This window comes from Coregonus lavaretus (assembly GCF_964263955.1).
Source record: "Coregonus lavaretus genome assembly, chromosome: 14".
Lineage (NCBI taxonomy): Eukaryota > Metazoa > Chordata > Actinopteri > Salmoniformes > Salmonidae > Coregonus > Coregonus lavaretus.
The window spans coordinates 23,591,830-23,736,008 of NC_140001.1; the positions used below are offsets into that span (position 1 = coordinate 23,591,830).

Genomic DNA, 144,179 nt, shown 5'->3' on the forward strand with positions numbered 1-144,179 from the left:
TATGCCTCAAAGGTACTGTTATTACCATGTACGATTAAGATAAACCAACAAGCCAAGTTAAGTTCCTGACACATGTACTTTTCCACACACGCCAAACCTTGAAGTGTAACATGCAGACAGCTCTACAATGCAATCTTTGTAACAATGCTGATGAGCAGCAAAACTAGATCATCACTTTTGAGATGGTGGACAATGTCTTAGTGTTGAGGTTTACTAGATTTTGATGGCTACGACATGTCAACACGTTCACACATCACTTTCACTCTCCCATTCTCATGGCAGCAACTCAGAGCTGTACTCACTTGTTATGAAGGCTCTGTGGCATTCTGTTCACAATATGCCCATGACAGACATGAATAAGAATGGCACTTTGCGAGTAGGCAGTATTACAACACAAACATGTATTGTTTTGACACCACTGCTGAAATGTGCTGTTTCAAAAGAGTCATTTGTAGCTAATGGAGGCCAAGTTTGCTCTTACCTGTTGCAATGTACATATAAAGGCCCTTTTGGTTTGCTTTATTACGCAGTAAATTTTTCTGCATGTTATCTATATAGTGGCCAGAGGAGGCTGGTAGGAAGAGATATAAGAGGACGGGCTCAAACATGTGGTTTCCATATGTTTGATGTGTTTGATACCGTTCCATTTATTCCATTCCAGCCATTACATAAGCACATCCTCCCATAGCTCATCCGGCCAGCCTCCTCTGATAGCGGTATACCTATCAGGCTAGGATCAGATAATTAGTCGTTCCATTAAATGAGTACCCTTTGATATTTTAAGTAGAAATTGTACACAAATATTTAATTTAAAAATCCTGTTAAATGAAATGAAGTGCCCTTTAATATAGACCACATAGAAAATGCAATAAATACGATTTTTTTATATGAATAAAGACTTCTGTATTTTGACATGTCCCTCTGTGACTTCTAGGAATATTTTTTAAGCCCTAGTTGGTTTATTGCTATGACCCCTTTTTTGAGATATCCAATTGGCAGTTACAATCTTGTCCCATCGCTGCAACTCCCGTACGGCTAATGTCGAGAGCCATGCGTCCTCCGAAACACAACCCTGCCAAGCTGCGCTGCTTCTTGACACACTGCTCGCTTAACCCGGAAGCCAGCTGCACCAACGTGTCGGAGGAAACACCGTACAACTGGCGACCGAAGTCAGCGTGCAGGAGCCCTGCCCGCCACAAGGAGTTGCTAGAGCACAATGGGACAAGGACATCCCGGCCGGCCAAACCCTCCCCTAACCCGGAAGACGCTGGACCAATTGTGCACCGCCTCATGGGTCTCCCGGTCCCGGCCGGCACTGACACAACCCGGGATCGAACCCAGGTCTGTAGTGACACCTCAAGCACTGTGATGCAGTGCCTTAGACCACTGCGCCACTTGGGAGGCCATAGATTATTATTTATTGAATGTGTTTAATGATTTAAAAAATATATAATAATAATAATAATAATAATAATAATAATAGTAATAATAATAATAATAATAAACCTGACCCTCATTTTAAGGTCAATGGTGAAACTATTCCAATAATTTATTTCAAAAGAGACATTTAACATCTAATAGTCACATTTTTGGCAATTTTCTGGTGTTTTGATATGTAAAACTGAACGGGTTGAGCTGAGCATAACACATCAACCCTGTTACCAATAGATAGGCTAGAAATATACATTAAAAAAATTAAATAATGTGTGAAGCTTGCATTCAATTGCCCCTACCTGTTGTACACAACAAGCTTCCATTCCCCCTGTCACAAGGAGACTTATGGCTGATTTAAGATAAAGTCGTCAACCGTGTTATAGTCAACCCTGTTACTTTATTTGGCACTTAATAGATGGGAATTAAAACAAATAATTAAGTTGAACATCTGCGCTTTATGACAGAATGTTAAAATTAGGTGAAATAAAACAATTTTTTTTCACCAAGTTACACTACTCAAAAGGCACCTAATTGGTGAAACGACCTACTATAACCTTGATGTAAATAGTGAATATACATAATTTGTGCCCCGTTTGAAGAGAATCCACTACACTTTGCTGTCTGACTTTTTCTTGTTCCTCTCTTGCAGGAATTTGCCAGTTGGTAAGTCAGTGTGATACAGTGTTTATTGCTTTTTGGTAAAGAGCCTAGGGGAGTTTGTGTGTCCTAGTGGGGGTAATTAACAAACATGGAGGGGTGGCGGGAAACAACTGTGGGCAGGGGCGGACTGGGACCATAAATCGGCCCTGGCATTTCTAACACACCAGCCAATTCTTTATTTGAAGCCCCCACACTGGGCCATTTTTTTTCTCGAAGCCCTCACACCGGCCCATATTTTTCATTGAGGCCCTCATTATTAGCCAGATAATGATCCATTTGCGCAAAAAAACTAGTTAGACAGGCCCACTAGGCAAAAAACAGACCAGCCCATCTGGCATTCCGCCCCTGACTGTGGGAGTTCACACAAAGGCTTCATTTACACAGGCAGCCCAATTCCAATATTGTTTTCACTAATTTGTCTTTTTACCAATCACATCAGACCTTTTTCGGAGCTGATTAGTGAAAACAATATCAGAATTGGGCTGCCTGTCTAAATGCAGCCTTAATGATGGCCTATCTCCCTCTCTAAATGATAACCCCATCTAAGACACAACATTTAGTTCTGTATAAGATACTATTGCTGGACACACTCTCAGGGATGCCCTTGCCTTTGGCACGAAGTGTAAACTGATCAGAGGACCAATTTGTGTTTATAAATTCAACAGTACAGCCTTTTGAAAACATACTAATAATGAATGTGTGATATAATTAATCAATGCAGGATATTACTTTCACTCCAATAACCTGTATAAATAGTGTGTATATTTCAGCTACAATGCATTAATTGTAACATTTTATTTTTTAAACATTACCAAATTTGAATTGTGAAGGACTTAATATAATAATAATAATAATAATAATATAATATAATATATATGTTATTTGGATAGCTCTAGTGTCACTCTGTCCCTGTACCAGCTCCCTCTGGGGTGGGGATGGAGAAGGACTTGTATTCCCCACCCTCTCATCCTATTTCCATTCATTGTGCTTGCCTGGGGACATAAGGCCATTAACCCTCCAGAACAGTCGCCTCTTTCTGTTAATGAGGGTCTGGTGCTACGACAAATGCTGTCATCCATATTGCTCAGCTTCTCTGTGTTAGATTTTAAGGTGATTTAGGCAATCTGAAGAGAGATGGGGTCTCTGATCATTACCTTTATTGCAAAAAGAAAATCCCTCGCTTACACAGCTAATCCACTGAAAATACGCAAACATTCCTTTGTATGTGTGTTTTACGGGTTTGAAGATGCACACTAAATACAGATAAACTGAACAATCCCATTTTCAAACATCCTGACTCTCTCATTCAGACATGCTGGTTATTTTCTCATAAGAAATCAATAGGAGGATGGAGAGTGAACAGAGATGCGTAGATGTGAAAAGTAGCTGCTCTGAGAGGACACAGAGACAGGCTGATTTCTCTAGGGGAAGGGAGAGGAAAAGGGAAAATGTGTTCCATAGCCCTAGCTAGACACCGTTTGGAAATGGAGTTGGAATGCAAAACCCTCCATTGCCCCAGCTCCTCTCTGAGCTGTGAATTCTCATTGGTTAAAAACCTGTCTGTGCTAATTTGGTTTGATGTGCCTCAGTCTGTTTGCCTACCTCTGTGGTCATGTGTCCCACAGGGACTGCAAAGGTCAAGGGTGACAGACAGTACAACTAGTGGAATTATATATTTAATTTATAGCTGTAGGTGCTAATTAGAGAACTGTCCTGGAGGCATTTTGAGGTTGAAATAGTCAAGCGAAGGATCAGTGTGTGAGTAACCATCCACCCACTTCCAACCAGCCTTTGCTGCCCTGACATACTGTGACAAAGGGAGCCGTAAACGAACAGGCTGCCCCCTCCACAGACTTACCAACAGCAGTCTCTGACAACCAAACAAATTAAGGATGGCTTATGATGAAGTACTGTGGTCTGAGAGGTTAGACTGCAAGTGCCATGACTTCATTTGTGTCAGACTAGCAATGATGGTAATGAATTCCTGTGGTTGGGCTGGACACTGTGCCAGGTTTTGATATTCATGCCATGAAGATACGAGACACAGATTCTGGACAGGCCAAGCTGTCATTTGTAGTTTCATCACTTCCTAAATGTATTCTCCTCATACCCATACATGTGGATGAGGCCTTCAATTTTAAGTCCAGACCAATTCTTGCACACAAAAAACAATAACATTTGAACCACGTCTTAAATCCACAAAGTGCAAATTTATTTGATTCTCCATGTAGTACAGCGCCTCAGACGTCTATAAGGCTGTGGGTCTGAGTATTTTATTCATTCTGTAAATATCCTTTTATTGAGAATGTCGATGAGGAGATCTGGTTACCGATGCTGGATCGGAGTAAGGGCTTAATTGCTCCCAGTGAGTTCTGTCTGAGGACTTGATTAGACCAACTACTTCACATTTTCTTCATTTGTGTGGCGACGACCTTCCTCCAGTCATGACTGAAATCAGGCTGGTGTCGTTTCATGTCTACCGGTCTCCTGAGAGTCATGCTTCAGTGACTCTCTAACCTACTGACTGCATTTACTCCATTTAAAATTCACAGTGTTACCCCGTAAAAAAAAGATACATTCATATCAAGACAATTAGCCAAATAATGTTTTGTGTTTTGAAAAAAAAATCATATTAATTTTTAAATGATTAGATGCCTTTTAGTCATTTTCTTATTCTGTGACTGAATAGTAGTATCTTCACTCCTGTATTTCACTCATTTCTTCTGTCCTTTTGTATATACACTACCGGTCAAAAGTTTTAGAACACCTACTCATTCAAGGGTTTTTCTTTATTTTTACAATTTTCTACATTGTAGAATATTAGTGAAGACATCAAAACTATGAAATAACACATATGAAATCATGTAGCAACCAAAAAAGTGTTAAACAAATCGAAATATATTTTATATTTGAGATTCTTCAAATAGCCACCCTTTGCCTTGATGACAGCTTTTTACACTCTTGGCATTCTCTCAACCAGCTTCATGAGCTAGTCACCTGGAATGCATTTCAATTAACAGGTGTGCCTTGTTAAAAGTTAATTTGTGGAATTTCTTTCCTTCTTAATGCGTTTGAGCCAATCAGTTGTGTTGTGACAAGGTAGGGGGGTATACAGAAGATAGCCCTATTTGGTAAAAGACCAAGTCCATATTATGGCAAGAACAGCTCAAATAAGCATAGAGAAACGACAGTCCATCATTACTTTAAGACATGAAGGTCAGTCAATACGGAACATTTCAAGAACTTTGAACGTTTCTTCAAGTGCAGTCGCAAAATCCATCAAGCGCTATGATGAAACTGGCTCTCATGAGGACCGCCACAGGAAAGGAAGACCCAGAGTTACCTCTGCTGCAGAGGATAAGTTCATTAGAGTTACCAGCCTCAGAAATTGCAGCCCAAATAAATACTTCACAGAGTTCAAGTAACAGACACATCTTAACATCAACTGTTCAGAGGAGACTGTGTGAATCAGGCCTTCATGGTCGAATTGCTGCAAAGAAACCACTACTAAAGGACACCAATAAGAAGAAGATACTTGCTTGGTCCAAGAAACACGAGCAATGGACATTAGACCGGTGGAAATGTGTCCTTTGGTCTGGAGTCCAAATTTGAGATTTTTGGTTCCAACCGCCGTGTCTTTGTGAGACACAGTGTGGGTGAACGGATGATCTCTGCATGTGTATTTCCCACCGTAAAGCATGGAGGAGGAGGAGGTGTGATGGCGTGGGGGTGCTTTGCTGGTGACACTGTCTGTGATTTATTTAGAATTCAAGGCACACTTAACCAGCATGGCTACCACAGCATTCTGCAGTGATACACCATCCCATCTGGTTTAGGCTTAGTGGGACTATCATTTGTTTTCAACAGGACAATGACTCAACACACCTCCAGGCTTTGTAAGGGCTATTTTGCCAAGAAGGAGTGTGATGGAGTGCTGCATCAGATTACCTGGCCTCCACAATCCCCCGACCTCAACCCAATTGAGATGGTTTGGGATGAGTCAGACCACAGAGTGAAGGAAAAGCAGCCAACAAGTGCTCAGCATATGTGGGAACTCCTTCAAGACTGTTGGAAAAGCATTCCAGGTGAAGCTGGTTGAGAGAATGCCAAGATTGTGCAAAGCTGTCATCAAGGCAAAGGGTGGCTACTTTGAAGAATCTCAAATATAAAATATATTTTGATTTGTTTAACACTTTTTGGGTTACTACATGATTCCATATGTGTTATTTCATAGTTTTGATGTCTTTGCTATTATTCTACAATGTAGAAAATAGTAAAAATAAAGAAAAATCCTTAACGAGTAGGTGTTCTAAAACTTTTGACCGGTAGTGTAATAAATCCAAATAAACGGGGTTGAGGGAGCTGAGGACAGACAGAGCTGTTTCTCTTAAGTGTACTTTTGGTAATTGTATTAGATCAAGGAAAAAGAGGAACTGCAGCCAGCATAAAAAAATAGAAATAAGAAAAACAATAATAGCGGTCAGCCTGCCATGGGGCCGTGCATTATCATGCTGAAACATGAGGTGATGGCAGCGGATGAATGACATGACAATGGGTCTCAGGATCTCGTCATGGTATCTCTGTGCATTCAAATTGCCATCAATAAAATGCGTTGTGTTCATTGTCTGTAGCTTATGCCTGCCCATACCATAACCCCACCGCGACCATGTGTCACTCTGTTCACAACGTTGACATCAGCAAACCGCTCACCCATACAACGCCATACACGTGGTCTTCTGTTGTAAGGCCAGTTGGACGTACTGCCAAATTGCGGTTGTAAGTCCTGTTGGACATACTGACAGATTCTCTAAAATGACGATGGAGGTGGCTTATGGTAGAGAAATTATCATTCAATTCTCTGGCAAAAGCTCTGGTGGACATTCCTACAGTCAGCATGCCAATTGCATGCTCCCTCAAAACATGAGAAATCTGTGGCATTGTGTTGTTTGACAAAACTGCACATTTTAAGGTGGCCTTTTATTGTCCCCAGAACAAGGTGCATCTGTATAATGATCATGCTGTTTAATCAGCTTATTGATATGCCACACCTGTCAGGTGGATGGATTATCTTGGCAAAGAAGGAATGTTTACTAACAGGGATGTAAACACATTTGTGCAAAAAATTTGAAAGAAACAAGCTTTTTTTGTGTATGGAAAATGTCTGAATTTCACATTAACACGTTTGTTTGTCATGATAGTATGAATGGTCAGTATCTATATGCTTGTCATTGTTAGTGCCAGCAGTGCTGGGATGAGTGATGACATGCAAAGTATGACATCATGCCAGTGGTCACTGGTCTCCTAATGACCTCCTCAGGGTTCACAGCAGCAGCCTCCTTCTTTCCGGCCCTGGGTCTCCCCCTCTCCACCCCACCCTGGCCTGCACAACGCTTGGCTAGCCTCTACGCTCATTGTCAATGTTGATACTGTGGATCTGCCTTTCTGATAGCATAACATCTTTCCTGCTACCTCATACCAGTGGGTATAATGTATGTATTTAGGGGCCTGAGCTTTACCTGGTCAGGTCACAAAAAACTCCTGGACTTCAGGGCTGGGGTCAATTCGAATTGAAGGCAGTCAATTCAGGAAGTAAACTCAGGAAGTAAACAACAACTCAGAATTTGAAAAAACACCATTGATTCTCAATGACTTCTCAATTAACTCCACATTTTTTATTAAAACGTATGTAATTCAGGGCTCATCTTTAAAAGAGACCTCGGTCTCAGTATGAATCCCTGATCAAATAAAGGCACAAGTCCTGTGCCATGGTTATCCTTCCTAGAGAGAGCAACCTTTATGGTGGTCACTAAAGGCGTTGTTGTCACACAAACATTGCCTCTCGCCATCGACACTAGCCACAGCCTCATATTTGTATTTGTTCTGCTATGAATCATAGGTGGCCCAAAGCTGTCTTGATAAATAGCTACTCCAGGCAAGTATGGAGTATGCTCTCTGACACTATAGGTCACATAACCTTGTTGTCGGGACTAAGACTAATGCAATGTGAAGTGTCAAGTTATTATACTGAAACTAGACTGTGGAATCTGAGCTAGTCTGGTGATAGGAAATAGGTGAAACAAGGCAAGGTGAATATAGAAAGGTCACAGAACAAAGAGATAGTGAGGAGCAAATGAGAGCGTACGGTCGGGGAAGTATTACATGTTAACGGTGGCCTGTTGGCGTTAAGGGGCAATGGTGGTACTTGCTAGTTGATGTGAATGATAATTGGCTGCACAGAACAATTGAACACGTGAAATGTAATAGCTACACAATGCAGACTTGGTAGCACATGATGTTTGTAAGGAACTTGTTTGTTTATTTCTAAATAATGCAATAATAATTCAACTCACTGTGTCTCCTGAGCAAATGCCTCAGCACCTGTCAGAGATTGCGATATGGTGCCTATTGAGAGAGATGCTAGATGAAACATGCTATTATAAGAAAGCCAAGTAAACTCAAAATAATTGTCTGCAGATGGTGAAAACAAGCTGCAGCTGTTATTACTGTGTGAAACATGAGATATAAAATATGAATGTAGCAACAAGGGATTGAGAACACACAGCACCAGACCCAAAGCTAATGACTTCCCATTACAGAATATAACCTACTGATCTGACTGTGCTCTAGGTACATAGAGCATTTAAAGAGAACAGTCTATGACCTGCTCGTAATGGTGGAGGAGGGGGGGTGAGAGAGAGAGAGAGAGAGAGAGAGAGAGAGAGAGAGAGAGAGAGAGAGAGAGAGAGAGAGAGAGAGAGAGAGAGAGAGAGAGAGAGAGAGAGAGAGAGAGAGAGAGACAGAGAGAATGTGCCTTTTTCCCTCTTTTCTATTTTGGGGACTTGATGTCAGTGTACTTTACCAGCACAAAGGCATCCCATGCTTGCTGACATGCCTCTGCTGAGAGGTAAAGAGAACATCTGTCTCCTGTCACAAGCCTTCACAGGCCTGCCATTACCCAACAAGGTAAGATAAGCCACCATCAATTTCGGGAGGAGGCTACTTGAAGCCTTGTTGCAATCCTCATATAACAGCACATGTTGTACTAGCTCTAGGAGGGCAAGATGGTTGAATGGGTTCAGTGGACTTTGAAATGGAATTGAGAATGAACATCAGAGATGCAAGGATAGCTGGGATCAAATGTTAATTAACTGAACTGTTTAAAGCTCAAAGGCCACTCAGGACTCATCTCTTTATAGAAATCAGCACTCCAGATCTACTCAGTATAGCGAGTCCATGCCCCATTATGTTCACACTCAATAAATCAAGTCTATAGCTTGTGCGCTATGTATGACAAAACAAGTTCTGACAATGTAAGAGGAGTGTATTATAATAAATCCATATCCAACTGCAGTTTTTGTGTAATGAGTGTTGACTACATCCAGACTGGTTACATTTGCTCTCTAAATATTAACTGACTTCTCTATAACAACCACATTATCAAAATGCAAGAATATTGAAAATTCTTTCAATATTATGACAATTATTTCAGAAGCCTTTACCTACTAGTAAGGGTGGTGGGTAGCCTACTGTAGGTTATTTGGTGACAGATGGCAATTTTAAACAGCAGAATAAGCCTACACAATGCTAACATACTCAACCTAGGTAATTTACATACACACAGAACCAAACCAAAAACAGCAATCATTTTTCATCTTCATCGCTATTTTCCTGCAATGGAGATGTCTGTGTACAATGCTAATAAAATGTGTGGTGGAAAAGCAATGCATTTGTCTATACATCACCCACCAAGCAGGGAGAGCCAGGCAGGTCCTGTGCTGTAATGGGAGTGTTGTGCCTCAATTAAATATTAAAGGATCCTAATGAAAAATAGGAAGATTGCCTTTCTCTGCACACTTTCAAATGTGTTTATTAATTTATGCTTTAAATCATACCAATTTCATTTGGTGTGAGTAGAGCCAGGCATACAAGAGCAGTTTACATTTTAACGTATAAACATTGTTCCCCTATTGAAATGTAACATGGGTCTTTGAACAATGTACTAGCAGCAATAAATCAAAAAGAGTAGAAAATTGCATTTCACATTTACATTTAACAGAATATGAACTCTACCTTAATAAAATAAATGATATCTTTCTTTAATTTAATAGGCATCATCTCAGATCTTACCAATTGCTAATATAATTCAGAATTTCCATATTTAATGATGCATGATTTCCATGGTAAATGTTGTCTTTAATGAACCTTAGAGAAAGCTCTAGTAGGCATCTTCTGTGACAAATTTATTTCTAAAGGTCTTTTGGTCATTTTGATTATTTTAATACAAAAGCCCAATGGATAGTATTTGAACAATAAAGTTAAATGGGTTTTGTTTATTTAAATGGGTCTTATTTCTGTTACACACCACATAGGGTTCCTACGGTATGTGCAGTACTCATTCAGAGTTTTGTAACACTACTATTGAGCTATACAATATCAATACAACAGTAACAAATGATCTATTCTCACGCTTGGTTCACACTGCCTGATGTACAGTGTAGGTATAGCTACAGTAGCTTGTCAGGTGCTATCCTAAATTAAATAATGCCATATGAATTACAATGCAGGTCTGTTTTCAATTAGTGGTTTTTAATCCATCCATTACTGTTGAAACTGAGATTTCATAGTGAACAGATTTCTTGGTGTACATGTATACTCTTAGCTCTTAGCTAGCTCTCATTCACCGAAGAGGGCTCCCTCATATTTCCATGTTACTGTTTACAGAAAAGAGAGGTGACCATCTGTTCTATTAGCAATCTAGCGTCTCCAAACACCTGTGTATAAGAGAAGAAGTAGACCAGAAAACTGTTGTAAGTGAGAAATACTGTTTGCTGCAACTGTGTTAAAACCGTGTACAGTAAGTGTACATTTGCCATTCGTAAAATTATTTTGATGTGAAATTAAAGTAAAGGGCTATGTTTCTAGAACCATATCACAATTGAGTATTTGGCTGTTTTGGCTGCCAGAGCCAGCTTACCTCTGAACATAACATTTCAATCATTTAGCAGACGCTCTTATCCAGAGCGACTTACAGAACGAACCCACAACCCTGGCGTTGCAAGCCCCATGCTCTACCAACTGAGCTACAGGGGACATGTAAGGTCCTTGGGCATTAAAGGAGTAGCATACACTCCTTAACAGCACATCTTGGGCTAGCTCTTAGCTAGTGTCACTAAGATTGAACACATTGCTTCAGGGGTTCATACTGTAAACACAGCCCTTACATAGCTGCATGCTTCCCTTTTCAGTCACAGTGAATGCATGGTTCATTTTCAAGGAGTATGCTACGAAAATAGGAATAAATGGGTGTCAATTTCCATTTTAAATTGGTAACCAAGGACCCATTGAGCCAGCCTTCCTACCACACACAGACAGAATAACTGGAATTAGAAGTGGCTGACATTTCAGTTAATTGCAGAAAGCATGTTGGCTAAGCAGTAACCTCAGAACCAGGTTCAATTAAGTCTTCACTTTCCAGCCACAGTTTCAAATGAGAGCAAAAGCCACTTAAACAGTCCTATGAAATAAGAGAGGTGTACTGTATGATATTGGGCAGCAGTCTTTTGAGACAAGTTCCTGTTGAAAAACCACATTGGGTCACTGGATTTTGCACACTAAATTATGTCTCTGATCATCAACTTTTTAATTTTCTATTAGACAGGTGATTGTGTCTATTTATTCACTCATCTTCACCCTAATCTTCATAATTGGCAGGCACTTCAATACGCAACTCATTGCATCTACATGCATTTCCATGCAGACATTCAAGCTTACTTCATTGTCCAATGGTTTAACATGTTGTTTGTTCAGGATAATCCAGGATTTGGGCTAATCACAAATCTCCAAACAGCCTAATTACTTGAGGCAATTCATTTAGTTGCATTTGTCAGAGGGCTCAGGCAACAATTAGCACTATTAATATGATCTTGTCACATGTCAGCCTAGCACATGTAATGGCATCTTGCAAGCAAATGCCTGAAATGGGCCCTGAAGTGTTAAAGTCTTTGACGGAGGCCTGGCCCTGTGGATAAACCATGCTTTCTTTAAGGGAAGGGCTGAATTCACTCAGAAATCCTACCATGTTCTAGCGTGGTATTTCAGCATTGTAATTCTTCGTGAGATCATTTTTATAAAGATGGATTCCTTTGAAAATGATTGGTTGGTTGATAGTTATTTAGTGTGCCACAATATAATTACAGTGAGGGAAAAAAGTATTTGATCCCCTGCTGATTTTGTAAGTTTGCCCACTGACAAAGAAATGATCAGCCTATAATTTTAATGGTAGGTTTATTTGAACAGTGAGAGACAGAATAACAACAAAAAAATCCAGGAAAACGCATGTCAAAAATGTTATAAATTGATTTGCATTTTAATGAGGGTAATAAGTATTTGACCCCCTCTCAATCAGAAAGATTTCTGGCTCCCAGGTGTCTTTTATAAAGGTAACGAGCTGAGAATAGGAGCACACTCTTAAAGGGAGTGCTCCTAATCTCAGCTTGTTACCTGTATAAAAGACACCTGTCCACAGAAGCAATCAATCAATCAGATTCAAAACTCTCCACCATGGCCAAGACCAAAGAGCTCTCCAAGGATGTCAGGGACAAGATTGTAGACCTACACAAGGCTGGAATGGGCTACAAGACCATTGCCAAGCAGCTTGGTGAGAAGGTGACACCAGTTGGTGCAATTATTCGCAAATGGAAGAAACACAAAATAACTGTCAATCTCCCTCAGTTTAGGGCTCCATGCAAGATCTCACCTTGTGAAGTTGCAATGATCATGAGAATGGTGAGGAATCAGCCCAGAACTACACGGGAGGATCTTGTCAATGATCTCAAGGCAGCTAGGACCATAGTCACCAAGAAAACAATTGGTAACACAATACGCCATGTAGGACTGAAATCCTGCAGCGCCCGCAAGGTCCCCCTGCTCAAGAAAGCACATATACAGGCCCGTCTGAAGTTTGCCAATGAACATCTGAATGATTCAGAGGAGAACTGGGTGAAAGTGTTGTGGTCAGATGAGACCAAAATGGAGCTCTTTGGCATCAACTCAACTTGCCGTGTTTGGAGGAGGAGGAATGCTGCCTATGACCCCAAGAACACCATCCCCACCGTCAAACATGGAGGTGGAAACATTATGCTTTGGGGGTGTTTTTCTGCTAAGGGGACAGGACAACTTCACTGCATCAAAGGGATGATGGACGGGGCCATGTACTGTCAAATCTTGGGTGAGAACCTCCTTCCCTCAGCCAGGGCATTGAAAATGGGTTGTGGATGGGTATTCCAGCATGACAATGACCCAAAACACACGGCCAAGGCAACAAAGGAGTGGCTCAAGAAGAAGCACATTAAGGTCCTGGAGTGGGGTCCCCTGTAGCTCAGTTGGTAGAGCATGGTGCTTGCAACGCCAGGGTTGTGGGTTCGTTTCACACGGGGGGCCAGTATGAAAAATGCATGCACTCACTAACTGTAAGTCGCTCTGGATAAGAGCGTCTGCTAAATGACTAAAACGTAAATGTAAAAAATGAGTGTCCTAGCCAGTCTCCAGACCTTAATCCCATAGAACATCTGTGGAGGGAGCTGAAGGTTCGAGTTGCCAAACGTCAGCCTCGAAACCTTAATGACTTGGAGATCTGCAATGAGGAGTGGGACAAAATCCCTCCTGAGATGTGTGCAAACCTGGTGGCCAACTACAAGAAACGTCTGACCTCTGTGATTGCCAACAAGGGTTTTGCCACCAAGTACTAATTAAATGCAAATCAATTTATAACATTTTTGACATGCGTTTTTCTGGATTTTTTTGTTGTTATTCCGTCTCTCACTGTTGAAATAAACCTACCATTTAAATTATAGACTGATCATGTCTTTGTCAGTGGGCAAACGTACAAAATCTGCAGGGGATCAAATACTTTTTTTCCCTCACTGTAAGTACCTAGATTGGTCATACTTTATGCAGTGACTGTAGGGGTCTTATGAGCCATATACAGCCATGTTATTACTTTTCACTGTATTCGTTTCTGTAATGCATTCTGATCATGACAATGTCAAAGTCAAAGAAACTGAAATCATGTCAATCACAAAACATTAAGAAAACCTGATCTTTCCATGACATAGACTGATCAGATGAATCCAGGTGAACGCTATGATCCCTTATTGATGTCACTTGTTAAATCCACTTCAATCAGTGTAGATGATGAGGAGGAGACAGGATAAAGAAGGATTTATAAGCCTTGAGACAATTGAGACATGGATTGTGTATGTGTGCCATTGGGGGGGGGAGATTGTTATACTCAAAGATTGTTAGTAGTAATGTATAAATGTACAATGTACCAATTAATAATAAGAACAGGAATTTCTGTCTTGAAAGCAAAAAGTTTATTCATGTTTGAAATTACACATAACTACCACAAGAAAGACTTTTCAGTCCAGGGTGTAGTCTGGTTAGAAAGAAACACTAGACATTTTTAATACATTAGAATCACTGCCACAAATAATTTGTCTTGACTTTATCTGTTTCAGAATCACATACAATACAAAAAAAGACAAAGAAAGATTGAACCCTGTCAAACAGAGCTTGAAATGTAGAGTTCTGAATACTGAAACCTCTATGCATTACAGTTTTTATAATGTTTTTTTGCGTGAATTAGTAACAAGATGAGAAACATTTAAAATGTTCTTCAGTATTTACAACAGTTTTACTGTTTGGTGTTAATTTATGACCAACGTTCTCCCATCCCTCCCTCAAAATCCACCAACCAACAATTTTGCACCTCTCCCTCTTATTCTTTTAAATTGAATGTTTTCACTATTCTTAGTATTAATATTATTGTTAACATCATCAATTTTCTTGTTTTTGTGTTTTTATAGTTGCAACAAAGCAACTTTATTTTCTTAAAAGATTAAAATATACATTAGATTACATGAACAAAAACAAAGAGTTTATTACAAGATGTAATCAAAATAACTAAATAAAAATGTTAAATAAAAAGACAAAAACGATGGTAGTGATATTGTTTAGAGGTAGTAAATGAGCACTCTAAGCTATAGAAATGTTGAAAATCTATTGGTTTCTATGAGTTTGAATGAGGTAATAAATCTGTGTATTGATTGGTGGGATGTATAAATACTCTTAAGCTATATTATATACAACACATTTTGTGTGACTGGTATCTTGTCACGTGCCAAAAGGAAGTGCTATAACTGGTTGGATTTACGGTTAGACCCATGACTATTTCAACCCATCGTCAAAAAAACACATTTAAATATCACATGACTTTCATGCTTTTCTATGCTTGACAATCACTCTAGTCTTTTTATGCTATTTTTGTTGATAACTGTGAAATATGTCCCAAGTTTGTAAAATACAGAGTTATCCCATTACCATTGTCAATGAACTTCTACTGTCAATGACTGCTAATGGATTTCAAACTGGTGGTTGTAAGGCATAACTAATATTGAAAGTAACTCTCCCAAGCTGCCAGTGAGTTTACAACGGGAGCCTTTTTTAGTTGCTGTACAACATTACAGACAAACATCACTCCTGGCATTCAGTGATAGAACCGCTACATTGTTAGCCAATATACGGTAAGAGACCAAGAGTCAAGGTAATTGACTGATCAAAAAAGAAAAAAGATAGGAAATATATATATATATATTGCATTTCAAAACCAAAACGTTTTAGAATACCTATGACAACACATAATGTCATACACTCAGCACTGGGAATAATTTCAGCTTGGGAAACATTATTTCTTAAATCAATTGTCAATTGAAATGAATGTTACACAATAAAGATCTGGGTCTTGTTTGATTTGTACAGTACGTGCTTACCCCTTCAAATGACAAACATAACTAAAGCAATGGTGAATTATAATCATGAGACTGATGAAGTTTGAGTGACGATTTCACTGAACTACCAAGAAAACATCAGGTGTCCATATTGTAGAAAGTCATTGCGAGGGGGGTGAGGACTCTGGTAGATGCAGAAGACAATTAGTTCTGAAAAAAAGTTTTGTTTATCCTCTCTGGTTGGTCAGTCAGTGAAAGTTCAGGCTTTACAGCTTGGGGATCAGATGCATCGATAACAGAGATCAATTTGAGGTATCAGAGTGCACACTTCCAGGTCCTTCTGTTGGGGAGATTACAGCAGATGGAGTGGTTGTATCGTGCCATCCCACATTAGCCTAGGAAGGAAGCAGAAGAGAAGGGATCACAATGAAATACTTAGTAATATAATATCACTACAAACGACGAAGTCCATGTTAACAACCTAATGCTTTTGTAAGGAGCCTCTATTTGTAATCAAGACCAGTTCTTATTCCCCCAAAGACATTTTCATGTGAGGGAGAATAAGATGACTCTGCACAATAAAATATATTTAGTAGAATACAGATATACACCAAAATATAAGGTAAAATAGTCATTCTCATTGTGTACACAGAATGTGTGTGTGTACATATGCTAATGTACTAATGAATTAATACAAATAGGTGTCTCCTTTAGGGCTGGGCGATATGGCCTAAAAATCATAGCTATTTGTTTTCACACTTATGGGCAATTCACAATATATATGGGCAATTCTCTAAATAAGCTTTGTTGTAAAATGAAAGGTCAATACACTGCATTTTAAAAAGTCAGTAATAATCTAATTAATTCAGGGCTTGTGAAATTATACCTAGGCTAAATATAAGCCTTCCAAAACCAAAAGAGTCACTAATAATGTAATTATTTTATCAAGATAGTTTAACCTGGGAGGGGTTTCGTAACAATCACTGATCTGGCTTTCAAGTCTGTTTATGAAAATGCACTTTCTCGTGTTACACATTATTTATTATTTATTATTATTATTTTAAAACTCTGCATCATTTGGAAGGGCTCGTAAGCAAGCATTTCACGGTAAAGTCTACACCAGTTGTATTCGGCGCATGTGACAAATACAATTGTATTTGATTTTGATTTAAATAACTTCTTGTAGCAGGCATTGTACAAAATGAACACAGGTCTCGTAAACAATCACTCAAGCACAAGCCTACGTTCTAGTGAGTAGCCAGAAAATCTTTACATTTAAAGTTGAGCAAAATTGGATCTATTTACTAGCTAACGAGGCAGAACAGTTTAATTGTTATGAACACACCCTTCTGTCCATCTCCAACTGTTTGAAGAGCATGTTAGCCTGTCCACTTTGTTCAGATGTTGAAATCAACTGGCCTACATTATTTCTCAGAATGAGAACGAGTTCCCAATTCTTTATATAATTGTGTTTTATGCTTATTGCACATTTATAAAACACAGACCAGACAGCTAGTATACAGCTGAAGTCGGAAGTTTACATACAACTTAGCCAAATACATTTAAACTCAGTTTTTCACAATTCCTGACATTTAATCCTCGTAAAAATTCCCTGTCTTAGGTCAGTTAGGATCACCACTTTATTTTAAGAATGTGAAATGTCAGAATAATAGTAGAGAGAATTATTTATTTCAGCTTTGATTTCTTTCATCACATTCCCAGTGGGTCAGAAGTTTACATACACTCAATTAGTATTTGGTAGCATTGCCTTTAAATTGTTTAACTTGGGTCAAACGTTTCGGGTAGCCTTCCACAAGCTTCCCACAATAAGTTGGGTAAATTTTGGCCCATTCCTCCTGACAGAGCTGGTGTAACTGAGTCAGGTTTGTAGGCCTCCTTGCTCACACACACTTTTTCAGTTCTGCCCACAAATGTTCTATAGGATTGAGGTCAGGGCTTTGTGATGGCCACTCCAATACCTTGACTTTGTTGTCCTTAAGCCATTTTGCCACAACTTTGGAAGTATGCTTGGGGTCATTGTCCATTTGGAAGACCCATTTGCGACCAAGCTTTAACTTCCTGACTGATGTCATCTATTTTGTGAAGTGCACCAGTCCCTCCTGCAGCAAAGCACCCCCACAGCATGATGCTGCCACCCCGTGCTTCACGGTTGGGATGGTGTTCTTCGGCTTGCAAGCTTTCCCCTTTTTCCTCCAAACATAACGATGGTCATTATGGCCAAACAGTTCTATTTTTGTTTCATCAAACCAGAGGACATTTCTCCAAAAAGTACGATCTTTGTCCCCATGTGCAGTTGCAAACCTTAGTCTGGCTTTTTTATGGCGGTTTTGGAGCAGTGGCTTCTTCCTTGCTGAGCGGCCTTTCAGGTTATGTCGACATAGGACTCGTTTTACTGTGGATATAGATACTTTTGACCTGTTTCCTCCAGCATCTTCACAAGGTCCTTCAGTGTTGTTCTGGGATTGATTTGCACTTTTCGCACCAAAGTACGTTCATCTCTAGGAGACAGAACGTGTGTCCTTCCTGAGCGATATGACGGCTGTGTGGTCCCATGGTGTTTATACTTGCGTACTATTGGTTGTACAGATGAACGTGGTACCGTCAGGCGTTTGGAAATTGCTCCCAAGGATGAACCAGAGTTGTGGAGGTCTACAATTTTTTTCTGAGGTCTTGGCTGATTTATTTTGATTTTCCCATGATGTCAAGCAAAGAGGCACTGAAATACATCCACAGGTACACCTCCAATTGACTAAAATGATGTCAATTAGCCTTAGGTTGACCTAAGTGTATGTAAACTTCCGACTTCAACTGTAACTGCTGCTAGCGGGACAAACTGAGCATTAATTTTCCACAATCATGTTAATTGATACTCCCATTTTAGTAGTGTCTGCTCTGCGTGCAATTTGAGGAGTTGAGACATAAAAAGGGTATCATTAGAGAGGTTAACTTCTCCGCTATTACAGTAAAATAAGGTCTCAATGTGTTTCGGTGACCGTATGAATGATTTTGTTGGACCAAACCTCAAATGCAAATGGCGAGTTGAAACCGCTTGTCAGAGAGGAAGAAGTGATCTCTCATCTTTGTTGTTGTGAGTGGGAGGGGGAGGTGCTTGGTGTTTGTGTGTAAACAGAGAGGAAGAGGCGAAGCGAGAGGTTTCACTCTCACTAAAATCTGTCGAAAATAAGGCCAATGAGTTTCTATGGGCTTATTTTGGACCTAAGCTTGTCACCTGCCTTCCCGCCTTTGGCACAACGACTCCCATTGTTAGGGAGGATACATGAGCATCTCGTCATTAAATACACATCTCTGGTGTAAATGGGAAAGTGCACACAGCACAGAGGAGCGAAAGACACGAGACCAAAAATACAACATGAGAACAAGCGGACATAAACGCTCATAAAAGAAAAGAATACAAAAAAAGTATTATTCCGATACAGGTATTTGGAATATCGCGCAAAAAGATACATTAGAATTCATTTAATTAATTTGATATCTCTCCCATCCCTAGTCTCCTTTGATATAGTATAACCGCCAAGCCAATGGCCATTCTCTGCGTTATACTAGCATCAGCAATGAGACTCCTAGAAACAAATTGGCCGTATGTCTCAGCCAATGGGAGCGAACTCTGAAATCAGTCCAATCAGATTTCAGCAGCTTGTCACTACATATTCTTCTGTCAGTCAGGAAGAGGGAAGGCTGGGGCTGGGTGAGGTGGGGAACGCTAAGTGGAAGTGACAAGGCAGGGCATTTCCAAGAGAGCCAGTCTGAGCCAGCCTGACTTGGCTTGGCTCGCGGCAGGGACTAGCCTTTGCTGTATCACCTCCGTCACCATCAACAAAACAAAAGGTTAGCGTATGCTAATTTATCTATGATGCACTTCATTATCAAAACAATTCATCTGCATTACTGTACACTGGGAGCTCTAGCACATGTGGCTCATTGGTGGAATTAGTATTTTGATGATTTAGATCACCTGGAATAGGTCAATAAATATTAATCTGGTCTGCTTTGTCACAATGACGGTACTGCATTGAAATAAGAGTATTGCTGGATGAGAAGGCCTCTCCATCTCTTTAAATGAATTATCCAATGCATGTTTTTCTGTTGCCTGGAAGTTTTTCCTCTTTTCGCAGGTGCCCTTATTGGATGTGTTGACTTGCCAGTAATGTTGTATTTCAGAGCGTATGCTCGTGTGGTGATTAAGTGAGCTCTGGCTTAAACAGTGAAGGAAAGTGAGAAACCTTGTGAGAGAGTGTGAAACACTTCAGTTGAGCCTGCTAGAGGTTGACACTTCTGCTAAAAAGGCCTGCAGGCTAAAGGGTGCTCAACAAAACCAAAATGACACCAAGCACTGTCTGAGAACACTAATGACGGCCTGTGTTATCTTTTAGCAAGAGAGTGCTTGCTTACATTGAAAACACCACAAAAAAACTGTGTGCTCATTTAATATACTTCCAAATATGTATCCAACTTTTATACAATGAACTGGGACTGGAGTGATTGTCAAGTATGAAGAAAACAATTATAATCTAAATGGTTGACAAAGGTTCAAAATGTATAACTTTTATATGATCCTTTCAGAATTTACATATAAGCTCATTATATTCAAATGCCTCTCAATAACAATAGCTGCCATTTTGGGAAGCTGAATATAACTGAGCCTTCACATCACTACTGTCCCAACCATGGCAACATGAAGACAACAAGTAGTAATATTTTCTCTCTGATATTGCTAAGGGAAATATGTCAGTAGTCATTCCTCTCTCTCCCTCTGCCTCTCTCTTTCTTGCTCTCTCTCATCAAATAAATTAATCTTTACTCTGATGGCTTCTGATTATGCACTGTATTACAAAAAAGCACTGTATCAGGCCTCATCAAGGAAGATGGAATTCACGTCTGGAAAAGGCTGCAGGCGATCTCACGTTCATATTTTATCATGATGATAAGGATATGGCAAAGTCTCTGAAGCATTTCAAAACAGCTAAATTAAACATAGAAACACAAATAAAGCCTACTCATTTCATTTTGGTTTCAGTCACATAAGGTATTACAAGATGTTTATTAAAGCAAAAACGGGTGAATTTTAAATCAAATGTATTTTTATTCCACCTGCACTATGATCTATCTATGTGTGCTTTATTAAACTATGCTTTTATCCTCCTGCATTGAAAATGTGCCAACATTTCTACAATCTCTAATCTCCTATGTCACATGTTCGTTTCATCCTTTAAGAAGCTCAATCATTTGCTATGGCAGTGCTGAATGGAGTTTCTCACTTCCCTGGCTCACTGAGCTCAGATTAGCCATCTATTCTCACTATGTCCCTGACAGCCTACATTTCCATAAAACCTTTTTTAGTTATATTCGAAACTTTGTTCTGAGAAAAGGAAATGTATAACGGGTCAAGAAATTTAATAAATGAGTGCAATTAATTTGCCTAAGCTATCACTTCTATCACACAGTGGGCAGCAAGGCGAGGTGTACTGTATCCAAGCTTACTACTACCATACTGTGACTAATGTTTACAGTAGAATGGATCCAGTTTGGACAAGGTCTGCTCAGGGTATAACCACTGTCTCCAGAATGGTACCTACAGAAAGAGGAAGCAGAGACACTTACATTCAAGCCGTGTGGACTGTACATAGTGTTCCCCCCTAGAGCTTCACTGTATCCTGCCGTCTGACTGATAACATGGCGCAGGGTATCCACCTGATGGGAGAGAGAGGGTGGGCATGGCTGTCAACTCACTGTGGCATGGGGGTTTACATTAACACACATGCTCAATGCCATGTTTCAAAACATACAAAACGTACTCCATGTGGAAAGGGACTATGAGACACAGACAACACGTTAACCAGACTAATCTCTCCATGGTGTTATGATTGGTGTGTGCCTTTTCCGAAACCATGGCCGCGGGAAGATGGGTTGGGGGTGCTATCGATGGGGGGGGGGTTCAAGCAATAAAGGCCTACTTCACAATTTTATTTTTTTCAGGGGGTGCTGCAGCACCCTCAGCACCCCTACTTTCTGCAGCTATGTCCAAAACCATTAGTCTCTAGTTCTAATTGGGCCATCTGACATGTTTATGGATATGTTTCTCTTAGCCAGAAGATACTGACCATACCGTTACGCTTGTTTACACTGAGCTGCATTGGGGTCGGAAAGCAATCATGGTTACATTAAGACAGCATGGAGCCGGCGCGAGATACTGGTAGGAAAACGTACCTCAATGCAGGGATTGGATATGCCACTGTACTCCAAATTGTACCTTCATCCACACCACTCAAGGAAAACTGCCATTTTCATCCTCAATGTTGGCTAGCAGTAGCCACGACAGCCATTTTGGAATGGCAGTGTCAGCCAATCAGCTCCTTTGTTGTTCAACGTGACGTGCCATTCCATAATGGCTGATGTGGCTAATGCTAGCTAGCATGAGGGCAGGTTTCCGGGAAAACTGGTAGTATTCCAAACTTCTCGATGGAGCAGTGTGGATGAAGGTAACATTTTTAGTACAGTGGCATATCCCATCCCTGCATTGAAGTATGTTTTCCGACCCATATCTCACGCCGGCTCCATGGTGTCTTAATGTAACCATGATTGCGTTCTGACCCCAGTGCAGTTCAGTGTAAACAAGTGTAACGGTTGGGTCAGTATCTTCTGGCAATGTTTCTCTATGTCTGTCTCTGAACCTGAAGAAATAACATAACGGATGACAACAACAACAAAATGCAACACAACCAAAATGAGACAAAGACAGGAAAGGATACAAGACAGGACTGTAGGGAGAATACAATACCATAAAACCCAACACCAACCCAAGAGCTCAAGTCAAAGCCAAATGCATTCACAAAATCGGAAACTTCAATCAAGTCTGTTACAGAGATTAAATAAATACATTTTCTGGATAAATACTTATTGATTGCAATGGGGTGGGATATTTTTAGGTAGGCCAGAATATTCCATTCAAAGCGAATTACAGTCAGCAAACACTTTCAGTGTTCTCAAAATAGAACATGGAGCCCACAGTGTCACTTTTACAGTAGAGACCGTGACACTGTGGGAATCTGAGCTGACCCAATGTGGGAAGCATGTCTTAGTTACTGTACTTCAAGACTGCACTGTGGATGGCTCAGCACACAGGCAAAACTGGGACGGCTCTGTGCATTTGCACACAAGACCTGTCCCTGTTTGTGGCTCCTACCTGTGACTGCACATTGGCTCCAACTTGTGCCCCTTGGTAAGAATCCCCATTCAGAGACTGCATGCTCAAGAACATGTCCCCAGAGTTTGGGAGGTTAAAAGAACCTGAAGAACCTGGAAAGGGAAGATGTAAGTAGCTGAATAACTATATAGAGGGCTACGAGGAAAGAGTACACACTAACTAAACACACACACACACAAGAGCACAGAGAGACACAAACGCAAACACACTCTACTGTACCTACATACACAACACCCACTACTACACTCAGTTACTAGATTCCCAGAAAGCAAGCAACTACAAAATAAATGAAGGGAAGCAAGGAAACACATGATAGAGGAGAGGATTATGGTCATGTCATAACTCTGAGGAGGGTATTCAGATTGTCCACAGAAAAAGAGGCAAAACAAACTGAATAAAAATCACATGACACAAACAGAGATCCAATATGTGTCTGATCACTTTAAGCTCCCAATTTGTTCCACATCCCATACTCCCTATCTACTGTTAGTGGGGAATATCATATGCCAATGACAAGGACAATAAGAAGCTTACGAAAAGAGCAGTACCAGTAAACATGTTGGTTAAAAGAGTGTTTTTGCTCTCTGCAGAGTCCAGCTGAAATTCTTCATCTTTCATCTGGAATCCTGGGTGCAAGAAAAAGGGGACCACTTCAAATAGCTATCGCTTACCAGATCACATCCCCTTGTCACGTCAGCCAAGTCCAAAATCACAGTCATTCTCCTGGACTATACATTGTGTTGGATGTCTTTCTATTGTCATTTGTAAGTCCTATTCATTAACAATTGTGTGCATTGTTGTTGTTATTTCACATTGGTGTAACATATACAGTCTACTGTAACTGCTCCCAGCTATTATTTTCAATCTCTCTTAGAATAAAATGCACTACCATTCAGTGGAGCTACAGTTTGACAAATTAGAGGGGGGTTTGAGGAAAAGTCAAGGGAAAACAAAACCTCAGTGACATCATTTTGAATTGTCTTTTTGCCAGAAATACATCTGTTCTCGGTTCACAAACCAAGAACTCACTCTTTATGCATGAGTTTGCTTGTCTTATTTGGCATCGACTGCTTAAAGACAGGAGACTCTGTGATCCCCAGGCTGGGAGCAGTGCCTGTCACTCCTGCCTGCGTGAATGCTGCGTGAGTGGGGGTTTAGCATGGGGGGGGGGGGGGGGGGGCTGGGGGCTGAGGGCTGGGGGTGGATGGCAGAGTTAGGGCCTGCACAGGGGTGCCTACCGGAGTTGGGTGTGGTAGGGGAGTTGGTCTGGCTGTTCTGCACTGCGGCGGCCACTGCATGCGCTGCTGTTACTGCAGTCTTAGCAGCGTACAGGTTAGCTTCTTCCTGGAACTTGCCTATGTTCTTCTTGTACCGGATTCTCTTGTTGCCGAACCAGTTGGATACCTGGGGGAGAAAGCAGAGGGAGAGCCGAGGTGTCAGATGTCAAGCAGCCAAGGCACTGTGCACTGAGCAGTGTGATTGTTTCAAGATGTCACGTTTGGGTCCATCAAGTACTCAATTCCCAGCCCCTGCAGTAATATCCACTGGGTATGCAGGCTAATTAAGCAATAATCAGGAATCACTTGTGCGTTATCATAGAAAGGAGCATGACATGCTCTCTGTTTGTCTCTTGACAAAACCAACACACCAGGGGCTGCTCCTCTCCCACAACACACACTGAAAAAAAGTGATCCTGATTGTATTACATTGCCAGGCCTATTGTTAAGGAAATAAGTTCTGCCATTTTATGTGTAGACTTGTTTGCTACTGCATTGGTGGTTGAACTTGCTTAACAGATACACAGATGAATATTAATGAAGATGATTACTTCGTCACCAGTGCAGATCATCAAACCCATGTCTGGCCACTGCACATTCAGTCAGCCAGGCTGCATAACACAGGACGCAGGCATTGTGGTGCTATGGTGAGGTCAACGAGTAACAGTGAGGCCTATAACACAACGTTTATGAGGAACCTTTGCGTCCATATGAAATACAATCTCAGGGCAAAATGTTTGCTGTATCTCTTTCAATTGAAACTGTATCATCACAGCTTAGCTACCACTTTAACAATAATAGTAAATGCTAACATTAAAAACTGTAGAAAGTACAGCTTCTATATTTCTAAATGTCTATATTTCTATTATATCACTATGACTAATACTACAGTATTAGAGTGATATAAATAAATCCTTCCAACCTCCTGGTACAAAGAAAGAAAGAAAGAAAGAAAGAAAGAAAGAAAGAAAGAAAGAAAGAAAGAAAGAAAGAAAGAAAGAAAGAAAGAAAGAAAGAAAGAAAGAAAGAAAGAAAGAAAGAAAGAAAGAAAGAAAGAAAGAAAGAAAGAAAGAAAGAAAGAAAGAAAGAAAGAAAGAAAGAAAGAAAGAAAGAAAGAAAGAAAATAAATATAATTTCCAGTGTGTGAAGCAATAATAGTGGAATAATAATGAGATTAGGGTTGTGTTTTAATAGGCCTATAAATTAGAGAGGCCTGTCGCCGTGCTCTGGCTCCCTTCAGCTCCTGCAGCCTGCTGCCGGACCAGCCAAAGAGCAGCTGCCCCTAATGAAGCTTTATTTAATTTCCACCCCTGCGCTTACATTTTAATATCTCTAGCAACCCGCCAATGCTGCAGCATGCGCAAACCGACTAGATTTGCATGACATCAGATCGTTTTTATCCTGCATGTCTCTGTTCTTCTAAATCTTTAATATCTAGGCAATTAAAATAAATGTCCATTCAGGCGAAGCCACTGTTGGCAGGGTTTCCTTGACATCAATTGTTTTATGTGTTTACCTAGAGGTTAAACTAACAAGCAAGGTTTAATTGGAAGCAATGAAAGCCATAGCCATCATCCTTTTTACTTAACCTGCTTACAGTGGATGTTAAGGGCAGAGAGAATGCAGGCAGTCTCACCCTTTGAGCCAGATCACCAACAGCACTGCAGAACATAAAAACCTCTCTCTGAGTGGTATCATTATTGGGATATTAATATATATATATATACAGTACCAGTCAAAAGTTTGGACACACCTACTCATTCCAGGGTTTTTCTTTATTTTTACTATTTTCTACATTGTAGAATCATAGTGAAGACATCAAAATTATGAAATAACTCATATGGAATCATGTAGTAACCAAAAAAGTGTTAAACAAATCAAAATATATTTTATAGAGAGAGAGATTCTTCAAATAACCACCCTTTGCCTTGATGACAGCTTTGCACACTCTTGGCATTCTCTCAACCAGCTTCATGAGGTAGTCACCTGGAATGCATTTCAATTAACAGGTGTGCCTTCTTAAAAGTTAATTTGTGGAATTTCTTTCCTTCTTAATGCGTTTGAGCATTGTTGTGACAAGGTAGGGGGGTATACAGAAGATAGCCCTATTTGGTAAAAGACCAAGTCCATATTACGGCAAGAACAGCTCAAATAAGCAAAGAGAAACGACAGTCCACAATTACTTTAAGACATGAAGGTCAGTCAATACGGAAAAGTTCAAGAACCATCAAGCGCTATGATGAAACTGGCTCTAATGAAGACCATCACAGGAATGGTGACCCAGAGTTACCTCTGCTGCAGAGGATAAGTTCATTAGAGTTACCAGCCTCAGAAATTGCAGCCCAAATAAATGCTTCAGAGTGTGGGTGAACGGATGATCTCAGCATGTGTATTTCCCACCGTAAAGCATGGAGGTGGGGGTGCTTTGCTGGTGACACTGTCAGTGATTTCAAGGCACACTTAACCAGCATGGCTACCACAGCATTCTGCAGCGATACGCCATCCCGTCTGATTTGGGCTTAGAGGGACTATCATTTGTTTTCAAAAGGACAATGACCCAACACACGTCCAGGCTGTGTAAGGGCTATGGAGTGCTGGATCAGATAACCTGGCCTCCACAATCCCCCGACCTCAACCCAATTGAGATGGTTTGGGATGATTCGGACAACAGAGTGAAGGAAAAGCAGCCAACAAGTGCTCAGCATATGTGGGAACTCCTTCAAGACTGTTGGAAAAGCATTCCAGGTGAAGCTGGTTGAGAGAATGCCAAGAGTGTGCAAAGCTGTCATCAAGGCAAATGGTGGCTATTTGAAGAATCTCAAATATAAAATATATTTTGATTTGTTTAACACTTTTTTGTTTACTACATGATTCCATATGTGTTATTTCATAGTTTTGATGTTTTACATTTACATGTACGTCTTTTAGCAGACGCTCTTATATAGAGCGACTTACAGTTAATTATTTTATTTTATTTTTTCATGTAAAGAATAGTACAAATAAATAAATACCTTGAATGAGTAGGTGTGTCCAAACTTTTGACTGGTAGTGTATATGTAGTGTATATATATTCCTGTATATATTTTACAGGAAATAAAAACACATTACCATGCTTCGAGAAATCACTTTAAGACAAATGCAATGGCATTGTTATATTTCAGAAAATGTAGAACTATAATGCATTTAATACCAGTAATGATTCTGCGTTACAGTACTTGGGCTAACATTTAAGAGAGAGAAAACAAAGCATAGGTAAAAAGAAGCCTCCAGACAGCTCTCTAAAGCCTCTGGCCTGTTTCATCTAATAGTAACGGCTGAGCTGAGCTGCCTGTCTATCTGTGTGAGTGTGTGTGTGCTGCTGGGTAATAGCTGTAGGTACCTTTAATCGATTCTTTATGAAATCACATGGAGGACCGAGGCCGTACCTGTCTGCTTCAATGGCATCTATGGGCCTCACAGCGCATCATAAAGAAGTCACTTATCAGCAGTGCTATTTTAACACAAGGGCCACAACATAATGAAAACTACCTAGCCGCACCACAGCCAGACATGTTTATGCATCCCATCTACATGGCATTATAGTGCATAATAAACACAATGATAATGACACTAAGCTTGGATTAGCAATATATGAGAGGCCTTTGAAAATGGTTATAATGGTAATCATCATGGTGACTATCACTGGTTTTGGTTATGCTATAGTTCTACTGGGGCTATAGTTCTACTGAGGTTATAGTTCTACTGGGGTTATAGTTCTACTGGGGTTATAGTTCTACTGGGGCTATAGTTCTACTGGGGTTATAGTTCTACTGGGGCTATAGTTCTACAGGGGCTATAGTTCTACTGGGGCTATAGTTCTACTGGGGTTATAGTTCTACTGGGGTTATTGTTCTACTGGGGCTATAGTTCTACTGGGGCTATAGTTCTACTGGGGCTATAGTTCTACTGGGGTTATAGTTCTACTGGGGTTATTGTTCTACTGGGGCTATAGTTCTACTGGGGTTATTGTTCTACTGGGGCTATAGTTCTACTGGGGTTATTGTTCTACTGGGGCTATAGTTCTACTGGGGCTATAGTTCTACTGGGGCTATAGTTCTACTGGGGCTATAGTTCTACTGGGGTTATAGTTCTACTGGAAACAGTAGTTCTCAGACATATTTGCTTCTGATTATTGATAGAAATAGTGAACTCCCGAGTGGCGCAGTGGTCTAAGGCACTGCATCGCAGTGCTAGCTGTGCCACTAGAGATCCTGGTTAGAATCCAGGCTCTGTCGTAGCCGGCCGCGACCGGGAGACCCATGTGGCGGCGCACAATTGGCCCAGGGTAGGGGAGGGAATGGCCGGCAGGGATGTTTGTAGAGCATGGCGTTTGCAACGCCAGGGTTGTGGGTTTGATTCCCATGGGGGGCCAGTATGAAAAAAATATATATATATAAAAAATAATAAAAAATGGATGCACTAACTGTAAGTTGCTCTGGATAAGAGCGTCTGCTAAAAAATGATAAAAGTATAAAATAGTTTAAATTAAAATAATAAATAAAAATATTTTAAAAAACTAACCGGTATTCAACATTGTGTTACATGAATGCTTGACATAGAAAAGTATTACAATCAATTCAAAAACAGAATTGCTTTTGAGAATCATACGATGGGGAAATTCTAATGAATATATCAGTTTGTGATGACCTGGACAGTATTATTATATTATACAGGACCAGTTGTTATGACTGTATTTAACCACTGTACTGTGTTAGATTGCACAGCCTCAGCTGTGTTAGCATCCTCTATCCTGGGTATTAAGGGGCCACTTCCCCTGGTCTACACACATTTTTCTTCTGCCCACTCAACTCTGGCTTTGGTGATTCACAGTTGAGCTAAACATTGTGTAAATGCTGGCACCGTAAGGTAGGGACCACAACCCAATCCACAGAACTAATTCCCTTTTATCTTGTGGCAGACTGTGCATTAAATTGACTTCCCTGTGTAGTGGGAGCCAAGTTGAAAGACTGAATTACCTGACCTCAGCAGCTGCATCAAAGGGAGCAATTGTATAATGGCCATGCAGACTGCTTGCAAGAACACGACACCGGGTTTGTTCTCAGTGACCCACTAGAGAGGACATGTAACAGTAGTTAATAATTCACTAACATTTCTACTCCGGGTCAATACACTGCTCTTGTCATTGAAAGGGAATAGATGATCTTTCCAAGATCTCAATACAACTGGATTTATAAGGTCTTCTTGGGGAGACTCTTTAATGAATCCTCAAACATGGGTCTTAATTATACAGACAAAGGTGGTTTCAGTAGCCGGCATGCTGCTAACATTATCAATAATAGAACAGAGAACATGAATACTTAACACCTTAACCCAAGGCATGCCTCGCCTAAATATATAATGACTTGAAATATTGATAAGTGTGAAGAGCGTGGGCTCTGAAATGGGTAACCACAGATTGTGGTGCTGAGTCGGCCCTGTGTTCTGAGCTCTCTCTCTTTTGTCCGTCTAGAGGGCTGCCTGTCCCTGTCTGTGCCCTGGTAGCAGAGTGCCCCCTCTCAGCAGCACTGTCTGGAGATTATAACAATTATGGCCCCTGACATATCCATAAACACTGACACAAACCACTGCCGTCCAATCCCACGCCTTCATTTAGGAGGCCAGTGTCACACATGCAAACTGACAGAGTGAAATAATACTGTAAGACTGCATCCTGAATTGAAGTGAGGTAACATCTTGAACAACACAATTACAAATGTAGGATCTTAACTTTAACACTCTTTTGGCGCAAACTTGTAGTGTATTCAAGGTTTAAAAATGCTTCTAAAGTTTGTAATATCACTTTAAAATGTCAGACTTGATTTGCCCTAAGAAAAGTGGCGCAGTGGTCTAAGGCACTGCATCGCAGTGCTAGCTGTGCCACTAGAGATCCTGGTTCGAATCCAGGCTCTGTCGTAGCCGGCCGTGACCGGGAGACCCATGGGGCGGCGCACAATTGGCCCAGCGTTGTCCAGGGTAGGGGAGGGAATGGCCGGCAGGGATGTAGTTCAGTTGGTAGAGCATGGCGTTTGCAACGCCAGGGTTGTGGATTCGATTCCCACGGGGGGCCAGTATGAAAAAAACAAACAAAAAAAATGTATGCACTCACTAACTGTAAGTCGCTCTGGATAAGAGCGTCTGCTAAATGACTAAAATGTAAATGTAAAAGATTTATCAACCCCTACAAAAAAATGTCCATGAATTATAATTCACATTTCCTGTTGCTGCAGGATTATTTTCCTGCTGTAGCAAACTGGCTCAAATTATACTGAACAAAAATATAAACGGAACATGCAACAATTTCATTGATTTTACTAAGTTATAGTTCATATGAGGAAATCAGTCAATTGAAATAAATTCATTAGGCCCTAATCTATGAATTCACGACTGGGAATAAATATATATATCTGTTGGTCACAGATAAAAATAAATAAAATGGGCCTCACAATGGGCCTCAGGATCTCATCACAGTTTTTTGTGCATTCAAATTGCCATCGATAAAATGCAATTGGGTTCGTTGTCCGTATCTTATGCCTGCCCATACCATAACCCCACTGCCACCATGTGGCAATCTGTTCACAACGTTGACATCAGCAAACCGTTCGCCCACATGACAACATACACGTGGTCTGCAGTTGTGAGGCCAGTTGGACGTACTGTCAAATTCTCTAAAACTACGTTGGAGGCGGCTTATGGTAGAGAAATGAACATTCAATTCTCTGGCAACAGCTCTGATAGACATTCCTGCAGTCAGCATGCCAATTGCAAGCTCCCTCAAAACTTGAGAAATCTGTGGCATTGTATTGTGTGACAAGACTGCACATTTTAGAGTGTCCTTTTATTGTCCCCAGCACAAGATGCACCTGTGTAATTATCATGCTGTTTAATCAGCTTCTTGATATGCCACACCTGTCAGGTGGATGGATTATCTTGACAAAGGAGAAATGTTCCCTAACAGGGATGTAAACACATTTGTGCACAACATTTTAGAGCAATAAGCTTTTTGTTCGTATGGAACATTTCTGGGATCTATTATTACAGCTCATGAAACATGGGACCAACACTTTACATGTTGCGTTTACATTTTTGTTCAGTATATGTTCATGCAATGAAACACACACTCAGTTCCCTCTAGTCAGAGAACAATATTGGCATTGTATAATGTCCACCTAAACCTACTTAGTCAATCCATAAATCAAAGCAGTACATTCCACCTAGACATCTGTGATAACCATCAGACTGATATCTAATGCTTATTGATTCACATAGTTGTCCTACAGTCACTGTAGTGTATATGAAAGTAAGTTATATAATGAAGTACACAAAGGTACTGTAATACTGTACATAATGCCTTCCTCAATGAACAAAGCTCACCATTGAGTTTGAGAGTATCTGGAAATACCCAAACATGCCATTACTGCTCATTCTCTGGAGTAACTCTTCTGACTTCACCAGGCTCTCCTTTGCTTGGGTAAGACAACAAACTCAGAGAGGACTTGACATAGTCTAACTCACTAAGACTGAGCCAAAGCACTAAAAAGTAGTCAATAGGAGTGTCTGCAGTGGACAAGGCTTGTCAAGGAGAACCCTGCTAATGGGGCTTGAGATGAGTTCAAGTGAATTCTTAAAAGGCCTCTTATTTCTGGACTGATTTGTCCTCCTGGGAACTCCTACAGTGCCCTGTTTAGTGAAGCACTCAGAACAGAGAATTGTTCCACTTGTGAGGGTCAATTCCCGCTCCTTCAACTAACATGAACCACACTGGCAGAAAGCAGAACGTTAGACATACACTGCATGTTCTAAAACCAAGAAGGGCATAACTAGCAGACGATCTATAACTAACAAAAAATGCATACTATGTAGAAAACAAATTATTTGTGTTATAGAAATAACAAAAAAGTAAAATGATATGACGAGACATCAAAACCAACATATAATGTGGTGGTATGGTTGTTGTCTTTAAATTGTATTTAACAATCACAAATAATGATCAAAAGTGAGCTGAAAATACTATGAAAATGTTGTATGATACCTAGTCTTAGCGTATGATTTGCTCACCCAATATCGAGTGAGATTCAACAGCAAAATAACACAGGTTCTATGTATCACAGTGGAACTTGCTTGGTGCCAAACTTACAGTAAAGCTGTAAGCATGGTACGCCTACATTAAAATAGCATCAGATTGATTTTGAATGCCAGGATATCAGTCCATTTGTGTGAGGGAGGGGATCTGTGTGCAGTGGTAGACTGTGAAGGTGCACATACAGAAACCAAGAAAAGATACAAAAGAATGAAAACAACAACAGTGGATCAGGAGAAGTCATGACATACCTGTGATACTGTGATGGTGCTTCCCACCCCCTGAAGGCAAAAAAGAATGGGCTTTTACAGTATCTGACTCTGCATGACTACACTCAATATACCCCTCCACACCCCCTCCCCACAGACAAGAGAGAACATTGCAAATCAGTTTTTATTGTATAGGTAATTCTCAAATTGGAACAACCATGGATTAACATCTGAATTAGAATACAAAAATCAAAATGATCCAACTTTTAACAATAGTAGCAGAACAGAGTGCAGGATGATAAGAATGCTAAATTGGTTTGGGTGTGGGGGTTGGGTGTGAGAAATGATATTGCCTTCAGGTTAACCCAACTATTAGGCTAAAGGTAAAGTGGGAAAGTCACATAAATTGTTTGTAAAAACAGAATGTTTAGTGGGTAAAGCAGTGTCGTCGCCATGTACAAGCCTAAGCCTGAGCACTGTGACTTCACATGTACCTTAAACATCACATGGATTAACTGGATAAACTATACTGGTAGACATCCAGCCACCTGGACTGATCAAGCAGACAGAGAGAATGACAAAGAAAATGGCAGGGGACCCAGAGTGGACATCTATGGAGGACTAACTGGCCCGGAGTGGACATCTATGGAGGACTAACAGGTCCAGATTGGACATCTATGGCGGACTAACTGGTCCAGAGTGGACATCTATGGAGGACTAACAGGCCCAGAGTGGACATCTATGGAGGACTAACAGGCCCAGAGTGGACATCTATGGAGGACTAACAGGCCCAGAGTGGACATCTATGGAGGACTAACAGGCCCAGAGTGGACATCTATGGAGGACTAACTGGTCCAGAGTGGACATCTATGGAGGACTAACAGGCCCAGATTGGACATCTATGGAGGACTAACAGGCCCAGAGTGGACATCTATGGAGGACTAACAGGCCCAGAGTGGACATCTATGGAGGACTAACAGGCCCAGAGTGGACATCTATGGAGGCTAACAGGCCCAGAGTGGACATCTATGGAGGGCTTACCCACTGTAGGCCTCTGATTGAGGTCAATATTAGGAAACTGACCTCCCCTCCCCGTGGCCACTGCTGTGATAGGCTGAACCTGCCATAGCTAAGGTGTCATTAGGCTCAATGTCAAGGTAAGATAAGGACATTGTGCTCTGATAGTTTGGCCTAGCCGTCCTTCCAGGCTGGTCTTGAGTTGCAGCCAGGGGCCTCGTCTACTGCCTTTTCTCCCCTGAATACCCACCAGCCACTGCGTCTGAGATAAGGAAGCTGCACCCACCTGGGATACTGTAATGCTGCACTTTTTGGCCAACTCCTCTTTGGCTTCTTCACTGGGATATGGGTTGCTGAGGTGCGAGTAGAAATACTCGTTCAAGATTTCCGTCGCCTGCTTGCTGAAGTTTCTCCTTTTCCGCCTTAATAGTGAACAAAATGAGAGAAAGGCCAAGCAAGCTCATTAACGAAACCAGCATTAACTCATCCATTTGGATCGGACAAATAGCACAATCAATCTCACACATAAATGGTGAAAATAATAAGGAATGGGGGAGCGGAATATTGTGTCCTCCTTTCAGCACCATCAACACACACCAAGCCATCCGCCAACCGCTTAACCCACAAACACACACAACACACACACAAACACATACATTGCTTAATTTGGTCTGTTGGTCTCTGATCTCCAGGCCAAGCGTGTAATGTGTAGTGTTTAGCACAGCGGATGGGCAGGCTTGGTGATGGAGCGCTAGGCCCAGCTGCCCAGTTGCATCTCGGTACATTATAGAAATCAAGACATGCCCAGCTGAGCATTGTTCCTGAAATGCCACGGCCCCAGGGAACTCCAGTGGGAACAAACCAACTCTAACTAGATCTGGGTCCCCTTTACCCCCCCAGGGCACTACTTATCATGTTATTGAGCATTTGCTGCTTATTTTACCTTGTTTACTACACTTCACACAAGCAATGGGCAGCAAATGTGCATCTGCTTGGTTTCTGCTTCCTCCCACTCTCCTCAGAGCTCCACTCCACAACAGGGAACTCCATTGGGAACAAACCAACTCTAACTAGATCTTGGTCCACTTCTTCCCCCCAGGGAACTACTTATCATGTTATTGAGCATTTGCTGCTTATTTTGCCTTGTTTACCGCAATTCACACAAGCAATGGGCAGCAAATGTGGTTCTTCTTGGTTTCTGCTTCCTCCCAATCTCCGAAGAGTTCCACTCCACAAAATGTTTGTGATTACAGTAATCCATAACACCTGCTGATTACATTTAACTTTGTTCCCACTTCATTTAATCTAAACTGCTTTCAGGTGCTAGCAGATGATTATCTTGAGAAGATGGCTATAATACATAATACGAGTGCTTTATGGCAAGATTATCTATGAATATTTGCAGTGTACTGTTTGGTGCTGTATGTTGTGGATTAGTTTTTCGCAGATAGGAAGTTAATTTTCTAGGAAGTGTTGTTATTACGATCATGTCTCCATATAGTTCTGTCTCTGAGTGCCTTCCTACGGTATGCCCCAGGATAGAAACATTGGTTTTGTGGGTCACGGTCTAACAAAAGATTGGGAACACAGAGACACACACAGTAACACACAGGCACATCATATATACACACTGACCTGGCATCAAGGAATCTGGAGCGCAGGATCATGACGGCCTCACAGGTGCTCTGTTTGAGCTGCATCTGGATGGAGCTGAACTTGCGGTGGATGATGCCCACCATGCGTTCTATCTCTTTGGGAGAGATGGGTCGCGTGCGGGACTGCTCCCTCAGCAGGTTCATCACATGGGTGGTGAACTCGTTACACGCCTGCAGAGAAATCACAGAGCACAACCCAGCTCTGTTAGTGCCCTCATGGCTAGTATCCTTTGGCTAGGAACAACTCTTTTAGTAGCTGAATGTGTTTATGAGCCTTCTCCCTTAGTTAAAAGTATATTCACTGATCGTGCCTTTGAAAAACACAGCCCAGTATTTATACAACTGCTGAGCACTTAAATTACTTAGTTGGTGAAGTCATCTATAAATGCAAATGCCGATTTGCAATTTGGCTTCGGCCCAGCACAGAGAGAATTTAAACAGCTTTTCGTTAAACCAGTAGTTCATACATGATTAATTAGAATAACTCATTTACGTAGTGCACACTTTAGCTCATTACTCTGAGTAAAATTCGTTAAGTATTTACATTTAGATAATTAAAACCTGGAAACACCCCTAAGAAAGATGCATTCACTCCAGGCAAAGTGTTGTGTGCCCTCTTCTCCCCTCCCTCCTCTTCTCCCTCCCTCACTCCTCTTCTCTCCTCCCTCACTCCTCTCCTCCCCTCCCTCACTCCTCTCCTCCCCTCCCTCCCTCACTCCTCTCCTCCTCTCCCTCACTCCTCTCCTCTCAGAGTGCCGGGAGTACATTAGTCTAATTCACCTCGCTGCCTTGCTGAGGCATCAGTGTTCCACCTTTCATTTTCTCCTATAATGTGTCTGTTTTATTGCTGAAGCTCAACATGGCACCTGAATGAGTTGATCATATTCTAATTTTAGTGAGACGACTACACTACTTAGACTACACTACTTCCCAGACTTAGTTAACGTAGACTTAGACTACACTACTCCCGAGACTTAGTTAACTTAGACTTTCACTACACTACTCCCGAGACTTAGTTAACTTAGTTAACTTAGACTTAGACTACACTACTCCTGAGACTTAGTTAACGAACCACAAAATATGTAAGTTTCCAATATTACAAGGTGAATATTTTGTTCCTATTTTTGTACTCTAATAATAAGTCTATGAAGCTTAAAGGTGTGATGTGAAGATGGTTAAAGGTGTGACTCACACCAACCTGTTCGTATTTCTCCAGCTCTGTGTGGTATATCTGTCTGATCTGGGTGAGTTTGGCTCTGTAGTCTGAGTGTTCGATGGAGTTGTCTGAGGCCCCGCCCGAGGCTGCGGCTGCAGCGGCGGCAGCGGCAGATCCACCCCCTTTCTCTGGTCCTGACACGCCCTCCGCCAGCAGCATGTTGTCCAGGCGCATGAGCTGGGGGTCGGGAGGGTCCTCCTCCTGGGCACCACGGATGCTGAGGCCTGAGAGACATCAGACAGAGAGAGAGACAGGCACAGTTAGACATGAGGACATCCAGACCTCCAGACATGACACAGACACAAAGGCGTTTTGATACTGTTCTTTTTTTGATAGGGCAGAACCTCCATGGTAACTGAATACTAATTTGTCATTTGTTTAGTGTTCCTTCTATACCAGAGGGTGAGTTTGATGGACTCATCAAGAACCACACCTAGACACAAACTCTTAAACTGACTCCTCCATGGCTGACTGGCTGATTTCAATGAAAGTAAAAAAAATACAACAGCTCAAATTATGCAGCTTAAGTGCCAGCCTCACAAGTATCATCTTGTACAGTCTCCTGAGCAGTGAGCCGCTAAAGCCAAAATTATTTTCTATAGGTACCTTTCTCTGGATGTCTGTCATATAGCCATAGTGCAGGGCGAGTAATCCCCTGTGGGCATGGATTGGGTACCTCCTGTGTACGTGCTGTGTTCCTATTGCCTAAAGCCCGGGCCTGCCTTATTTTATCTACACACTGCGCTGCACACTGTGTGTACAGGGAGGCTTACATGACAGCAACATCCATAAACTGACAAATGCTCAACTGCGAGGTGGAACCTCTATTCTCCGAAAGGATGCTAAACAGAGGAATATATAGTGAGGGAAAAAAGTACTTGATCCCCTGCTGATTTTGTACGTTTGCCCACTGACAAAGAAATGATCAGTCTATAATTTTAATGGTAGGTTTATTTGAAGAGTGAGAGACATAATAACAACAAAAAAATCCAGAAAAACATATGTAAAAAATGTTATCAATTGATTTGCATTTTAATGAGGGAAAAAAGTATTTGACCCCTCTGCAAAACATGACTTAGTACTTGGTGCCAAAACCCTTGTTGGCAATCACAGAGGTCAGACGTTTCTTGTAGTTGGCCACCAGGTTTGCACACATCTCAGGAGGGATTTTGTCCCACTCCTCTTTGCAGATCTCCAAGTAATTAAGGTTTTGAGGCTGACGTTTGGCCACCTTCCACAGATTTTCTATGGGATTAAGGTCTGGAGACCAGCTAGGCCACTCCAGGACCTTAATGTGCTTCTTCTTGAGCCACTCCTTTGTTGCCTTGGCCGTGTGTTTTGGGTCATTGTCATGCTGGAATACCCATCCACGACCCATTTTCAATGCCCTGGCTGAGGGAAGGAGGTTCTCACCCAAGATTTGACAGTACATGGCCCCGTCCATCGTCCCTTTGATGCGGTGAAGTTGTCCTGTCCCCTTAGCAGAAAAACACCCCCAAAGCATAATGTTTCCACCTCCATGTTTGATGGTGGGGATGGTGTTCTTGGGGTCATAGGCAGCATTCCTCCTCCTCCAAACACGGCGAGTTGAGTTGATGCCAAAGAGCTCCATTTTGGTCTCATCTGACCACAACACTTTCACCCAGTTCTCCTCTGAATCATTCAGATGTTCATTGGCAAACTTCAGACGGGCATGTATATGTGCTTTCTTGAGCAGGGCGACCTTGCGGGTGCTGCAGGATTTCAGTCCTTCACGGCGTAGTGTGTTACCAATTGTTTTCTTGGTGACTATGGTCCCAGCTGCCTTGAGATCATTGACAAGATCCTCCCGTGTAGTTCTTGGCAGATTCCTCACCGTTCTCATGATCATTGCAACTCCACGAGGTGAGATCTTGCATGGAGCCCCAGGCCAAGGGAGATTGACAGTTATTTTGTGTTTCTTCCATTTGCGAATAATCGCACCAACTGTTGTCACCTTCTCACCAAGCTGCTTGGCGATGGTCTTGTAGCCCATTCCAGCCTTGTGTAGGTCTACAATCTTGTCCCTGACATCCTTGGAGAGCTCTTTGGTCTTGGCCATGGTGGAGAGTTTGGAATCTGATTGATTGATTGCTTCTGTGGACAGGTGTCTTTTATACAGGTAACAAACTGAGATTAGGAGCACTCCCTTTAAGAGTGTGCTCCTAATCTCAGCTCGTTACCTGTATTAAAGACACCTGGGAGCCAGAAATCTTTCTGATTGAGAGGGGGTCAAATACTTATCTCCCTCATTAAAATGCAAATCAATTTATAACATTTTTGACATGTGTTTTTCTGGTATTTTTTGTTGTTATTCTGTCTCTCACTGTTCAAATAAACCTACCATTAAAATTATAGACTGATCATTTCTTTGTCAGTGGGCAAACATACAAAATCAGCAGGGGATCAAATATTTTTTCCCCTCACTGTACCTCAAGCATGTCTGCCTTTTCTGCATAGTGCAAAGCCTTAAATCACGACTGTCTGTTGGTTTTCTGTGATTAAAAACAAAGCCAAGGTTCTTCCACACTCTTAATGTTACCATAATCAGCATTATTCTACTTCATTTACAACAATCTGCGAGAACTAGTCTTACACAATATTTTCCCTTTTTCTCTTCTAATTGTGCACTTGATTACTGTGCAACTCTAAGAAATCTCAGGGCTCGCATGCAACCACGCACGCACGCACGCACGCAACCACACACACACAAACAAATAATTGAGTGCTGACTTTTGCTATTGTTATCGGGACCTGCTGTTTCTTATTATCTTTTCTTTCTTTTCTATATATTTCAATCCTAATTAGCCATCAGTCAGCATTGGAGTACACCTGCAGGCATAGAGAATGTTGTCATGATGGCTGCAATGAAAAAAGACAGCAGCCGGTCAGAATAAACAGCCAAATAAACCTGTATTATTCAGTCCAATAAAGCAATAAAAAAGGCACCCAATCTGCAGTAAACACTGAGTGCCCACTCAGATGTTATGATTACCAGGGTTGTCTCTATCTGCCAGAGATGTAGGGATTTAACAGTTTATTATGGCTTCATTAAGATATGGTGAACCTGAATTTTAAATAAGAAGATTAGTGGTTCTATTGTGTGAGGCAGTAGCCTAGCAATCAGAGAGGGCCTCTACCAGGCACTGACTGACCGACTGACCCAGCACACCTAGTGAGTGTGCTCTCTCTCTCTCTCTCTCTCTCTCTCTCTCTCTGAGACACACACACACACACACATAACCACATGTACACAACATTGAAACAGTGATACTTTATGGGTATTTAAAGTAACATACTGTCACCTCTCTCATCACATACCCAATTAACAATCCCCATCGACGTTGGTGTGTGTTTCAGGTGTGGAGATGCTACTGCAAGACACGTGTGTCTATTTGTGGATCTATTGTCTGGATGTTTATCTTGTAGTTGTAATGTTGTGAAAGTAGAGAATGAATGTGGCTGTTTGTGTTGGAGACATTGATGCTGGAAGAGTTGTAGCATCAGGCATGCCAAGCCAAATCACCCATGTGGACAATATGCCATTGCTCCACTAACTTTAACCCCATCACCATCATATCTGCAAAGACGCTAAGCTATTAGTATAGTATCTCTGGTGGTGGTAATATCTGGAGGTTGATCTAGCAAACAGGTTTGCTCAGTGCAGTACTTTTGCCTACCCTTTGCTGCAGACACAAGCTCAAGTCCGCACTTTCCTTTGTGCTGGAGGTGGTAGTAAGTAGTTAGACATGTTTTTCATGTCAGGTATATTAACTATAACTCTGAGAGCAGCAGTGCACATTTCCACACCAAAACCATGTTGTCACTTTCACTCCACTCACTCTTTATCCAGGGGAAGCACAGCTGGGGGAATTTACAGGGTTTCATTCAAACCAAATAATCACAGGCCATAAAGAGCTACTTGTCTCACCATATATTACAGCAAAGTTCCTGTGAGCAATAATGTGTCCATTCAGAGCTTGTGCAAACAGAGCGAGACATTAGGAAGTGACATGTAATCCTATTAGGAAGCTGACGTGTGGAGTGGCCATGACATTTTTATCATACATGTCCATTTCTATTTGGGAAATCAGCAGGACAAAAATGATTACTCTACTGGTCTGAGACTGTGCCGCCCCTCCAGCAGCCCACTAGTGTGTGTTTGTGCCAGAGCAGCTATCGAGGCCCATCTATAACAAACAGGTTTGGAAACACTTCCCCCCACCACCTGCCTCAACATACAGTAGGGAGCAGCTCCCAACCAAAATACCAAGTGCTGTGATTTTCTATTTTCTACTGTATTTCTCTCTCCTTGTATTTCGTTTTTCTCTCATTGGAATATGCATTCATGTTGTTTACCTCATTTGTCCTCTAGGGTTGAAAGGAAGTCGACGTTGTGATTAATATCCATGAGGTGTGGTTTTACATGTTTCAATGTCGTATCTGATCCGATGAAATAACACAACTGACAGATGAAGACAAAGCAGACCTTTCTCTCCCCTCCTCTGTTTATAATCATTTCCGGTTTCGGTCATTGTCTCGTATATCACCCCTGCTTGAAGTTCTGACAGTGATCTGAGCAGTGCCTCTGGCCACTCTCCTTTCCTCCCACTTTTTCCCCCTGTGCCTTTTGTTATTACGGGGGCTTAGCTGACCTTTGGCCCAGCGTTTGTTTACTCTCATCACTGAAGTGTGAGCAGGAGAGTCATAAAGGCAGAGCCCTGCTGGGTTAATGTGAGCTGCTGAGGAGAGGAGCAGGATCAGGGGCTGGAGGAGGGTTATCCACCAGATCATACTGAAGTACTACACTGTCACAGAGAGAAGACCATAACACCTCAGTACATCACAGACGAAAAGTGAGATATATTTTTTGGGTGAGATGATTTTCTCTTTGTACGTATACTTTGTTTGAATATTTGTTCCACAGATTTAATTATAGACCTAATTATTTTCTCTCAATAGCATGTGATTATATAGAGGGATAAAAACATGGAAAAATATAAACTGTACAAACTTGTTGTACTTGAAAGAACACATTGTATCTCTGTTACTTCCACTGCTTTCAAAATATCCTGTTCGATACACCTAACCCTGACTCCCTGCAGTTTCTTTCCTACTCAATGCTTCCAACGAAAAGGCCCAGTGCATATCGACACACTGTGCATCTAACTGCATTGATCCATAAAGGTCTCCCAAAGCTAACTAATCGAAACCAAATTTATTTTCTGTCAATATTTGCAAAGGTCATCTCTCTTAGAGCAGGATACAATCCCAGGCAGTACAGAGGCAGGCAGGCCGTGGCTCTCCTCTCCTCTCAGCCAGCTGAACAGATCCCTCCGAGGTGCCCCCTCTCTGGGTGAGTATTAGTGAGGATCCCTGAATCTTAACCCACCATGTGATTAGAACACACTGCCAAAGCAACACACCAGAGACAACAGAACACAAAGAACACCGTGTCACTACAGCCTTGTTTCCATGTCTCTTTTGACTTAATATCATCTCGTTTTCAAAGCCCCCAGATTAGTGGCTCTCGCTTTAGAAGCAGAGAAGTGCATCAAATTACCATTGGAAATCTTTTGTTCTGGCCAATAAAACATAAAGATTATCTTTCATTGATGTCCTTAAAGTATTTTTTAAGCTTGGCCTACATCCACATGGCACAGAGAATCTGGGAGAATGCCTTCGGGCTCTCTCAAGCATGTACAGTAATTAACACATTAATACACAAGCTATTCCCAATGTTAATGGTAGGGTAATTACCATACCTGATACCACACTGAGGGAAAGCTAGCACGCATTAGCCACATTTTGTTTCACTTTCTTTCTTACCATAAAAAAGCTGAAAAGGATCCTGTCTAATTCAGGGGCTAAATCATTATATTTCCCCACAGACAGAAACGGTGGCTTTGACAGTTCCCTGCACACCTGTCAATGCGTGCTCACGCTCTCGCCTTCAAACAGCATCAATAGGAAAAGATACACACATTACATTACTATTCCGTCTCTATAAAAAGAAACTTCAAAGCATGTGAGTTCTTGTTGTATCCACTGTAAACTGCAGAGGGTTTGGCTTTAGAGTTGAGGCAGGCAGAGATACTGTGGGGATGAACAAGTGAGCATGCAGATTAAATGCAGAGTAATAGAGGGCAGGGAAGGGACCCTAAACTGGGGAATCCCTGTCTAGCATGATGATGTATTTCCTCCCAGTGCGGTGAGTGATAAGGCCCGTTGACAGTGAAGTGTTACAGCCCCCCGGTGCTGGGTCAAGACTTCTCCCATCATACACCACCAGCACACTCTAATCGGACAGCACGAGGGCAGGGGAGAGAACGTGACAAAAAGTGGCTCCGGTCAGAGAAGAAGATCCCTGTCAGTTCAGGTAGCCTTTGTCCTTCGATGATGATGCTCTCCTCTCCCAAAGGCTTTGACAAGAGAATGGGTGGGTCGGGCTACTCCGAATCAGAAAGATGTGAGAGGGGATGGGTTAGGGGGTGGGAAAAGATAACCCAAACAAACATCTTGTAGACATTTTGCCGAACACACCAAAATTAATCACTGTCCCATTGTGGGACTGACATTTGTGGAAAGTGACACACGGCATGACAGACCACAGGGAGAGGATGGGAGACAACTGAGGGAGGGAGACTGGGTAAACAAGGCCTACTGTCACTTGCTGTGTCCGTGTGTGTGTGTGTATGAGTGTGTGTTTGTGTGTGTGTGTGTGTGTGTGTGTGTCCGTGTGTGTGTCCACTCTGGATGTTGCCCTCTCAGACTCTGATTGGGCAGGTGGCCAAGTGGCGCGTTGATGGCTGACCAGGCCTGGCTGTGGCGGCCGCACGCAGTGGTCGGGGAGACTGGCCAAATGAGTGGACAGGACCTCCGCTACAGATCAGCACACTGACTGACCCTACAGAACACATACAGCATGGGGCTCCAGCATTGGGCTGCACAAGCAGCCCGGAATCAGCAGCAATCATTAACTCATTTTGCCTGTTAAAGCATTTACCATCAATACTAACATAAACCTAGAATACAAATATTACATATTTATATACACTACCGGTCAAAGGTTTTAGAACAGCTACTCATTCAAGGGTATTTCTTTATTTTTACTATTTTCTACATTGTAGAATAATAGTGAAGACATCAAATGATGTACCCTCTTATTTAAAAAAAATGGCATCTTGATCTAATTATTTAGTAACAAAGAACATGAGATTTACAGTAAAGTAGTCATATAGCATTTCAAGATAACTAACATAATTTGCAGCTTTTTCCTCTCTTATTTCATTTCATATCTTATGTACTTTTGGTTTTTAGCTACTAGCCTCAATTTACTGCAAAGGAACCCTGATTCTTTATTCAGACCCTAAGCACATAATGCAAATGTGGCACTGAAAGCCACTTATGAAATACCCATTGGCAACTAATCTTTCCTCCCTTTGCAGCCTTCTCTGCAGCTCCCTAATTAGAAGTTGGAGATTGCATGAAACCAGGTCACACAACAGGTCCTGTACACACAGACAACCAGGCATATATAGATACCACTTCCTCTAAATATAATGTGCATGAAGCCATGCATACATTATTCTAAAGGCTAAGGGTGAAAGAAATAACACTACTTCTGTCATTAATCCCATGTTTTTACTCTATTCCTCTAAAGAAATGGTTTCATCTTGAGGCATTTGTGTGTGTGTGGTGTGTGTTTGTGTGCATGCGCGCAAGCTTGTGTGTGTATGTGTGTGTGTGTGTGTGTGTGTGTGTACGTGTACTCATGATCTCATAAACCATAAAGCAGCATTGGGAACATACAGCAGACCATGATCCAGTGGCAGACACATTATTCTTTGCAGTGGCATTTCTACACGAGAGGTGACAGTCCATCATTTAGATTTTGTTGCAGTGAATCCACGGGAGAGACTGCACTGCCTGAAGGAGAGGGAGCTGTTTCCCTCTGAAGAGTGCATTGTTATAGGGAAGAATATGACTCCAAATTATAGATTAACATTCCCTTCCCAGACGAGCTAACGTATATAGCCCCAATTGCACGTGGAGGCAGAGGCTGTACCGGTGGAAAATGGGTGTCTTTGTCAGCCATCATACTGCTGAGTGGTGAGACATGTTGAGATGCTCACTAATGAGAACACATATACATTTGTTTTTTTACAGTATTTATGACCTAAGGTAAATAGTGGCCTTGATTTGGAGGGACAGAATGTTCAGCCAAAGTCTAATGTACCTGAACAGGAGCATCATGGCTGCTGGCGTATTGTTGTGCCTGATGCTGCAGGATTCTGTGGTCTGTAGAGTGACAGTGATGAGGAACTGGTCAGATCAATGTCCAGTCCCAACAACACCATGTGACAGAAGCAGGCCAGAGAGGATGGACTGTAGAACAGAGACTACCACGAAGGCTACAAATATACTCTTAATTAGCTCCCCTTTTACTCAACGCATCACATCATATCCATCGCAAGAACAACTGTAACAGTCCTACAGTGGTATTGAGGTTTAACATAAACTATTATAATAGTGATTCACAATAAAATAACCATTTGAAATAATAATATAGGGAAAAACCCTTTGTTGTTTGTGTTAATTTGTCATAAAAAAGTCATTTTTCTGTATTTATCATGGTGCTACTCCTTGTTGTCTAATATCCAATGAACAAGGTAAAAAATATGATTTGTATCTAATTATTCTCAGAGTGTATTTTACACACCATTTAATGAGTTCGTCTGGAGACGTGGCCATGGGCTGTGACTTCCTCCCCCAGTTATCCATGATGTACCGTGCAGTCTCCACCACGTCACCCCCATCATGTGAATCAAGTCCCTCTTCCCACTCAATTCCCTACAAAGGGCTTCACCGGAGCAGAGACGACGCACAACTGAAGCAGCACAACAGCTCCCATGCCGTTTTGTCTCGACGTACCGGGAGAGAGAGGGGGGTTGGTGGGACAGAGCGAGGGGTAATTAACAGTAATTAACAGTTGCAGATTTAATTGGAAGGGAAGGCATTAACGGAAGGAACATTGCGGCGGCGCATGCGGAGGGAACCTTTGCGGCACAGGGCTTTTGTCTGGTACACACCTAATGGAGTTTTGGCTTGCTGGCTTGCTGGGCCGCGGTAGCGCTGCATCCCACTGCTGACACAACAAGCCTTGGGTTCAGACGCCAGGGCTTGTCACGACTCAGACTGGAGGCAGATAATTAGGTGCCAGGTTAATGAGAGCATGGGCTCTTGATGGCATTTGGTTACTGTATGTGGGCAATTAATGATTTTGTTTTTGTGTTTTTGTTGCCCACTTGCGTGGAAAACATAGCCCATTACTCACCTCGGCCCCTGAGTTGAATGTAGTGATGGAGTGGCAAAGGGCTGTAGCTATGAGCCTTTTTAAAATGGCTAACATTGAATAACTCCAGACAACCTAGAGTTTTATAACAGATGTGTGGAAACATACATTTAATCTCAATTTCCTTGTAGCCACCAGCTGACCTTTTCAGACTGTATTGCCGTATGTCACTGCTTTCTATGTACAAAATCCCTATAGACATCAAGCAGACCATGAGGTTCCAGGTCAAATACAGTATATTGCATGGCCATGCACACACAAGAACAAAGAAACGGGGCACAAAGAAACACCATCAGTGTTAATTCATGGTATCGCCTTTCATAATGTGTTTGTGAAATCCCATACCCCTTTGAAAAGCACTGCTTTTTCATTTCATATGATTAGTTGGCAATAAACCCAGAGAGAGAACTTAAGACATCCTCCTTCTTAGCCCAACGACTCCACATCTCCTATTTTGGAGTGTGTTGTTCTCTTGCCTGTTTTGGCTAATTAGTGGTATTCGATAAATGGGCACCAAGCTTTGGTTAAGATGGCATCTGCGTGAAAGTGTAGGCTCGGCCCTAATTTATATGCTCTCTGTCACCGGCCGCATGGCAAATGACTCAACAAAACACAAGACAATGTCCAAAGACCAGTCAGCCCTTCCCCCGTCAAGGGGCCAAAATATATTTCTCTCTCTACAGTATCCAGAGGATCGGCTATTGGAATGTGTGTTAGTGATGCTAATGCATCCATGTTTGGTATACAGTGCATTCAGAAAGTATTCAGACCCCTTGACTTTGTCCACATTCTGTTACGTTACAACCTTATTCTAAAATGGATTAAATTGTTTTTTTCCCCTCATCAATCTACACACAACACCCCATTGCGACAAACCAAAATAAAATTGTTATACATTTTTGCACATTTATCAAAAATGTAAAACAGAAATACCTTATTTACATAAGTATTCAGACATTTTGTTATGAAACTCGAAATTGAGCTCAGGTGCATCCTGTTTCCAATGATCATCCTTGAGATGTTTCTACAACTTGATTGGAGTCGACCTGTGGTAAATTCAATTGATTGGACATGATTTGGAAAGGCACACACCTGTCTATATAAGGTCCCACAGTCGACAGTGCATGTCAGAACAAAAACCAAGCCATGAGGTCGAAGGAATGGTCCGTAGAGCTCCAAGACAAGCTTGTGTCGAGGCACAGATCTGGAGAAGGGTACCAAAAAATTTCTGTGCAGCATTGTAGGTCACTAAGAACACAGTGACCTCCATCATTCTTTAATGAAAGAATTTGGAACCACCAAGACTCTTCCTAGAGCTGGCCGCCCAGCCAAACTGAGCAATCGGGGGAGAAAGGCCTTGGTCAGGGAGGTGACCAAGAACCAGATGGTCACTTTGACAGAGCACTAGAGTTCCTCTGTGGAGATGGGAGAACCTTCCAGAAGGACAACCATCTTTGCAGCTTTCAACCCATCAGGCTTTTATGGTAGAGTGGCCAGATGGAAGTCACTCCTTAGTAAAAGGCACATGACAGCCAGCTTGGAGTTTGCCAAAAAGCACCTTCTTTCCACTCCTCTCCTCTTTTGACCTCACCCTCTCACCGTCCCCCCCTACTCACAAGGCAGGCAATACGCTTGACCTCATCTTTACTAGATGCTGTTCTTCTACTAATCTCACTGCAACTCCCCTCCATGTCTCCGACCACTACTTTGTATCCTTTTCTCTCTCGCTCTCCTCCAACACTACTCACTCTGCCCCTACTCAGATGGTAATGCGCCGTTGCAACCTTCGCTCTCTCTCTCCCGCTACTCTCTCCTCTTCCATCCTATCATCTCTTCCCTCTGCTCAATCCCTCCAATCTCCTGATTCTGCCTCCTCAACCCTCCTCTCCTCCCATTCTGCATCCTTTGACTCTCTATGTCCCCTATCCTCCCGGCCGGCTCGGTCCTCCCCTCCTGCTCCGTGGCTTGACGACTCATTGCGAGCTCACAGAACAGGGCTCCGGGCAGCCGAGCGGAAATGGAGGAAAACTAGACTCCCTGCGGACCTGGCATCTTTTCACTCCCCCCTCTCTACATTTTCTTCCTCTGTTTCTGCTGCTAAAGCCACTTTCTACCACTCTAAATTCCAAGCATCTGCCTCTAACCCTAGGAAGCTCTTTGCCACCTTCTCCTCCCTGCTGAATCCTCCTCCCCCTCCCCCCCCTCCCTCTCTGTGGATGACTTCGTCAACCATTTTGAAAAGAAGGTTGACGACATCCGATCCACGTTTGTTAAGTCAAATGACACTGCTGGTCCTGCTCACACTGCCCTACCCTATGCTTTGACTTCTTTCTGCCCTCTCTCTCCAGATTAAATCTTGCAACTTGTGACGGCCGGCCGCCCAACAACCTGCCCGCTTGACCCTATCCCCTCCTCTCTTCTCCAGACCATCTCCGGTGACCTTCTCCCTTACCTCACCTCGCTCACCAACTCATCCTTGACCGCTGGCTATGTCCCTTCCGTCTTCAAGAGAGCGAGAGTTGCACCCCTTCTCAAAAAACCTACACTCGATCCCTCCGATGTCAACAACTACAGACCAGTATCCCTTCTTTCTTTTTTCTCCAAAACTCTTGAGCGTGCTGTCTTTAGCCAACTCTCTTGCTATCTCTCTCAGAATGACCTTCTTGATCCAAACCAGTCAGGTTTCAAGACTGGTCATTCAACTGAGACTGCTCTTCTCTGTGTCACGGAGGCTCTCCGCACTGCTAAAGCTAACTCTCTCTCCTCTGCTCTTGTCCTTCTAGACCTGTCTGCTGCCTTTGATACTGTGAACCATCAGATCCTCCTCTCCACCCTCTCCGAGTTGGGCATCTCCGGCGCGGCTCACTCTTGGATTGCGTCCTACCTGACTGGTCACTCCTACCAAGTGGCGTGGCGAGAATCTGTCTCCGCACTACGTGCTCTCACCACTGGTGTCCCCCAGGGCTCAGTTCTAGGCCCTCTCCTATTCTCGCTATACACCAAGTCACTTGGCTCTGTCATATCCTCACATGGCCTCTCCTATCATTGCTACGCAGATGACACACAACTAATCTTCTCCTTTCCCCCTTCTGATAACCAGGTGGCGAATCGCATCTCTGCATGTCTGGAAGACATATCAGTGTGGATGACGGATCACCACCTCAAGCTGAACCTCGGCAAGACGGAGCTGCTCTTCCTCCCGGGGAAGGACTGCCCGCTCCATGATCTCGCCATCACGGTTGACAACTCTGTTGTGTCCTCCTCCCAGAGTGCGAAGAGCCTTGGCATGACCCTGGACAACACCCTGTCGTTCTCCGCTAACATCAAGGCGGTGGCCCGATCCTGTAGGTTCATGCTCTACAACAGTCGGAGAGTACGACCCTGCCTTACACAGGAAGCGGCACAGCTCCTAATCCAGGCACTTGTCATCTCCCGTCTGGATTACTGCAACTCGCTGTTGGCTGGGCTCCCTGCCTGTGCCATTAAACCCCAACAACTCATCCAGAATGCCGCAGCCCGTCTGGTGTTCAACCTTCCCAAGTTCTCTCACGTCACCCCGCTCCTCCGCACACTCCACTGGCTTCCAGTTAAAGCTCGCATCTGCTACAAGACCATGATGCTTTCCTACGGAGCTGTGAGGGGAACGGCACCTCCGTACCTTCAGGCTCTGATCAGTCCCTACACCCAAAAGAGGGCATTGCGTTCACCCACCTCTGGCCAGCTGGCCCCCCTACCTCTGCGGAAGCACAGTTCCTGCTCAGCCCAGTCAAAACTGTTCGCTGCTCTGGCACCCCAATGGTGGAACAAGCTCCCTCACGACGCCAGGACAGCGGAGTCACTCACAACCTTCCGGAGACACTTGAAACCCCACCTCTTTAAGGAATACCTGGGATAGGATAAAGTAACCCTTCTACCCCCCCTTACCCCACCCCAAAGAAAAAAAAAAAAAAAACACTTGTAAAGTGGTTATCCCACTGGCTATAAGGTAAATGCACCAATTTGTAAATCGCTCTGGATAAGAGCGTCTGCTAAATGACGTAAATGTAATGTAAATATAGAGCTTTTCCAAATCTTTACTTCTATTACACAGAAGCATGTGCAAATAATATATATTCTACTACAATGTATAATCCCAAAAAAATTACACAAAGAGCTTCAAATATTTCCTTATTTGTGTGCATATTTAATGCATGGTGTCATGCTCGTGGATGACGGATCGGACCAAGGTGCAGCGTGGTAGGCGAACATATTAATTTATTCAATGAACACCGACAAAACAACGAAATGAACACAAACGTAAAAGTACTGCAGGCTACAAAGCCACTACACAAAAACAAGATCCCACAAACTAAGGTGGTTAAACGGCTGCCTAAGTATGATCCCCAATCAGAGACAACGATAGACAGCTGCTTCTGATTGGAAACCATACCCGGCCAACAAAGAAATAGACAAACTAGAATGCCCACCCAAATCACACCCTGACCTAACCAAATAGAGAATAAAAGGGCCCTCTAAGGTCAGGGCGTGACAGTACCCCCCCCAAAGGTGCGGACTCCGGCCACAAAACCTGACTCATTAGGGGAGGGTCCGGGTGGGCATCTAGCCTCGGTGGCGGCTCCGGTGCGGGACGTAGACCCCGCTCCACTCGCGGATCCGCCATCTTCGGTGGCGCCTCTGGTGCGGGGATCGTTGCCGGAAGCTCCGGACCGTGGATCGTCGCCGGAGGACCCGGACCATGGATCGTCGCCGGACACTCCGGACCGTAGATCGTCGCCGGAGACTCCGGACTGCCGACCGTCGCCGGAGACTCCGGACTGCCGACCGTCGTCGGAAACTCCGGACTGCCGACAGTCGCTGGAGACTCTGGACTGCCGACCGTCGCTGGAGACTCTGGACTGCCGACTGCCGACCGTCGCTGGAGACTCTGGACTGCCGACTGTCGCTGGAGACTCTGGACTGCCGACCGTCGCTGGAGACTCTGGACTGCCGACCGTCGCTGGAGACTCTGGACTGCAGACCGCCGCTGGAGGCTCTGGACTGCAGACTGTTGCTGGAGACTCTGGACTGCCGACCGTCGCTGGAGACTCTGGACTGCCGACCGTCTGGAGACTCTGGACTGCCGACCGTCACTGGAGGCTCTGGACTGCAGACCGCCGCTGGAGGCTCTGGACTGCAGACTGTCGCTGGAGACTCTGGACTGCAGACCGTCGCTGGAGGCTCTGTGCCATGGATCATCACTGGAGGCTTCGGGCCATGGATCATCACTGGAGGCTTCAGGCCATGGATCATCACTGGAGGCTTCGGGCCATGGATCATCACTGGAGGCTTCGTACCATGGATCATCACTGGAGCCCGGCAAGTGCGGGGCGCTGGCACAGGACGCACTGGGCTGTGAAGGCCCACTGGCGACACAGTGCGTAGAGCCGGCGCAGGATATACTGGGCCGTGGAGGCGCACTGGAGGTCTGGAGCGTAGAGCTGGCACAACCCGTCCTGGCTGGATGCTCCTTTTAGCCCGGCAAGTGCGGGGCACGGGCACAGGACGCACTGGGCTGTGAAGGCGCACTAGCGACACAGTGCGTAGGACCGCCGCAGGATATACTAGACCGAGTAGGCGTACTGGAGACCAGGAGCGCTGAGCCGGCACAACCAGTCCTGGCTGGATGCTCACTTTAGCCCGGCAAGTGCAGGGCGCGGGCACCAAGCGCACCGGGCTGTGAATGCGCACTGGAGACACAGTGCGTATCACCGCATAACAGGGTGCCTGAATGGTCCCACGCTCCTTAAAGCGAGTGCGGAGAGTTGGCTCTGGTCTGAAACCTGGCTCCGCCAACCACCCCGTGTGCCCCACAAAAAAATGTTTTGGGAGCTGCCTCTCGGGCTTCCGTCGTGGTCGTGACCTTCGGAGTCGCCGTTGATCCTTCCTCGCTGCCTCCGTCTGCTCCCATGGAAGGCGATCCATACATGCCCAGATCTCTTCCCACGTCCAGGATCCCTTACCGTCCAAGACATCCTCCCATGTCCACGATGTCTGCTCCTCCTGGCCACGCTGCTTGGTCCGTTTGTGGTGGGATCTTCTGTCACGCTCGTGGATTGACGGATCGGACCAAGGTGCAGCGTGGTAGGCGAACATATTAATTTAGTCAATGAACACAGACAAAACAACAAAATACACACGAACGTAAAGTACTGCAGGCTACAAAGCCACTACACAAAAACAAGATCCCACAAACTAAGGTGGGAAAACGGCTGCCTAAGTATGATCCCCAATCAGAGACAATGATAGACAGCTGCCTCTGATTGGGAACCATACCCGGCCAACAAAGAAATAGACAAACTAGAATGCCCACCCAAATCACACCCTGACCTAACCAAATAGAGAATAAAAAGGATCTCTAAGGTCACGGCGTGACACATGGGCAAAACAATTCATTGAAAATAAATATAAAATCATATCAAAAAGAACTCTACTAACAACTATAGTAGTATAGAATATGTAGCTATGTAGCATTTATGCATGGGTAATGTGCTCCCATGTATGTGTGAAGTGCACATACCCGCTCTGGCCTGCGGACGTGCCCTTTTATATGTGTGTGTAACTCAGCCAGGAATAATGTAAATGTCTGGAGAGTCTTAAGACTGAGCAGGCCCGTATAAAAGCGCCCTGTTTAAGGCTAGTAAAACAAGTCAATAAATACAGGTAGTGCTTATTTTCAACATGGCACCACAAGATGACAGCAGCATTATGAGCCCTCATACATTCTGACGATCACTCGCCACTAGCTACATATATCTGTCAACATTACACTAGCCTGCATCCTATGAGTAAACAATGCATCCACGTCCACAGAGAGGACTGTCAGTCCACAGCTGGATGTGTTGGGCAGTGACTCAGTGTACTAAACGCTGCATAGTTACTAACCCAGGTCGTGAACTTTCTTTCCATCTCTGTCTCCCTACCCTTTTTAATGTATTCTCTCATTAAGCCCAGCTGCAGGAGACAGTACAGGTATGGGAGGGGGATGACACAGACTCACCTAAATCGAAACACCATTACGAAGACAAACACTACACTATATAAACTGTTATCTGATTACAGGTGAGAGCAAAGCCATGGCTTTCTACTTTTTACCTGATGCCAACACTTCAGAAAAGCAAATATTATTTGGTCTCGTCCATTTGGTGTTCTTTCCCTTGTCTCCATAGCTGCTATCCTCACAGGATGTGTTTACCAATGGGAAGAGTTCCTCTGCAAACAGGCTACAGTACTGTATGTCTCATATCTCTGGCTTTATGTACGAATACACACAGGTCGTATATCACAGTGAGGTCAACTTCAGTCCTTTAAATAACCCACCTATCTGATATTCAGTCGCTGTATGTGGTTACCCGTTTTCCATTTATTTTGCAGGTTTTTAGGGGGGATTATGTATGAAATATCATGGCTGCATGTACAGCAAACATCTGCACAACAATGCAATATACAGTAGATATATCTCTATGGAAAGGTATGGAGTGAGAGGTGTCATAAGACAAATCTACAGGAACAAATATTAGGTCAATACCAGCACCGGTACTATACACCGAATGCTGCAAGTCTAAAATCCTGCGGTAAGCGATACAAATCCCCTGGACAAATGAAATGTATTAAACATGTGGTTTTCATAAATCTAGCCTCCCTCACTCTGGGTCAGAGGTAGAGTCACTATAGAGCCCAGCATGCAGTTTCTCTGAGCTCTGTTACTCAAAGTCAGAAGTGCTCTGTCAGCTATTAAACTGAACACCAGCAAAAGCAGCAAGTGTATGACCTATAAATCATGCATCTCAGTCCAGGAGTTGTTGTCTTACAAACAGGGAACATTGACTAAGTAGCATGTTACAGGGTAACTATTATAGGTTCCAATGGTAGTGACTCTAGAACAGTAGCTACAGTTGAAGTCGGAAGTTTACATACACCTTAGCCAAATACATTTAAACTCAGTTTTTCACAATTCCTGACATTTAATCCTAGTAAAAATTCCCTGTCTTAGGTCAGTTAGGATCACCACTTTATTTTAAGAATGTGAAATGTCAGAATAATAGTAGAGAGAATTATTTATTTCAAGTTTTAATTTATTTCATCACATTCCCAGTGGGTCAGAAGTTTACATAAACTCAATTAGTATTTGGTACCATTGCCTTTAAATTGTTTAACTTGAGTCAAACGTTTCAGGTAGCATTCCACAAGCTTCTCACAATAAGTTGGGTGAATTTTGGCCCATTCCTCCTGACAGAGCTGGTGTAACTGAGTCAGGTTTGTAGGCCTCCTTGCTCACACATGCTTTTTCAGTTCTGCCCACACATTTTCTATAGGATTGAGGTCAGGGCTTTGTGATGGCCATTCCAATACCTTGACTTTGTTGTCCTTAAGCCATTTTGCCACAACTTTGGAAGTATGCTTGGGGTCATTGTCCATTTAGAAGACCCATTTGCGACCAAGCTTTAACTTCCTGACTGATTTCTTGAGATGTTGCTTCAATATATCCACATAATTTTCCTTCCTCATGATGCCATCTATTTTGTGAAGTGCACCAGTCCCTCATGCAGCAAAGCACCCCCACAGCATGATGCTGCCACGCCCTTGCTTCACGGTTGGGATGGTGTTCTTCGGCTTGCAAGCATTCCCCTTTTTCCTCCAAACACAACAATGGTCATTATGGCCAAACAGTTCTACAGTCCCCATGTGCAGTTGCAAACCGTAGTCTGGCTTTTTTATGGCGGTTTTGGAGCAGTGGCTTCTTCCTTGCTGAGCGGCCTTTCTGGTTATGTCGATATAGGACTCATTTTACTGTGGATAAAGATAATTTTGTACCTGTTTCCTCCAGCATCTTCACAAGGTCCTTTGCTGTTGTTCTGGGATTGATTTGCACTTTTCGCACTAAAGTACGTTCATCTCTAGGAGACAGAACGCGTCTCCTTCCTGAGCGGTATGACGGCTGCGTGGTCCCATGGTGTTTATACTTGCGTACTATTGTTTGTACAGATGAACGTGGTCCCTTCAGGCGTTTGGAAATTGCTCCCAAGGATGAACCAGACTTGTGGAGGTCTACAATTTTTTTTCTGAGGTCTTGGCTGATTTCTTTAGATTTTCCCATGACGTCAATCAAAGAGGCACTGAGTTTGAAGGTAGGCCTTGAAATACATCCACAGGTACACCTCCAATTGACTCAAATGATGTAAATTAGCCTATCAGAAGCTTCTAAAGCCATGACATCATTTTCTGAAATTTTCCAAGCTGTTTAAAGGCACAGTCAACTTAGTGTATGTAAACTTCTGACCCACTGGAATTGTGATATAGTAAATTATAAGTGAAATAATCTGTCTGTAAACAATTGTTGGAAAAATTACTTGTGTCATGCACAAAGTAGATGTCCTAACCGACTTGCCAAAACTATAGTTCGTTAACAAGAAATGTGTGGAGTGGTTGAAAAACAAGTTTTAATGACTCCAACCTAAGTGTATGTAAACTTCTGACTTCAACTGTATAACCTGCCAGTTTTGCACTGGGAATGGTAGTAATGATGTTGTTTGCTCTTTTCTATTGATGGTTGATGAAGAATCTGGATTAAAAAAACATCAAATTCAGACCCAAAGACAAATAGTTCACCCGGAAATAGGAGGGAGATATTCCTCAAGGTGCAGCACTCCGCAGCATTGCTCTTCTTGTTCAAGATAGCTAGTGTTAGTGTTGTCCTGGGTCCAAGCCGTATGCAGTGTTAAACACTCAACTGGGATCCTTTTAACCTTGAGCAGCATACCAAATGTAGAGGCAGCCTGGGGCTATGGGGGGACAGAGTTCCACAACTCCCAGTGCCATGATGCTCCACAGTGGGGGCCCAACATGGCCAGATTGGTAGAGAGGCCTTGTGGTAATAGGGCTGAACAGGGAGGAGGTGGGGGCTAGGTGGGAGGTGGGGGCCAGGGCACCAAACCCATTCATCTGGACCAAGGGTACTACATTCATTTGAGTTGTTTCATTATGTATTGTCTGGCCATCTCACTAAGCAGGGATACAGGGGGAAATTGCAAACACATTCACCTTGGTAGAGACAGTGGTGCTATTTGAGCATCTGCTCCCAGTCTGTTCACAAGACATTCAAGGTAATTATTTCTCTAGCTTGATGGATAATCTGTGATCACTGAAGATCAGAACAAGCTAAAAAAAGACAGACAGTAATTGACATTGCTCTGTGACACTCCCTGATAGGTGAATGACTTTTGAGCATCTCGTAAGTCAACTGTACAACTTGTTTTAAGGAAACAAACACAGAAATCTTCAGATTCAGTCAGATCCTTGGCAACAAGCTCACACTAACAAAGGCAAAGTATTTCCTACTTAAAGCTCTTATTGGAGACATGGCATCTGTCATGTTGACTACAACTTGGATCGGAATGCTTTACAGACCTTTTTGAAACAGACTCTGTCTATTTGGGGGGTTCATAACAAAAAGGGGCATTGTAGAAAATACCACAAATGTCACATCAGTGACTAGACTGCCATTAGTAGCTAGCATGTTCTATGCTAAAATAGCTATCCAATAGCATTTGTTTCAAAGTGGGGAATAGAAAGGAAACAGCAAGGAATGTGTGGAAAAACTGTAGGTTAGGGCAGAAGTGCAGTGAGATAATAGATGCCCAGTACAGTAGTCCTATGAACTCCATTACTTTGATTTCCTGTGTCCCTCCCTACAAGGCTGTCCTCAGAGCATACTGAGATTCCTAGCACAGCCTGAGTGTATGACGGTAATTTGGTAGCCGACTGTATGTGTTGGCAGAGTGAATATAATAAACTAGTCAGAGTTCAGGTGGGCCTTCGCGCTTCAGCAAACAAAGGAAAGGAGGGGTGCTCAACAACAATGACAAATATCATGAGAAGGGCTTACCAAGAAAAACTTCCAAAGGGACTAATTCAAGGTAGAAAGGAGTTGGAGCACTCAACAAAAAAAAGTAGAGATGTATTTATTTTAGCTCACTTTAATCCATTGTACAGGATGCAAACATGTGACTGACGTTTCGACGTCAAGCTGACGTCTTCCTCAGAGTGACCTGACCATTGCACTTAGCTCCTATTTATAACCTAGTGGCTCATTGAGACACAACAATGTAAGAAAATAATCATTATAATATGTTTCAAGGTAAATGGCAAATTGTAGCACAAAATAATACTAATAATAAGATAAATAGTTAGTCTCATTAATCAATAGGCCATGTCAAAATATACATAGGTGATATTTGGTTGTCTGTGAATTCGGAGACACAGAGACCCAAAAAATCTAAGCAACAACATTATAGAAATGAGGACAGTGAAAAATCATCATTTAGCCCCTTAGGAGCCACAGTGTCTAAGGAGTTTCTACCTCGAATTAGTTATTTTTGAAGTTTTTCTTAGTAAGCCCTTCTCATAATAAATTAGTATTTGAACAAAATACTTTTTTTTTTCACTAAAGCTCATATTATTAGTTGTGCAAAAACAAATATACAGTGCCTTCAGAAAGTATTCACACCCCTTGACTTTTCCACATTTTGTTGTGCTACAAAGTGGGATTAAAATTGATTTAATTGTCTTTTTTTGTCAACGGTCTACACAAAATACTCTGTAATTTAAAAGTGGATGAAAAATTCTAACATTTGTAAACAAAAACATGAATTTACCGTAAATTGATTAAATAAGTATTGAATCCCCTGAGTCAATACATGTTAGAATCACCTTAGGCAGCAATCACAGCTGTCAGTCTTTCTGGGTAAGTCTCTAAGAGCTTTGCACACGTGGATTGTACAATATTTGCACATTATTATTATTTTATTTCTTCAAGCTCTGTCAAGTTGGTTGTTGATCATTGCTAGACAGCCATTTTCAAGCCATAGATTTCCAAGCCGATTTAAGTCAAAACTGTAACTAGGCCACTCAGGAACATTCAATGTCGTCCTCGTAAGCAACCAGTGCATATTTGGCCTTGTGTTTTAGGTCATTGTCCTGCTGAAAGGTGAATTTGTCTAACACTGTCTGTTGGAAAGCAGACTGAAAAAGGTTTTCTCTAGGATTTTGCCTGTGCTTAGCTCTATTCTGTTTATTTTTATCATAAAAAACTCCCTAGTCCTTGCAGATGACAAGAATACCCATAACATGACGCAGCCACCACCATGCTTGAAAATATGAAGAGTGATACTCAGTGATGTCTTGTGTTGGATTTGCCCCAAACATAACGCTTTGTATTCAGGACCAGTGGCGGCTCCTGAAAAAATTCTCAGGGGGGGCAATTTTTCTGATGATTTAGGTGACCTACACACATTTTAAAAAAGATATGTCCAGCAACAACATGAAGACAGGGGCAGCATATAAGTCAATACTGATATACACATTACTTGCTTCAAAAAGGCCTCATGGTTGAATTGGAAATATGTGCACCTGAGCAAGCAGGAGCTTTTGATAGAGGCTACTGAAAACATTGATGCAAGTTATTGGTAATAAGAAATTTTTATAGACTTCCATATTCTGCCCTCTTGTATAGATTTGTGAAAATGAACAGTGATAGACATTTTGCCTGAAAACAGAATTTGAAAATAATTTCTAGAAAAGGTAAACACAGCTATCTGTATGGCTTTGTAAATATGAACAACCATATTCTGGCCAATTGTATAGATTTGTAAAAAAAATTGTTTACTTTTTTTAAAATGAAAAATAACTATTTTAAACAACATCAACTGTGAACTGATTTGGGCGTGTGTGTTAAAGAGACAGACAGGGAGGGACAAAGAGAGAGAGAGGCTACATTACTTGTACTGAAACTGTTCTCTTCTCTCTTTCAATGCAGCAAAGCGGTCAATGACTTTCTCATTGAAATCAGGCATGCTGAGGACTAGTTTACTAGTTACTTTTTAGCTTGCTGCATGATCAAATTCAGCTGATGCGCATAGCAATGCACGTAATGGCCTTTCTTGAAATGCTCACGCACCTTTTGCCTTCTCTCGCCTCATCACACTGGCTCCATCGTAAGCTTGCGCAATGAGTTTGACTTTCACGTCGTCGGCAAAAAGACCGTTCAGTCTCTCCAAAAGCACACTGGCGATTGAGACTGAGGTTGATTCCGAGATGGGAAGGAACTCAAAAAAGCGCTCCTGCACTTTGTGGTTGTCTCTTTGATGTGAACTTCTTTCAAAGAGACAATCGAGTTGCACTGAACGCTATAGCCATCTTGATAGTAGTACGTGAATTGATTGATGCTGCTACCCGCTCTTTTCTTAGTTACGTTCATGGTTACGTTACGTATGACGAAAGCGCGTAAGTGCAAGCCCTCAGAAACCCATAGAGATTGTATTGAAAGCTCTGAAATTTGAAAAAAATAGATTTTACATGGGAGTCTATGACAGACTTCTGGGCGATTTTCAACCTGACTGAAATCGCCCCAAAAGGGGGGGGGGGGCATTTGAAGCACGACTTTAGCCTGATTGGACATTTAGTGGCAGTGTGGCACTGTGGCAGATCAGACGTCTAGATTACAACACTGATAACTACTGTTGCCGTGATATAATTGATTAGAAAAAAAATCCCTTCCTTTTCCCGTTTGGCAGTGCGTCGCCCATATCGCCCTATTGAACACACCGCCCCTGTTCAGGACATAGTCCATTTCTTTGCCACATTTTTTTATTTTTTTTTACTTTAGAGCCTTGTTGCAAACAGGATGCATGTTTTGGAATATTATTATTCTGTACATGCTTTCTTCTTTTCACTCTGTCAATTAGGTTAGTATTGTGGAGTAACTACAATGTTGTTGATCCATCCTCTGTTTTCTCCTATCACAGCCATTAAACTCTGTAACTGAAAGACACTAAAGTCACTATTGGCCTCATGGTGAAATCCCTGAGCGGTTTCCTTCCTCTCTGGCAACTGAGTAAGAAAGGACGCCTGTATCTTTGAAGTGACTGGATGTATTGATACACCATCCAAAGTGTAATTAATAACTTTACCATACTCAAAGGGATATTCAAAGTCTGTTTTTAAATGTTTACCCATCTACCAATAGGTGCCCTTCCTTTCATTTTTTATTAATTTGTAAACATTTCGAAAAACATAATTCCACTGATATTATGTGGTATTGAGTGTCGCCATTGACAAAAAAATCACAATTTAATCTATTTTAAATTCAGGGTGTAATACAACACAATTTGGAAAAAGTCAAGGGATGTGAATACTTTCTGAAGGCACTGTACAGCCCACAACCGTTGAATCATTTCAGTTCCTATTTCCAAGTATAATTTAAAATAAAATTGTGTCAGTTGATCATTACTTCATCCCAGCGTAATGACAGATTAAAAAGTTGTCTAATTAAATATTTAAGAAGACTGCAGGCAGTTGTGAATTTTTTAAGGAATAACACAGATTGGAGATGAAATGAGGAACCTATATGCATATTGTATGCCATAGGGAACAAATCCATATTTTATGCCATAGGGAACGAATACATATATTTTCCTCCAGGCCACCTACTTTGTAATAAAGGTCCGGGAGTCTATAGATGTGCTAATGTCGCTGAGCAGAATTAATATGGGAGTGAAATTGCTTTTACACAATGATGTCAAAAGGAATATGTCACTGTATGATCGTGTGGAATAAAGATACAATTTTTTTCTCCATGAGTGAGTATTTTGTTAATGGGATCATTATTCCCTTTAGGAATAAAGAAACCAGTCCTTTTTATGAACCTTGAATCAGCTTCTATTGAAAGTGGTTAACAGCATTTTATTTTTCAATAGGGATATTCAGTTGAAAATGTAACAGCTTTCTTATAAATTTAACAAAAGAGAAAGTGACAAGTGACAGTTATGGTATGACCATTTTTGCGAGATTAGTTTTTGTAGTACAAAGCCTGAACGCAAGAGGGTTAGGTCTTTATATAGACAGCAGGGTGGTCCTATATTACACAGCCAACATAATCGATTCTAGGAAACAATGCCTGATCAATACTCACATACAAGCCTCTTCCTAACAAAGACCTGCATGCAGATTTCATGTATAGTAGCATATCTCAAAAACAGATAGTTCTGTATAAATACAGTAAGACTCATTCCACAAGCATAGTGAAATAGCACATACTGTACCCACTGTAACTCTGTAACTCTCCACTGTAACTCTTCTGGGTGCTATTATTCAACAGTAGCACAATACTGTTTTCTTCTGAACTATGGTCATCTTTAGTTGTTGTTTGTTTGTTTTGTATTTCACAAGCTTTTTCTTTCAGTAACTGTTACTCAGACACACTCTCATTTCCATACACACTTCCTCATGCAATAAGCATCATTGTCACAGTTCCTTCCCTTCCAAATGGCTCTGCCTCCACCATCTGCAGGCCTTCCCAGACACACTGCTTTGAATCTGCCATAATGATGCATGACTAAGTACAGTTAAAGTGTTGCAGTCTGTTGGCAAAAAGCAGTCAAGCACTTTTCTAGTGTCACTACGGATATACGAGACAGTTGAAGGTTGACGTTGAATAAAAGGCAGTGACAGGTGCTGTGTGTGTGTGTGATTGTGTGTGTGTGTGTGTTTGTGTGTGTGTGTGGACCATGGGCCAACAGCTTAGAGTGTGTATTTCAGTGGCACATGAGATGAGATTGGACACGCAGTAAAGAAGTGCTGCACTGGGGTATATTAAATCTGGGACATGGTTTAAAATGAGCACCTCTGCCAGGGAGTGTGGCCACAGTGCTGCCAGTGCAGCTTGGGCACGCCACTGCCACTGGCTCAGTACAGCAGCTGGGCATCTCCCTCCACACAGGTGGTAGGACCCAGAACCACTGGCACTGTCTCTTAGGCAACCACAACACCTCTGATGATGCTGGACTACAGCTACTGCTCACACTCCGGTGAAGGAAGTGCATAGTGTAAACACATGGGAATATAATTGAAACTCTATCACATTTATAACATAAGAAATCTATTGGAGAAGGCAACGTTAATCTACTGAGAATGCCTGCACAGACTGCTCCATCACTTTCAGTAAGCCTGTGAACTAAGTGCAGCTTTTCCAGTGCACTCCTCATTAATGCAGTTTATTTGGCTTCTTATGCTGGGCTGTGAGAGCCGGTCTCTTTGGTGAGTCTATGGAGCAGCTGAGGCCTGCTCTGTTTGACAAAGCAATCAGAGGGCTGGAGGTTCACTCAGAGCAGGGATTCTCTTTCTCTCTCTCTTTCTCTCTCTCTCCATTGCCCTGCTTCTGCCACAATATATTCAACTTACAGTCAATGAAAAGCAGACAAAGAAATACCCGCTCCCCTCTCTTTTGCCTGGGGTTTAGTGTCTACAGTAAATGCTGCATAGACTCACTCGCTCCTTTACCAATTGTAATGCCTCTGCTGCTTTCATGTAAATGATCTTGAATGTTATTTTTTAAGAATGGTTTTTTAGTAGAAATGCTCATTTTGCCTCTTCATTCTGTCACAAACCCTTTTCCTCTCCCTCTTTCTCCTTTCTTCTCTCTTTCCTCTCTGCTGCCACAGACTACATCGTTGATGCAAATGCTGTCACTTGTGTCAGGAGTGGAGGCTCTTCTGGTTTACTTCTGTGCAACACTTTATCGAGGAACATTAACTCGAATAAGTAGCCTGGCACTAGGGGTGGAAAATCAGCTTGTCAAGGGTCTCATTCAAGCAGCCATTCAAGAGGCTGCTTCAGGACTGTTTCATCAAGATGATTGAGAACAAAAAAGTACTGAAGCAAATTCCAGCTTATGTTTATGAGCCTCGGCACATACATTATAATGGCCCACCCTTTCCACCTTTCAGAATACATCACTGTCTGATTGTTAAATAGTTCCCCAGGTTTCATCCTATTTAAGATATATCCTTTTCACATCAGGCCCGCCAAACCATTAGGCACAGAGAGCCTGCTTTTTGTGTGTGACACAGACCTGGAATTATGAATTGCTGCTTTCATGTGGGAGCAGTTGGGGCTTGATGGGAAGTCTCTCATGATTGGTGAGCGACAGGACTGCAGTCAGAGACACAAACTGAGTTCAATCTCACAGAACAATGCTGGAGGAATGTTGTATTCAAGCCAGTTTGTAAAGAGGTATATATTGTTTTCATTTACGCAATTACCAATTTTGAGATTCAGTATATTCTTATGTGTATGTCAAAAATGTAGCAGCCTAAAACTGGTTAGGAAAGATACCTGAGAGCCAGACATTTGCAGTTCTCTAGTCTGCACATTGGGCTGCTCCCTCCGACCTTCAGCAGAGTGCCGTGCTCGTCTGCTCCTGCCTCACCCCTCTCTCTCTCTCTCTCTCTCTCTCTCTCTCTCTCTCTCTCTCTCTCTCTCTTTTTCTATCTCTCTCCCTTGTCCTCTGTTTCTGGCCCCGACCTGTGCTACAGATTAAGTGACTTGATCCTGCAAACATCTGAGGAATTCAGTTGCACAAAGGGGTCAGAGCGAGGCCAGGGGATAGCCTTACAGATCCTGGTCCATTAGCAGATCAGCAGAGGTGTCATCAGCACGGCTCTAACGGCAGGGCAGGAAGGAGGCCTCGTACAGGCTGCCATTCAACAACACTCATTATCATTACAACCATAACCTCAGCCTGCTCACACACATGATCACACAGATTAAAGAGGAAATTAATTAGTACCACACAATAGTTGTTTCTTCTGTAACACGTGTGTTGCTTTATCTGTTGTATTCAAGAAGCATACCTTTGGAGATAATATGTTAGTAATTGAAATGACATAATTTTGAAAAGTGCGCAATGAAATATTGCAATATTTTTCAAGGGAGTTCTTATTTTTGAAACTCAAACTCACTAGGCTGCTGACTGGTTCTTTGTAGGTGCTTCTTGACATAGACACATAGAAATACCCTATATTTCTGGGCAATAACATTCACAAAGAATATCTGGGCCTCCTAGAAAAACATTTCAACCATAATAAGCTTTCTCCATGAGAGGCTCAAAAGCTTCAGAGAGATTCTTTGAAGCTCTCACTGTGTTGACTGTTCATTCATTGACGGCTCTTGGAAAGCCTGAGCACCATATCGCTGTAACCTCTCACTGTTACTGAATTCATTTTTGATTGGCAATGTGAGTAAACACCACTGTAGATACAAGAATGCCCCTAGCCACACACACACACTCCCGCACACACTCCCTCTTAAAGCGATAGACTCAACACATTTGGTTATGCCTGTGCATACATGCCAATGTTGCAAAGATACTGTGTACAGACCAATTGTACCAAGCTAATTTTCAATACAAATACATACAGTGCATTCGGAAAGTATTCAGACCCCTTCACTTTTTCCACATTTTCTTATGTTACAGCCTTATTCTAAAATGGATTAAATAAAAACAAATCCTCATCAATCTACACACAATGCCCCATAAATGTTATAGATTTTTGCAAATGTATACAAAAGTAAAACAGAAATACCTTATTTGCATAAGTATATGCTATGAGACTTGAAAATTGAGCAGGTGCATCCTGTTTCCATTGATCATCCTTGAGAGGTTCAATTGATTGGACATGATTTGGAAAGGCACACACCTGTCTATATAAGGTCCCACTGTTGACAGTGAATGTCAGAGCAAAAACCAAGCCATGAGGTCGAAGGAATTGTCCGTAGAGCTCAGAGAAAGCATTGTGTCGAGGCACAGATCTGGGGAATTGTACCCAAAAATGTCTGCAGCATTGAAGGTCCCCAAGAACACAGTGGCCTCCATCATTCTTAAATGGAAGAAGTTTGGAACCACCAAGACTCTTCCTAAGCTGCCCCCCCGGCTAAACTGAGCAATCGGGGGAGAAGGGCCTTGGTCAGGGAGGTGACCAAGAACCCGATGGTCACTCTGACAGAGCTCCAGAGTTCCTCTGTGGAGATGGGAGAACCTTCCAGTAGGACAACTATCTCTGCAGCATTCCACCAATCAGGCCTTTATGGTAGAGTGGCCAGACGGAAGCCACTCCTCAGTAAAAGGCACATGACAGCCCGCTTAAAGTTTGCCAAAAGGTACCTAAAGGACTCTCAGATCATGAGAAACAAGATTCTCTGGTCTGATGAAACCAAGATTGAACTCTTTGGCCTGAATGCCAAGTGTCACGTCTGGAGGAAGCCTGGCACCATCCCTACGGTGAAGCATGGTGGTGGCAGCATCATGCTGTGGGGATGTTTTTCAGCGCCAGGGACTAGGAGACTAGTCAGGATCGAGGGAAAGATGAACAGAGCAAAGTATAGAGAGATCCTTAATGAAAACCTGCACCAGAGCGCTCAGGACCTCAGACTGGGGGCGAAGGTTCACCTTCCAATAGGACAACGACCCTAAGCACAAAGCCAAGACAATGCAGGAGTGGTTTCAGGACAAGTCTCTGAATGTCCTTGAATGGCCCAGCCAGAGCCCGGACTTGAACCCGATCGGACATCTCTGGAGAGACCTGTAAATAGCTGTGCAGCGACACTCCCCATCCAACCTGACAGAGCTTGAGAGGATTTGCAAAGAACAATGGGAGAAACTCCCCAAATACAGGTGTGCCAAGCTTTTAGCGTCATACCCAAGAAGACGCTGCCGAAGGTGCTTCAACAAAGTACTAAGTAAAGGGTCTGAATATTTATGTAAATGTCATATTTATGTTTTTTGCTTCGGCATTATGGGGTATTGTGTGTAGATTGATGAGGGGAAATAACAATTTAATCTATCTTAGAATTAGGCTGTAATGTAACAAAATGTGGAAAAAGTAAAGGGGTCTGAATACTTTCCGAATGCACTTTATATTGTGGTAAGCAATTTAGGTACGCTATTTAGCTTGCTTGTTTTAGGGCATTTACATTGATCGTGATTGGCTCTGTGGTAAAGCATATGGGTGAAAACATGCCAGCATGGAGAAATGAAGTTAAGGCCGTGGCCCATCTTTCATTCACAAAGCCTTTCTCAGGACCCCTGCATAGTCTGACCTGCTCAGGAGGAGATTTGGAAGCATCGCTCACCTGCAGTTACCCTGTAGCTTACGGGCGACACGCTGTGAGTTTACGGCTAACACAGCCTAATTTATTTGATTTATAGAGAGGACCCTGGGCATGTTCTGTAGAACATGCTGACCTTGTCATTCTAGAGGTAGGCTGGCTATCTCCCTAGGCTGCAGAAGCCTGTTGGTGCTAAGGTACTGTTTGTTACCCATCAACCCTCTTGTCCATCACCACACAACAAAAAGGAGACAGGGTTTTTGTGTAACAGCAGAACAGATGTCTCTTGTAGGGTTAGGCATAACAAGCCTTGTTGTATAGTAAGATAACATGTTGGTGTTATCATTGAGCCCATCCTGTGGGACTGTATTAAATGTAGTACAATATATCAGATGACTAGGACATAATGGGTTATATCTGGTTTTGAAAGAAGATAAATATTTCATTATACATATGCTGAGTATAAGAGAACCTAAGCATACATTACATTAGTCTTAAAGGTGATTTAAAATGATACCAATGAGCCTTAAGGCGAGAGGAGGATGTGTGGCTGTAAGTCAGGAGCAAGGAGAGCATCTCTTACCGCCCTATAAATCCTTATTATTTCAAATAGCCTTTTTGAAGGCTAAAGAGTACAGCAGAGCAGAGCATGTTCTCTTTATTCTGCAGTCACTGGCAGACACGGCCAAGCACTATGGGTTAATGTAATATCACAGTTGGATGCCTCCCCAAGCCACTTAAACTCCCTATTAACAAAACAGTCCTTCTATGCACAAAAAATGTGTGCAGTAACTTAAAGAGCAGAGCATTGTCTACTTCAGGGAGTAGATATATAGGGAGTAGATAAGAGAGAAACAATGCACACTCCGTTTTGATTGTAACATAAACAGTATATGAAAAAACAAATATAGCATACAATGCATTTAATAATACTGAGGTTGGTAAAACAGTCTGTAGACACTAAAGTTCTTGTTTCTTTACTAACTGAGATATTCTTAAACCCAATTTGGGTCATAGGAGGAAGTTAGACTAAGTAGCCTATGGAAAAATGGAGTGTAAAAAAGCCATGGTTCATCTAGTGGGACTGGCATATCAATTAGGATTCTGAATAAGAGTGTAATTGGAAGCAACAGGACCAGAAAGAAGCGGAAATTCATCAAGGCAAGCATGGAAAAGCACAAATGGGTTCTGAACGAAACGTAGAGAGCTGCTCCTCCACTCCCCTACTCAGTCTTTGCCAAGAATAAAATCACCTACTATCTCCAATGCTTACCAAACAATTAAATCTGCAACCAGCAACCGGTCTTGTTTAGTTGTTTCCTTCCCTGAACAGTAATAGGACAGTTAATGGTTTTGCTGCAAATATTAGTGAATTATTTCAGAACCCTTGGTCCTTCAAGCCACATCAACTGAGATTAAACCGGGTCTTAATAGCAAACTTGGCATTCAAGTTTTATAGCTCAGGTGCTCCACCAAGTTGTAAATTCAGTTTTTATTAAAAATAAGATAAAAGGGAGGAAATTAATCTAATGACTGTCTGATCCTGATTGGAGCTGCTCTCAGCATCTCTCCCTCCAAATAGGGCAATGTCATTTTGTAAAAACTGAAAATGTTATGTGGTGTTTGGGTCATGAGCCATCTTCCAGGGTGTTTTGTAGGTAGGTGGGTTTTATGGGGTGAGCGTGGTGGTGGACACACACACAGCCAATAAGCCCTTTACTTGTGCTTGCAGAGCAAGACTGGCTGCCCGGTGACAGAGGCCCACTGCCTAGGAGCATCTGTGTCTCCACAGGCCCTGCCTCTGCTGCCAAACAGGCACACTGGTGCAAGCTCAATGTGCCACGGCTCCACTGTCACTAAATGGCACATTCGCTCAGCCCCAGTCCTCCCTTTTCCTAGGCACAGGCTTCTCCAGCTGCAGCTTAATTTCCTGTGACTTGCCTAATTACTGTAATTAAGGATTAATTGCCATTAATTATTCACACATAAGCTCATCGCAAATCATGGGGTAAATGTCTTATGAAAGCTGCCATACAAGCCATGTATAAACACACTAGGATGCTCCAGGCTTCTGACTCGATCACTCAGCCCTCCAGCAAATCTCCACGCCACACTTAAGAAAACAGTGATAACTCTCCCCAAAGTCAACAGCCTATCCAGGTAATGGAGGAATCAATCCAAATGCTTTATTTGTCTCTGTTTCAATTTATTTATTTCCAATGCTGCATCCGAACATCTAAAACATCCAACAGATATATGTTCCAGAAAGTGTTGGTTAATCACAACCGTAAACGTTGGTGTAACAACGTTTTGGTTTACTAGTGAGTCATGTGGTCAGAGATGATGCATGATGGTACTAAACACAGGACAGCTACGTCTGCAGAAATCACAGACTAGAGAAACCAAGAGGAGAGAAATAAAGTTAATGTGTGAGAATAAACATGAGCATATGAAAGGGCTAATTTAGCTTCAAACTCTGCTTCTCATCCTCTCCCTCCACGTCAACAACATGAGAGGATGGTTTATTCACGGCTATCAAAAAAAGAGGGATGCATGAAACACTGGGAGAATTTAAACCATTCTGTCATGTTCAAGGTTATTCCCTGAAAACTGGCAGAATTTACACCATTCTGTCATGTTCAAGGTTATTCCCTGAAAACTGGCAGAATTTATCTTTGTGTGGCACATGAGGCAAATTAAATCAGTTTCATTTTTTTCAGGAGGTTTCAGGGAGTCCGCTAGGAGATAGAGATGGGGTCATGCAGCAACAACCTCTCTCTCTCTCTTTTACTGAGAAGGCTTTTAGTTATGAGCTCCTCTTCAGTGGGGTGTCTGTTTGGCTTTGGTCAGAGCTACAAAGACATAGACAAACATTTACACCGGTCTGTGCAGAGCCTGAGATATCCCCATGTACTTTAAAAGCAATAGTTATTACGCTCATGGTTCATAAAATCATAATAGTGGCCATAATGTAAATCTGCTGAATATGAAATGTCTTCCAGGGGGTGGCATGCAAACAGTATTTAAAATCAGACACTTTTACTAGCTCTTAAATCAGTTGTTCCAGTTTGGCCCAACTAGCTATGTGGCGAGCCTTCTGTGTGTTGAGAGAGAGAAATAAAGATAAACTCTCTAGTCCTTTACAGCAGCTCTGCACAACCTCACAGCAACCCAACAAACTCAGTCATAATATACAAGTCTGACAATTATTTTCAGATTCCTGGAGTGGTGTCTGGCAAAGATGCTGCTTCAGCAGTGACATGGCACTCCAAATCTGCTGTCCCAGGTAGTTTCTACATCAGGGATGGGTAACTGCCGGCCCGCAGGCCACCTCCTTTTGTCGTATTTGGTTTTTTTGGGGGGGGGGAGAGGGACTCAGTCGGGGTCTCAACTTACTGTTGAGAGTTAGAATAGTAGAATACACAAGGTGCAATTTTGAAATTTGGTAGAGCATCAGCAGTTTTTCTCTTGTTATGTCAGTCACTGACAGTCACTCAATTAGCCCATGTCAGCTACTATGTTTTAGATTGGTAAATTAGTCTAGCCAGCTATCTAATCATGGTCAATTTACCGATCGGGGGCCCCCATTGATTTTGTTAGTCACTTTCACTCAGATATCGTATTAAAAACAAACTCTCTCCACCCTATCGCAAAATGTGTAGAATTTTAGGAAATTAGCTGTAAAACTGCACATTTTTTTCTGCCCCATGGCAAAATTAGTAGAATTGCATGAAATTTGTTATACAATTGTAAAATCTTCTCTCCACCCATGGAAAAATGTGTAGAATTGCAGCAGACTTGCTTTAAAACTGCAACATTTTCTCTACGCCCCATGGAAAATTGTGTAGAACTGCAGGAAATTAACTCTAAAATGTTTTGCTCACAAGGTGGGGGGGAGACCAAATTTCACTTAGGGCCCCCAAAAGGTTAGGGCCGGCTCTTACTGCATGTGTGGGTATGGATGTGGGTATGCAGACCCGCGAGCCACTGCAGCTCCTCATGATGAGTTCATATTTTTTATGGCCCCCTCCCCATCAAAGTTACCCATTCCTGTTTTACATAAACACTACTGGTACTACTGAATGAGCATGAGGTGGGGTAAGGGTGGGAGGGGTGGCAGAGGGGGCACTAATTGTTAGGCTGGGGCTGTCTGTGTCAGATTAATGCAGGGAACATTTTCATTTGGGTATATAAGTTTGTTTGTCTGATTTAAACATTTATGTTAATGGCCTTCTGGCAGCTCTTTAATGCTTTACACACTCTTGTAAACAACTCCTTAGCAGATCCATCATTTAGCCATCCTTTCAATGCTATCCTGCTAAACCCCAGTATTGTAGAGAAATGAGAGCAGATAGAACAGCATTTGAGATTGAGAAACGTGGATAACAAGACTTCCTAACAGCTGACTGGAGCCAACACTTTCAGAGTTTCATAAGATCAGCATTATTGCAGCCAGTGTTTAATTTATAGAGCGGACCCGGGCCTGTTTTATGCGTTTACTAGATTCATGTGCAGAGCCATACTTTTTTACTGCTGTGGTCTTTGATCAAATTCAATTTATTGGGATTAACCTGCAGTTCAAGCGTGGTCTGTGATCCATTCAAAATCATTACTATTTTTTTCTCTCTATGATTGAGTCTGCAAAGCACAGTTATTATATACAAAAATAAAAAAATAAAAAACAATCCAAGATAAATGTAATAAAAAGTGAATATTTGTAGGTTGAATGTGTTACTCTATGTGACTAGGTGCTAATCCTTACACATGTACCTTATATCCATAAAAAAAAAATCTGGGGTAACGTGCTGTTAAAGCAGCAATGGGATGTGCAGTCAGTGTGTCATCCCCACTACACAGTATATTAATGTGTGAGCTGCAGGAACCCCACAGCCTCTGTCTATAGCTAGCCATCTGTAGACCCCTCTGCCCCCGCACGGAACACTCCTCACTCCTACCTTCACACCCTGCATGACACCTCCCAGCACGCACATGCATCACCGTCACTGCCTCTACTTAATTGATACTTCCCTATTTATCGTCACCTTCCCTCTTTGTCAGCTGGCTAGGTTCTCCATGTCGCTTTGCATTTATGGACTCCCAACTGCCTTGATCTGGGTAATTAGAGTTTATGTGTTAATTGGTGTAAATACAAAGATGGGAGTTGCAGCAGGCGAACATTTCACATTGCCAGCTATAAATTGTGGCTCTGATAAGTGTGGGCTGCCTTGTAAGAGGGACAGCAGAAGTGATTGCAAGGGAACAGAGTGAGATTTCTGTTGCAGATTTTAGATCCTCTCCTTCCAACTGCAGCAACAAACTTGATGATGTGATGGTCACAAAGTGTTTCTAACAATCCATATGTATGAACACATGGTGAGTGGTGTTTAATATCTACATTACCTTCTTAATAAAATCATCATATATTGTAAATGTTATATACAATTCTTTGTATTTGTGTACAAGAAAATGGACAATGATTAGCAGAGAAGCAAACAAAACAAATACAAATGGGGGAAATGCAAACATCATAGAATGTTTTAAAGCTATCAATTAAATAAGTAAAAAAAGTTTTTTTTAAACACATGATCATGATTACCAACGTGCAGGTTGGAGGCAGAACTGAGCGATTTCCCCTTAAAAATGGTCTATGTTGTAATAATTCATGAAAACAAAACATTTGCTTTTTGGTCTTAATTTAAGGTTAGGGTTAGGCATTAGGGTTAGCAGTGTGGTTAAGGTTAGGGTTAAGGTTAGGGTTAGGGTTAGGTTTAAAATCAGATTTTATGACTTTGTGGTGACCACTCTGCCAGCTGCCTCCAAAAAAAGATTAATGACTAAAAAAACTAACCTGCTACAAAGGTAATCCAAGCAATGTGGCCGAAGCCTGTGCTTTTCACATGCAAACACACAGATGGATGTTTATTTTCCCCCCTTTTCATTTTCAACTTGGTTCATTTTAAACTGTGTTGTCAGCAGATGTCCTTCTAACGGAGACAAAGGAAATGAGGGGCTGGATATCATCAGCATAGAAATGAGGGGCTGGATATCATCGGCATAGAAATGAGGGGCTGGATATCATCAGCATAGAAATGAGGGGCTGGATATCATCAGCATAGAAATGAGGGGCTGGATATCATCAGCATAGAAATGAGGGGCTGGATATCATCAGCATAGAAATGAGGCCCCTCTTACTGCCCCCTCTAAGGCACAGCCACAGCGCCGCTCCAGCCACTGCACTACCTTTTCAACTTGCAAATGACAGTGTCACCAAATGCTATCCTTCCATCAATCAAGTCGGGGGGGTCATGAATATACAAAAGGCAAAGCGGAGACTGGCCGCCTCCCACCGCTCTACTTGGCCCAATTATACAGGCACAGCCTTCACTCTGCGCTCTCACTTTTCCTTTCAGTTTAAAGGGTACAGTCCTAGGCAGCCCTGGGCTTAATCAAGGTAGGTCACTCATACTGGCCCTCTCAAGTGGACTGCAAATGCAAGTTAAATGTGGACACCAAATGTCATATTTTGTTTTTATCATTACTGCTAGGGGGCAAAGACAGCAGGGGACAGTTCTGCACCCCTTACCCAGGCACATCCCATATACCACAGTCATCCTCTTACACTAAATCCTACACCTCCCATCATTCCCCCTCTCTGAGCCACCCCCTTTCTGCCCCTTTCTCTGGCCCAGCTGTCAGATCATAGTAGAGAATTAGCATTCTAACGGATGCACTGCAATCCAGGGATGAATTAGCGCACTGGGCTAACTAATGACCTCCTTACTGAAAGTGGAACTGATAGTCAATGGCCCTGCTGATCAATACCCAAGCCTCAGCTCTCCCTTTCTTGTTAATCTTTTTGTTGATTTCCCAGCCTCATAAGACACAGTAGATGCATCTTCAATACAAATATAAAATCCTTTGTTATCATGGGTGTCATAAGCATGAAACAAGAGGGAGAGAAAGTGAAGATGATCAGGGCTGTGTAATCAAGAAAACTATAGAAACTATTTGTGACTTGTTTCAGGAAACTAGGCATATGTCGCACGTCACTACTTCACAGGAGAGGCATTTTAACTTAAAAATGGTTTTATATCAAAATGTGTTTTTTGGCAGAAATGCCATCTGGAACATGATAACAAACTTGTATTCCATCCATAAATACGAATACAATTGTTAAATTATGAGCCTAGTTGGTTTAGCCACGGAAAAAGACAGGAACCTTCCCGCTAGCCATGATTGGCTGAGATAATGGATGGGTTGGACATGCCGGGAGATGAGTTTGGATTGGTCTGCCATGTAGCATGCTTCTGTCTATAACGTGAGCTGCTCAGTATGTGTTGATAGTGCTTTCTACCGCGCCGTTTTTGAAAGATATCACGAAGCACTGCAAAAGTGTTACTAAGGCTCTCCACTTTCTGGAGGACTGAGTTTTGAAATCAGTGGAATGCCCGGTGGAAGCAGAGTATGATAGCTAAGGAGATGGAGAAAATGTAGGCGTGTGATTGCAAATGCAGAGGGAGTCGAAAAGAGAAAACAGGCTGTTGTATAAAACACCTGTCTCCGGATTACATCTTCAAACTAAGGGCAACCATGGCATCCGTGACAGAGAGGGAGAAGTGTTCATCTATGTATACGGGTATGAGAGTCTAGCTAGCAACATTTTCAGATATTATAAGTTTCTAATTTTGTCCGAAAGTTGTTTTCATTGCAAGTTAAAGCGTACTGTTAGCTAGCTAGCTAACGTTAGCTGGCTGGCTCGCTATCTAATGTTACGTGTATGATCTGTGAAGTAATATTATTTGTGTCTCAGAGCCATTTGCATTGCTAGTTATAGCCTAATGTTAGCTAGCTAGCTAACATTGAACCTACTTGGTTAGCTTTAGCTACCTGTAGATTCATGCAGGGTAGTAACGTTATGAGTAGGGATTATGGTTCATTGTTTAGCTAGCTAGCTAGCTAGCTACATGTCTAAACAAAAGACTCCACTATGCAAGTAACCATTTCACTGTACTGTAAGGATTTCACTGTACACCTTCTGTATCCTGTGCATATGACAAATAAACTTTGATTTTATTTGATATAGTGTGTGTTTACCAGAGACGGTAATGTGAAGAACAACATGACCTGCAAGTCAAATTAGGATATAATGCTAGGCCAACGAGACATTGTCCAAGTTATAAAATTCTCCGGTACAATGCCCTGCTTTTATTTCGTCATACTCCCAACCGTAAGCTATTTGCTGTAATTAGCTCACCATTAACTTGTAAATAATGATCTTGTTGTGAGTTTATTTTCCTGTAATAATGAATACAAATGAGCTAGTATGGCTAATAGAGTACAAGACATCAATCACCGAATACAGCAACAATTTATGTACTGCATTGACAAAGTTGTAGTGTGAGATGAGTAATTTATCATCTTATTAAAAGTGATGGCTCTAATTGCTTTGATTAGTGCAGCTCTGAAACAAAGGTTAAGGCCCTTTCTTTGGGCTCAGCCCAGAGTGGCTGATGTGCTACAGTATGTTGGAATTTGACACGTACATTTGTGCTTTACTGATGGAGGGGGAGTAGATGTTCCTCAGCGTCTGACCTGGTAGGCTACGCTTTGTTCTGACATGACCTTGACCACTCCCTGAACTTAGTCAGTTTGGCATTTCCTTGGGAAGTTTACACTCCCTTTCTCAGCTCTCTCAGACAGACAACGCTATCAAGAAAAACATAAAAGCATATTTATACTGTTAAAGGAGGAGGATAACAATAGTATTTCTCCATCTTCACAACAGGCCGTCTTAGAAAATCGAGATAGTGAGCGTCTGAAATATATTTGACAGGGTCTGTTTTGAATTAGCTTTGATCAGCTTTTTGGATGTGTTAATGTGGCAGCAGCACCCTGTTAATTAACACACAGACAGAGTCCCACAGGAGAATGAAAAAGCACACGGTTAACGTTGGCCCACGGCTGAGAAAATAAATTACTTTAAATATATAAGTGGACGTTGGAATGGGCCATGCAAGAGCGGAGTGGGTTTGGGTAAACCAACAGTCTGTCTCCAGTAATTTATAGACAGCTATGATAAATACTATTTCTCCATGACAGTCACATGAAATAATAAACCTTGTCTTGTTATAAACATGACCAAATCCTGACACTATTGATTTATAATGTCTAACAGTGACATCAAACCAAACAACTGACAGAAACAATGCCAGGGCTTTAGGAGCAGTTTGTCAACTATTAATTCTGTCAACGGGGGTTTCGCTCTAAGCTGGGAGAGTTTGTCTTGCAGTTGTCAATCCCTGTACTGAGAATGAGTGCAGTACATCCGCGGGTAAGGGCCCAAGGCACTGCTCCGTTAGCCCTAATTACCCCCAGCCCTGCCTTGGCAACCACAGGGCCAGCCTCTGTTAAAAATGCATGTTAATTATGCAAATTATTAATTGGGCTGGTGATTGAGGATTAGTGTTTATGCCCGGATTACAGGTAATAACTGTATCAAGCTACATTTTAAACCTGACCTATGACAAGTAATGCTGAGGTGCTGAAAGGGACATTTTCCAATACATTACCTTCTCTTCTCTTCCAAGTCCATTCCCCATTACTACGAGCTGAATAAATGGCATACGCATTTTCCAACACAGTGGAAGGAAACAGGGTATGAATACCCTCCTGAAATTGTATAGTAAGTGCATTAGAATTTAAAATAAGTAGCTAATCTTGTGTAATATTATATATTATTTGTATACAAAAGCCAGCTGTTTATTTCATGTGCACATGCACGCACACACACGCACACACAGGCATTCTAGAAGAGGTCCTATTTTATGGCTGTCCAGGATTAGCTGTCAGGCTAATTGCACACACCTGTGTCAGGGACCACACATGCCCTGTCACCACCTGCCATAGGGAGCAGGCTGAGTGCACGCTGTAATCACCCCACTATCAAAGTCCTGCAACCCAGCCCCAACCCCAGATCCAATTCTCAACGTCTATAACGGAGTCCTATGGAAGCAGACGTATGTCCCTCTTACTCCATACCCAACCTAAAGGCCCTCTCCAAAACTCTAAACATCAGTCCTGTGTCACCTGATTCTGACTTTCCCAACTGCAGCTCAAGCTCCCCTGTGCCAGTTTGTCAGTATGCAAACTTGTGCCCTGGCCTTCAATGTTGAGCAAGCATACAATAGGGCAAAGTTATGTCCTATGCCATAGTGAGCATGGTTGTGACTACACTCTTAGAAAAAAAGGTGCTATCCAGAACCTAAAAGGGTTCTTCGGCTGTCCCCATAGGAGAACCCTTTGAAGAACCCTTTTTGGTTTACACAGATAGTTCTACATCAAACTCAAAAGGGTACTACCTGGATCCAAAAATGGTTCTACCTGGAACCAAAAAGGGTTCTCCTATGGGGACAGCCGAACAACCCTTTTGGAACCCTTTTTTCTAAGAGTGTAGAATACCTTAATCATGGCAATGACTCACTCACACAGATCCTGCTGGAGCTTGCAGGACCCTTGGGATGGGGTTTCCTGGATGGGGTTAAAGCTTGATTTTGTGTGCAGACAGTCATGCATGAGTGAGAAAGTGCTACACAATACCCAAGAGCTATGAAAAGAATATCCTCGGCCAAAACCTTGACATTAGGGGATCGGATAAATATTTCCCTTTGCTTTTTTCTTCTTCAGTGAGCCAGGACACCATAGCAAGACATTTAACCCTATGATTCAAAAACACATACATAATAACAGCCAGAAGCCATTCATTACCTGTTAAATAAGAAAGTATTGTCAAATGTACAGTTATTTAATGACATTACTTCACAGCAATAGGGGTTTCATGCATTCCTGACAATCTCCTCTATTATTAACCCGAGCTAGCTAGCTAACACAGAGGCCTATGCAAGGGAGGGAGCAGTACGACTAGCCCAAAGGAGAGTTGCAATGCTGTTGAGATTGCATACTGTAGATGAACACACTGAGAGTCACAGTGTGTGTATTGTTCCTCGGCTCAAGTGCCAGCTGGCCAGCACTAAGCAGAAGTTCCTCCAGTTGCTGCCAGCGCTGAAATGGTTAAGAGAGCATTGCCATTTTGCTCAATGGCCCTTGACCAATAAAGAAGTACTGGATTGCATGTGCTGATTTATGCCCTGTGAACACATGCCTATGCATGCATACAAACACAAACAAACACTTTGCTCCAAAAGCCTTGATATACCACACTAAAGAGTTAGAAGTTCATAAGAAGGAAAACAAAGTACTGAAATACTAAAAAATACTTACATCACATTTGAATTAGATTTCTAACCATTCGCTCAACGGATTTAAATTATAGTTTGATTAGAGCCTAATAGAAGGCTACTGTGAATCCTATTCTCCTTTAATGTTTGACGCAATTCCTCTAAAATAGTCAATATTGATCAATGTGATTTCCCTGGGTACCCCAGGAGCCAGAGCCAGGCAGAGAGAGTGAGATACATTATTTAAGGGACATGGAGCCAGAACGTAGAGTAGTAGAGGGGATGTTTGTGCAGACGATTTCTACATACCAACACTCCTGTCAACAAGATGACAGATGACAAGCATAATTCCCCCCTACTATATGTGCTGTATGTGTTGTGGATTTGCAACAGGCAACAGGGACAGTTGGCTACACTGGCTCTAGCTCAACATCTAATGGATGTGATAGGACAAGCTATTTACTTCTTACTTCTAAACTGTGGAGAGGAATCTGCCATTATTTGTACTAGATCAAACATGTGAACCTGTTTTAGAAATCAATCATTGCAATTCTGTTTGAGTTGCCTATTTTTCTTGTCTGATAGAGATGCGTTAAGTGGAGGGGCTTTAGCTGGTCAGGTAAAGGGCATGCATCACTGCCTGGGAACCAGTGGGTTGTGATTTGATGTTGGTTTTACATTATTAATTTGAGACACACAAGTTCATTGGGGCCTGATAGTCCTGGGAACTGGTTGTTATCTTAACACAATTGTCAACCTGCATTGACTGATATGGCACTGATTGATAACACTTGGCAGTGCAGCGCTTCTGGATATTCTTTGGTGATTTCTAAAATGTAAATGCCAGACATTTTGGTCTAAAAACAAAAATACAAAAGGGATTTTTTTAAATACTGAAAACAAATGTTTATTCAGTCTGTTTGATGGCAAACTGCCATAACAAAATATACAGTATGACCCCCTTAAATCTAGCTTAAACAGAAATGGAAAGGGAATATTGACAAAACATATGTCCAATTGGAAGAGAAAGCACACTGCGTGAAAAAATTATTCTAACCAGAAAATAAACATTGTAAAAACCTGTGAAATCTTGAACAAAACGGTTTAATCCTGAGCAGCTGGCATGAAATGAACTATTCTGGAGAGGGAATGCCAGTTTCAGAGCGCCCCGAGCATCGATTTAGAGCCAAAGCAGTAAACAGCTTTTATCAGCAATAATGATGGCATAATCCCAGCTAAAGAGGAAAGTAGCATATGGCATCAGGCTTACAACTGCAATTCCATCTAAGTGTGAGGGGGGGGGGGGGTTATCACAATGTCCACTTGAATGATATTCAGCCAATATTATTTTTTATTTGCACAGGTTATCATCAACACTGTCAGAGATTAACCTGACTCATGGGAATTTACAGGTAATGAGGATCTTTTTTTGTCATGATTTGAATCTGGGATAATAAAACCCATAAAGATCATGCCAATATACATCACAAGAACGTAATACTGCACCATAAGCGCTATAATGCACCATGGCACCATATGGTTAATAGATTACAACTGGCACAAGTGGGGAAGTATCCATGTTACCCATCCTACCATGTAATACAACTTGTCACAATGTATCAGTAAAATAAATCCTGGATAGATTAAAATGATATAGAAAAGTATGATACCTCAATATTGCAGTGATGGCTGTTGTCTTGTGAGCACCTGCACTGACTAGCTACAGTACTGTATGTTTACGCAGAGCAAAAGCTGTCTCTTTACTTCCCCTAAGCAGCCAATTAAGATGTATTATCAATCAGGCTGGGGCTTGCACTGAAGTAGAAACTGTGCCGCAATATCTATATTTCTATTATCAATTGTATAGTATCTCCCTGTTCTTGGAACAGTGTGCGCCTGCCAAGTTGCTCTCAAGACCGGCTTCAACCTCCTCCATTGATTTTCCTCCAAGCTGCGACCATTCATTGTTTGTGACATTCTCCTGTCGCCTCTTTAACATCCTTCAACCAAATCAATTTCATATTTTTGTCAATGCCTTGCAAGAGGATGAGCCCAATGGAAAGGGACTTCACATGATTTAGGATTTCGATTTTCTGCAACAGTTTTATGTGCAATTTTTACAAGACTTATAAAGCTGGCACTACGTGTTCATTTAAGGACATATAATAGAGAGGAGGAAAAATGTGCTGTCGTTTACCACAAGCTACCCATAGTCCTCTAAACCACCTCTCTAAACAAATGGTTAATGGAAAAAAAGTGATAAAAACATGTCAATTCTATGAAACAAGAGATACATTATTTGTGTCTGTGGAGCACGAAAAAAAACAAATATTTGATTTAATAATTTAAAATACAAATAGTCCTATCTTCCTAGATTTGAACCAAAAAGCTAATTAACAAACTAGCTGAAGGTAATAAATAGTGGTATTATGACTAGAATGCACTTATGTTGTATGCTTTACATTATAGGAATTCAAATCTTACTTTTATTTTTTTTTTCTTCTTCAGTTTTTCTCCCTCATCTCAGCGTATGCCATATTGCTTTGTCCTCTATTCTAGTATTGATACCAGAGTCAAAATGACAACAATAATAACAAAACTGACCTTGACTTTCGGCATGAATTCTAAGAGTACTTTTTGATAACAATATTAACTGCAGCCATAATGAGACGAATATTCCCTATTTAGCGTGGACAGCTTTAGGACAAATTCCGAGGGGAGAGCTGCCTTCTCCAGCTACATGCTGGTCACTCTTAGTTGTCAAAGCTGATTTATTGCCTCCTAGCTGTTCAATTTCACATTTTGTCCTCGTCATATCCCTGACTCATGATCATTCTGCGCAGAACCTTGTAGGGCAGGAAGGAACTATTGATAAAACAATTATCATTTGATTTTCCATTTCAATTACGGATTGGAGAAGGCAAAAAGAAAATGATTGCAGCATTGATTTTTTTCCCTACCTTACAACAGGAAAGAGGCTGGCTTTGATGGGATGCTTTGGTGACATGGGCTTTCTACATCTCCTTTTATGTTGCAGTTGTAAAGGCTTTACTTCATGGTCTGTTCTCAAATTAGGTACAAAGATTTAATAGGGACCAGGGATGGTATTTTAAAATGCAACAGGATGGCAATCATAAAGGTACAGAACGGTTACACACGTTTACCATTTGAAAATCTCAAACAAAATCTATACCCAATTTCTGTCCCACTCTATAGGCAAAGGGTTTGATAGCTGCCTTCTCCACCAGCAGAGTCTGCCTGCGATGTGATGAGCTGCTCTCCATGAGGGAGCACCATGTTCACACCACTGCTGACCTGAGGTGAATCTGTGCCTGGTCCTCTGGAGGCCAGGGGCCCTAGAGGTCAATGCACTTTGTCAGTGACACCATTCCATCCTCTCCCCCATTCTGATTGTCTGCCAGTGTGTATTTGTCACTCTGAAATGACAACATAGCTGCATCATACTAGTATTCCCCATGGCACTGACACAATCCCTCCTCCACATGGGGCTGTGCTATGGTTGAGAGGCTACAGTGTGAACAGACCAGACAAGAGAGCCTTATGTATTCCAATAAGAACTAAACAAATAAAGGCTGCAGGCTGCTGCAGGCATTTGAATGCAAATTATGAACGACTGAATCTTCTGTCATTCAACAGAAAAGCATGAAGTACATACAGAAGAAATGGGTGATATGGGTATGAAATGCTGACTTTCATGAGCATTGAGCAAGCCATGTCAAATGAATGAATTACCATATAAAGTAAATAGATGATTCTGTAAATTATTTGGAACATTGGTAATGGGTTAAGACCTAATGGGAATCCTGGTAAAATAGCCTTCAGGGAGCCTGGGAAAATAGGCCTCAGTGAAGTGGTGGCTCCTGGCCAAAACTCTGTGGAGTGGAAGGGGAGGAGCAGACTTCACAGAGATGGTAGGAGAGAGAGAGAGAGAGAGAGAGAGAGAGAGAGAGAGAGAGAGAGAGAGAGAGAGAGAGAGAGAGAGAGAGAGAGAGAGAGAGAGAGAGAGAGAGAGAGCGAGAGACTGCTCTAAGAATCTTCACCCATGGATGATGTTAAGTTCCAGTGTTGAGCATAATTGTGTAAAAACGCTGAAGACTTGAAAGGGCTGATGATAATGCTATTGCTGGCCAGTGATCCAGCACGGTCACAGGCAGCAGCAGCAAGGCACCCAGTGCTCTACAACCTCCTATACTGCAGTTCGCTTCAGCGCACACAGTGGCTCCAGGGGAATTCACATGGCTTAACCTTAAGGAAGTTTGGCTTTGATCAAAGTTTAGCGTTAGCATGATTGGGCTTCCTGCTGCCGATCCGGCCAGGGGATCAGGGGATGAAGCCTGGGCTAAGATCTGTTCCCAAAGCTCCAGTGCACCTTCCAAAACAGGATTATGTTTGGCAATCAAGGTAATGAACTGGATAACGTAAGAGCGCATAATGATCCTCTTTATCCTGATCCATTGTGGTGCCTCTCCTACTTTTTCCAACACGTTTACCAGTCTATCACAACTGATACTTGGAGGGCTTGACATGTCTCTAACTAAGGACTTCCCTATCCTATATTACACAGTATTCATCAAACTGATATTTGATGATCATCTTCACTGGTATTCTCACTTATTACACAGTGGAAAACATTGTCCAGCGTGAGCATCTGTAAAATAACACTTCCTTGTAGACTGTGTTCATCAGCAGGGGTGAGACACTGCAGCCCTTGTTCAGAGAGCGGCCAACAAGGAGAGGCCATGGAGAGAGCAGAGGGGCAGACAGAAGAGACATAGAGGAGACAGAGAAGAAGAAGACCTCCAGTAGGGAGAGAGGTAGTGGTTACAGGGCGTACGGTGTGTGTGCTTGTGTGTGAAAGAGAGAGCCCTGTGTCCATCTGTGTCGCTGCGAGCACCTGTGCTCTCGTTCCCCAACTCAACCTCCCACCTCGTTGATGCACAACTTGTCTGATCGCTCCCTTTTCATTTGAACACATTATCTAGCACCAAATTTCACTTCAATCTCACCTCATCTCTCCATACTACATTAACCCCTGGCAATTGCCTTCCAAATGACCCCATTAGGCCGTAATTGCCTCAGCAGGCCTGCTCCCTCGCTTGTAATTCTGTGCAGCTCACCCACCAGACGTTACCTAGGCATTGTTTCATGTCCTGGCTCCCATCAGCGAGTTCAGCCGCTGACCCCCCTCCATCGGGGCCGGAGCCGCCGCTCCCCTCACCGACCGCTAGCTAACAGTGGCACTGTCAGATGACTACTACTACCCCCACCACGCCACAGTGAGCTCACTCACACTGGAGGCGCCATGCAGTCACTTCCTCCTCAATGACCAGACTCACAGCCAATTTCACAACCTTGCAGACAATACAGGAGCCACTAATACAGGGCCGTATGTGGCAGGGTCTACAGACAATCACGGACTACAAAAGGAAAACCAGCCACGTCGCCGACACCAACATCTTGCTTCCGGACAAGCTAAACACCTTCTTCGCCCGCTTTGAGGATAACACAGTGTCACCGACGCGGCCCACTACCAAGGACTGTGGGCTCTCCTTCTCCGTGGCCGACGTGAGTAAGACATTTAAGCATGTTAACCCCCGCAAGGCTACCGGCCCAGACGGCATCCCAAGCCACGTCCTCAGAGCATGCGCAGACCAGCTGGCTGGTGTGTTTACGGAAATATTAAATCTCTCCCTATCCCAGTCTGCTGTCCCCACTTGCTTCAAGATGGCCACCATTGTTCCTGTACCCAAGAAAGCAAAGGTAACTGAACTAAATTACTATCGCCCCATGGCACTCACTTCTGTAATCATGAAGTGCTTTGAGAGACTAAAGGATCATATCACCTCTACCTTACCTGTCACCCTAGACCCACTTCAATTTGCTTACCGCCCCAATAGATCCACTGCCTCAGTTTTGATGATGGCAATTTGCATATACTCCAGAATGTCATGAAGAGTGATCAGATGAATTGCGATTAATTGCAAAGTCCCTCTTTGCCATGAAAATGAACTTCATCCCCAAAAAACATTTCCACTGCAATTCAGCCCTGCCACAAAAGGACCAGCTAACATCATGTCAGTGATTCTCCCATTAACACAGGTGAGAGTGTTGACGAGGACATGGCTGGAGATCACTATGTCATGCTGATTTAGTTAGAATAACAGACTGGAAGCTTTAAAAGGAGGGTGGTGCTTGAAATCATTGTTCTTCCTCTGTTAACCATGGTTCCCTGTAAGGAAACATGTGCCGTCATCATTGCTTTGCACAAAAAGGGCTTCACAGGCAAGGATATTGCTACTAGTAAGATTGCACCTAAATCAACCATTTATCGGATCATCAAGAACTTGAAGGAGAGAGGTTCAATTGTTGTGAAGAAGGCGTCATGGCGCCCAAGAAAGTCCAGCAAGCGCCAGGACCATCTCCTAAAGTTGATTCAGCTGCGGGATCGGGGCACCACCAGTGCAGAGCTTGCTCAGGAATGGCAGTGGGCAGGTGTGAGTGCATCTGCACGCCCAGTGAGGCAAAGACTTTTGGAGGATGGCCTGGTGTCAAGAAGGGCAGCAAAGAAGCCACTTCTCTCCAGGAAAAACATCAGGGACAGACTGATATTCTGCAAAAGGTACAGGGATTGGACTGCTGAGGACTGGGGTAAAGTCATTTCTCTGATGAATCCCCTTTCCGATTGTTTGGGGCATCCGGAAAACACCTTGTCCGGAGAAGACAAGGTGAGCGCTACCATCAGTCCTGTGTCATGCCAACAGTAAATCATCCTGAGACCATTCATGTGTGGGGTTGCTTCTCAGCCAAGGGAGTGGGCTCACTCACAATTTTGCCTAAGAACACAGCCATGAATAAAGAATGGTACCAACACATCCACCGAGAACAACTTCTCCCAACCATCCAAGAACAGTTTGGTGACAACCAATGCCTTTTCCAGCATGATGGAGCACCTTGCCATAAGGCAAAAGTGATAACTAAGTGGCTCGGGGAACAAAACATCGACATTTTGGGTCCATGGCCAGGAAACTCCCCAGACCTTAATCCCATTGAGAACTTGTGGTCGATCCTCAAGAGGCGGGTGGACAAACAAAAACCCACAAATTCTGACAAACTCCAAGCATTGATTATGCAAGAATGGGCTGCCATCAGTCAGGATGTGGCCCAGAAGTTAATTTACAGCATGCCAGGGCGGATTGCAGAGGTCTTGAAAAAGAAGGGTCAACACTGCAAATATTGACTCTTTGCATAAACGTAATGTAATTGTCAATAAAAGCCTTTGACACTTATGGAATGCTTGTAATTATACTTCAGTATACCATAGTAACATCTGACAAAAATATCTCATAACACTGAAGCAGCGAACTTTGTGAAGACCAATACTTGTGTCATTCTCAAAACTTTTGACCACGACTGTATAGCACCCGATGTCACAGGAAGGCCAAAAAGATAATCAAGGACATCAACCACCCAAGCCACTGCCTGTTCAAGCCGCTATCATCCAGAAGGCGAGGTCAGTGCAGGTGCATCAAAGCTGGGACCGAGAGACTGAAAAACAGCTTCTATCTCAAGGCCATCAGACTGTTAAATAGCCATCACTAGCACATTAGAGGCTGCTGCTGCTGCCTATAGAAATCACTGGCCACTTTAAGAAATGGAACACTAGTCACTTTAATGTTTACATATCTTGCATTACTCATCTCATATGTATATACTGTATTCTATAATATTCTACTGTATCCATGCCGCTCTGTCATTGCTCGTCCATATATGTATATATTGTTAATTCCATTCCTTACTTAGATTTGTGTGTATTGGGTATATGTTGTGAAATTGTTAGATATTACTTGTTAGATATTACTTCACTGTCGGAGCTAGAAGCACAAGCATTTCGCTACACCCGCAATAACATCTGCTAAACATGTGTATGTGACAAATAAAATTTGATTTTATTATGATACCTGACGATGGAAATATGCTACGGAAGTGTGATGTAATCTCTCTTCAAATCAAATCAAATCAAATTATAGTTGTAACTTGCTTCATAAACAACAGGTGAAATGCTTACTTATGGGCCCTTCCCAACAATGCAGAGACAAAGAAAATAGAGAAATAATAGAAAAGTATAACAAAAGTAATAATAAATACACAATGAGTAACGATAACTTGGCTATATACATGGGGTACCAGTACCGAGTCGATGTGCAGGGGTACGAGGTTACATCTGTGCCTATATCAGCTATATGGAAGATGTAAATCAAGAACCAAAGCCCAGATATTCATGTGATGTATTCAGTATTAAACATAGAAGGTGAATGGTGTGGTATTTGTGCATTAACAGCCAATGAGCTAACAATCCATTTTTGCCTTCAGTATTAATCAGGTTTGTGTTGGGAGAGAGTGCAGCCAGCAGTGACACCCGCCATGGCACCTCCCAACATCGCATCACCTTTCATGTTCCCACCAGGGAGCTTGTGTCAGGACTGCTCAACTTTTTTGACGAGGGCCTCCATGGGTAACTAACGTGCAAATGCAGATGGGTGGTGAAAGCGATCCTGACAGTGATATATTGCAACTGGTTGCAGGTGTCAAAGAGAAGAGAGAGGCTTGGCCAGCCATTGGCTGTGTGTGTGTGTGTGTGTGTGTGTGTGTGTGTGTGTGTGTGTGTGTGTGTGTGTGTGTGTGTGTGTGTGTGTGTGTGTGTGTGTGTGTGTGTGTGTGTGTGTGTGTGTGTGTGTGTGTGTGTGTGTGTGTGTGTGTGTGTGTGTAGGGGGGTTATGGGGGAGTAGGACTGATATCCTATTTACCATCCCCTCCCCTCTCAGCCACCATGTCCACACTGCCTCCCATAACTGGCTCATTACCCCATCACAGCCCTCCTCTCCTCCCATCACAAACCCCTCTCTCCTATGCTCTCTCTCTCTGTGGAAAGATACTGCACTGTTACCTGCTGTCTCCCTATGCTTGTGAACAGCACTACTCAGCTAACAGCCTATTTCACCTCAATATCCATATATGTGCCTTTTGAATACTGAAAACGACAAATAAATACTTCGGGACTTTTGCAAAAAACAATATAGCCTCACTGTAGAGGCTATACACCAAAGGTGTCAAACTCATTCCACGGGGGGCAGAGTGTCTGCGGTTTTTCGCTCCTCCCTTGTACTTGATTGATGAATTAAGGTCACTAATTAGTTAGGCACTCCCCACACCTGGTTGTCTAGGGCTTTATTGAAAGGAAAAAACAAAAACCTGTCGACACTAGGCCATCCGTGGAATGAGTTTGACACCCCTGCTATACACTTTAACATATTGTGGTGAAGTTCTACATAAGTATATTCAACCAATCCACCCAATACACTACACAGTACACACATTCATACAGTGTAAACACACAAACATTCACAAGTCGTTTTTTTATCCATTTCATTGTTTAATTTTTCTGTTTTCAAATAGCTCATTGAAATTCATTCTTTTCCTAAGCAAAACATTCCCTCGGAATATCAAGGTGTTTTTGTTGCAAAGCTCTAACTGATCCAGGGGGATTTGGTTCCAACAGCCTGTCTCTCCCTGGCCTTTCAACACAAAACTCTGTGCTCCAATCAAAATGAACCACCAGGGACCCCCCTCCCCTCCCCCCCGAGCTATGCCTGCTCCAAGTGCTGTGATACCAGCCTCTCTGCCATTGATCGCAGAGTATCGCAAAGGGCATGCATGCTAGTATTAGCAGAGAACAAAGGCCTGTGCTCCATTGATAAACTACTACACACGATAAGTGCATCTAAGTTCTCAAATGTGTATCTCTTCTCCAAAGAATAAAAGAAAGCTGATGACTATTAAAGAGGTTACCTACATTCTCACACCAGGCACAACTAATCTTTTTACAGAAATTGTATGATAACCCCCCCTATAGAATGTTTTTTTGTGATGCCATTGTATGCACTGTAATTGCTTTCATTATGCACAATCTAATTTCAGGCACTGAATACATAAAATGAAATACAGCTTTATTGATCTATAAACTTCAGCTGACCCAAATCAAGGAAATCTAATAAATTGTAATTGGGATAAATCACAATTAACCCATGGAAAAGTCAGTTACTGGTCCACCACTGACATAATGCTAATTATTTTTTGAAAAATTGTGTAATTCTTCCTGGCAAAGTTTTAAAATAACTCTTCTATAAATACAGTATGTGCTCGTTTATTTAATCAAAGGCTAATTTACTTCTGACAGAGAGTAAATTCCACTATTTTCTGTGAGGCTCTTTAAAATTGCCATCATTTTTAATTAATTCTTAATTAAAATATATTACACCACAGCTTCTACCCATCTCTCTTGATATTCTAACATAATCAATTCAGAACCATTTACATATCATTAATTAAAAGCTTTCCTCTCTCATCCTTAAAATCATAATGAGGGCCTATTCCTCATTAACAACATATAAGGTAGAACATAACAATGCTGTGTAGGATGGATGTCAGATTCTACAATGTGTCCTCTGTCTGTGGTTTTCTGGAGAGCATTTTCTCGTTCTAAAGTTAACTAAAATGTTGTAGTGTAAATTTAAAAGCACTGGAGACCTATGAGTAAACATCATAATGTTTATAAATCACTATCAGAATTGTCCAAAAAGTAAACCCATTATTCCCAATCTTTGAGAAAGGGGAGTTGAAACTAATTACATATATTTATAATGCAAAGATAATTGACAGCTCAATATCAGTAGTCCTGCATTTTACTGCAGTAAAAAAAACTGCAGTGCATTCATTACCCAGGCTTTAAAAACGATGCCACATTTCACATATCTCTCCATCTTGAGCTCTCTCTTCAAGAAGAGTAATAATATCAAGTAATGATAGGTATTGTTATGCCGAGGATCAGGCATATCCTGATTTTTATCGTCAGTCTCTCACAGGTGCTCTAGCATTACTTGTCACAACTGCATGTCTGGGTCTTCTACACATTAGATAAAAATCGCTGCACTTGGTGTTTCGGCAGCCTGACAGCAATTTATTTGAATGTTTTGTCACAACGGTCTGTGGTGCATTTTGTGATGAGCTGCCTGCACACTAGAATGGCAACAGCTCATACCATTCTGACACACACGTGGCCGTGTGCACCACACACACACACGTACACTGTAGTGCTGTCACAAGTCCTGTCAAATGAGCCAAATGGCCAGTGAGGAGGTGACACCGTTTTTAATGACTTATCCACAACCCACACACCGGTATGTCTTATATCCAACCCTCAAAACCACCAAAATGACAGATTTGTGCAAAATAAATTGAGTCAAAGCCACATTAACATGTTCCACCAATGTAAAGCAATCAGACAATAATCAATACAATATAATAAATTGTATAATCAATATAATAACGTTTGTGTGTTATATAGCCTCAGTCATTGTTGAATAGTCAGTAGTATTAAGCAGCTCTAGCAGGTGAAGATCATCAGTCTCTCTGCACCTCTGGGTTGTACAAACACCTTTACCCTCATAAGTGTAGGCCCATGCCCAATTACACGCCTGTGAAGTCATACCCATGTAGAGAATTATAAACAGAACATACTGCAGCCTCACCCTCACACACTCTTTAACAACACAGGCCCAAAGCAAGCTAGCAGGCACACACATGCACACACACAGACATAGACAGCCAGCTTGAACATGTGAACTGTTCTTGGCTTACAGCCTGGTCAAACACGGTGGCTTTATGTAAATAGAAAAGAATGATCATTTTCAAGAATTAGAACAAATATATTTAGAGATGAAGTTTTTGTGGCTAGTAAAAAACAAGAAAGAGAGCATGTCATCAAACTATTACTTATTGGATTCACACCTATATGAAATATTTAACTTACTTTACATTACAACTTGAAAGCCAAAATAGTTTAACACAAGACTGTCAGCAAATGTCAAGATCCTTGTTGACTTTGGAACTGTCATGAATATGTTGTCTCTATTTTAGGATAGGTACTAATCGTTCACTTGCCAGAATAGCCCAAGGCTGGCTGTGTCATGACATATATGTACCTACAACTACATCATGTAAATCAAATGAATCTTATTATTATGGAATAAAAAATGAGCACACCCAGGATAGTCAGTAAGTTAATGAAATCCTCTCAAAGACATGAACTCTATTTTTACACTGTGATAATTAAAGTACTGCACAGTTGTAATTTACAGCCCTCGCTTAATTGCATAGGAAAAGTAAAATGGGAAAGGTCTATGAGGAGATTAAAATGGTGTGTGTGTTTCTGCTCTCGATGCTGGGCTGCAGCCTTAACAAGGGATTTTAATGCATCTAAACAAAGGGATTATATATTTTAGCATCTTGGAATCAATCAAAGATTAGGTAATGAAATATGTACTGTCCTATTATTTTCTGCTACCAGGCTCTTTGACAAATCGAGTGCAATCCAAAATCTCCATAAATCACTATTAAAGGCAAGTATATCATCACCACCGCATATATCTTCCCCAGCCTGACCCGTAGAGTAATGAGAAAAGGCCTAGACTATCTTGTCTGATTAATTAATTCAAAATGTCGGCTGTTATTCAAATGTGAGGCTGCTATTTGAATAAGACTTGACAGCAATGCCTGAAGAAATCATTTCTGGTTTGTGAGGCTGCTGCTGCATTACTGATGATGGCTTATGAAAATGTTAGAAGCAGGGAGTATTTTCTCCCTTTACGCCACTTCTCTCCCCCTCTCTTTCACCTCTTTAGTCATGATAGCTCGGAGAGGTATGTCATTACTTCAACCCGTTCACAATTAGGGCTCTTAGCACTTATTTCCACAGTCCTCAGTGTTTTTGCATTCCCTCCCACAGCCAGCCCAGATCTAAAGGGTAGTGCTTTGGCTCCACAAAAGACATGCTGGCAGAGAGCGAGGTCATGGTTTTTACAACTGCAGCTCCCCCACTGCTGACAGCCACTGCTGCCAAAGTGACACACACTGTTTGGCTTTCCCACGTTCATACAGATCTTCATCTTTATCACGCCACACACAACTAATCACAATTACCCCTCACTCGGATTTCCCAGCATCGCTCGCTTTAGCTCACCATACTAAATCACAGATGAGGTACACTATAAAATTATCGCAGGTGTACAGCCAAGAATTGTAAAACACCTCACTCTATGGCATGGTTTTTCCCTAAGCCTTGTTTCTGATCTTTACTGAAGGTTTGGAGAAAGCGGAGGAGACGGATAGAGTGGGGGTGGGGAGGAGAGAGGATGGAGGAATCGGAGCCCGTGGGTCTACGTGCATGAGGCTGGTGCACACCACTCTATCGCTTCCCTCATCAAGCATGGATTCTAATCAGGGCTCGGGAGATATAAGACGCTCAGTCATTAAATAAATTAACTCTGCCACTCCATGCCCTCCTTCAGCACCCGGGAGGCCAGGTCATGCTCGTCATACTTACAGACAGAGGCACTAGGCGCCCTCGAACCGAGCCTTCACACCGGGACCTGACAGGCTGGCCGGCCCGCGCACACGCACGCACGCACACACCACGTTAGGGGCTATTTTTCATTATTTAGAGAAGGAGGGGAACCACGCCTTCTGTCCTAACACAGCTATGTTTACACTTGCATGGGAGGCCTCTCAATTTACATAATTATATTCAAAGTCCGAAAGCAAATTGAGGACATTACAGTACAAAATACAGACTGCCATGTCCAGCAACTTACTATATAGAGGTTTAAATAGTAAACAAACCCCTGCAACTATGCTGATTCATTGACTTTGTGAGATCTTGTTGACATGGGCTTTGAGTCTTAGTGCACTGCAGTACCATTCATCAACAGGAAACAATTGAAATTACGAATGGTGAGATAGTAACTGTCCAGATCACTGACAACCAAAATCAAAGCTGACATTGTCTTCCTACACACCCGTCTGAGAGCAGAGACAGACCATTATGAGGCTTACTGATTCACTGTTTAAAACTTTTATATCTCTGCTGCTCGCATACACTCCTACCTTCCACAGTGCTATGAGAAAAAAAAGGCTACCTAAATATGTATCAATCATTCTGACAGAGCTAGTGCTTATTTGAGAAGCAGAAATGAGAGAAATACTCTGTGTCAGCAGAATTTCCGTTGTCAAAACTTGCTCTTTGAATTTTCACTGCAATGTGCAGAGACAAATGTCCTTAGAAATCGGTTACAAGGTGCCTGGTATCATCCTAATGCATTCTTTAATTCCCCATTACGTAGAAATGAAATACCTGGGAAGGTGGAAAAGACATTAGTGAAAGTAAGGCCCGAAACAGAAGGGTCTGGGGATCTCTATGGCAGACAGGATTAAATATTCATGTGTCTCCTGCTAGGTCACAACAGACACTCAAATCATGGCTACTGCACATCAGTTCATTGTGTTCACACATTGGGCCCTGAATCGTTCACTTTCAGAAAAGCCTCAATGTTCAAGATGTTAAAGGCCCAGTGCAGTCAAAAACGTGTTTTTCCTGTGTTTTATATATATTTCCACACAATGAGGTTGGAATAATACTGTCAAATTGTGAACGTTTTGATAATGGCATTTTAGTGTATGAGCTGTTTGAAAAGACAGCTTGAAATGTCAGCCTGTTTTGGTGGGATGGAGTTTTGGCGGTAAATAAGTGAATAAACCAATAAGAAAGACACTTCAAACCTCTTTGCCAATAACAGCTAGTTTTGTGTTTCCCTCCCTACTTAGACCAGTCCCAGACAGTCCTAGCTAAAGTCTTGCTTGAGAAAGTGCTCTTTGCTAAGAAGTATTTTTTTTAAACCATTTTAATTTAAAACAATCACAGTAAGATACGTAATTGTTACCCAGAAATGATTTGATATTGAGATAAAAATGGCTGCATTGGACCTTTAAATAAAATTAATGTTGGTAATGTCAAAAACACACATATTATGAAAAAGCACATTGTCATAATCATTTTTTTACAACATTGAATATATCTTATTTTTGTTTTCTGTTCCTTTTCCAAGTGCACAGACATCATCAATCATTTCGATATATGGATCTAGGTTGCCAACATGTCATTAACTGGTTTATAATATCTATAGACATATAGTAAAGATATTAAGGGAATATGTTAATAAAATGAAACACACATTTGTGAATAACTGTTAGGTTGTAATATTAGTAATTCTCTATATCAGTAGGTGCTTTTCCTTTCCCGTGTACTTCCTAACAGCCATCTCCAGGGAAGACTGAGTACTCCCACCAGCTTGCTACTGGACAGGATGGGTCCGCTTCCAAATCAGGGGAGCGGACCCATACTAAATTCATTAGGAGGAACCATCCAATCCCCCACCACCATCCTCTTGAGGAAAAACTGGACAGAAAAACAGCAGTAATGTACTCTGTGTGACCTCCACTTTGTAAAGAGAAGAGAAACCAGCCTTTTTCGCTTTTCAATCCCCATCAAAATGGAGTAAAAGGAGGGACAGCGTTCCTCTGCTCGCCGTCATTAATCATGACTTTCTGGGAGCAAGCGCGTATTCATTTCTGTCATCCCAAACATCACTGCGTATTGTTATGGCACGGCTTAGTCCTCATTCACCACCAGACATTACTCGCTTGTCCTGGCTGAGGGAAGACTATGACGGTGTGGCTATGTTCAGAGCAAGAGGCCTTTATCCCTGGGGCTCTGACACCAATTAAGCCATTTCACCAAGAGAGGAAAACAGGACCTGCCGTTTCACTGTAACATGAGCCAGCACCTAGTCTTTGGCCACTTGCCATCTTTCTGTTGCTTCAGCCCACAAAAATGAACTTCAAGGGTGAAGAAAAGGAAAGATACATTTAGAGTAGGCTTATACAGTCAACAACCCTTAAGAAAATATGACGATAGAAGCGGAAAGGGTTTTCAGTCCCTTGTATGTTGTTTTAGGAGTACAGATTGTAAATCTGAATCACTCAATAATATAAGGTTTCTCTGTGTTCAACACCACGAGCCAATATGTTGCCTTTAAAAACAAAAATATGGGGCCATCAAGGAGTTTCAGTGAAACTATTGATGCTATGTTCCATCTGACCTGGCAAATATTAAAAAATGTTATATTCTCATTTTAATGTTAAGTAAAAAAGACTATCAATTGATAAACAATCTCTGTCCCTAATAATAGTTAATAATGCAAGGTAGTACCATTTAGTGATGACTTCAATGCTGGTCATCCAGTTGTTTATCGTTGTTATGGTTGCCTTTTGTCAGGCAGCATAGTGGGGCTTGTCAGGGCAGGGGCAGAATAATGCAAGGTTTGTTATGAATTAAATATTAGAAATCTTAACACAGCAGCCAATAAGAATGATTTGCCTTATTAAAGCAGCAGCAGAAGACGCTGATTAAATTTTCATTGCATTGCAGTCTTTTTCCCATTTCTGCCTTCAATATATCATTCTAATGTATGAACCATGTGGAACAATGGCTTGTGGAACAATGGAAAAGGGACTTACTTTCAAACGAGCAAATAAGGAGAGAACTTTAGAAAACACCTTTTGTGAAAACAATACATGTGATAAGGGCAGAAATAGACTACAATAACACATTGTTCTGTTTTCTATTATAGCTGCATGATGTTATTCAACATTGTATAGTATGTGTGTGATAACATGGATAATGATTTGATGCCTTGCAATGTTCAAATGTTATAACTGTTCAAATAAAATCTAAAAATCTAATAATCTAGGTGCAGCTGAAAATGCCAACACTTCTCTGAGGGAAAAATTATCACCTGTAAGAGTTCCATTCACTATGTCCTGTTACTGTATTACATGGATAATATGATATGTATCATCAAACCTCTAAAGAAGAGTCAGTCAATCATAAAATAGATCAACACCAAAATGAATAACATCATCAAAATATATTTCCTGTAAACAGCAGTGGGGCATCTCTGCACTAAAAACCATTCTGGCATGTTGGTTGTCCACATTTAATGTGTAGGGGGAGTAAATTAACATCAGGCATCTATTGCCCCATGAGAAAATATCTTCCCTGAAACGCTGGAGCTAATGAAATGGGGACCTATAAATAGCAGTATCATTACCGAGAGAGGACTTGCTTTGTACCAGTCTCTCCATCTGACCCTCTTTACACTAATAACTACTCTATGGAAATATTGCACAACCATCTAATGATGTTAAAACATTAAGACCATGATTGGACTCAGATAAATAAACTCTATAGGAAACATCCGGTAACCAAACCTTTGCTCTGTTTCTAGTTGTATCATTCTTATTACTGTGTAACAGTCTGCCCATTGACATGGTCCAGTGTCTCTGTTACCTGACCTGATCTGTGATTAGCTCTTACTAAATCAATATCACTTATCGCTCCATAAGATACCTTCAGACTATTCCTCAATGGGCTTGAACTGAATATTACCTACACAAATCTAGCATACTAATGTATACTTGTGAAAACATCAATAAATAAACATAAAACAAATTGATTTAACATAATTATTTGCTGTCAAATCTATATCTAACAGGAACGTCCAGCGAGGTGAGCATCGGTAAATGGTAATTTTATATTTTGCTGTAGTACATACGTGACATAAACACCATGGTGGGTGGATGGCTTTTCAAGCTTTTACGCTTGCTGACAAAATTATTGATGACAACACATCACAAATTGTACTTATTTTATATACACATCAGGAGAAAGGCATAAAATATTGAAAACAGCTGTGGCTGGCGTACCATTCACTTTTTTAAATGAAAATGTAATGTTTCATACTGAGCACAATTTGGTTAACCTGCAAAGAATAGCTGACAAGTCAAAGGTGATATCGAATTCATCAGCCAGCCTCTTTCTGGTCTGAAGAGCGTGCAGCTCCGGTAATATATTAGAGGAGATGCCTTGCTAACAGATGCCAGGGCCCTGATGGAGAACAAGCTACCTCCTCCATGTTGCAAAAATGTCTCCAACATGAACATAAAGCACCAGGTAGCCCACAGGGGGAAACATTATGACATCTGACCACTGGCGAGGAGGGCCTAGCTACATGCAACGATCACAGGCAAATAAATGTGTTCAAAAATAAATGATCATCAGTTTTACAGGGGTTGAACATCTTGAATTAACTAACACGAAAGACAAACTTATTCCCATTGACAAAAAAAAGTTTAGAAGCCAACTGAATTAATAAACTCCAATAAAATTACAATAACAGAATTATGTCTATGAGGTAATATTCTACATGTTCATATTCACTGTATTTTCTTGAATAACAAAGAACGGAGCAAACCGAATGATCTGAGGTAGAAGGTAATTAAATGAAACATGAGCTCATCTCCAGAGTTGGAGGTGGGGGTGCAAAGACCACATTTATTAAATGAGATTAGCAAATATAAGAAAATGTCAATGATACCCAGACTGGGTCAATGTGGGAGGAGCCTTTCTTCCTGATGGATGAGGACGAACAATGCTGAGGAGGATCTGAGAGATTTATTCTAATTTTATTTTCTATTATTCATCACGCTTCAGCAGCATGTTGGTTCAGGTGGGATACTCTGTTTGGTTAGCAGAGAGCGGGACCAGAACACTGAGGATAATGGAGTGCACAGAAAGCAAGCAAGGGCCATGCTGCTCCAAACTTTACCAACATCAAACGTTTCAATCAAGCCTTCCCTTTTGCATCCCAAGCAGCCTCTCCTGGCTGCCACCGCCTAAAGATAACTATTTAAAATCAAATCAAATCAAATCAAATTTTATTTGCCACATGTGCCGAATACAACAGGTGTAGACATTACCATGAAATGCTTACTTACAGCCCTTAACCAACAATGCATTTATTTTTTTATAAAACAACAACAACAAAAAAGTGTTGAGAAAAAAAGAGCAGAAGTAAAATAAAATAACAGTAGGGAGGCTATATACAGGGGGGTACCGGTGCAGAGTCAATGTGCGGGGGCACCAGCTAGTTGAGGTAGTTGAGGTAATATGTACATGTGGGTAGAGTTAAAGTGACTATGCATAAATAAGTAGCAGCAGCGTAAAAAGATGGGGTGGGGGTGGGGGGGCAGTGCAAGTAGTCCGGGTAGCCATGATTAGCTGTTCAGGAGTCTTATGGCTTGGGGGTAGAAGCTGTTGAGAAGCCTTTTGGACTTGCCGTGCGGTAGCAGAGAGAACAGTCTATGACTAGGGTGGCTGGAGTCTTTGACAATTTTGAGGGCCTTCCTCTGACACTGCCTGGTATAGAGGTCCTGGATGGCAGGAAGCTTGGCCCCAGTGATGTACTTGGCCGTACGCACTACCCTCTGTAGTGCCTTGCGGTCGGAGGCCAAGCAGTTGCCATACCAGGCGGTGATGCAACCAGTCAGGATGCTCTCGATGGTGCAGCTGTATAACTTTTTGAGGATCTGAGGACCCATGCCAAATCTTTTCAGTCTCCTGAAGGGGAATTGGCTTTGTCGTGCCCTCTTTCACGACTGTCTTGGTGTGTTTGGACCATGATAGTTCGTTGGTGATGTGGACACCAAGGAACTTGAAGCTCCCAACCTGTTCCACTACAGCCCCGTCGATGAGAATGGGGGCGTGCTCAGTCCTCTTTTTTTTCCTGTAGTCCACAATCATCTCCTTTGTCTTGGTCACATTTCACCACCTTTGTCATGCCTAATTAACAACTCAGATGTACAATTGAGAAATGTTGCAATTAACATACTAAAATATTGTTGGAGGATACACATTATTATGCCAGTTGCCATAAAGACTAATTTGTATAACGTATGGGCAAAAATACAATTATCCCATGCCCGCTGCAGAGGAAGCACAAGTAGCCCTGCCATTGAGACGGCCAGGAACCCAGCTGTGAGGGAGCTATTCTGCCGAGCGCTATCTAGTCACTGCAGCCGCATCACAGAGGCATTCTCAAACAAAAAGCAGCAAAAGTCAATTGTCTGCCTGCTGAATGGCTTTCTGTTCCACGGCATACATTGACTGTGGTATTTTGCACAAATCAACACTATAAAAAGCAAAGGGTAAAGAACAAGGCAGTCTCCACAAATATTGACTTTTGATCTTGGGCCATGGTAAGGATTGTAACATTGTTAACTTCATTGTTTTCTCAATTTAATATAACAATAATCATAATAATAATAATGGCATGTCAAATTAACAACAAACTAGATTTAGGGGGCTCATTAACTCTTTGTCAGAGAGCCTTGAAATGAATGTTCCCTAAAGGTTTGACAAATGCTTACCCCCTCAATCCTAACTATATTTACTCAAGGTAATGCTTTTAGTCAGCCTTGCACATGGTTAATTACAACCTCAATCTGAAATTAATTCAGCCAGTCCACTGTTCATAACCACAGCGTGCACATAGATGAACTAACAGACAAATACTGTGGCATGTTCAGCAGTGGTATCAGCAGTGTGAGGAGGCTAACATGTAGGCTAACCCTACCCCCCTAGTCTGATACTGTAATTAGTCTCTCTAATCCACTGCTCTACACACTGGATCTGGGCATTTATCAGCCTGAGCCTCCTGCAGTCTCCTACCTCTCCAGACCAGACCTCCCATTTCTGAACTTGATGAGTCAAAGGTCAGGAAAACAACAAGTCAATACACAGCCAGGAGGAATGCAGTGCAGCTGAGAGAGCTGTGGAGAGGACTAAGCCTCTGTGGCGTGCTGTGATTTAGCCTGTAATAGTTTTCTGTAATCTCTTTCTATTGATTAAACCTCACATCAAAGAGGAGTGCTGTTGCAGAACCTTTCCTTTTCCTGGTCAGAAATACCATATGGAGGTAATCTTTCACCTTTGTTATTCTTGCTGCTTCCGCTGCTGCTGCAAGCCTCTCTTCCAGGGCGAGAGAGAGGAGAGGAGAGGAGAGGAGAGGAGAGGAGAGGAGAGGAGAGGAGAGGAGAGGAGAGGAGAGGAGAGGAGAGGAGAGGAGAGGAGAGGAGAGGAGAGGAGAGGAGAGGAGAGGAGAGGAGAGGAGAGGAGAGGAGAGGAGAGGAAACAAGCCCAGCACAGAGAAACTACTGCAAAACCCATCTGATTAGCACTGAGATCTCACGCCCAATGCACTGAAGGTCTTCCTCAAGCTAAAAATGTTTTAATGACAGCAAACTTTTTAGAGTTTACTTTTCTTTATCTACCCCTGACATGCTGGCCACAATTCAGAAGCGGTGTGGAGAAAAGGAATGTGTCGAAGAACAAGCAAGTGTGATTGTTTGCAGATTGCTGGTATCAAACATGATGAGAGTGAGAGAGAAAATAAACAATGGACAATAAAAGGGTACAGAATTGTAGCCGTTTTAGCAATATCTCACATTCAGCTCATTGAAATGCAAAACTAAGAGAAAGTGAAAAAACAAACCCCTCCTGCTAAAAACACTCAATTTACTGACAGGCAAATGACTTCACGCTGCCACTTAATCTCATTTCTTGCATAATGCCCTCTAATTAGCATATCAAAGTGAATTAATATTTCTAGGGCATTAGCAATGAGGAAATCTGCTCTGGGTCTACAATAAGAGTAAGAGTGCCAAAAATACTCTGAACACTACAAATAGCCTTGCATTGCAAAACCCATATGTCTGTTTACCAGTGCATCCCTCTTTCTTTCCCAACCACACAACACGGGCTATTGACCCAACTGGAAAAATCTATTTAACTTAACCCCCCCCCCCCCCCACCGCCATGCACCAAGCTCCCTGGTGAGTTTCTGAGATTCTAGGTGGGAGGCACACACACCAGGAAAGGTTTCTCCACAGGTTAAAATGGCCTTCTTATTTCTAACATACATATCAATGTAAAAAACGAAATTGTCTGCACAGTATTGAAGCATATACTATAAACATAAAGTAATTACAGCCGTGTTTGTTTGCTGCACTGCTGTCAAATTCATGGTTGGATATGATTTTCACCGGATGGGATCATTGGGTGGCTAAATGACATTGGGATTATGTGCCAGTGAACGGACAAGAAAGGGGCAAAGAATCCCTCTGTATGATGCCACGAGGGCATGTGAATGACCCACAGTGGGAGAGAAAAACAGTTAGGTTAAGAAGGCCACCAGACCAGCTGAGCTCTGTCAATGGCTAAGAGGGGGAAGGCTGTGACTCCAAACCACAGATTAACCACACGCACATTCACACACACACACACACACTCACACAGACACACTCTCTCACACACACAGACAGACACACACATCAACCATTACCTCTTCAAACAGATGTAAATACAAGTATGTTTGCTGTCATTGTTTACATGGCTACAATACAAACACTTCAGGTTTGATTTAGCCTGTTTCTATTTACACCTGGTACAGTGTGATCCAATAATAAAAATAAGCATTTTATATTTTCAAAGATTTCTCTCACCTTACATGTACATTGCACTAATTGCATTTAATTGTATTATGAAACTACTGATAGTTTTATTATGTAACTACTGATACAGTATAATCAAATGAAGGCACTGGATTATCTGATTACAATGAGATCAATAATGTCCCTATGTCAAACACACACACACACACGCACGTCTCAATTCAAAACTAAAACTGGATTCAAATTCTCAATAGTAAAAACAAAGACTACTCTCATACTCACACGGTACACAAAACACATACTGATAAGAAGGGAATGGGATAGAGAAAATGTGCAACCAGAAGCATTGCTACACACAGGCATTTCCAAACTGAGTGCTCAAACAAAGTAGCACAGAAGTACAGTATATTGCTCATTTAAATAATTAGCATACTTAGAGACTCTATTTCTCATGCATATTTAATTAGATATTTAATGTAATATAAAATATAAAAATGTAAAAAGTAATCCAATATGTGCCCATGGAGATGTAAGTTCTACAATTGGGGTTTAGATCTGAAAGCATATAGGGATACATACATATTGTGTGTGTTGATATTAATGCATGGATTAATCTATGATGCACACACATACAGTATAAAAACATACAGTATACTCACAGTCGCTCACACACTGTTACATAGAGCTAAACCATCCAGAGATCATGTTCCCCTTTTTTCTTACACAATCGTTCTCTCACTTTCGCTCTTTCTACTCGACAGGCATAAATAATACCTCAAGTAGGCTAGGCAGCCAAGAGGGCCCTTCTCCTGCCCCTCCGGACACATCCTGTGGCCGAGAAGTTCATTAAGTTTTATGATCTCACCCAAGTCACTTCTGCTTATAAGCCACACAAAGGCCACAAATCTGACAACTAGTCACTATTTTAAAACAGTAGCACATTAATGTAATTTAAGGGGTTTCTGTATGATAGACCACTTTCAACTGGGTTTAAGAATTTACCGGTATTTGACAGCTGTCATCCCTCTCTCCCTCACAATCCTTTAAAGGACACCAATATACAAAATGTAGACATGACCAACATGTAGGGGAAAATGTCAAATGCTTGCACCACTGTTGTAATGCCAATGTATTGTCTTTTGTAGTCATAAACGACTGCAACTTCACATAGTATGATTTACCATTGGTATCGAAGATCACTATTCACTAGCAAGAGTAAGGTGGACAGCTTATAATGCTCCTGCAACAGCTCGATATAGAATAAAACATTTTCACAACTTGAAATCATACAAATGTTAAATGTATCAAATAAAGTTTTAGGAAAATAGTTCCATTTGTGGACAAAAATAAAGAGCCTCTGCCTATTACACCTATATTAGGCATAAGGTAGCGCCCAGAAAATCAGCCACACACCCTTTAACAATGAATTAACTGCAATATTTTGAATGTTTCATATACACTTAAAATACTGAAAATCTTCATTTGTGTATTGCATTGCAGTACAAACACATCTTTGTAATAGGTTTATATGTGAGAAGTTGACTAGCACTAACCTCCTTTTGGCTCATCAACATTGTCAGAAGTATCCTATCCACGAAAAAAATACCTTCTCCAATAGTGTGGGCGTAAAATCTTAGTATTTGGTGTCATATCCAAACGTTATATTATTTGTGTTAGGTCCATAAGATATGCATCTGGCCTTGCAATGACTGTTCTAGGCTACCTACCCTAACAAAAACGTATTCAAGATGCACACCATCACATCACTGGCTGTAACATGTGGTTCGTGTCTTCTTATGAAAACTCTCCTTTCATCAAAACCCTCAGGCCCACTACAAAGACTTTGGGCAAATAACAGAAATGAAAATGTGCATTATGATAAAGTAGTGTTCTATCAGTGTATGGGTTTGATTTGCTGTGATGTCAGGATTGCATGGCATCGCGACGCACAAGAACGATGCATAAGACAGGTTGCACTATTAGTATGCTAACCTTAGTACTTTATGGATTTATCCTGGTTAGAATTTGAAAAAGGTTATCCTAAAGTAGCATGGTTCCACAATTGTTCACTCATGCGCTCGCGCAGACTGGCACGCACAAACTCACTCACACAGCCTACACACACACACACACACACACACACACACACACACACACACACACACACACACACACACACACACACTAGTGTTGTTTGGGGGAAGCTTAATTAACTTTTTGAGTTTTACTCATTATCTTGCAGAAGGCTACTAAGGATAGCCAAACACATTTCCTGTTCTAAAAAATATACCAATCTTAAATCATGTCCTATTTTCTAACAATATGTTAACCCTCATACAGTTACTCCTTTGTAGGCTACCCATTTGTATTAGGAAATTCATATTAATGTGCGCAAGAGCCTGGTTCTAAAAACTGTGTCCTCACATGCTGGGCAGATATTTTAATATGTTGTATTCTATTAGGCTACACAATGCTCTTATATATACTTTCCACAGTTTCATTGCACTTAGCTTGTCACCTTCGAAACGGCTGGCTTTATTGATCGACTTAATGCGTTATATGTGCGCTACAGAAGGCAACAATGGTTAGACTCGTGCCAATAATGCCAATAGTGATTCATCCAGTGGACAGCAAACCTCATTAAGCACGAGATTACAATGTAATTGACTAAATGTAGGATTAATTTCAATAGTGAAAACAGGGATAATTACCATCACTGTTGGCTATACTTTCCATTTTAATAAAATACGAGATGCATGGTGCAGAAACCGCTCACATAATGCGCATGGTGTGGTGTAGCCGAATAAAACCAAAGCCATTGAATTTCCATTATTTATGATAAGATACGGAGGAATGTTACGCACCTGCTTGTCCATTCCATCCCTATGTAACCATCGGATAACAACCCTCTATCAATTTCTACATGAGAGCACGGATACCTTTTTTGCGGGGCGCGGATGCTTCTCAAAGGCTGTAACCATAACCTTTATTTTCCCATTTAAAATGTCATAACGGACGGAGCTCATTCTGTCTCCCGCTTGATAACTTCGGATAAGGCTGCCTATGGGGAGAGTAAAGATGGCGGTGTGCAAATGCGTTGGGGCTCCGCAATGTTGCCTATTGATACCGTCCTCGTGTTGTTTAATCCTCCACATTAATTAGTGTGAAGTCTTACCTGTTTTCTCTTTGATCTCGCAGAGGACGCTGAAGAGTGCAGGTTTCATTCTGTGGCAGTTCAGTCCATGTTTCCTGTTTCAGTTTGAGACAAGAACCAACATTGAAATATAGTCACTATAACACCTCAGTTGTTAAAACTTTGAAGATAATAATGTGTCTTTGCTCTTTATAATAACTTCGAGGTCTTGCTCATTTTGCACATGGAGGATCTGTATCCCTGTTGACATGCATCTCAAAGTTGTAGCATAAACAGTGATTTGTCAACACGAATGACAATGGATGCATTGTTTGTTGAAATACTAACTATTTTGTATGACTTCAAAGTTAGTTTAAAAAAAGTTTATTTGTTGAAAATTCACAATTGAAACTAAGAGTGTAGGCCTGCATTCAAAATTGTTGCTATTAGAAAATAACTTGCCATGGAATTACATTTGTACATTAGCCAGCGTTATTTTTAAATATCAGGAGTTACTGTGAAACATTATTCTACAAATACGCATCAATGTTTACAGGAGCCCCGGCCTAACAATAGGCAACATTATATGGAAATGCAATATATAGCCTGCACTTTCCACATAAAAGTTTGTGTAGCCTCCACACTGCCAGAAGCAAGTTTCAAAACTATTAGAATTACTGGATGGCAGGTGCTAACTTTTTAATCTACATTGGCCCCTGCAAATAATTTTGACCATGAGATGCACATATGTAGCAGCATTTTATAGCCTGCCTTTTATTACATGGATATGAACGTTAATTACCTATAGTGAGTAATGGTGCGTAAAGTGTTTTGTAAAGAAAACATATAAATGAACCAACTTTGCTTGCGCCTCGTCCAGACTTTGGTCAGTAATGGTCATTATTTGATGCAGGATGTCACCGATATCTTGTTTTCTCCCATCATCTATCCCATCGTGTCCATGTGGAGGCGGCAGTGCCATGCCTCCTTGTATCGAGTGGCCAGCCAAGCTGACACCGCCGAGAGCCTGCATGATCCGGGCTTGTTCGTCCATAGTCAGCCGAAACAGAATCACAAATGGAAACTTGGCTTGAAAAACTCACATACAAAAAAACAATTACAACATGCGTTGCGTTAGAGAGCTGTATATTGATGATATAGCGCTTACGCGTAGCCTATAAGAAAAATAAATAGGCTAGGTGAGTACCAGTAATGGTATCAATATCGCGTGTCCAAGTAACGTTAATCACTTTCTTGCAATCTTCCTTCTTTATGCACGGTCCGAAGTGTGTGTATGAATGTTTTTTTCCGAAAATGCATAAGCTATAATTGTTCAAAACTTATTTGTCAAAATGACAGCCGCTGTCCCTCGTATCCTGCACGAGTCCTCTTGTCAATTCGTCTTTCTCTTTTGAGTTGACGTGTTGTGTATGATTGCTCCTTGCTGATCTGTCATTTATTAGCCGTCTTCTTTTGATTATGTTTCCTCGTGCAATTCCTCTTGAAAATGTTCAAATCCCCATTATTGTCAGCAGGAAACAAAATATCCAGTGAAAATAAACAATAAGCAAGTGAATGAAAAATAATAATTAAGAACAAAATACAACACTTAGGTAGTAAATTAGTAAGCCTACCTGCTACCTGTAAATGTATTGCAATTATTAAAAATATATATATATGTTTGCATTAGTGTAAAAATTATAGAAAAAAGAACAGCGAGAAATTAATTAGGCTACACGCTGTAAAGCGATGCGCAAAAATATCTGCCTGCTGAAATTTATGAGCGGGAGCCTCTGCCTCTGTGTGCTTTATGTTGTTTGATGGCAGCGGTAGTGAGCGATTGACAGTGTGCCAATGCCACTCACTCAGTGCAAACGTGTCAGAGCAAGAGCTGGAGAAAAAAAGGACAAAATCGAAATACAAATGCACGCTCCGCCCATCAGAGGAGGGGTCTATATTCTTGTCACTTCTCTGGAACCCCCGAAAACAAAATGCTAGAGCATTGCTTGAGATGGTGATTATAATTACGAAATAATGGTGGAGTTCCACACGTCGTATGCCTCACGAGTGCACGTGCACCAAAATGCTGTCATTCCACACAGAATAAAACATTAAAGTGTTAAAAAAAAAAAAAAAAAAGGCACAGGCCTATTCAGATTTTTATATAGTTTGATACAGAACTGATAATGAATTGCATAGACTCTTTGCTTTTCAGGGCTATGGTATGGTCATCTCTACCAAGCCGTGGCTCATAGGGAAGGCAAGCAGTGGACATGTTTATAATATTGGATGTAAACCTATTCGACCTATCAACGCTGTGTTTGAATTCGACTGACGACCAGGGTGTCCTATTGCTGGCAGATGCATGGTCCTGAAATCCCACCCACCACATTCTCTATCTTGACTGCTTGTACAAAAGGATAGAAACTTCTGATTGGTCGTTGCTATGGGTGACATGCATTGCACAGGCAGGCTGCGCTGCTCAGCACTCCCCTGCAGTTGCTATGGCAGCAGACAAGTTGTTGAGCTGGATGCAGGGCTACAACATTTAAGCATCATCTACCTACACACCATTAATATAAAACGGTTTTATTGAAATGTCCCCATCACGCAAACCCCAGAATAACAAGTGTGTGATGAGTAGGCCAATATAACATACAGTCCTTGACTTTTTCCACATTTTGTTACATTACAGCCTTATTCCTGAATGGATTCAATATTTTTTTCCCCCTCATCAATCTACAGACAATACCCCATAATGACAAAGCAAAAATAGGTTTTAGAAATTTTTGCAAATGTATTAAAAATAAAAAACAGAAATACCTTATTTACATAAGTATTCAAACCCTTTGCTATGAGACTCGAAATTGAGCTCAGGTGCATCCTGTTTCCATTGATCATCCTTGAGATGTTTCTACAACTTGATTGGAGTCCACTTGTGGTAAATCCAATTGATTGGACATGATTTGGAAAGGCACACACCTGTCTATATACAGTTGAAGTCGGAAGTTTACATACACTTAGGTTGGAGTCATTAAAACTTGTTTTTCAACCACTCCACAAATTTCTTGTTGACAAACTATAGTTTTGGCAAGTCGGTTGGGACATCTACTTTGTGCATGACACAGGTAATTTTTCCAACAATTGTTTACAGACAGATTATTTCACTTACAAATCACTATATCACAATTCAAGTGGGTCAGAAGTTTACATACACTAAGTTCACTGTGCCTTTAAACAGCTTGGAAAATTCCAGAAAATTATGTCATGGCTTTAGAAGCTTCTGATAGGCTAATTTACATAATTTGAGTCAATTGGAGGTGTACTTGTGGATTTATTTCAAGGCCTACCTTCAAACTCAGTGTCTCTTTCCTTGACATCATGGAAAAATCAAAAGAAATTAGCCAAGACCTCAGAATTGTTTTTGTAGACCTCTGGTTCATCCTTGGGAGCAATTTCCAAACGCCTGAAGGTATCACGTTCATCTGTACAAACAATAGTACGCAAGTATAAACACCATGGGACCACGCAGCCGTCATATCGCTCAAGAAGGAAACGCATTCTGTCTCCTAGAGATGAACGAACTTTGGTGCGAAAAGTGCAAATCAATCCCAGAACAACAGCAAAGGACCTTGTGAAGATGCTGGAGGAAACAGGTACAAAAGTATCTATATCCACAGTAAAACGAGTCCTATATCGACATAACCTGAAAGGCCGCTCGTCAAGGAAGAAGCCACTGCTCCAAAACCACCATAAAAAAGCCAGACTATGGTTTGCAATTGCACATGGGGACAAAGATCGTACTTTCTGGAGAAATGTCCTCTGGTCTGATGAAACAAAAATAGAACTATTTGGCCATAATGACCATTGTTATGTTTGGAGGAAAAAGGGGGTTGCTTGCAAGCCGAAGAAAACTATCCCAACCGTGAAGCACGGGGGTGGCAGCATCATGCTGTGGGGATGCTTTGCTGCAGGAGGGACTGGTGCACTTCACAAAATACATGGCATCATGAGGAAGGAAAATTATGTGGCTATATTGAGGCAACATCTCAAGACATCAGTCAGGAAGTTAAAGCTTGGTCGCAAATGGGTCTTCCAAATGGACAATGACCCAAGCATACTTCCAAAGTTGTGGCAAAATGGCTTAAGTACAACAAAGTCAAGGTATTGGAGTGGCCATCACAAAGCCCTGACCTCAATCCTATAGAAAATGTGTGGGCAGAACTAAAAAAGCATGCACGAGCAAAGAGGCCTACAAATCTGACTCAGTTACACCAGCTCTGTCAGGAGGAATGGACCAAAATTCACCCAACTTATTGTGGGAAGCTTGTGGAAGGCTACCCGAAACGTTTGACCCAAGTTAAACAATTTAAAGGCAATGCTACCTAATATTAATTGAGTGTATGTAAACTTCTAACCCACTGGGAATGTGATGAAAGAAATAAAAGCTGAAATAAATCATTCTCTCTACTATTATTCTGACATTTCACTTTCTTAAAATAAAGTGGTGATCCTAACTGACCTAAACAGGGAATTTGTACTAGGATTAAATGTCAGGAATTGTGAAAAACTGAGTTTAAATGTATTTGGCTAAGGTGTATGTAAACTTCCGACTTCAACTGTAAGTACCCACAGTTGACAGTGCAGGTCAGAGCAAAAACCAAGCCATGAGGTCGAAGGAATTGTCCGTAGGGCTCAGAGACAGAATTGTATTGAGGCACAGATCTGGGGTAGGGTACCAAAAATGCTGCAGCATGGAAGGTCCCCAAGAACACAGTGGCCTCTATCATTCTTAAATGGAAGAAGTTTGGAACCACCAAGACTCTTCCTAGAGCTGACCACCCAGCCAAACTGAGAAATCGGGGGAAAAGGGCCTTGGTCAAGGAGGTGACCGACAACCCAATGGTCACTCTGACAGAGCTCCAGAGTTCCTCTGTGGAGATGGGAGAACCTTCCAGAAGGACAATCATCTCTACAGCACTCCACCAATCAGGCTTTTATGGTGGAGTGGCCAGACGGAAGCCATTCTTCAGTAAAAGGCACATGACAGCCTGCTTTGAGTTTGCCAAAAGGCACCTGAAGGACTCTCAGACCATGAGAAACAAGATTCTTTGGTCTGATGAAACCAAGATTGAACTCTTTGGCCTGAATGCCAAGCGTCACGTCTGGAGGAAACCTGGCACCATCCCTACAGTGAAGCATGGTGGTGGCAGAATCATGCTGTGGGGATGTTTTTCAGCGGCAGGGACTAGGAGACTAGTCAGGATCGAAGGAAAGATGAACATAGCAAAGTACAGGGTGATCCTTGATGAAAACCTGCTCCAGAGCGTTCAGGACCTCAGACTGGGCGAAGGTTCACCTTCCAACAGGACAACAACCCTAAGCACACAGCCAAGACAATGCAGGAGTGGCTTTGGGACGAGTCTCTGAATGTCGTTGAGTGGCCCAGCCAGAGCCCAGACTTGAACCTGATCGAACATCTCTGGAGAGACCTGAAATTAGCTGTGCAGCGACGCTCCCCATCCAACCTGACAGAGCTTGAGACGATCTGCAGAGAAGAATGGGAGAAATTCCCCAAATACAGGTGTGCCAAGCTTGTAGTGTCATACCCAAGAAGACTCGAGGATGTAATCGCTGCCAAAGGTGCTTCAACAAAGTACTGAGTAAAGGGTCTGAATACTTATGTAAACTGGATATTTCAGTTTTTTATTTTAATACATTTGCAAACATTTCTAAAAACCTGTTTTTGTTTTGTCATTATGGGGTATTGTGTGTAGATTGATGAGGGGGAAAAAACAATTTCATCCATTTTAGAATAAGGCTGTAATGTAACAAAATGTGGAAAAGGTCAAGCGGTCTGAATATTTTCCAAATGCACTGTATGCCATTAGCAGACACTTTTATCCAAAGCGACTTACAGTCATACATGCTTACATTTTACGTATGGGTGGTCCCGGGAATCGAACCCACTACCCTGGTGTTACTTGTGCGATTCTGAGCTACAAAGGATCACACCCTATCTTGGTGTAAACTAGACGGAGAGCTTAACATGTTGGTGATTGTGAAGTTCACACAAACTCTGTCCTGGTGGCCCCATACAAACCATCACATAACATGTTGTTACATTATCTTAATTCATTGTAAGTATAAAATGTACTGAATTAAAGAGGCTATACAGAATATTTGCCTCTGAAGGTGCTCTTGACACAAAATGGGTCCCATACATGGACAGATATTCCCCAGAAATTACCTCATTAGACAGAAAGGGGCTCATCCACACCCATGAGCAAAAGCCCTGTTAGCCTAAAATTAAAGGTTGTGTGGTTTCATTAGTTAAGGAATGATTTTACTGTTTTGAGGTAAACCGGTAACTAAACTTACTCTTTAATGAAAACTGAAGGGAACCACTTTTGGCTCAAGTGCATTCCCAGAGGCAAAAATTGCACATAGCCTCTTTAATTCGATCAAAACTCTTGAGATAACTTACAAAATGTTTAAAACTGTTCTTGGATCAAACGACCATCATAGTACAATGACAAAAGTGGTTTAGTGTTGTTATCAGAATGGAACACCAATTATTTTTGCATCACTTCATTGAACACTGTGCAGTCACATTTCTTTTGAAAGAAATCATGAAATACATTTAAGAGAGATTTGGTTCTAGACTCAATCAAGAACCTAAAAGGTCTGAGGGTTGAGATCACGGCAAGCAGCTTCTACCAAGTGAAAAAGCAGATGAGATTCTCTTCTTTAGCGAACTGTGTGGTTCCGCTCCTTCTCATTCACTTGACCTTGAAGTATCAGCTCAACACACTCTTGAGTTTAGTGAACAGGGAGTCCCAGGACTACTGCATTTATCATTGAAATACTGAGCTGTCAAGTCAGACTGCATACCTGTCAAGGAGGGCTCAAAGGTACAGCTCGAGCTCCTCTCCTCTGTTGCAGTGCATGATTCTTCATTGCATTGCATAGCATGCCTTTTCACCATTGTTCTCAGCCATATGTCAACATAATTCATTTCCGTACTATGACAGCCCCCTGCAAAAAGACACAGTAGCATTGTAAGTTCACCACACTGTTTACACAACCAGGAATGCATTATTATCATAAAACTATGTTTTCAATTCTGAAACCATATTATTCATCTAAAATGAATCATTTTTTCTTCTTCTATTAATTTCCCTAGTCATCTAGTAGGAAACCATTGCTTCTGAGGGATACAAAAATGTGTAATGCCACTTGTAATGCCACTTCAGTTGGTTTAAAGAGGAGTTAGGCGTAACTGAAAGTCCACTATACTGTATACCTGTTTTTGGTTGATCTGGGTTCATTGAAACAAGCACCACTTCCATAAAGAAAAGTTGAACATTTGAAATTAATTATTTCTGTTATAGCTACACCACTTGAGTCCAGGGCAAGAATCCTAAGCATCACATTGCATAATGAGATATTCTGATGATCTATGATTGACCTTCTGTGGACTTTGTCGGGAATGGGCATGGTATGGTAAGAAAGGATGTGTGGTATAAAATTATATGTTTAAGGACTTTAAATTACTTATCCTCATGAACTCATCACTACTAATGAAATGAGCACTTTTAACACAGAACATGCTAGTCTGTTTGAACTACACATGAGTGTGCATATACAACACTTCGTCATCTGTTCAAATTTATATTATGCTTCATCTGTTCAAATGTATATTATGCTTTTCAATGTGACATCTGAAAAGACCCACAGGTGCCATAGAAAGCAGTGACTGTGTTGTCATATTTCATTTAAGCATCCTTCTGCAAAGCTGTAATTGCCTAATTAGCTTGTTAATTAGGAGATTAGCATGTACTGATAGAATGGCTTGCTCTGTTGTGATGGGAGGATAACGTTTAAGTGAGGATGTTATGGGTGTATGATTTTAGAAGCCTGTTGTCTGCAAGGGGTCAGGAATACTAAAGAGTAAAAAAAAAAAAAGAAACATGACAATTCTGTAAATGCTGTTGAACACAAAACAAATGAATTCCACAACATTTCCAAATTAACTGAAAATCCAAATGTTTGTGCTTTAATACAGTGAGGGAAAAAAGTATTTGATCCTCTGCTGATTTTGTGCGTTTGCCCACTGACAAAGACATGATCAGTCTATAATTTGAATGGTAGGTTTATTTGAACAATGAGAGACAGAATAACAACAACAAAATCCAGAAAAACACATGTCAAAAACTTTATACATTGATTTGCATTTTAATGAGGGAAATAAGTATTTGACCCCTCTGCAAAACATGACTTAGTACTTGGTGGAAAAACCCTTGTTGGCAATCACAGAGGTCAGACATTTCTTGTAGTTGGCCACCAGGTTTGCACACATCTCAGGAGGGATCTTGTCCCACTCCTCTTTGCAGATCTTCTCCAAGTCATTAAGGTTTCGAAGCTGACGTTTGGCAACTCAAACCTTCAGCTCCCTCCACAGATTTTCTATGGGATTAAGGTCTGGAGACTGGCTAGGCCACTCCAGGACCTTAATGTGCTTCTTCTTGAGCCACTCCTTTGTTGCCTTGGCCGTGTGTTTTGGGTCATTGTCATGCTGGAATACTCATCCACGACCCATTTTCAATGCCCTGGCTGAGGGAAGGAGGTTCTCACCCAAGATTTGACGGTACATGGCCCCGTCCATCGTCCCTTTGATGCGGTGAAGTTGTCCTGTCCCCTTAGCAGAAAAACACCCCCAAAGCATAATGTTTCCACCTCCATGTTTGACAGTGGGGATGGTGTTCTTGGGGTCATAGGCAGCATTCCTCCTCCTCCAAACACGGCGAGTTGAGTTGATGCCAAAGAGCTCCATTTTGGTCTCATCTGACCACAACACTTTCACCCAGTTCTCCTCTGAATCATTCAAATGTTCATTAGCAAACTTCAGACGGGCATGTATATGTGCTTTCTTGAGCAGGGGGACCTTGCGGGCGCTGCAGGATTTCAGTCGTTCACGGCGTAGTGTGTTACCAATTGTTTTCTTGGTGACTATGGTCCCAGCTGCCTTGAGATCATTGACAAGATCCTCCCGTGTAGTTCTGGGCTGATTCCTCACCGTTCTCATGATCATTGCAACTCCACGAGGTGAGATCTTGCATGGAGCCCCAGGCCAAGGGAGATTGACAGTTATTTTGTGTTTCTTCCATTTGCGAATAATCGCACCAACTGTTGTCACCTTCTCACCAAGCTGCTTGGCGATGGTCTTGTAGCCCATTCCAGCCTAGTGTAGGTCTACAATCTTGTCCATGACATCCTTGGAGAGCTCTTTGGTCTTGGCCATGGTGGAGAGTTTGGATTCTGATTGATTGATTGCGTCTGTGGACAGGTGTCTTTTATACAGGTAACAAATTGAGATTAGGAGCACTCCTAATCTCAGCTCGTTACCTGTATAAAAGACACCTGGGAGCCAGAAATCTTTCTGATTGAGAGGGGGTCAAATACTTATTTCCCTCATTAAAATGCAAATCAATTTATAACATTTTTGACATGCGTTTTTCTGGATTTTTTTGTTGTTATTCTGTCTCTCACTGTTCAAATAAACCTACCATTAAAATTATAGACTGATCATTTCTTTGTCAGTGGGCAAACGTACAAAATCAGCAGGGGATCAAGTACTTTTTTCCCTCTCTGTATGTCAAAATGATATGAATCAATGTATAATTTATTATTAATACGCATACTTTGTAGATTCAATAGAACTAGAGCTACTGGTGATGTGTCTACCTCTGACCAATGGCAGTAAGGAGACTGTGAGGTGGATCCTTGTCTGAGTGTTGGCTCTGTAATCCCCTTGGTGATGTGTCTACCTCTGACCAATGGCAGTAAGGAGACTGTGAGGTGGTTCCTGGTCTGAGTGTTGGCTCTGTAATCCCCTTGGTGATGTGTCTACCTCTGACCAATGGCAGTAAGGAGACTGTGAGGTGGATCCTGGTCTGAGTGTTGGCTCTGTAATCCCCTTGGTGATGTGTCTACCTCTGACCAATGGCAGTAAGGAGACTGTGAGGTGGATCCTGGTCTGAGTGTTGGCTCTGTAATCCCCTTGGTGATGTGTCTACCTCTGACCAATGGCAGTAAGGAGACTGTGAGGTGGATCCTGGTCTGAGTGTTGGCTCTGTAATCCCCTTGGTGATGTGTCTACCTCTGTCCAATGGCAGTAAGGAGACTGTGAGGTGGATCCTGGTCTGAGTGTTGGCTCTGTAATCCCCTTGCTGAGGGAGATTTGAGGAAATGACGAAGCAGACGGTGCTAGAAAAATTACTAACCAAATTATGAACAGTCTTTCCTTTGGTTTGTGTACGTTGTTCATTTATTTTATGGTATTTATTCCATGCATGCATGCACTTTTTTCTTCGTTATTGCTGCACACGTGAAAGATGAGAGGTACTGTGACTGTTTGTTGCATCTGTTTCTGGCTGTAGAGGGATGAAGAAATACACATATTTACATTTGAGTCATTTAGCAGACGCTCTTATCCAGAGCGACTTACAGTTAGTGAGTGCATACATTTTTCATAAAATGTTTAAGTCCATTAAAATAACATCAAATTGATCAGAAATACAGTGTAGACATTGTTAATGTTGTAAATGGCTATTGTAGATGGAAACGGCTGATTTTTAATGGTATATCTACATAGGTGTACAGAGGCCCATTATCAGCAACCATCAGTCCTGTGTTCCAATGGCACGTTGTGTTTGCTAATCCAAGTTTATCATTTTAAAAGGCTAATTGATCATTAGAAAACCCTTTTGCAATTATGTTAGCACAGCTGAAAACTGTTGTGCTGATTAAAGAAGCAATACAACTGGCCTTCTTGAGACTAGTTGAGTATCTGGAGCATCAGCAATTGTGGGTTTGATTACAGGCTCAAAATGGCCAGAAACAAATAACTTTCTTCTGAAACTCGTCAGTCTATTCTTGTTCTGAGAAATGAAGGCTATTCCATGCGAGAAATTGCTAAGAAACTAAAGATCTCGTACAACGCTGTGTACTACTCCCTTCACATAACAGCGCAAACTGGCTCTAACCAGAATAGAAAGAGGAGTTGGAGGCCCCGGTGCACAACGGTGCAGAACTGAGCAAGAGGACAAATACATTAGAGTGTCTAGTTTGAGAAACAGACGCCTCACTGGTCCTCAACTGGTCGCTTTATTAAATAGTACCCGCAAAACACCAGTCTCAACGTCAACAGTGAAGAGGCGACTCCGGGATGCTGACCTTCTAGGCAGAGTTGCAAAGAAAAAGCCATATCTCAGACTGGCCAATAAAAATAAAAATATTAAAATGGGCAAAATAACACAGACACTGGACAGAGGAAGATTGGAAAAAAGTGTTATGGACAGACTAATCGAAGTTTGAGGTGTTCGGATCACAAAGAAGAACATTTGTGAGACGCAGACCAAATTAAAAGATGCTGGAGGAGTGCTTGATGCCATCTGTCAAGCATGGTGGAGGCAATGTGATGGTCTGGGGGTGCTTTGGTGGTGGTAAAGTGGGAGATTTGTATTCTGCTGGTATTCTGTCTATAATGGAGTGGCCAGCAGAGTCACCGGATCTCAACCCTATTGAGCTGTTGTGGGAGCAGCTTGACCGTATGGTACGTAAAAAGTGCCCATCAAGCCAATCCAACTTGTGGGAGGTGCTTCAGGAAGCATGGGGTGAAATCTCTTCAGATTACCTCAACAAATTGACAACTAGAATGCCAAAGGTCTGCAAGGCTGTAATTGCTGCAAATGGAGGATTCTTTGACGAAAGCAAAGTTTGAAGGACACAATTATTATTTCTATTAAAAATCATTATTTCTAACCTTGTCAATGACTACATTTCCTATGCATTTTGCTATATTTCCTATTCAAACTATGTTTTCATGGAAAACAAGGACATTTCTAAGTGACCCCAAACTTTTGAACGGTAGTGTAATATGTGTGTGTGTGTGTGTGTGTGTGGACACCCCTTCAAATTAGTGGATTCGGCTATTTCAACCACACCTGTTGCTGACTGGTGTATAAACCTTTATACACCTGTCAGCAACGGGTGTGGCTGAAATAGCCGAATCCACTAATTTGAAGGGGTGTCCACATACTTTTGTATATATAGTAGTGCTAAAGCGTGTAGTGCTTAAAAATCGTCTGTCCTTGGTTGCAACACTCACTACCGAGTTCCAAACTGCCTCTGAAAGCAACGTCAGCACAATAAATGTTCGTCGGGAGCTTCATGAAATGGATTTCCATGGCCGAGCAGCCACACACAAGCCTAAGATCACCAAGCGCAATGCCAAGCGTTGGCTGGAGTAGTGTAAAGCTTACTGCCATTGGACTCTGGAGCAGTGGAAATGCGTTCACTTGAGTGTTGAATCACACTTCACCATCTGGCTGTCCAACGGACGAATCTAGGTTTGGCGGATGCCAGGAGAATGCTACCTGCCCCAATGCATAGTGTCAACTGTAAAGTTCGGTGGAGGAGGAATAATGGTCTGGGGCTGTTTTTCATGGTTCAGGCTAGGCCCCTTAGTTCCAGTGAAGGGAAATCTTAACGCTACAGCATACAATTACATTCTAGATGATTCTCTGCTTCCAACTTTGTGGCAACAGTTTGGGGAAGGCCCTTTCCTGTTTCAGCATGACATTGCCCCCGTGCACAAAGTGAGGTCCATACAGAAATAGTTTGTCGAGATCAGTGTGGAAGAACTTGACTGGCCTGCACAGAGCCCTGACCTCAACCCCATCGAACACCTTTGGGATTAATTGCAACGCCGACTTCGAGGCAGGCCTAATCACCCAACATCAGTGCAAGTCCCCGCAGCAATGTTCCAACATCTAGTGGAAAGCATTCCCAGAAGAGTGGAGGCTGTTATAGCAGCAAAGGGGGGACCAACTCCATATTAATGCCCATGGTTTTGGAATGAAATGTTTGACGAACTGGTGTCCACAAGCTTTTGGTCATGTAGTCTATGTATTGTGTCATTTTGGAGTCACTTTTATTGTAAATAAGAATAGAATATGTATATATACTGAAAATATATATATAAACGCAACATGCAACAATTTCAACGATTTTACTGAGTTACAGTTCATATAAGGAAATTAGTCAATTGAAATAAATTATCTAGGCCTTAATCTATCGATTTCACATGACTGGGCAGGGGCTTAGCCATGGGTGGGCCACCCACTAGGGAGCCAGGCCCAGCCAATCAGAATGAGTTTTCCCCCACAAAGGGCTTTATTACAGACAGAAATCCTCCGGCAAAGGACAGGGATGAAAACACATTTGTGCACAAAATTGTAGAAAAATATGCTTTTTGTGCATATGGAAAATTTCTGGGATCTTTTATTTAATCTCATGAAACATGGGACCAACACTTTACATGTTGTGTTGATACTTTTGTTCAGTATACATATAAAGTGGGTAAAACAGTATGTAAACATTATTAAAGTGACCAGTGTTCAATGACTCTATGTACATAGGACAGCAGTCCCTTAGGTGCAGGGTTGAGTACCGGGTTGTAGCCTGCTAGTAACAGAGACTAAAGTTCAGGTCAGGGTACTGGGAGGAGGCCGGCTAGTGGTGACTGTTTAACAGTATAATGGCCTGGAGATAGAAGCTGTTTATCAGTCTCTTTGATGCACCAGTACTGTCTCCACTTTCTAGAGGCTGTGGCTCGGGTGGCTAATCTTCTTGGCCTTCCTGTGACACCAGGTGCTGTAGATGTCCTGGAGGGCAGTTATGAGTTGGGCTGACCCTCTGGAGAGCCCTGCGATTGCGGACCGTGCAATTGCCGTACCAGGTGTTGATACAGCCCAACAGGATGCTCTCAATGGTGCATCTGTAGAATTCCGTTAGGGTCTTAGGGGCCAAGCCAAATTTCTTCAGCCTCCTGAGGTTGAAGAGGCGCTGTTGCACCTACTTCACCACACTGTCTGTGTGAACACAGTGAGTGAAACACTTGAGTAAATGAGGGATACAAAGTATATTGAAAGCAGGTGCTTCCACAAAGGTGTGTATTCTGAGTTAATTAAGCAATTAACATCCCATCATGCTTAGGGTCATGTATAAATTGCCCATTTGCTCATTATCTTGGCACAATGGCTAAAAGAAGAGATCTCAGTAACTTTGAAAGAGGGGTCTCAAAGGAGCATAGGAGGTTTAAAGTGTGTGTGTGTGTGTGTGTGTGTGTGTGTGTGTGTGTGTGTGTGTGTGTGTGTGTGTGTGTGTGTGTGTGTGTCAGTCATCAGATCTCAATTCAATTGAACATTTATGGGAGATTCTGGAGCGGCGCCTGAGATAGCGTTTTTCACCACCATCAACAAAACACCAAATGATGGAATTTCTCGAGGAAGAATGGTGTAGCATCCTTCCAATAGAGTTCCAGACACTTGTAGAATCTATGCCAAGGCTCACTGAAGCTGTTCTAGACACTTTATGTTGATGTTTCCTTTATTATGGCAGTTACCTGTACATTTGTATGAAATAAAACATGCAATATGGGATTTTGTTTTGTGATTGTGTATTGAAATCTTGCCTGCATTGAATGTTCCAAAATGAATCTATGAAATGGTCTTATTCATGTAAAGGGGTAACCTGCAAAGAAAATCTTCCATGTTGCATACTTTAATGTTGATTATCTACAAGTCCATGTGTGCTCTTTGCAAATGTAGATAAATATGTTTAAAATACTGCATCTGCCGTTGCCTGTTGTTAACTCCCACTGTAGTCATTAACTCATTTCAAGTGCAATCTTAGTGTAGGAGGTAAATTAACAAACCATTAAGAATGTTATAAGTGCACAATTCGCATGTCGACATTTATACGACATATTCATAAGACAGCAGTAATTTTTGATAGGGAATTTGCAGACCCTTTTCTAACCCCATCTAGTTTGCAGTCTGTTTGAAAAAGAGGTATCAAGATGTGCCCTGATTTAATGGGTCATTAGAAATGAGTAACCACCCAATAGATTTGGGTTAGAGCATGTGCATTTCACCCCTCACTTCTTTATCTTTGGTCATTCCTGCTTTGTAGACCATGGCTGTTTACACTGCTCCTCCGTAGACGAATAGACTCTAAAGGCCATGATACTGTACATTGGCAACCACTGTAATTTTAAAATAATAAGGTATGGTTTTTGTGATGTGACATGGTTGCTGGGTTTTACGATAGGTTTTACAATTGAAGCCAAAAAGATAATTGTACTCAATCTAAAATTAAGCTTGAGAATTTGACCCTCATTGACAGGGTCAAAGACAATAGGCGCAGTGAACATTTTGCCCAATTGTTTCAACATATCCTGATCTCACAATTTGATGTTTTACATTTTTGGGCAAACCTTTGCCAAGCCGTTACCATTACCCTAACGCTAACCCTAACCCTAACCCTGACCCTAATCCTCACCCTTACCCTTACCTTAACCTACTGTAACCCTAAAACTAACCCTAAACAATACAACATGTACAATTTAAAATACTGGAAATCCCAAAACTATGGTTTGAAAGTCTTGTCCCTAACCCCAAAGTTCCTCTCATCCATTAAAAGAGAGTTAGGAATGTAACTGTGAGAGGTATCCTGGGGGACTGTTTCTTTTGGAAGTCAAGACAGATGTGAGAGATCAGAAGCAGGCAATAAGCACGAGGGGAAGGTGAGAGGTACACAGCTATACTGCTCCCCATGATCAATCATACTCTACTTGTCCTCCCTAGATTCCAGCTGTTACACCATCTCCACTGAATGCACTGGTCTCTTTGCTTAAAATGATTACACAGACCATAAACCCTGAGAGTGAGGAGTCGATGTAGTGGTCGCAGTAACCTTTAAGATTGGCCAGTGGTGGGTTGGACACAGGCCATATTTCCCTTCCAATACAGGATCAAGGTTTGACTTGAGGAAGCATTTTAAGGTCTTTCCCTTTAATTGCCATTCGCTGACTGTTTACTGCAGTTTCATTGATTATCTTATGACTACGTTGGACTCAGGCCTTTATTTCAAGGCTGCACTGAAGAGCAAATAAAAAATGTCTGGCATTGTAAAACCGATCATGAAATATTGGAGGAAATTGGATTGCGTTGTTGATTAAGTAATTATGCATTGAATTAGCCTACCATTACAGTATTTTCCCATCAAACAATGCATTATAAATCAATGAGTAATCAATATGCCAGATATGATTCACAAGCAAAGTTCTGTGAGATCATTGTTGTCAATTTATCATAGAAGAAGCTGTGAGAATGCTAACCAGCAATAATGACAATCGTGAGAGGGGAGTGAGTTCTAGTTATTCAGTTTTTTTAATTGTTTGGTATGTGTGTTAGGGTGATATGATAGATTTTGATTAGGCCTAAAGTATCTTCCCGTCAAGGATAAAAGTTGTTTGCCTAATCAGTGATGTGCTGTAGCCTATAATGATGTGAAACATTCTGATAACAGTGCATCATTCAATATACTCTGTTAACAGCTCAGACCGTAAACTTTGAATATTCATCATCTTATTCAAATGTCATCAGACAGATATCTAAAAGATTAGAACATTTGGATAACTATGATAAATAAAGCAATTGTATTACCTGAATGATACCAGAAGTAGACACCCACAATTCATATCAAATTTCTTGGTATTCATTTCATATGATTTTAAAATGGTACCTCATTTTTTTCATGCTACATGAATTAAACATTGTGCAAAGGTCATAGCACAGTGTGTCTAAATCACTGTAGCCAGGCTGCCCTCAACTCAACTTGGGTATTGACATCATGCCAGATATGACACCATAACTCAGCCCACTGCGATGGTCATTTGATAAATTGTGCCATAAATTGTTGACAAAACAATTTGTGATGTATTATGTTACCGATGAGTTGTACTGCTTATCAAATCAAGTAATCTGGCAGGGTGCTCCATTCATCAGTGTAATGCAAGCACTTGTTTAGGCGGGATAGAGACAACTTTCCTGTCCAGTGGACATAAAGCCCCACAGTGGAGGTGTCATAATAAAACCTAGCGGTCAAACAGGGAAATGGTTCCAATCATTTTTCCACCATACATTTTTCCCATAGGGAATTTTAGAAACACTTAAAATAAGGTCTGTGTCTCACGTAGGCTTACCCTGGCGTGACGTTTTGATAAGCATATAAATCGCTCTCGGACAAGGTGACTTTAATCAATATATTCGGCTCTATTTACTCTCAGATTCGAAAATGCTAATTAGCCTCAAAGTAGACATCACGCAAGACTACATATCTCTGCAAGCTCCTGCACGTCATCTCTAGCTGACACCTTTGTTAACAGGTATTGTATCAATTTAAAGAAATGTAGCCAAATTATTTATTACAACATTTTGCTTACATTAGATAGTTAATGCAGAGATTCTTACCTTTGCTTCGATTCGGCAGTCTTGTCCAGATCATTACATTTTTTACATTTTAGTCATTTAGCAGACGCTCTTATCCAGAGCGACTTACAGGAGCAATTAGGGTTAAGTGCCTTGCTCAAGGGCACATTTACGTCATTTAGCAGACGCTCTTATCCAGAGCGACTCACCAATTGGTGCATTCACCCTATAGCCAGTGGGATAACCACTTTACAATTTTGGGGGGGGGGGGGGGTAGAAGGATTACTTTATCCTATCCCAGGTATTGGCATTTGTAGTTATTTCCGATAGCCACATTAGCAGCTAATTAGCATTATATTTTTTTGGGTAAATACATGAGATTTACACGGTTATCAAAACGTTATGCCAGGATAAGCCTACATGAAACACAGCCCTTATTTTAAGTGTTTCTAAAATCCCCTATGGGAAAAATTAAGGGTGGAAAAAACGATTGGAACCATTTCCTTATTTGAAGGCTAAGTTTTATGAGTATTATGACTCATACTGTGGTACTCTATACAGATCTGCTTGGACGGATTGGCCAAATGTTTTGATAATATTTTTCATATTTTTCTCAAAAAGAGGTTCAGTAGAACAGAGAAATACAAGAAACCTGTATTTTTGTTCATTATAATTTGTCTTTTTTTAATACTTCTGCATGTAAAGACATTTTATTTTTTTCCCTGTTTTTGTTTTTATTATGCTATGTGGAGAATCATCACTTCTAATGTATTCTTCAGCACTTTTACTATACTGTATACTCTAGGTCTAGGACTTGGATTTGGCTGTTATTGTAAGACGGTTTCTCTCTCTGGACTGACACTGTTAAGCAGTTGACAGATTCACTTCATTTTATCCACATCCCCAGTCATCTTTCATGAGAAATGCCACAGATACAAAAGCACACTTTATATTTCACAACTGATGAAAAATAGTTGATTAATGTTGGACAGCACCGTGTGATCATTTCCATCACTTTTGGTTTCTATTCTTTCTGTTATGTGTCCTCGTCTAAAATCTCAAAGAGATAAAAAGCAAAAAAAAGCAGGCAATAGAAAGGTACAATGGAGTAACAGTGACTGAAAAATAAAAAGCTTGTCCGAATGAGGTGTCTGTGCATTCAGGTACACTTACAGTATCATACATGTTAAAAGCAATCCCCTTCTTTTTAGTTCCTATCAACAGAATCATACAATTGAAAATGCATTCTATTGTTTCTATACTTCAAACTCCTTTGTTGAGCATGAATGTCAGTATCATCACTGTGACTGGTTTCTCGGTTGGCTACTGTCACGTTCGTCTACGAGAGAGGAGGACCAAGGCGCAGCGTTGAAAGCAAACATCTTTATTATACGAATGATCACACGATCAAAACAACGAAACGTGACATCCTTGGTTAAATCAACAAACCTTAACGGAACAAGAAACCACAACACAAAGTGAAAAGACCGATAGTTAAATATGGCTCCCAATCAAAGACAACCAGCTGACACTCGTTGCCTCTGATTGGGAGTCACTCAGGCCAACATAGATATACAAACATAGACTTACACACCCTGGCTCAACATAACATAGTCCCCAGAGCCAGGGCGTGACAGCTACTCATTCATGTGAAATATGAACAATATTTGAGCTACTCTAAAGCCATTCAGCCCATGCAATAGTTCGTTTTAAACAATGAAATAATTTATCTTAAAAGAATGTCATTGCTCAATAGCAGTTGCATCTTCTTGATCAAGAAACAATGTCTACATAACGTCTCTTAATCATGTCTTTGATGGAAGTCGGCTGTCCATCCTCTCATTTATAATGTGCAGTATCTGCTCGGCTGACAGTGGCTGACCTGTGGGCTTCAAAGACACATTGAAATTCTGCAAATAATCTGTCTATCATGGAGACTGGCAATGATCACATGATTTATCCAAAACATCTCAACGACCCCTCTACTGTTGGCAAAATTAATTCCGATTTTCGTCATGACTACATTTTCAACTGGCCTCTCCCTATTCCTCCTGCATGCTCTATAACCTGGTCTACTCTTTGCCATTGTTTTAATGCAATCTTGTGTGAAAAAAGTGATCAGATGATCTCCTGACCTGTACATATTAGTATCCAGCAAAAAGGGCCAGGGGATTTATGAAAGGGTTCACACTGACACCCATAAGTCTTACTTAGGCCTTGTGTTAAAGTCACACAACCTTGAGAGCCAGCGAAACAGATTGCTCGAAAAAAGTTCACGCGGTGCATTCTGCCTAGATTAATTAATAAGGCAATTACGGAAAAAATTTTAAGTAGACAAATAAAAATGGAAGTTTAGATTGATGTGTTCTTTTCACTATATCTTGAACATTAAGGTAATTTTCACTTTAGCTTGAGGAATATGTGTAATTTGTTAGGTGGTGATATCATCATGGCTATTATTATTTTTCTTCCAGTATTACAGTGAGGGAAAAAAGTATTTGATCCCTGCTGATTTTTTACGTTTTCCCACTGACAAAGACATGATCAGTCTATCATTTTAATGGTAGGTTTATTTGAACAGTGAGAGACAGAATAACAACAAAAAAATCCAGAAAAACACATTTCAAAAATGTTATAAATTGATTTGAATTTTAATGAGGGAAATAAGTATTTGACCCCTCTGCAAAACATGACTTAGTATTTGGTGGCAAAACCCTTGTTGGCAATCACAGAGGTCAGATGTTTCTTGTAGCTGGCCACCAGGTTTGCACACATCTCAGGAGGGATTTTGTCCCACTCCTCTTTGCAGATCTTCTCCAAGTCATTAAGGTTTCGAGGCTGACTTTTGGCAACTCGAACCTTCAGCTCCCTCCACAGATTTTTTACGGGATTAAGGTCTGGAGACTGGCTAGGCCACTCCAGGACCTTAATGTGCTTCTTCTTGAGCCACTCCTTTGTTGCCTTGGCCGTGTGTTTTGGGTCATTGTCATGCTGGAAAACCCATCCACGACCCATTTTCAATGCCCTGGCTGAGGGAAGGAGGTTCTCACCCAAGATTTGACGGTACATGGCCCCGTCCATCGTCCCTTTGATGCGGTGAAGTTGTCCTGTCCCCTTAGCAGAAAAACACCCCCAAAGCATAATGTTTCCACCTCCATGTTTGACGGTGGGGATGGTGTTCTTGGGGTCATAGGCATCATTCCTCCTCCTCCAAACACGGCGAGGGTTGAGTTGATGCCAAAGAGCTCCATTTTGGTCTCATCTGGCCACAACACTTTCACCCAGTTCTCCTCTGAATCATTCAGATGTTCATTGTCAAACTTCAGACAGGCCTGTATATGTGCTTTCTTGAGCAGGGGGACCTTGCGGGCGCTGCAGGATTTCAGTCCTTCACAGCGTAATGTGTTACCAATTGTTTTCTTGGTGACTATGGTCGCAGCTGCCTTGAGATCATTGACAAGATCCTTCCGTGTAGTTCTGGGCTGATTCCTCACCGTTCTCATGATCATTGCAACTCCACGAGGTGAGATCTTGCATGGAGCCCCAGGCCAAGGGAGATTGACAGTTATTTTGTGTTTCTTCCATTTGCGAATAATGCTTCTGTGGACAGGTGTCTTTTATACAGGTAACAAACTGAGATTAGGAGCACTCCCTTTAAGAGTGTGCTCCTAATCTTAGCTCGTTACCTGTATAAAAGACACCTGGGAGCCAGAAATCTTTCTGATTGAGAGGGGGTCAAATACTTATTTCCCTCATTAAAATGCAAATCAATTTATAACATTTTTGACATGCGTTTTTCTGGATTTTGTTGTTGTTATTCTGTCTCTCACTGTTCAAATAAACCTACCATTAAAATTATTGACTGATAATTTCTTTGTCAGTGGGCAAATGTACAAAATCAGCAGGGGATCAAATACTTATTTCCCTCACTGTATGATTGAGGGAAAATTGATGATTTGAAAGCTTTGTGGTCTGCCAGTGAGAGCATCTTTAAATGCTGTAACTAAGCCCAGCTGTCAGTCTCTGGAGGAAACGGAGGGGTGGAGGGAGTGAGGTGGGGCTAGGGATGGGATTGGGGGTGGTGTGGTTGGAAGCTGCAGACATTGGTGTTCTTCCTTCACAATGAGGAACGAGTTAGGCATCTATTTGCAGACCTGGCCTGTGGCGACTCTGGCCAGACCTGGTTTTAACATCCCTTACAAGTCTTTGAGAAAGTTCTCACTTAGAGTAAGAAAACTAGGCTTTTAAAATATGAACAGTTTCCTAGTTACCAAACATTTCTGACCACAATATGGCAGTCAAAATGAGGGGATTTGAATAAACTGGCACGGGTTGAACCGGGCTATGGCCCAGGCGAAGCCGGTGAAGGAGGCACACCCTGCTCAAATCGAACAGTAATCTGAACCGCTCGTTCATTCTGTCAACAAGGCAGCATGATGCATACATCTCTTTTCCATGAAATAAATGTTCACATTTTCAAACTAGGTTTCATTGAGAATGCAGATCAAGTGTTTTTATCAAAGGTAATCACATTGTTTGTGAAAACACAGAATCCTACTCATTACTCCACGTACTTAACGTCACTTTTGTTTTGAGCCAACTTCGCAGTCGGCCAGAGCGGGGCACCCGGCTCACGCCCGGAATGCAGCCTGGTTCCGCCCACCCGGGCACCCCGGGCCACCTTAATCAAAGCCCCTAAATGGCTTCTCCCCTTCCTGTCAAACCCACTCCCTATTTCACTCAAACCAGGAAGTGACTATTTGCCACACCTACTGTAGTAGGTAGTGGGTGTTTTTAGCCTCTCTGTCCCTAAAGTCAGAGTAATCCATAACACATTCCATAAGAACATGTCAAGTGTTCTGCAGCTTCTTGTTAAAATCACAAAAACACAACAATTTTATTTGTTGTCAAGCAAGCCTTGAATGCTAATGTGATGTAAGAGCCCTTGCGCTGGCCTAGTATACAGCCATTCTTGGAATTAGGTTTTTACCTCTTGAAACTGTAGTGCTGGAGATTAAGTGGCCAGCTTTAAACAAGTGCTCTTAAAGTATGTGAGAAGAAGATAACATAGAGTTCAACAGAAGGATAATACAGTAGTATGGTGATTACAGTAATGGTCATTGGATTAATTTGATTTTATTAGGATCTCTTTTAGTCCTCATTTGGACTAATCTTCAAAGAGTCCTTAAACATTCAAATACAATTTATAATACGATCACATTTTCACATATAACACACTGTGACAAACAGATATAATACACTGACATATTGACCAGATAAATACAGGTGCCCCCTGTAATTTGACTGCGCCACATACTAATGCAAGTGCTGCACATGTGGTGTAGTGACCTGGGGCACAGGTCGTAACTGTACTGTAGGAATCATTGAAGCTCTGTAAGAGGACGGTTGTGAAAGATTGTATCATAACTGTAGAAAATCAATACAAATAAATGTTATTGTCACATGCCGGTGCATGTGACAATAACATTTATTTGTATTGATTTTCTACAGTTATGATAGGTGTATTGAAATGTGTTGTTTTACAGGGTCAGCCATAGTAGTACGGCACCCCTAGAGCAAATTAGGGTTAAGTTCATTGCTCAAGGGCACATCAACAGATTTTTCACCTCGGGTATTCAAACCAGCAACCTAGCTCTAACAGCTAGCCTACCTGCCACCCAATTTGACCATTACTATTTAAAGTTGCCCCCAACATTGTTGAACAGGCTGACGGCACTCATTTATAGCTTTAAATATTATTCTTCAGTTGGATATAATGATGAATGCTATTGAATTCAAATTATGTCTACGTATTTGACATTGAGGTTTTTAAAGAGAAGGTGCACAGGAAGTAAAATAATGAGGGACATTTGTACCCTTTTTTCTCTCTCATTTATGGGGAGTGTCGTTAATGAGGTAGGCTTTGACTGATTCAGACAGAACATCTGACACTCAATTCCATTGTTTAAAAATTGTCACGATCGTCGTATGAAGCAGACCAAGGCGCAGCGTGATATGCGTACATCTTTTAATGAGTACTTTATAACAATGACAAAACGATACGTGAAGTCCTAAGGTTAACAAAACACAAACCTCTCCGGAACAAGATCCCACAAATGACAAGTGCAAAACAGGCTGCCTAAGTATGGTCCCAATCAGAGACAACAAGCCACAGCTGCCTCTGATTGGGAACCCCCCCGGCCAACATAGAAACACAAAAACTAGAACATGAACATAGAACACTAAACATAGAAACTAACACCCTGGCTCAACATATAAGAGTCCCCAGAGCCAGGGCGTGACAGTACCCCCCCCCCCCCCCAAAGGCGCGGACTGCGACAGCGCCAACTAAACCCAACAGGGGTGGGGCCGGGTGGGCATTCCGCCTCGGAGGCGGATCCGGCTCCGGGCGTGACCACCACTCTCTAGCTACCCCCCCGTAGCGCCCCTGGTCTGGTCCCGCTGGCTGGAGCTGGACATCGGTGGAGCGGATTGCTTAGGCTCCGGTGTGGAGCAGCTGACCGGTACATGACCAGGCACCGGTGGAACAGGCACGGGCTGTGCCGGACTGACGACGCGCACCACTGGCTTGGTGCGGGGAGCAGGAACCGGCCGGACCGGGCTGGCGACGCGCACCACAGGCTTGGTGCGGGGAGCAGGAACAGGCCGGGCCGGGCTGGCGACGCGCACCACAGGCTTGGTGCGAGGGGCAGGAACAGGCCGGGCCGGGCCGGGCTGGCGACGCGCACCACAGGCTTGGTGCGAGGGGCAGGAACAGGCCGGGCCGGCGACGCGCACCACAGGCTTGGTGCGAGGGGCAGGAACAGGCCGGGCTGGCGACGCGCACCACTGGCTTGGTGCGAGGGGCAGGAACGGGTCGGGCCAGACTGGGAACACGCACCACTAACTTAGTGCGGGGAGCAGAAACGGGTTGGGCCGTACTGGGAACACGCACCACTAACTTAGTGCGGGGAGCAGGAACGGGTTGGGCCGTACTGGGAACACGCACCACTAACTTAGTGCGGGGAGCGGGAACGGGTTGGGCCGTACTGGGAACACACACCACTAACTTAGTGCGGGGAGCGGGAACAGGTTGGGCCGGACTGGGAACACGCACCACTAACTTAGTGCGGGGAGCGGGAACGGGTCGGGCCGGACTGGGAACACGCACCACTAACTTAGTGCGGGGAGCAGGAACGGGCCTGACCGTACTGGGAACACACACCACTGGCCTTGTGCGGGAATCAGGAACGGGCCGGACCGGACTGGTGACACACACCACTTGCTTGGTGCGAGGAGCGGGACTGGGTTTCCTCATAAACCTCCACTCCCTCTGCTGCCTACTCAGTTCCTCTCGCCGTGCCTCCACACTCTCCTTCTCCCTCCTGACCAATGGCCCCCGTAACCTGGTGGCCTCCTCTCCTAGTCCACAAACTCACCCTGTAGCTGCCTCCAGCAGCCCCGTCGTCCATGCCGTGTGCCCCCCCCCAAAAAATGTATTGGGGTTGCCTCTCGCCTGTCCGACGACGGCCCGGTTGGCGCCGCTTCTCCTCTCCTGCCTGGACATCCTCCCTCATCGCCCTCCGGTAGCGGACGGCCTCCTCCTCTGTGATCCTCCCCCAACCGAGGAGGACATCCACTAGCGTTACCTCCGGCGTTTGCTCCTGGACACGCTGCTTGGTCCTTAATTGGTGGGATCTTCTGTCATGATCGTCGTATGAAGCAGACCAAGGCGCAGCGTGATATGCGTACATCTTTTAATGAGTACTTTATAACAATGACAAAACGATACGTGAAGTCCTAAGGTTAACAAAACACAAACCTCTCCGGAACAAGATCCCACAAATGACAAGTGCAAAACAGGCTGCCTAAGTATGGTTCCCAATCAGAGACAACAAGCCACAGCTGCCTCTGATTGGGAACCACCCCGGCCAACATAGAAACACAAAAACTAGAACATGAACATAGAACACTAAACATAGAAACTAACACCCTGGCTCAACATATAAGAGTCCCCAGAGCCAGGGCGTGACAAAAATAATGTTCCTCGTATCGCACTTTTGATATTGACGGGGGAAATGTAACTGTCAAGTCCTGAATTCCTTCAAGATGAGTTTATTTAGTGTTAGAGGAGGACATTATCCTTGTGAAAAGAGATTGCGTAGGTCTGTTGACCATTAATACTTTTTTTGACCATTTTGTTACTCTGGCATATCCTTCATTAGGCGTTCAACATTAAATTACACTAGAACCAGTTTCCAATAGTAATTAACTTGAGTATATCGGGAGGCCATTATTCACATTAAAGTAACCTTTTAATGGCTGAGCCTTTAACTCTACTGCAGGTAATGAGTCTAAAGAGTGCTTATTAAAAGTGAAATGGTAATGAGCTTTAATAAAGCAGAACAACTTTGAAATGAATAGCAGTTTTCAATAGAAAAGGATGGAGGTAGAGGACCCATGATTTCATTAACGAGACTAATGATTCTTTATCAGCCCTCTTACATGTACATGAAGTTAACATTAACCGTGAATGAGGATGGATCTCAGTGAAAAGGGCCGAGGACTGATAACACAACTCACATGACCTAGAACTAGTAGTGTAACAAAAATCTCTTTCAGTAGTTACAGTGAGGGAAAAAAATATTTGATCCCTTGCTGATTTTGTACATTTGCCCACTGACAAAGAAATGATCAGTCTATAATTTTAATGGTAGGTTTATTTGAACAGTGAGAGACAGAATAACAACAAAAAAATCCAGAAAACGCATGTCAAAAATGTTATAAATTGATTTGCATTTTAATGAGGGTAATAAGTATTTGACCCCCTCTCAATCAGAGAGATTTCTGGCTCCCAGGTGTCTTTTATACAGGTAACGAGCTGAGATTAGGAGCACACTCTTAAAGGGAGTGCTCCTAATCTCAGCTTGTTACCTGTATAAAAGACACCTGTCCACAGAAGCATTATTCGCAAATGCAAGAAACACAAAAGAACTGTCAATCTCCCTTGGCCTGGGGCTCCATGCAAGATCTCACCTCGTGGAGTTGCAATGATCATGAGAACGGTGAGGAATCAGCCCAGAACTACACGGGAGGATCTTGTCAATGATCTCAAGGCAGCTGGGACCATAGTCACCAAGAAAACAATTGGTAACACACTACGCCGTGAAGGACTGAAATCCTGCAGCGCCCACAAGGTCCCCCTGCTCAAGAAAGCACATATACAGGCCTGTCTGAAGTTTGCCCCAAGAACACCATCCCCACCGTCAAACATGGCGGTGGAAACATTATGCTTTGGGGGTGTTTTTCTGCTAAGGGGACAGGACAACTTCACCGCATCAAAGGGACGATGGACGGGGCCATGTACCGTCAAATCTTGGGTGAGAACCTCCTTCCCTCAGCCAGGGCATTGAAAATAGGTCGTGGATGGGTATTCCAGCATGACAATGACCCAAAACACACGGCCAAGGCAACAAAGGAGTGGCTCAAGAAGAAGCACATTAAGATCCTGGAGTGGCCTAGCCAGTCTCCAGACCTTAATCCCATAGAAAATCTGTGGAGGGAGCTGAAGGTTCGAGTTGCCAAACGTCAGCCTCGAAACCTTAATGACTTGGAGAAGATCTGCAAAGAGGAGTGGGACAAAATCCCTCCTGAGATGTGTGCAAACCTGGTGGCCAACTACAAGAAACATCTGACCTCTGTGATTGCCAACAAGGGTTTTGCCACCAAGTACTAAGTCATGTTTTGCAGAGGGGTCAAATACTTATTTCCCTCATTAAAATGCAAATCAATTTATAACATTTTTGACATGCGTTTATCTGGATTTTGTTGTTGTTATTCTGTCTCTCACTGTTCAAATAAACCTACCATTAAAATTATAGACTGATCTTGTCTTTGTCAGTGGGCAAACGTACAAAATCAGCAGGGGATCAAATACTTTTTTCCCTCACTGTATATGGACTGTCACAATACAGTACTTCTGTAAATGGTGTCATTATAATATGAATCTTTTTCATTATTTTCGAGATAAAGGGAAGTGGATTGAGCAAGTCTGTCAAAGGGTTTCCCAGTAAGGTTTAAGGATGGTGAATTGGATATTGGCTATCACACATATGCCATTTGCTGCTATGATTTATTCTACAGAAACTCTATACTGACAATGTGCATGGTTAATTCTATAAACTATTTATTCAAATCAAGATTGAACAATGAAAATAATTAACATTTGGTATATCATTATACAACTCTGTTGTACTTAGCGAATGTAACGTGTGTAAAGGTATAGGGACATTATGATAAAGAAAATACATACTGTATGCATTGACATGCTGACTGTTTGGTTACACTTTACATTAAGTTGCTCTATTCCTGTGTTTTAACACTGTATTTACTACAGTTCTACAACATGCACAATATTCTTTAACAATGCACATTACAGTGATTTTGATATAGGTGTTTTGAAGACCCAGGGAAAGTATGGAAGTAGACAAACAATAGACAGAAAGAGAGAGCAAAAGAAAGACTGAAAGAAAGTAGACAAAGAATGAAGGAAAAGAAGGAGAGGACAGAAATAATGGAAATAATGAAATTAATCTGTGTGAGCAGCTGGAGCTGGATTCCAGCTGACACCAGCACCTGGGTGTGCAGCTCAGGCTGCCTGGAGCTGGCGTAGGACACCCCCCCCCCCCCCCCCCCGCCTTCCTCACGCTCCACAGCCCCCCTACAGCTCCCCTATGCCTGCTGGAGCTCTGGCTGGCACCCCCCGCCTACCAGCCTCAGACAGCGGTAGCATCGCCACTGTGACGTTCACAGACTAATTAAAGGGATGATTTGTGAAACGCCTTTTTTTATTGAATTAATCACCAACACAAAGCCATAAAACCCATCATTTAAAAATATTCTTCTTAGTTTGCCATGTGCCTAATAGATGATGGTACATTAAAGATGTGACATGATGATGTATTTTAAAATGTGGCACCTGAAAAGGCTGGCAAACATCCCAATATTTTTAGGCCTTGTCAATCCGTTTGGTGTGTCAGCATTAGCGAAACAATACAAATGCTTCGGTCTACCTATTAGTGACGACTGCGTGCTCTGTGTTAGTACATCACGTTTTGTTTCTCTATAAGTTACAGAAGATGAACATACATCTAAATGAATGACTATGCAATTTACAAACAATGCTTTCCTCCTTCAATGTTCTTCTTCCCCACCGGGCAAAGATGTCAATTCAACGTCTATTCCACGTTGGTTCAACATAATTTAAACCAGTGTGTGCCCAGGGGTCCCCTCGACATATATTAATTAGTCGTGAGAAATTAGTTCATTTGGGATATAAATAACATGAGCTATGCATGTCTGTTGTTTTGATGGCAGAGCTAAAGATGTGTACATCTCAGGGGTGTTTTTCTCTGCATGGGCTTTTTCAGGAAAATAATTGAGAGACTTCATTTGCATATATCTCAGGAAGTTTCTGTCTGTTATTTACCTGACATTTAGAAATGTAATAATTGATTAATGACCTATACTTACTCCATTGTTTCTCTGTTCATTCAAACAAGCACCATTACCTACCATTTGGTACCAGGTAAGTTACCCATGGTTACCACACACTTCCTTAATAAATAGCAGTAAAATATTAGCTGAAACAGGACTGTAAAGTAAAGTGTTACCACAATTTGTATTCTGATTAAGTGTTTGTTCATTGTTTCAATGAAAAAGTGTATTAACATGATAAATTGATTGGTTGCCTTTTAGTGAACTACCATCTACCATCTGACAATTAAGAATTGAAATAAAACGTGAATATGGAGACGACACACGGGGGATGTCTACAATCAGGGAGTATGTAGAGAGAAAGGTAATTACTGTTATTAATGTTATCATTACTGTGATGTGTCTACCGAGCTACTAGTCAGTGGAACGACGAGTTGAACCCATTGTGTAAATAGATTTCCAGATACAATGCATAGCACTCGTCTCTGCTGTGTCTGTGTGACATTTAAAACTACTAGTGACGTTCAACTGTCAACTCATTTTTATGTAACATGTCTTATCACACATCTATAATTACCATAGGTACCAGAAATGAACAATAAACATTTGTTCAGCACTTTTGATGAGCAATGTGTGTGAACTAAAGTAATTTAGTTTCTAGCCTATCAAGATTAATTAAGTCAAGGAACATGATGAATGGAATGGTAGACAATACTCCGATGCATCAGTGTCATTCCAGCCGCTTCTCTAAGATTTTTCATGGAAGTTGAGCGTTTCCAAGATTAAGTGCAGTATTAGTCATTGTTTTGGAAGAGAACTTGTTCACTAATTTATAGAAGGAGAGACAGTCTGTGGGGGAGTTTCCATTAGCCATGACAATGAACTAAAGCTATAAAGTAAGCAATGTGATTTTCACCCCTCCCTAAAACAGTAACTAATTTCACTGGTGGTTGGGAAAGTAATTCCACACTTGCAGGTACATATTACAGCTCTTTTGTCAACATCAGTCTCTCTCTTTAGCAGGAATTTTGTCATGCTACACTGAAAGCTACCAATGACAGTAGAGGATGAATGATGTGCTGTTTATGGAAGTTGACTAAATAGGTAAGTGTGGGGTGCATGGCATGAGCTAACAGAAATATACACCATCTGAATAACAAATCAAAAGTGAGCTATTTGTTTTTGAATTTAGAAACGCATAAAGTCTCCCTTCAAGCAGTATAATGTGCCATATATTACCTGCCTGGCGATGATAGAGGAAAATTGTTTTCAAACAAAGGATAAAAACATGCCTGCAGCATACATGGAAAGTAGGGTAACGCATGTTTGCGAAATGAGATTTTCTGATTAAAATCTGTATCATTATCTCCCTATGATATCTTCCAATGTGACGTCAATAAATGGATAAATGAAATACTAAGAAGCAAATATGTTAGTTTTCTTTGTAGTTGCAGGATTGACCTCTCATTGAGAAAATGTCACTGTTATTTCTCCTTTCCTAGATGGCATTCCTACTGAGATGCTCTGAATGATTCACAGTGGCAAACTGCTGTCAGTACTGATACTTACTTCCCTTGGAAAATATGATGTTGAAATACTCCCCAAGCAGATAAGTGTCTTTACACATGAGCGCCAGATTTGATTGCCTTTTGTAGAGAGGAGTGTGTTTGGATTAGACCTCAACACATGCCACACCACTCACTGTATCTCTATATACCTCTCACAGACCCTCCGTCTGAATGGGAATGGTTCTTTCATGCTTGGCTGTTTCAGAGGGGGAAATAGAATGCACACTGAATTGGTTCCGGTTGTTTGCCTTGCACAGGGGTATTCACTCCTTACCTTCTCATCGTAACGGAACTTGTGACCTTTACATGATAGATGTCTGCTTATTTGTATGAGAAATGTTTTTCCATGTATTCATTGTGCACTCAGAATGGCAGACTCCTTTTAACTTAACATGGGTTACCACTCTAATATCAGATAGTATAGTTAGTTGCAAAACACATAGTTGGCTGGCACTATTACAATAGTCATGCATAGTATATATATATAGGATACTGTATAGGATACATGTATATGCATACAGTATCTGAAGTATGTGGTATTGGACTGTTACTGTATGTTGTCATGTAGATTCAGTAGCAGACTTGATGGTAGCCTCTCCACACAACAGTAAAATAATACATTTTGGGCTATGGGGGTCTGGCATTTTGTTGCGCTCAGTATAATTAAGCGGTACATTAGAAAGAGGGCTGGAATAAAACATGAGTATGTAAATGCAGCCTGGAGCTGACGTTGTAGTGATTATTACAATGCAGATAACGCATTTCTCATAACTGCCTGTGTCTACTGAAGCCTCCAAAAACATCTGGACCTTTTAATTGAAAAACGGCATGGTGCTCTGCTGTGCTGGTACTTCTGCTAAGTGAAGTCAACAATTAAGACAAAATGTAATTGATAAAATTGCATTACTTCATTATTTGGTGTTCCAGTCACATGAGACAATTGATTTATCATTGTTTATGGGTCAGAGAAAAAGGGGCAACATTTGTTCCCAGTCACTAAAGAATGAAAATATATTTACATAATAATATTCAAAACTCCAACAATAGCTGTAATGCAAGATAGCTAGAGGAATGTATGTATTTTGGTTCATCAATTTAAATTAGAATGCCTACATCGTTTGTACCTAATTTTTACTTAATATTGCACGCATAATGATTAAATTCTATATTCCGTTTTGAGGTATGCAAATAAGCATGAGTCATTGGCCTCACAATTGAGGTCAAAGTTCTACAACTACAGTTCACCTGCTTGATCTGACTGCACAGTATAGCAGCAATATTGTCTTACACTTCCTGGTCATAGAACAAACAATTCAACTAGGTTTTAGCTACTAATGTGTTGAAAGGTTTCTCCATAGATTTATCTCCCTACTTTATATTTAATTAAACCTGAACTCTGAGAAGGTATAAATCTACATGTCCTTTGGCTGAGTGTGGGGAGCAGCACACCCCAATCAGCACCAGGCAGCGTCACTCCTCTGTCGTTGTGATGCCACGTGAACATTCCTTCAGATTTGTGGTCCAGGGGCATGTGCTGTTCATCTGCCAATACGGCACCGCTTTGAGTGATGGGCATATGCCGATGTCACTAATGATCAGGCCTAATGATTCTCTGACAGGAGAGGAGAGCAATAGAGCGTCACGCGGGGAAGCTAAAGAGGTGTCCTAATGATCTTTTCGCAGACACAGCCAGAGGCCCTCTTATTTCACCCTCGCTCCTCCCAACGTCACTAATCGGGCTCCTCTGCAGTGGAGGGGGGCACCATGTTGTCTTAATGCTGGCTCACTACGTAAACATCTGTCTCCTCTCTATCTATATTTTAGGCCATTAACTTTTAAGCCTAGGGTTGATCACTGTAAGCTTCGGGGAAGTTGATTTCCACAAGCATGATCCTTCAACTGAGGAAGGATCAAGTAGTAATCATTGGGTTGTATGGCAGTGTTTTAGCAGCGTGTGTCCTATATAGCAACATCCCAAGTGGGCCCATTTCTGTAGGACTCAGCAAAATGAAGAATACCTTACCATGACCTCTATTTTTATCAGATGCTCTGTTACCTGTCTCCCTTTTCTTTTTCAAGTTCTTAACCCATTTGCAAGTACAGTATGTAGCTGTCAGGCTATAATTAATAAAAAATATATACACACAAAGCCAGCCAAAAATGGACTGTATTTTTTTATACATACCGTGTGCATTACTTCATCCTAGTATCCTGATTAGCATGGCTCACTTGGAAAGGGCCCGTGACATTTTCTATCTTCCTAGATAAACCCTAATTTTGAGAGACACGGTCAAACTCCAACCATATTATAATGTTCGGATAGCTTTGTTCTAATCAAATATTGAATAAGTATGAAAAAGGAAAAAACAGGTTAAGCTTTAATGCTGTTCGTAGCTAACATTTTTTATACTGGAATTTGAATCTCTTGCTAGCTACCTGTACTAACTACAACAGATTCCCCTATAGTTTTGAGCCTTCCATGATTTTGACATGGTTTGATAGATAAGTGAGCCACCCGATTTTGATTCATGGCAACATTTCCGACCAGCGTTGCCAGAGAACACTTTCACCCCATCAGTGTATTTAATTATGCCTGGACTAGATTCAACACCCCTCCCCTCAATATTATTTTATCTTATTTAAGGGAAAAAATGAAAGACAAAAAAGGCTGCAAGTACTTCTGTAATTTAAGAGAGTGTTAATGAGTGGCTGCTAACCTTTCCCAGTTATTCATCATCCGGTAATGGAGGAGAGGATCTCTTTTCCAATCTGCTTCATTAAAAACGTTCTATTAAATCTAAATATGACGCCATGTACCATTGAAATTAATAGAATGTCCGTACGTGTAATTGATCCTTCTGGTGTTGAAATCCTTCTGGAACATTTTAACTGCATTTATTTTACTAAACAAATATGATTTAAGGAGACAGAGGTCCTTAAATGTGCATCTGAACACTAAAAATGCTCAACTGAAATCCATTGCCACTTATGTTGCATCATTAGTATAGAATTTGGCATTAACAATATAGATCACCTTGCAGCGTGAATTATTTATGAACTCAGTGGTCTCAATGACTGTACTTCATGGGTGAGCGAAAAACAAACTATAGTACATTTTCCCTCCTGTTTGAATGTGCCGGGGTCAAAGGGCACATAGCTGGCACACACAATGCACTCAATCTCAGCATATAAAGAAGATTACCCTATGGGTACCAAAAGGACATGTGATGTCTTCAGTAAAATGTAATACACACTTTTGACTTCAATCTGAGAGCCTTATTGGTTTATTTATTTTGTTTGTTATTTGGGCTACATGTGTACAGCTGCTTCCTGCCAAGTCTGTCCTGACACAGGTGTGTGTCAACCAGCCATCAATGCCACAACCCTGTGTGGTGCTCTTAATTAACAACTCTCCTTCATTAGGGCAACAACATCTTACCTGTCAGAGTTAGAACAGACAGCAACTGCTTACTACGACTACACCTTGTCTGCTTGGATTGTGTCCATTTTTCTTTCAATCTCCAGATGGGTCAGAACATTGGGTACAGATAAAAAAAAAGCTCACTTAAAGTTATCACAGATCAAGACCCACTTGGTGTTATAAGTTCTGAATAACTAATATTTTGTGGCTGTTAGTATTGCCTAAAGATTACAATAAATGTATTTAAATCAATGAACAAGTTCAGACACAAGCTGCTAATATAGAACGTTTTAAAAACCCAGATTAAAACCTTTAAATTAGACACACATGGAAATGTTTAGCTCTGTGGTAGTTTTAATGTGAGTCTTATGACAGCCTAATGAAAAGCTTAGGGAACCTCATAAATATGACTGGCCTTGTTTTTGGGGCTTTGGGTCATGTTTTCTTAAAGAGGGGGGGGGGGATAATCAACTTCTCTGACAGCACAAACTTGATAATTACCACAGAAGTCATGTTTTTTTTATCTCTAAGATAATATTTTGAGCTTAATTAGAGAAAATGTTGCAGAGGAAACGATTGATCTGACAACACCTCTGACATGTGGCAATTATTTGGAGTAGGATGTTTTACAATTCAGCATCAGATAATTCAAACAGTACTCAACTTGACATGTAGACCATTAAGCCATGTCTTGTCAAGTTGATCACTTGTGGCAAGTGCAACTCAATATTTAGAGTTTCATTCTTTAATTTTGAATATGATGCTGCAAAGTCAGACCTTTCACTCAAAAGTATTATGTCAGTGCCTAACATACAGAGTTAACCCTTTGGACCCCTATGCAGAACTCAAGTAAAATTACTTGAGAATGTCACCTCAATAGATGTGTAAAAAGATAAACATGCTAATGAATGCATTGCAATGACATTACATTTCTAAACCCAGGGATATTTACACATTAGTGGAAGCAATCACATCACATTCACATATAGTAGAAACAACAACATCACCAGAGAGAGAGAGAAGATATAGGATTGATCTGGCCTCTACCTGGCTTGGCTAGAGCTAGATATGAGGTAGCTACTTTGCATGTGAGGGCGCACAAGAACAAGCTGGCTTCTAGTTCTGGTGTTTTTCATCACTGGTTATTTGGGCAAATCACGATTTCACAGGTGTTAGCATCTTTCGAATTTCGGAAATGGAGGGGACATTCGGCCCGTAACTTGCAACGAGAGAGGGTGATGCTCCTCGTTCCTGTTCTGCTCCTCGTTCTAGCATCTCTTCATCTCTTCTCTTAACACGATTGGAGCTTAATTGAGCAGCTGACCAATTTTGCAAGACTTTAGTTCTGGGTTAAGTGGAAATTGTATACATTGACTTCAGTAGCATGTGCAACACCATTCAACCCCATCTTCTGGGTGTCAACTCTCGACCGGTCAAATTGGTCAGCAGCTTCCTTGTGAACCATACTCAAAAAGTGAGGTTTAACTCCACCATCTACTCATCCAGAACGGTAAACACGGGAGCCCCACAAGGATGCATACTTTCACCAATACTGTACACACTGTACACAAACCATTGCCAATCTTCTGACCCAACCCATTCATCCTTTAAATATGCAGACGACTCGTGGCCTGTTGTTTCAGGATTGTTGCACTTGACTTGTTGCAAAGTTAAAGATGTTTGCTAGCTAGCCAGGCTATGGAATGTATTCCTTCATATGGAATTTTCACAGTTATGTTTTGAATTGGCTATCTCGTTAGTCCTATTTTATAGGCCTACCTGCTGCTGCAATGTTCCCCCCCCCCCCCCCCCCCCCCCCCCCTCTCTCTCTCTCTCGCTCTCACCTTGACCAATGGCTTACTTGCAGACATGCAGGTGATGCACACACAGAGACACGCTAAAGGTTAATTCCGATCCTGGCTGATATGTTGAGTGATTTATAAATCTTTTTTTATGTTTTTAAAAGTGTGCCTTACTGAATTACATGAGCAAAAAAGACAAAACTAATTTCCATGACTTTTCCAGCCCTGGAAAACACAACATTACAATTCCATGACGTTTCCAGGATTTTCATGACCGTAGGAACACTGTTCAAGGTAAGCTGTTATCCCCCCTTAAAAAAGAAAGAAATAATAATAATTGCAAGCAAACCTGGCTTGCTACTGATGGTATTAGCTATACAAATACTAAATATAACTGACGGGGATTCTTTGAGTGTGTTCCCCTCTGTCTAGATCAAAGGTTGAGTTCCTGTCCAGAGATGCGCAGGAATTGAATTGCATCAAACAATGGTTGGGTGCCTTTAACCACCTCAATTTGGCAGTGAGGAAAAGGCGGAGTTGGGCGCAGGGAAATCCGTCCAGAGCTCCACCGTAAACATTTCCAGTAGCTAGCTAGATGGAGCTTGCGGAGGATATTTTCAATTAGTGTATTTCTCAGGTGAGTAGTTTGCATGGGCCTTGACGTTACGCTTATGTCCACTGACTGGCTGTGGCTAAAATTTGCCTAGTTATCTGTGTCCGCATTGTGTGTCCGCCTCTGTCATGTTTCGGAGGGGATTATTTTTATGCCCTGCCTACCCAAACTCGTGATTTGTTGGGAGAATTGTTTGTCTGAAAAGCACCCTCCCCAAATTGGCCAATAAAATCCCACGATTCCCAGATTTAGTGCTGTTGCCCTAGGTCTGGGATTTCCAAGACTTATTGGTTGATGCAATCCAACGCCTGCGTAAGTAGACATGGGGGAACACAACCATTAATTTTAAGTAGCAGAGAACTATAAAATCTTGTGAACTACCGAGCACACTTCCAGCCAAGATAGAATCCGCAATGATGTTCACGCTGTCTATTGGTTTCACCGCTTTCCCCGTCCCGTCATCTTCATCTGCTGGGGTAACATTTCATTTGTTACCTGACGGATATATTCCTCGGAGCCGACAGTGGTTGGCGACAATAAAGAACGCTGCCTTTGATGTGAATACTCCCATGGAGAAATGCCCAAATGTCCATGTTTGTAGCCAGCACTTTCAGCCAGAGGATTTCGAAATGGACCTGAAGTCTTAACTGATGGGGTTTCCAGGTCATCAAAAGTTGAGAAGTGAAGCTATTTCATTGATTTTCCCCTTCACTTCAAAGAGGAAAGCATCCGATCAGCCAACAGCACAGAAGAAAAGAAGTCAAGCAGAGGTAACGTAACTACAGTGAAGGAAAAAAGTATTTGATCCCCTGCTGATTTTGTACGTTTGCCCACTGACAAAGACATGATCAGTCTATAATTTTTATGGTAGGTTTATTTGAACAGTGAGAGACAGAATAACAACAACAAAATCCAGAAAAATGCATGTCAAAAATATTATAAATTGATTTGCATTTTAATGAGGGAAATAAGTATTTGACCCCTCTGCAAAACATGACTTAGTACTTAGTGGCAACTTGGACCTTCAGCTCCCTCCACAGATTTTCTATGAGATTAAGGTCTGGAGACTGGCTAGGCCACTCCAGGACCTTAATGTGCTACTTCTTTAGGAGGTTCTCAACCAAGACTTGACGGTACATGGCCCCGTCCATCATCCCTTTGATGTGGTGAAATTGTCCTGTCCCCTTAGCAGAAAAACACCCCCAAAGCATAAAGTTTCCACCTCCATGTTTGACGGTGGGGATGGTGTTCTTGGGGGTCATAGGCAGCATTCCTCCTCCTCCAAACACGGCGAGTTGATTTGATGCCAAAGAGCTCCATGTTGGTCTCATCTGACCACAGCACTTTCACCCAGTTCTCCTCTGAATCATTCAGATGTTCATTGGCAAACTTCAGACGGCCCTGTATATGTGCTTTCTTGAGCAGGGGGACCTTGCGGGCGCTGCAGGATTTCAGTCCTTCACGGCATAGTGTGTTACCAATTGTTTTCTTGGTGACTATGGTCCCAGCTGCCTTGAGATCATTGACAAGATCCTCCCGTGTTGTTCTGGGCTGATTCCTCACCGTTCTCATGATCATTGCAACTACACGAGGTGAGATCTTGCATGGAGCCCCAAACCGAGGGAGATTGACAGTTATTTTGTGTTTCTTCCATTTGCCAATAATCGCACCAACTGTTGTCACCTTCTCACCAAGCTGCTTGGCGATGGTCTTGTAGCCCATTCCAGCCTTGTGTAGGTCTACAACCTTTGGTCTTGGCCATGGTGGAGAGTTTGGAATCTGATTGATTGATTGCTTCTGTGGACAGGTGTCTTTTATACAGGTAACAAGCTGAGATTAGGAGCACTCCCTTTAAGAGTGTGCTCCTAATCTCAGCTCGTTACCTGTATAAAAGACACCTGGGAGCCAGAAATCTTTCTGATTGAGAGGGGGTCAAATACTTATTTCCCTCATTAAAATGCAAATCAATTTTTGTAAAAATGTTGACATGCGTTTTTCTGGATTTTTTTGTTGTTATTCTGTCTCTCACTGTTCAAATAAACCTACCATTAAAATTATAGACTGATCATTTCCTTGTCAGTGGGCAAATGTACAAAATCAGCAGGGGATCAAATACTTTTTTCCCTCACTGTAACTTAGCTAACTAGCTAGCAAACTACATTTGTAAATCTAAACCAAAATTGAGCTAGTTAAGTTTCATAATACGCTAGCTAGACATTCCAAAGCAAATCAATGTAATAGCCAACTGCTTTATGGTGATGTGTTTTGTAACTTTGCAAGCTAACGTAGCAACGTTAAGTTACCTTAGCTACAGCCTACCGGACTGTATCTAACCATTAGCCAGCTCGCTAACTAACTACCACAGAGGCTAATGTGACTGGCCTATGTGTTCTATTTACAGAGTCTGATCCCATCAACATCTGCAGCAGCATCAACATCAAGCTCAGCACCAGGAACTAGTGTAAGTCACCTTTGAAAAGTCATTCTTTTTTTAAATAATCTATATTAATGTTTTTTTTCTCACATTTTACCAACATAATAGATTAATTCATATAAATACAAATCTGTTTTCATATTTGTTTATTATTAGGCTACTTAACATTATTTACATTTTTAATAGTGTCCATGGAAGTTTTTGTAGGTCAACTTGTTTTTCTTTTTAATTTTGATTAAAAATAGTGTTTGAGGGGACAAAAATGAGTTTTATAGTCATAATGCATATTGTCTTCCAAATCTTATTGTTCACAATGCATATTATTGTCCACCATAGATCTTTAGTATTGTCATCCATGTGAGTATCAAAAACACAGTGAAAGACTGTCTTGGGATTTATACATACATCAAAATCAATACTTCTCATCAGGTCCCATATTTTTCAGTTCTGTAGCAGTTCAATGAAAGGTGTTCTAAACTCTCTTCATCACTACAATTCGGCATAGGACAAAATGTACTTTTAACAAAACAGCTCCACTTTACTACAGCACTCACTGGTAAACGTCATACAGAAATCTTTCCATGACCATGATGAGCAAATAAATATACTGGAGCTAGAAATAAACATGGTCTGTGTCTTGTTGTCATAGTTGGTGTGTTTATTATGTAAGTAGGCTACAACTTCTACTGCAGTTTTCTCTGTATTATGGAGGCTTAGTTGGTTGTTTATGCTAAGCTTGAAGTCTAAATTGGAGAAAAGCAGAGCTATTAGTAAGGAAGGGATAGTGTGGGTGATTGATTGGTGTCTGTTGGTGGTGGGTACTGTGTGTGAAGGTTAGTATGCATGATCTATTGACATGAGGGGCAATCGTACCTTGTTTGAGTGTGTATTGACTGGGACAAAGTAGTAAAATGTTGGCTAATCACTGACTATTGTGTGTCCTACAGACTAGTCCTGCTGTGGACATCCTGCTATCCTGGAGCATAATGAGAATGTGGGACGCAAATAAGCCAAGACAGCCAAAGGTATTTATGAAAACAAAATCACCAATAAACAAGTCAAGTGCTCCTCAAACTTTTCACATCCTTGCAGTCAGTTCTTTGGCATGGGGGAGAGGGGCTGTTAGTATACTCTTCTAGCCTATTCAATGAATTGTTGGCAGCACTTGTCTACTCAACAGCACAACTGTAGGTGCTCATACACAACAATACATGAATAGACTCTCTACAAGTCAAGCCTGTCTCAAACTTTTAATCTCAATGCCCCATCATTGACTCTGAGTGTAACAAAACACATACCAATCTACTGTACCCTTTTTTGTTTACAGATGAACATGGTTTCTTGTATGGTTACATATCCTCATGATCAGTCTTCATGTCTTTCCAGGAGACGTGCAATACAAACTAATCTTCTGCAAGAGGTCGAAGCAGTGGGTGGTAAAGAAAGTGTACGAGCCCAGAACCCACCACTTTAGGGAGAGGCTTGTCCACCTGGCTGTGGAGCGCAGAAAGGACCCAACAGTAGTCTACAAGCAGCCAGGGTCACAGCTCCCCAAACCCAACATCCCTGCCAACAGAGCCACAGCTGAGGAACATTCAGGACCATGCCTGGTACATTCAGCCAACCAGGGGCGGTGTGTTCAATAGGGCGATATGGGCGACGCACTGCCAAACGGGAAAAGGAAGGGATTTTTTTTCTAATCAATTATATCACGGCAACAGTAGTTATCAGTGTTGTAATCTAGACGTCTGATCTGCCACAGTGCCACTAAATGTCCAATCAGGCTAAAGTCGTGCTTCAAATGCCCCCCCCCCCCTTTTGGGGCGATTTCAGTCAGGTTGAAAATCGCCTAGAAGTCTGTCATAGACTCCCATGTAAAATCTATTTTTTTCAAATATCAGAGCTTTCAATACAATCTCTATGGGTTTCTGAGGGCTTGCACTTACGCGCTTTCGTCATACGTAACATAACCATGAACGTAACTAAGAAAAGAGCGGGTAGCAGCGTCAATCAATTCACTACTACTATCAAAATGGCTAGGCTTCAGTGCAACTCGATTGTGTCTTTGAAAGAAGTTCCTTTTTGTCGGCGAACAAATGAAGATAAATTGGCAACGAAACAATTAGGACCTCCCAGACCAAATTTAATAATTCAACAGGTTTCTACTAAAGGGGGGAAGTCCTACACCCGAGGATTTTCCAAAAATTGGTACGAACGAAAAACCTGGCTAGCAGGCTGCGATGTAGCTAATGCAGTCTTCTGCTACCCCCTGCTTACTCTTTCACCCTGAAGGCGGCACGGCAGACAGCACCGCTTGGACAGCGACTGGTGTGTAACGGACATGCACCATCTTTCAGGAAAGATTAAGAAACATGAGCTGTCAAAGACCCACATGGATAGCTGTTTGAGATTGTCTGCTTTGGGGAGAGTGAACATTCCCACTCAACTGGATGAGGGATACAGGCTAGCTGTCCGCCGCCACAACGATGAGGTTAGTGTTGATAATCACAAGTTTACTGGAGAACTGAAACTGACAAGGCTGACAAGATAGGACCCTTTTGTCCATTGTTATTGGATAGGAACAGAACTTATAACCAGCTCCTGACCTAAATAGATCTTAGCACAACATTTTACTCAACATATCATATTCCATATTCACTATAACAAATATATTTACTACGACATTAGCAAGAACCGCCACATCCTCAGCCGGCTAATCCAGTGTGTGAAGTTTTGCGGAGTGTTTGAGTTAGCTTTGCGAGGCAAAGATGAAACTGAGGGCTCCACCAACCCTGGTAAGCCAACACTTTTGAGATCAGTCAATAAATGCTTCTGGTATTGACTTATATGCTGCC

At 41.9% G+C, this 144,179-nt stretch overlaps 1 protein-coding gene across 5 annotated transcripts; it reads right to left on the bottom strand.

The window, feature by feature from the left end:
* Positions 1 to 16,183: 16,183 nt before the first annotated feature.
* LOC311141859 (pre-B-cell leukemia transcription factor 3) lies at positions 16,184 to 103,705 on the bottom strand (the record flags this gene model as incomplete). Of its 5 annotated transcripts, none has more annotated exons than XM_084177353.1 (9): positions 16,184 to 16,276; positions 21,522 to 21,611; positions 23,104 to 23,216; positions 24,363 to 24,528; positions 34,030 to 34,165; positions 35,379 to 35,569; positions 36,597 to 36,838; positions 102,694 to 102,767; positions 103,512 to 103,705. In XM_084177353.1, 9 exons carry the CDS (start codon positions 103,703 to 103,705, stop codon positions 16,184 to 16,186), a joined length of 1,299 nt encoding a protein of 432 aa, XP_084033479.1. The 5 variants fall into 5 exon arrangements, with proteins under 5 accessions (XP_084033479.1, XP_084033478.1, XP_084033480.1 ...); XM_084177352.1 differs by having other exon boundaries at positions 33,994 to 34,165; XM_084177354.1 differs by lacking the exons at positions 16,184 to 16,276; positions 23,104 to 23,216 and adding exons at positions 23,673 to 23,750; positions 32,769 to 32,798 and having other exon boundaries at positions 21,565 to 21,611.
* Positions 103,706 to 144,179: the final 40,474 nt, after the last annotated feature.